Source organism: Dysidea avara, chromosome 6 (genome assembly GCF_963678975.1).
Source record: "Dysidea avara chromosome 6, odDysAvar1.4, whole genome shotgun sequence".
Lineage (NCBI taxonomy): Eukaryota > Metazoa > Porifera > Demospongiae > Dictyoceratida > Dysideidae > Dysidea > Dysidea avara.
The window spans coordinates 32394429-32529212 of NC_089277.1; the positions used below are offsets into that span (position 1 = coordinate 32394429).

General features: G+C 37.6%; 4 protein-coding genes, 4 long non-coding RNA genes and 1 pseudogene across 31 annotated transcripts in view; 3 read left to right on the forward strand and 6 right to left on the reverse strand.

Moving 5' to 3' along the window:
* LOC136257940 (uncharacterized) overlaps positions 1–16783 on the reverse strand; it is a 19309-nt gene extending 2526 nt beyond the window's left edge. The window contains exons 1-11 of one of the 11 annotated variants that reach the window (XR_010702371.1): positions 16657–16783; positions 16412–16475; positions 16079–16185; positions 14806–14863; positions 7096–7281; positions 6838–6954; positions 6225–6293; positions 6088–6159; positions 5995–6036; positions 4407–4464; positions 1128–1378 (exon numbers count right to left, since the gene is read on the reverse strand). This is a non-coding gene — a long non-coding RNA (uncharacterized lncRNA). Of the gene's footprint in view, positions 1–1127; positions 1379–4406; positions 4519–5994; positions 6160–6224; positions 6294–6837; positions 6955–7095; positions 7282–10088; positions 11415–14805; positions 14864–16078; positions 16186–16411; positions 16476–16656 lie in introns of those variants that run through there. The other 10 variants (XR_010702376.1, XR_010702374.1, XR_010702372.1 and 7 more) reach the window with 10 other exon arrangements.
* An 11166-nt stretch (positions 16784–27949) lies between these two features.
* LOC136259408 (uncharacterized) lies at positions 27950–57847 on the reverse strand. Its single transcript, XM_066052898.1, has 12 exons — positions 57518–57847; positions 56760–56880; positions 56608–56691; positions 55918–56162; positions 54238–55869; positions 50247–50345; positions 47578–47658; positions 38331–40524; positions 37366–37689; positions 35363–35449; positions 34877–35215; positions 27950–28195 (listed from the first exon to the last, which is right to left on the reverse strand). Exons 1-11 carry the CDS (start codon positions 57845–57847, stop codon positions 34890–34892), a joined length of 5523 nt encoding a protein of 1840 aa, XP_065908970.1. The 3' UTR covers positions 27950–28195; positions 34877–34889.
* A 4407-nt stretch (positions 57848–62254) lies between these two features.
* LOC136257963 (uncharacterized) lies at positions 62255–65896 on the reverse strand. Its single transcript, XR_010702465.1, has 3 exons — positions 63891–65896; positions 63718–63843; positions 62255–63637 (listed from the first exon to the last, which is right to left on the reverse strand). It is a non-coding gene; the product is annotated as an uncharacterized lncRNA (long non-coding RNA).
* Positions 65897–75311: 9415 nt separating this feature from the next.
* Positions 75312–85885, forward strand: LOC136257941 (uncharacterized). Of its 11 annotated transcripts, none has more exons than XR_010702379.1 (7): positions 75312–75670; positions 84011–84242; positions 84332–84668; positions 84756–84925; positions 84976–85059; positions 85112–85585; positions 85676–85885. It is a non-coding gene; the product is annotated as an uncharacterized lncRNA (long non-coding RNA). The 11 variants fall into 11 exon arrangements; XR_010702387.1 differs by lacking the exon at positions 84011–84242 and having other exon boundaries at positions 85112–85251; positions 85481–85585; XR_010702386.1 differs by lacking the exon at positions 84011–84242 and having other exon boundaries at positions 84756–84929; positions 84973–85054; positions 85676–85884.
* Positions 75826–81176, forward strand: LOC136257920 (uncharacterized). The gene is made up of 11 exons (XM_066051244.1): positions 75826–76141; positions 76196–76339; positions 76395–76600; positions 76782–77228; positions 77279–77410; positions 77461–77650; positions 77697–77816; positions 77872–78166; positions 78216–78318; positions 78368–78667; positions 78718–81176. The coding sequence occupies exons 1-11, from the start codon at positions 76006–76008 to the stop codon at positions 79630–79632; spliced, it is 2988 nt and encodes a 995-aa protein (XP_065907316.1). The 5' UTR covers positions 75826–76005; the 3' UTR covers positions 79633–81176.
* LOC136257926 (ATP-dependent DNA helicase RecQ-like) lies at positions 79598–81347 on the reverse strand. The gene is made up of 4 exons (XM_066051254.1): positions 81034–81347; positions 80861–80975; positions 80519–80801; positions 79598–80469 (listed from the first exon to the last, which is right to left on the reverse strand). Exons 1-4 carry the CDS (start codon positions 81157–81159, stop codon positions 79659–79661), a joined length of 1335 nt encoding a protein of 444 aa, XP_065907326.1. The 5' UTR covers positions 81160–81347; the 3' UTR covers positions 79598–79658.
* A 2743-nt stretch (positions 85886–88628) lies between the features above and the next one.
* On the reverse strand, positions 88629–117607 carry LOC136259409 (centrosomal protein of 57 kDa-like; annotated as a pseudogene).
* On the forward strand, positions 97504–99202 carry LOC136257939 (uncharacterized). Of its 4 annotated transcripts, none has more exons than XR_010702366.1 (7): positions 97504–97807; positions 97860–97926; positions 98021–98085; positions 98134–98234; positions 98284–98517; positions 98573–98746; positions 98799–99202. It is a non-coding gene; the product is annotated as an uncharacterized lncRNA (long non-coding RNA). The 4 variants fall into 4 exon arrangements; XR_010702365.1 differs by lacking the exon at positions 97504–97807 and having other exon boundaries at positions 97912–97926; positions 98573–98633; positions 98688–98746; XR_010702364.1 differs by lacking the exon at positions 97504–97807 and having other exon boundaries at positions 97912–97926; positions 98573–98627; positions 98688–98746.
* LOC136259410 (zinc finger BED domain-containing protein 4-like) lies at positions 111405–112276 on the reverse strand. Its single transcript, XM_066052899.1, has 2 exons — positions 112094–112276; positions 111405–112019 (listed from the first exon to the last, which is right to left on the reverse strand). Exons 1-2 carry the CDS (start codon positions 112274–112276, stop codon positions 111405–111407), a joined length of 798 nt encoding a protein of 265 aa, XP_065908971.1.
* Positions 117608–134784: the final 17177 nt, after the last annotated feature.

Consider the following 134784-nt stretch of genomic DNA (forward strand, 5'->3'; position numbering starts at 1 on the left):
ATATAGAGGCTAACAAACTAGATATCGAGGCGAAATTACCAGGTTTGGTTATTACAGGAAAGAAACAATAATTTTTCTTCTAGATTTTGAAAACCAGCTGAAAATTTCTAACCCGGCGATAGAGAATAGATTTTACACCCTTATAACTGTACCTGTTAGTTTTAGGTCTTCCAGGATTGAATAGCGATCTGAATCTTATTAATCCCCATTGGAACTCTCACTCGAAAATGTTAGAATACCCCAAATAGCCGTAGCCATTTTATTTTGTGACGTCATTTAGAATACAGTCTATACTGCAGTAGGACACTCCTCTCATTTTATATTACGAACACTAGATATCATAATACCAAGGGTTTATAAACTCTTACTAATAACGGAACCTATAGGCCACATGGTCCCATTTACGTAGCCATAGTTTCTAATAATTAACTGTTTTGTATGGCTTCACCATGAAATTCACAGGGCCTAAAACAACCAAGTTGTCACCATAAAGCACCTTGTACTAACAGAAATCTATTAAGCATTTTGTTCTCTACTGTTTACAACAAACAGGGACTCTCTTGTAGTGAAAGTTACAAATTTAGCCCCTCAGAGTGAGCTCTTCCTTCGTGCTTGGCCCTGTGGGACTGAATTTGCTGTTAGACACTATTCACCTGATTATCTACCATAGTGTGGAGCTACCTTTTCTATCAGGTATTTAGTTTACGCATTAATTCTACCCATGTCACACAAAAATTTGAAACAGTTTTTTTTTCTCTTTTTAATTCACCACTGCCAGGTGGAAGCAAGTATTAAAAACTGGCTTCCGCACAATTGTACTACTGCTTGTCCATCCGAAATTCGACAGTCGTATCTTGAAAAAATGAACAACTAGTCATTTTGTATCAAGACTTGTAATAGAGCTTGGTAATCTCATTAAATACTGAGATGATCTGTGTTTATGCAACATAATTATATTCATTTGCAAATGACAGGAACTGGTGGTCAACCACAGTAATGATTATATTTAAGCCAGGCCACATATCAAGACAATATAGTACCCAGTTATTTTGGATTACCCTTATAGCAGCTGGCCAGACATAAAGAGATTCATAATATTTGTATACCCTTATATGGTCATATTTTACCTTCTTATGTTGATGGTGATCTCCCTGTGACTTTTTAAATAGTTCTCTTTCATATTGCTGTTTATCTAATAGTTTGTATTGTTCAAAAAGTTGTGTCTGTTCCCTCTTAACTTCTTAACATTGCCTCTCCAGTTCAGGTGGTTGTTGCTCCCAGAGTCTTTCATCTGATCTTAATTACTATGTACTGCAAAGTTGAAGTTGTCCCTGGAATAGATCATTATTTGATTCCAACTTCTTCTTAGGTTTTGTAACTGGAAAAGTACACTCAAATAATTTTATATTTCCCCACATTCATCATAGATGTAATGCACATAGGCATAGGAAGTGGGGGTTGGGGAGGGGGGCACGTCCCCCAATAATTTGACTAGCTATTTAAAGTCTTCAGATCAACGATTGTGACAAGCACCTCTAAAATTAATTTCTTAGTGGTTGTGACTTACACAAGTAAGAATACACTGCTGGAATGTTTCAAACATGTTTTTACTAAAATACACTGAAATTCAATCTCAGAGAGCTGGAGCTGGTTTTCAAAATGTTTCCTGGGGGGGACATGCTCCAGACTCCAAGTTTAGTATGCCCAGCTTGTAGTTTGTCTTTACCATTCTCTGGCCCCACAACCATGAGGTGCTTGTTACACCTATGCTGCACTATATCATACATAATGTACAAGTGTGTGTAGTGCGTGTGCGTGCATCCATGTGTACGCGTTGTCACTGTTGTGATAGTGTGTGTGCTAACATGCACGTGCAGATGTATCTTGTATAATTTAGTGTAAATGTGTGTTTCCAGGAGCTTACAAGTGCCTTCGAGTGTTGTATTTGTGCCTCCGGCACTTATAAGCTCCTGGTGTTACATTGCTAATGAAGACGCAATGATAGGTAGAAACAAGACCATTACTTAGCCATTTAATGCCAACACTACACTAGGACAGGTACAAACTGACAAACAGCCGTGTGAAACTAGAGCATTAGTGAACAACAACTACTAGGAATCATACCAGCAAGGTAGTAATGGTGTAGGCAGAATATATTATGAAGGCCTGAAACACTGGTGTGTGAGTGAATGTGAAAACATAGGAATCATATAATATAATATAATGAAGTGACAAACACACAAAGACACACAAACGCATGCATGTAAGCACACACCACAGACACACACACACAACACACACACAGCACACATAACACACACAGAGCACACGTAACACACGCATACACACACACAGCACACATAACACACACACAGCACACATAACACACACACACAGCACACATAACACACACACACAGCACACATAACACACACACACAGCACACATAACACACACACACAGCACACATAACACACACACACACACACAGCACACATAACACACACACACAGCACACATAACACACACACACACACACACACACACACAGCACACATAACACACACGCACAGCACACACACAAACACACACCGCACACTAAAACCAGCCACGTGATATCACTAACTATACCAGTGCTGCAAAATATACCAAGTTTTTAGTTAAACCGTGGTATCTGTTTTGGTACCATCTAATTTCTAAACACTGCAATACCGTGGAATAAACAAAACATTCTTTAAAGCTTCACTATTTGTATGAAAAGTGTTCATATAACAATAATATCATACTGCAATCAGTTTGCAAACACAAGCCTGTCTTGAGTACATAAAAAATGTTTAGAAACTGTACTGTACTTTTATATCTGGATCTAGCAGTAGAGCAGGGGTTAATCTAGGGGGGCACAAGCCCCCCTGGTTAGCTATTGCCCTTCCTAGGGTTATACCTAAAGCCTTGAGAAATGGAAAGGTTTAATTGATCCCAAAGTTGTATAATCCAATGGTCAATATTCAATGGCATCACAGTAAAATTTCACCAAAATTGTTACACCTAAATATTCAAAATTTTCCTGGGGGAGCATGTCCCCAGACCCCCCTAGAATCCAAAGCGACTTACTTTGCCCCCTCTAGGTTAATATTCTGGGTTGAGCCCTGGTAGAGGTATAATGGTATATACCGGTTATACCACAATATTATGTAACAATATTGTACTGTTTGTGAAATATCAAAACTATTCATACTGAACTATACCCCAACACAAAATTGGTCATATCTGACCTGATTGGTTAAGTATGCACAAATCCAGTTATCTTCGCTATTTTAGAGATCTGAGGAATGGCACAATAATCACTGAGAGCAAAGCCCGAGGTGATTATGTGCCATTCCGAAGGTCTCTAAAGTATACCAAATTAGAGCTAAAATAATACTTCTTAGATGAATACGATCATCTTTATGATCAAGCAATGTTGTCTTTACACTCTAGTAATGATATCTGATGGCTGTTGTGACTGAACTCCAGCACAGCACATGATGCGATATTGTCACGGGTGTATCTAACCAGTTTAGACACCTACCTGTGGGTATCTATTGGATTTTAAATACCTCATTAATGACTAAACTTCAAAGCATACTATGTGTGCCATAGTCTAATTGTTGATGTACTTGACTGGAATAACACTACTAAATATGGCAATAATGAAGCCATAAAATTATCAACAACCATCATCTTTCTTTATAAGGTACTGTCCAAAATGAATTTATCAAACAGTAAAATAGCAGGGTTTGTATTTTCTGCCAACCAAAGACACACACACATGCTCGCATGCACGCGTGTGCACTCTCTCACACACACATATGCTCACAAGCATGTAAGCGTGCACGCACTCACACACAATACACACTTACTCACATACACACTACACCTACTACACATGCATGCAATTAACGCATGCACACACACACACACACATACACTAAGACACATACACTAGGGTTGAGACAAATAGTTCGAAACTTCAAAGCTTCCTTCAGTCTCATAACATTCGGATGCTGTTTTACCCCACCAAAGCTTCGATACCATGGATACCAACATGTTAAACCAGTTGTACAAGTATTATCACTCATTGTGAAAGCTACCATTTACATATTTTTTTGATGTAATTGTAGCTTAAACAATGGTTATACTGGAGCTATAGCAAAGTGCAGGAATTTGTGCTACAGTGTACACCCTAAGAACCATCAATTGTGGTCGTTAATAGTTGACATATGACATTTGCAACAAAGCTTCGAAGCTTTGGTAACATTTTGAAAAGAAGCTTCGGAGGATGTATTTGTACATTCGTTCCAAACCTAACATACATGCAACAAGCATAAAGTGTAGACATTTTATGCAACACAAACACAAATACTCACCAATAAGTAATATCCTCATTTCTTCTCTACTCTTGTACTTATGGTACATGGTGCCATCCTAGAGTAAGACATGTTGTCATGACAACAGTGACATCATAGGCTAGTGACACCACTATGGACATAAAAAGTATCGTAGCGAATCACCTAGTCAGTTGTGGTTCTGATGGTCAGTATTATTTTATTTTAAAGTTACAAGGGTAAAACTGGGACACTGATAATACTAAACTATGTAGGCCACAGCACTTGATGAGATGATCAACAAAATGGTATTTCAGTGAGGGTTATTCTGCCAATCTCAATGTACCATTTGATACTGGTGGGAAATATATCCTATCACAAATAGGGATACAATCCCAAGTGTCCATTGTATCATTCATTACAGGTGGATAATCCTGGGATAATCCTAGCAGGGATAGACGCAACCTGCCATTACAGTATTTGAAAAAAAAAAAAAAAAGGAATTCAATCTATCCAGGTTACTAGGCAACTGGTATTCAAGTAGTATAATATCAACTTCTGTGAGGAAGTATTGTACAGTGGAACCTCCCTTATCCAGAGCTCTGGCTTGTAGTCTATCAAGTTTGGGTTAGATGAAAGTAGTCTGGCGTAGCTGACCCCCGCGCATAGCACGAGGGTCTGGTGACAGCCGCATTCAGTACCTGTGCCAGCCTTACGAAAAACTGGTGCGTCCAATCAGATCGCTTAGTGACCAATTAACAACATTCTATGATGTTATTCCCGATTCATGGCGAACTTCTTATGTCTTTTCCACAACCAGCACAAATGTAAGGGTTTGCTAAGGAAATAGACGTCACATCAAGTGCAAGTACAGTAGCTGTCGCGTTCTGTTATTGGAAATTGTCCACATTTTTTGTTCGTATTTTCAAATTTAATTGCATTCCATCTGCACAGGTACTGAATGTGGCTGTCACCAGACCTTCGCGCTACACGTGCGGGTCGGCTACGCCAGACTAGCACAAGGAGGAAGCCTAAAGGTTGCTGTTTAGTGTTTACCTGCTAAGCGGCTTGTTTATTCTACTAATGATAACTACCATTTGGTTGCTAGGTGATAATACATTTTTATAACCCAGGGGAATGACCATGAATGATCTATAGTGACTTCTTCTCTACCCACTAAACTGTAAAGTGCAAACTGATAGCAGTAACAACATTGTTGCCATTAAAACAGCTACTTCAGCATATTAGCCTGCATTTCTTAGCTACAGACATTTCTGAGATACGGACAGTAGTATGTACCAGACTGCCCGGATAAGAGAAGTTCCACTGTATGCATAATTGACCACTTGTTACTTACATAGCTAGGAATGTCAGGTTTGTGAAACACAACATGACATACAATTCAGTGACTTCACATTATGTTGGTGACATATTGTCCATCTTCAGTTAAAATAAAGTTGAACATCCTAATTTGGTTCCTCCAATATAAATAGCTACACTTATCAGATCAGTTATCGTTGATATTGAAAACACTGAGGTGTTGGGGTTGAACTTTTCTTGACATGTGACCAATCCACATGCAAACACTACAACATGTGCGTACACAGAAGATACTCTAATTAATACTCACCACTAAGATATTCTGATAAAACACAGTTCTTTACCCTCCACCCTGTAAGTGTTTGAGATATAATATTCCAGACAGATGTTATACTGAAATTACCTACAAGGAGAATTGTAACATTAGAAGCAGTAAAATACCAGACTGGAATTGGCACTGTCAAAAAATCTAACACTGCAATAAAATTATGTCATAGACTACCAAACTAAACTTCTACACACAAACACAGAACAGCTTACCAAGGTACACATCTCCATCAAATGTTACCCTATATCATCAGGTCCCTGACTTGACCTCATCTAAGTACCCTGTGTGATAGATAACAGTGTGGATAATAACATGTCACCACTCATGAGCTATGGAATAACATTATTATATAACTAAGGATTGGATGTCCACCAGTATATCAGCAGGTGTAGATGACCTCCCTTATTTCAATACTTTTTAGCTTTTATCGATGTATGCCTATTGCATACCTCCTTCACTGTGTTAAGTTTGATAAATGGTTATCATTCAATAATCGGTGGTCTACACTAAAAGGCTGAACTTTGGCAACCCATTACTTGAACAGTACAAAAAGACTATACAGCTGAGACATCAATAAAGCTAGACAACTGAAATTCTAATAGCATAATAACAATTATTTGTGACATTTACAGGAGGTATGCATAATTGAGCACTTCCTTCTTATAGCTAGGAATGTCATTTAGGAAGATTTGTGAGACACATACAGTATGACATGTAATTCACATGTTACAATATTTGATATTGATAATGAGGTGTTGAACTTTTCCTGACATTGACCAAACCTCAACATTTATGTGCAAAGGAAATAATCTAATTAACACTCACCAGTAAGATCTTTCTATTGTTCTGATTTTCTCTTCATAAACAATTGAGAAACCAGTGAAGTTCTACCTGGAACCAGTGACGTTCTGTCTGATCTGGCAGGTGTTATACTGAAAACAGCTACAAGGAGAAGTGTAACATATGTAAGAAAGTGGTAAAATGTAGGACTGGAGATTACCGACAGTCAAAAATTTATTGCACTTTATGTCATAAAAGTAAAACTATACCTCTTAATATACACACTAACACAGAACAGCTTACCAAGTTACAACTCCATCAAATGTTATGTAGTTCCCCACATCATCAAATTCTTTACTTAAACTTGATGGTCTGGAGACATCAACTTTATAATACCACAAAATCCTTGGAAAAGACCATAGAGATGTTGGCTTGGCCGGAGTATCATAGAATATCTCTGTAGATTCCTCCAGGTCCTTGTTATTGCCACTAGTGTAATGGTATAAAATAAAAAGGTTACTCAGTTTAAAGTGATAATTGTAATGATGCGTGTTTATATTGGTAGACAAAAAAGAAGATGGAACTGCTATGGCTGGCAAAAAGGCACATCTCAGACTGAAGCTACATCAAACTCAAGCCTGCAGCCTTATAGGAGTAGGACATAACGTCACGATGATTGCGTGACGTACACATACTGTACATTTTCCCAGAGCTTAACTCTAGTAAGCCATGAAGTTTAGCACTGTGTTTATTTTGGAAATCGTACTTCACTAGTGTAGAAATCACTTTATATACTAAGCCCCGAATAAGTCCTAATGATATTACGGTGAATTTTGCAATAGTGCATTATTTAGAATAAATTCTGATCATAATTTCAGGTACATGTGTTTCTTCACTGTATTCTTAGTCACTAGTAGTAAATGCAATCGACTTTGGCATCTACAGAAGCTAGTACATTAGTTTTTCATCATGATTAGAATTCAATTCAATTATGCAAAACTATATGCATTGCGACATCATGTCCTACCCCCTCCCTCCCTGAAAGCAAGCTGCCAGCAGGCCCAGGGCAAAGAGTTAAAGTGGGGCCCCAGGGACAAGGAGGGTTCTACTCTGAATCACAACTTCAGCCTAGCTGTAAGTCGAAGACAAAAGGTCATTACATGCTGACAATGACAATCACTACCCCTCACCAACCATATCTCCTTATTTATAAGCTTGCTACACTGCTCCTCTGAAATTGTGACTGCTCTATTAGAGTATATCAATCTTTTAAACAGTTATTCAGGGGCCCTTGATGGGGGCCCAGGGCAAAATGCCCCATTTTCCCTCCCCACCTATCCTGTGGGCAGCCCTGGCTGCCAGTTATGTAGGTAGTAAAAATTTCAATTAAAAATATACAATCAGCATTACATTTCAGTAAAGATACTGATAATTGCCACCATATAATTTCATGTTTACTTGTACATAGCTACCCCCACACCATACTATACCCCCACACACCCAGAAGGTTGGCTATTAAGAATGACTGACCACTAGCATACATACATACAAATCCTTTACAACAACTAACTACTACTTAATCAGATCTTGCATTACAGAAAAAAACTGCATGAGTAATGAAGTGGGGGCTAGCAAAATAAAAATAAGCTCAACAAAAAAATTTTGAGCACCCAGCCCAAGGAAACTCGAGGAAAAACCTGCCGGCCTTTTTTTTTTTTTTGACCGTACAGGTAAAAAACACCAAAAAGCTCCACTCTTGTGCATGTATATCTTAAAGTCAAAAGTTCTCCGTCTGTCCACTCCGGTTATCTGATGTGAGTTAAGAAATTCACAGGGGAGGGTGGGTGGGTCAAACCTGTTTCAAGATACGTGGCCTAGAGTGAATTATAACACACCACAACACACTTTTTATACTAGGCGTCATGTGCAGACATGACGCAACACTATCAGTATTAACGTGGGAGCTTATTTTCTGTCTAATTCATTGCATTCAAACACCAGAAAATACACGTGTGTTTGCTACTTGTGTGTTATGTTTTAGTAGATGTTGCGATTGTTAGACTAGGATACTATGTAGTGACTGTTCTATTAGAGTACCTCTATCTTTTTCATGCAAATCTGTTTTACAAACAATGCCTGTACCTGTTATGTGCTAGAGTTACATTCAACACTATTGCCAGCCTGTTATGTAGTCTCACATGGCCAGACCCTACTCTCTATGCAGAATTTATTGATCAGATACTATAAGCAACTGATAAGCACAACACAGAGACTAGGGTCTGACCACACTGTTAAGCCCAGACTATGATGACTTTGATGATGATAAGTGGCTAGTAATCAGTGTAGGAGTAGCTTAATTCATAACTGATAATATATCATATAGCAGGATATTTTTGAAAGGTTAAATTTCCGAAAAATTCAAAAATACTCGCTATAGTACATCCTGGCTATGAAGTGACAATCAAAGAAAGTTTAGCTAGGTATATATAAATGATTTTTGCAAGTGTACGCATGCATAGTTTCTACTAATATCAGTTAGCTATAGGCCTAATGTATTACAGTTAGGCACTGGGCCACACACAAGTAGCTAGCCATATAGCTATAGCTACCACGTGCGTGCATATGAGCGAGCGCGAGTGACACCACGAGTCTTGAAGCCTATAAGAGCTCCAGAAACCAGAAATTACTAGGAAATACTATAATTATCAGCAAACATATATATGGGCTGAAAAACGCCATGTACTTAGCTATGGCTCAATCCAAAGCTCGATCCGCAGGCCACTGAGGCGAAGTCCGCCAAACAACATGGTTCAACCTACAAAGGAAGACCCTAGGGTAGCTAGACGAGGTTCTATTCTAGCTATGTATGTGATCAACACAACCACTGTTAGCTTCCTCTGTTAATTAATTATCTACAGTGTGGCAGGATAAAGAGGCATTGTTTTGAAAATATTTTTTCGAATTTCCAATCAAGCACTCTTTTTCGAAAATTTATTCTTTTGAAAATTTCCCGCTATACGGTAACAAATATCACTTCCACTTCAATAATGACCAGATAGTTAGTGGAACACTACAGCCCTATATTTTCCAAACCATGTACACAGAACCTTCCTTGTGCATTAAGTCTAAGTAATTTACATAGATAACTTCTTGTACTGACTTAGCAACTGCTTGAAACAAGCCCATTACATACACCTCCTCTAAATAGTATACCATATACATGGTGTAACATGAACTAATAATTTTATGTATGGGACAATGTTTGTGTGGCCAGGTTTGACATATCTCTATCTCACCAGGTACCTTGTGAATTCATCTTGATGGCTTAATCCTTTACTATATTGCATTAAGTGAATGTTATCAAATCCCCAGGTCCACAGTTTTGTCTCGAAATACACTGCTAGGTAGCCCAGACATGACACCAATACAGTAATTTTTGTTGTGCTATAACTAAGGACCTAGATGGTCATGATTTAGTGCTGACAATTGACCAATCGTGACCGCCTTAGCCTGTAGTGTGAATTACGCTGTAAATACACCTGTACCATGTAAAAATGGAAGTTTAGATCATTGTGTTGATATTTCTCTCATAAAATCCTTGAAGTAGTAATGACCAGTAACCCACACAAGGCTGTGCCATGTCTCACAGGTGAAGTGTGAGCACTCAAAGTTCCATCTGGACCTTCACCTGGACAGTTGGCATTTGCTTTCTACCCATTGATGTTGTAGCTATGTGGCTACTTCTCCAGTTGACTCCAGGACACCAGGTTGCCATCTAGTCCCCATTTGTGTAAACAGCTGAGTATACTGGAGCAATGTGAGCTTCTCGCTCAAGGAAACAACAAATGCCAACACACATGCACACCTCAACTATTAGTAGAGCCTCTCTGTCCATAACAACATCTTGGTGTGACTCTAGCCTGCTGCACTGGCTGTATAGTGATGACATCATAGTAATAGATACATTGTATCTTCTTTCGCTATATTGTACACATGTAAGAATAAATTACCGTCACCATTATAATTATCATTTATTTCGAGGTAAAAGCATGTATTGTAGCTAGGGTACTCATACATTGTAGAGGTACACCGATATGGAAGTTTTCCATTATACCAATAACCGATATATTGGCTACAAAAATTACAGATCCCGATACCGATATTGATATCTGAAGGTTTTCAGCATGGACATTACAATAAACGTTTTTTAAAAATGTGGCAAAAAGCTTAATAATTATATAACCCGTTGGCCCCTGAGAAAATCCTAAAAAGCATTTCCAGGTTGCTATATTGTTAGTTTTAACCATGTATTGTCTATATTGCTCACCTTTGCTACAAGTTTCTTAGATAGAATCGATCTGGCGAACCTTTTCAAAGATGGTCACCCTCGTCCAGTGACCTGAGCTTTGCCAGCAGCCTTGGAACTTTCTGCCATGTAAAACCATCTGTAAGTTAGCAGCAGATGGGACTACAAAAACTAGCTGCCATCTTGCTGGCCATGATGTGGCAAATCCGTTAAACCATATTTCAAGTCCGTGCACTAAAGTATACAGAATATATGGGCATCAATGTTTCAAAGAATTGCGCACATCAATCCTCTCAATATCAACGGCTATTACTGCCTTCCCATGAGAGGTTCCACTGTAAAGACATCATCATACTTGCTGATGAAAACAATCGTTCTGATGGAACAGAAGTTGCTGGTGGACACAACTAATGCTGTGCTAACTTTGACAGTATAGGAAGCCGTTTATTGTTTTGGCCCCACCATGTGTAAGGGTTTCCGGTCTTATAATTCAGATAAGAATTTCTCTACTTCTGTTGTGGTAGCAGGAGTGTCACCAGTGGAGTCAGTAATTATTTCTGAGATTACATCAAGTAAGACTACACTTTTAAGTGGACACATTCTCTTTGGTTGGCTAGGACCAGGCTCATCACTTTCTCTTGTGGAATCACTAAATCTGCTCATTTCCTCAATCAGCATCTCCTTGGCTGTAGTCTTGATGATATTACCCGAAAAAAAAAATCTTTGAACCTGGATCCTATAAAGTAGCCAAGGCCAATTCTTTTCTTTCTTCAATCCCTGCAAACCGAGACTTTAGAGATTTCAGTAATTCCCCCTTCATTGTACGGATGCCACTGTCATTTTCATTCTTCTCAAGTGTTTTGGTCAGTATCCTTATGTATGGAATGACAATGGATATTGAAGCCAATTCAGCTGATATAGAACGCGTAATTTCTTCTATGGGGCTCAAAATATTGACACATTTCTTCATCAATTCCAGCTGATAGGGTGTAAGCTGCTGGATAGTGCCACTTTCTGCACAGTAGGCTGTCAGCACCATTTTTTGCTCCAAGACAGATTGAAACATATATAAAGTGGAATTCCATCTAGTAGTGATATCTAATTTGAGCTTATGTTGAGGTATACTTAAACTTTCCTGTATTCTTTTTAGATTGTGGTTGGCAACTGAAGAACGATGAAAGTGTCCCACTATGTTTCAGCATAATTGCAAGTATATCATTTATGGTCCTTTGTACAAACAGCCCATCTTTTATTACAAGTTGCAGAGAATGTGCAAAGCACCCAAAATGTGAAAAAGAGGCATCATTCATGGCTTTAACCATATTGCTTGCATTGTCACTTATAACTATATGCACTTTATCACGAGGTATCTCCCAGTTTTGAAGCATCCACTCCATTTGTGCTGCAATGTGCTCACCAGTATGAGATTCTTCCACACACTGCCTGTGCATGCAGGACTGCAGAAACCTTAACAAATGTATCATCAACCCAGTGTGCAGTTAAACTTAGTAAAGAAATTATACTAACGCTACTGCTCCATACATCTGTGGTGAAACTTATGTACTTGGCTGTACCAATCAGCTTACACACTTCTTTCATGCCAGTAGAAATCTTAGGTACAATTGTATCTGTAAAATACTTACGGCTTGGACATTTGTAGTGAGGTTCCAAAGTTTGTAGGACTCTTTTGAAACCAACATCTTCAACCATCAGTAACGGCTGGCAATCTACTGCTAACTTCTCACCAATTCTCTTGTGCACACGCTGAGATCTGGTGTCATTTATGTCCCAAGGCTTCGATAGTTCTTTCACTTCCTGTAGGGAGAGTTGGTGCTCGATTTTTCTTTTACTTGTTTCTTTCCGAGGTGGAGTTTCTTTGGCAGCTTTACCTTCACTATTTTGTGTATTTACGTCCGGGTGTTTAGTGAGATGGCTCACTAAGTTTGTAGTTGTATACAACTTTGTACTGCTCCCTCCCTTTGAAACCTTCGCCTGGAAAGTATTACAAACTGCATATTTTGTGTCTTCATCCACCACAAAAAACTCCCAAATGACGGAGCGTTTCTTCGCCATTTTCTTTTGTTTGTTTCAAGAACAATCGAAATAACACGCATGCACAAATATCACGTGATTATATCATATCGGCCAACTTTAAAACTTTGATCCGATCCGATTCCGATATACAAAAAATCTTACCAATATATGGTTAAACCGATACCCGATCAGATTATCGATACAACACTAAAACATACAGAGAGCACATGTGAAGGCTTTGGTTGCTGTATACACACCCACAGAAACACTGAGACACTTGTGCACTACTGAGGTGATAAGAGTCAGTACAGGTAACTCCTTCAGGGTAGAGACCATTATCCCACATATTCTACACTATATACAACCAGCCACATGACATGTGGACATCACTAACTACACTTCATCACATAGCAGGTCATATTTCAGTACCTAATGGAATATCTGTAACTTGTAATGCATAGCCAATTGGTAGGCTAATTGGGGCGAGCCTGAGCGAGCCCCACACTAGGGAGTCAGCGGTGTAATTACAATAAATTACGATATAAAGCGGATACCTTACACGTGCTTCCAGACCATTCTCCATATACGGTGTGCGTAGTCCATACAAGTGCGTGTAGTCGACTTAACGCGTAGATTACTGCTTAGCCATATATGGCATGTGTAATGGTTCATTTCACGGAGGAGTTAACGGCATAGATTACTGCTTAGCCATATTTGGTATGTGTAATGGTTAGATTATTTATTTGGTATGTGTAATGGTTCATTTCACGGAAGTTAATGGCGTAGACTACTGCTTAGCCATATTTGGTATGTGTAATGGTTCATATCACGAGAGTTATTGGTGTAGATTACTGTTATGCCATGTGAGTGAGCCACGTGTAACTATTGAATGGATACGGAGGAATGTCTTCGACATAGGAGGGAGCAGTACAGGCTCAGAAAGGATGCAGAAACTCCTGAAGAGGCAGAAAGGAGAAGGCATAGAAACCGTGAATTTATGCAATGACGTGAAAAATGGTAGTTAAGTAGAATACTCTCAGATCAAAGACTTGACCTTTATATCAACAACTATCATACCATCAATGAAAGCTTTGCAGATGTGTCATAGTGATTTTGCACGGGCTATATTGATTCTTAGACACTCTCCTCCATAAAATATTATGAACTCTGCAATTCCAGAATTCCTTACATTGTTTCTGCCATCAATGCTTCAAATATATACACTCAGGCTCGCCCCACGATGCTGTTAGCATTTGTCTAGTAAGAGCATAGCAACGTATAGTGTAATGGTATGAGAACAAATGGCCTTAGCTCAGAGGAGACGGTCCTAATGAACAGGGTCTCTTATGAGACTAACATGTACACAAGTAATCTGATTGGCTAATTTCTGTACATGACTGGAATAACACTACTAAATATGGCAACAATGAAGCCATAATACCATCAATAACCACATCCTGTGTCATTCCTTATAAGGTAATGTCCTATACAAAACAGTAAAATTTAGGTTTGCATTTTCTGCCAAAAGTACATGCCACCAAAGACTAACTATCCTTCACACTACACATAGACATACACAAACATGTACGCATGCACAATGCAAATACACAACACACACAGCGTACACATGTATGCAATACAAACACAACACAAACAGACATTTAGATACTCACCAAATAGTGATATCCTTATTTCTTCTCTATTGTTGTACTTCTGGTACATCACACCATCCTAAAGAAAGACATGTTGTCATGACAACACTGACATCATAGAGTCCTAACTATTATGTATGAATGCTAACAAGTCTAACATCTGGGCCAAGCACCAACTCGTGATTGTGTGCACCAAATAACAGTGAACAGTAACAAGTGATGCGTACCACTTGTTTGTTAAGCAGTTCAACATATTTGATGATAAAGTTGAAGCTACTGACAGCACTGAAGCAGTGTAGCCAGTCAATAAATGTGATCAGTACAAGTTTCTACTGGAATTTTCCAAAGTGTCAATACAGTGAACTCTACCAAAGTACACATACAGCTACCTTGTAGAAAATACTCTATAGTATAAAGACTATGCACGAACATACGCACGCACGCACACACACACACGTTTCAACCAAACATTATATAATTGCATGTCTTATGGATCATTAATTTTATCTTGAATGTTCAAACTACTTCATTTTCAGTGATCAGGCCATTGGTAAGTGCTCATATAGTCTATTTCTGGTTGTAAAACAACCAACAGGATTAGTTTAGTTAGTTAAGGGTTTTTCCTATACATAACAGTTGGGTTGTTTGAGAGGAACTTTCATAAATAAATTAACATTCTTTTCATAACTCTACTGTACACCAGCATGTTACATAATTCAATCGAATTCCAATAATAACTAAGATTTATTCTAAACAATGCTCTATTGTTACAGTGCAGTTCACTGCAGTATTGTCAGCTAAATAGAGCTCAACATATCTGACAATACAACATGGTTTACTAAAACCAAAACACTGTGGAAAAATGTATAACATGTACACGTCACACAATTACCATAATGTCATGTCCTACTGTACTCCCCCTTGGTACACTAGTATTATACTAGATGCCTGAACAATCGTAACTCAACATTGAGGATATAGAATGCTGTACCATGCCTCACAGGTGAAGACACACACACACACACACACGAGGCAAAGCAAATCCTTTGACTATTGTGTCTACCCAGTGAACCAGCAGTGGGACACAAATGAGCACAGGAAAATTCCCCTGGGGCTCAACCATCAGGAGGCTATACCATGTCTCAGGTGAGGAGAGGTCCCACCTGAACCTTCACCCACTGAGTGAGATGTGAACAGATGGCTGGCATTTGTATCCCTGGAAACCCATGTTACAGCTACACATGTACACTAGTGCACACACACACACACACACACACAACACACACACACACACCTTGACTATTAGTAGAAGCTTCTCCAGCTATAACATCTTGCAAGTACATCAGCTACTGGCCTAGCTAATGTCTGCTGCATTATTGGTCTGACTTCTCATGAAAATATCTATAAAGTATTAAACATACATACTAAGTAAAGACATTTAATTCACAAGATACAGACACACGCTGGCACACATGTACAGTTACACACAGATTGTACATAACAACTTGTGAACATAAAAGCCAAATAAATTTGACAGCATTAAACAAATAAGCAACTACTTGATCCTCCAGCAACATTGCTAGAAACTATGGATAGACAAACAACTTCTTATGTTACTGAGACTTACTATGTCAATGAGAGTAATCCACTAGCTTGACGAACGGCTTTGCACTCATGCAGCGTGGTAGGCACTACATGGAATATATCAAGAAAATGTCACAACACTGCTAACAATGAAATCTCGTGAGTTATCACTAGCTCGTGCGAGTTATAAACATTACCAGACACCTTAAAAATATCGCGAAGATTGATCAGCACCAATACGCAAAACAAACACCAGCAATATAGCTACAAGCACACAAGTGATCTTACCTGATACGAAGCACATATTCCACAAGAAAATGCAACGCGACAGGCCACAGTTCGTCAATCCTTTACCGTGTTTTTCAGGTTTCTTGCGAAAATCAAAGCATAAACGTGATCAAACACGTGATCTGTAATTCAAATATCTCGAACTTGCAAGGCATTTAAAGTGAATATTCGCACCTTTTGCCGATCATTGTACATGTTCAAGTATTGCTAGTATGCTGCAAATTATGTAAGCCTTGCTAGTTCGAAGCACGGATCACGTGTTTGATCACGTTAATGCTTTGATTTTCGCCAGAAACCTGAAAAACACGGTAGATCCGAGTTTGAATCAATCAGAAGATTGATGCGCACGTGCCAGCACGTGACACCATTGGAGCTGACTTGAACCATATGCTTGAACCAATGAACAACCTTTGGAAGTTCTGTTGCTAGCTTTATGAAAATGCAGTGATTAATAATAATGATGAAACTCATGCAATGAAAATAGGTATGGCAAGGCTATTTTGAAAATTATAGCCGGTTAGTCTATCAAAAAAAAAAAAAATCATTACTTTTTCATTGGTTTTGATTGATAACTAATTTTCAAACGAATTTTCAGTTATCATAATGAATACCCTGTGAAAATATGATTTCACTGCATTTTCATAGCCACTGATAAAAGCTATACTATACCATACTAGCTATGAACTATAGCTACCAGACCAGCTGATCATGATCGAGTGACTCAAAACTCCACTTTTCAGTAATAGCTATCATGAATGCAAAGTCTTTCAGCGAAGTTTTTCTTTAGTTTAGCTCCACAATATGTGACTTGTCAATACGATTAAACGCCTGTGATTCTTCCAGTGCTTAAGATGGTGTTGAGTACATTTTGTATATTGCACATCAAGAGTAAAATTGTGGCATAGCTAATGATTCAGAGTCAATGAAGAGGTTGCTATAGCTACCCTTGTATAGCTAAAAGTATTAGCTATAATGGTAACTCCAACATGCATGAGGCATTCAGGGGGGGGGCTTTGGGGGCTGAAGTCCCCCCCCCCCCTTCATATTTAGGCCGTACTTGATCAATATGCTTAGTATTATAATGAAATTTTGTCTTAGCATAATTATATGATCACTAATAATACAAATACTCATAAAACCACCTTATAAACATCTTTCCAAGGTATTATCAGTGGATTTATGCTAAAGTTTATGCAACAAGGACTCGGATCAGCATTGGAGGTGTACAAGATCGAGATACTCTAATAGAGCAGTCAGCTAACTACTCTAATAGAACATTCACTGGAAACATGTAGTTAGTTATATTATGGAATTTTTCCAAATCTACCTGCACCTATGCATACAATGAAGTGCATTGGTCTGTTTAAAGTGCTTCATTCATCTACTTGTGCAGTTTGTATGTATGGCAATACTTAATTCAGGTACACAATTTCCATTGAAAATGCTCTCAGATTCAATCTTGTATTGTTCAAGTTTCAAAATTTTCCACTTTCAATATTGTTATTCTAACATGCACCTATTCAGTGTTGTACAATTGTGAGAGGGGTGCATCATGTACTTGGTTGTCGGTAACCTACCCAAACTTTTCCATTAGCAAAATGCTTCAGAGAGCCATACCTACAATCCAAAGGCAGTATATAAAATATTTACAGGCAGAAAATATTATGAATTTTATGTGGAAATGTCTCCAAATTACAGTATTTTAGCATCTATTTTCAAAATTTTTCCTTGGGGGGCATGCCCCCAGACCCCCCTAGTTCCAGCATGCTTTGCATGCTGGGAAGTGTGCTTCACACATCTCTACCCAAGAGATTAGTACCTTGAGTTAGCCCCCCCCCCCCCCCCTTTTATAAATTTTAGCTATATACATGCAGGGCATATAGCCATAGTAGCAAATTCACATGTAACTAAATATTCATTATGTAGGTATTATGAACAATCAAGATTCTCTAAATAATATTGTAGCTAACTATAACTATACGATAGTTACGCCGGTAGTACCAAGATAATCTAAAGTCAACATTAATTTTCATGTTGTGATGGTCCTGTTTATGTATTACACCTCAGGTGTATATAGCTATGGATCAGTGCTAAAGTTTATTTTAAAGATCTTTATTTAGGTCACTTTGCCGTGATAATGAAGTTCATCACTATACAGTGACAACTGTCCTTTTGTCCCTTCCTCTAATTGCCAGCTATTATATAGATCTGCCCCTGTGTATGCTGTACTTGCATGTATGTGGTGGCCACTGCACAGATTCATGTTTCAACAGAAGCTGCAAGCTTGTTGTATACTTTCCATGTTTAATCCTTGATCATGAGAGGGCTAGAACACACAACTGGTAGATATAGCTAATATTATACACTGTTCATCTGTCTACTGAGTATAAATATGTATATATAAATATGTATAAATATGAGTATAAAGATCTATATCCCCAGGAGCATGCTGCTACTAATGTGTTTATACACGCAGTAAAAATAGTGTTCCAATTGCAATATATACTACCTAACTAACTCCATCTTTATTGGTCAATATTGGAACAACTATTTCAAAAAAAACTCCTATAATGAGACAAAATAGACCTCAAAATATAAATGACTCCAATGTTATTCACTGTGGTCTGTTTTTGTCAGCTTAGGTAAAATTTTTGATCTATTAGTTTCATTTGAAAACATAGTTGAATCAGTATTTGTGCATAAATTGTGAACAGGCCTGCGATGGCTACAAAAACAGGGCAGTGGGGACAAACTATACCCCATCACATAAGAGGTCATATCTCAGTGCTGGAATAAAATATTTGTATATTTGTATTATGTAACTTTAGTATAAAGTCAATTAAATGTTTAAGATATGATCTGTTATGGCTATAATAAGATATCTTACTCAAGGTATGGCTCTATTTCACTTATACTATATATTTTAGAGTAAATTATATGGTGCATGACCATAGCACAGTGGCATAAAAAGTTATGGGCAATGAAAGTTTGAAAAAGTACACAAATTTTAGGTGCCCACATGCCCTGTTTTTGCAGGCCTGTCGTAATTATGCCGTGACAGCAGTTAACAAGACTGCACTTTCATCACAAGTCCTCTCCTTAGTCTCTATAATAAATAGGACACAGTTATCATGATGTAATAATACCACATGAGTCAAAATAAGTTTTGCTGAAGTACTAATAAAGCAGTCAACTAAACTAAACTACTCTAATAGAACATACAGTTAGTATGTATGTAGTATTTATGTAACTTCTACTGTTGTGACTAGTGTATCAACATAATATCATTCATAGTAACTGGATCAGTTATCCTTACTAGCTAAAGCACACTCATATGTACTGTAGCTATACACACAAAAGCATCTATCCCATCATTGCATTTTTTTGGGGGTGGTGGGGGCATTTCTTTTATAAAAGCATAATTTCCCAAAATCTTTTTAAAAATAAATTCTCATAATCAAAAACAAAATTCACCTTTACATAATCCATGGCCAGTATTTTGATGTGGAGTACAATTATCGTTCTCTCATGCACATGTTCTCAAGCTTAGCTGCAGTAGTTATTTAATAGTTAAGTAAGTTAACTAGGATAGCCAATCACCAGTTAACTGTACTTCTAATCCAGAAGAGCTGTTTAATATTTATCTTATAGCCTTTTACTTTGAATCTTAACCGTTTTGATATTCTCTCCTTATTTTGTTACCAGATTTGCGAAAAGGGGTCTTCCAGACTTCCAGACTTCCACACACATCTAATTCCGTAAACTTGGGAGACCACAACTTATAGTGTTCAAATACCACATTACCCTGTACTTTTCACCACATATTCAACTATGTTAAGTTAGTGCACACTATTGACCAAATTTCAAGTCAATATAATAATAGCTCTTTCTGATCTGACATTATAAATTGTCAAATTTGGTAACTGGATGTGTGTGAAGGCCTTTTCGCAAATCTACTCACATTTATATGTCCTATATATACCTGTGAAAACCCTTTCTGCCAAACTTTTGGCTTCGAAATCAATCAGCTATACGAAGCACATATTCTTGACAAATACAGCACATAATTATGAGGTATACAGTATAGATATTAGACCCTTTGGGGATTATGCTGGTATAATTTTAGCACAATAGTCAGAAAAATGATGTTGTACTATGAGTCCTACAATGTTAAAATGAGAGCAGTCAGTAACTCTATAGCAATCAGAATAATGGCTAATATATTAGTGCCAAAATGAAAAAAAAATTGTCTATATCAATGGCAGATCCAGGATGGGGCATTTGGGGCAAATTCCCTCCCCCCCCTCCACTTTTTGGAGGAACCATACTTCTGATTAAAATACTAAACTTTATTTCAGGGCTAGATCTGTTAACTCATGAAAACAATAATTTTATGCACATTTTATGCACATTTTATTACAAATTCACCTGAAACCAAAGTCAAACTACAGGTAGCTATGAAATTGCCCCCAGCACCTTCCTGCGTACTAAGCGCCTCTAAAATAATTATCATGTTGTTGTTTAAGAGATTCATAGCCTTTTACACAGCATTTAAGACTCCACAACCGTCTGCAAAAGCCAAAATGTCAAAAATCAACAGTGAGACACTATTAAGTGGTGATCATTAATTTTGCAGCTTCAAAAAATTAATGCAGCAACTAACAAGAGAATCTGGCTTTCCCCAACCGCCTACAACTTAGTCTGTTTGTGTCCCTCCCCTTGCCAGCTCCTGGCTCTGCTCCTGTATATTTAATACAAACAGTTGCTTACTTATTATCCTTTAAAGACAAGCTTTATAGCAAAAATTGTAAACTGAGGCAATATTATTATATGCACAGTAGGGATAGTACTATTGAGCACAGCTGCAAAGTATAATTGGCTGGTAGTGGTATCCAACACAAACCTTAGATAAATACACTTCAACACATACAGATTCTGAGATTCAGACAACAAGCTAGCTAAGAAAGAACTTTATGATCTGAGTGCATACACTCACGCATGAGTTGGACATGAACTAAGTTGTAGCTACAAAACATGGCTAGCTATAAATACTTAGCTACTATATAGCTCCAGCATCCCTTATAACTGGCGGATCCAACAATTATTTTCCTCAGGGTGATAGACAGAATTCTGGAGAAAAATGACCACATAAAGGAGACAGATTTCTGAGCAAAAGTGGTCATACTTATAAAGGTCACCAAAGGTCAAATCTGTGATGGCACCACTTATACATTGAAACAGTTACATTATAGTATTACTAACAGCCGCGGTTTGAAGACTTCTTCAATCAACATTTTGATGCTAGTTCTGGTACATGATCATACCTATATAGAAGCAGTCAAGGGTAACATTTACTGGCTGTACTAACTTGTTGAATGATTATACTATTATTGATACAATAATGATCAACTTACACACTTTGACATGTATATGAATATGTAATATTAACTATATGGTCTGTTTAGTAGAAATGAGGAAAGAGGCAGAAGTTCTGCATCCCTACTATTATTGTGCAATGCTTGTATTATTGAACTTAAGAAAGATTAAGGGAATGAATCACTCTATTAGAACAGTCACAGTATAATATATATATATATATATATAAATAGTTCATTTGCATTGTCTTGCAATTGTAGGTTTGAATGATATATATATAATATACACAAGTAAAAGGCCTTGGAACACAGGCTTGATGGTGAGTGTATGCTGGCTACAAATTCAATTGGCTCTGGCACAATCGTTAACAAGAAATATTAAATTTGTACACTCTACTGTGAATATTTCATTGTCAAAAATGGCCCCTCTCTGTTTGGCCTGGTCCACTATAGCTAGCTATTGTTCATGGTCTGTTGTGGAGCCAGCATACAATAGATGATACCATCACAAAGTATACTATATTAATCAGGGAAGTTACTCAGAAGGGAACCATGGTAATAAAGTAGAGAGGAAGTACTGTTTAATGTATTATAGGGTGTGTTTCTGAAATGTACATGTGCAGTTGCATGTACACACTTAGGCCACTTATTGTTTAATTTATGTTTCAGATTCCCCTGCTGTCTGCATTGTTAAGTCTCATGTCATTATTATGATATTATGAAAGTAATTAATAGTTTTCATCATAATTAATTTTATCATCTCCTGCTAACTCCTGCTCAATGTTTAGTGATTGTTTGAAAGTAATTAAAATGCTAACTTGCTTGCATAGCTAGTAGGGACCCGCCGATTATGCTGGCATAATTTTGAGCATAATAGGTACCTAAAAGCATTGAGCATAATGCCAGCATGATAGGTTAAATATTTGTACGATAGTGTAAATTCTTGTTGGAAAAATGACAATTGCAAATAAGATCGATATACTCTAATAGAGCAGTCAGTAACTGTAATAGAACAATCATCAAACTGACTGTTCTATTAGAGTATATCGATCTTTTCTCTTACATGCAGGCATGCAGGCATGCAGCAAGAATTTATTATTTGTGTTCCAGCCACTCATTTTTTTCTTTCTATACAGTGTTAAACTAGTAGCAAAGCATATGAACTAAGGCATGAACATTGAGCATAATCGAGCATAATAGGTACATATTGAGCATTAATTTAAACATAATAGGTGAATTTTTGAGCAGTGCAGCATAGCATAATAGGTAAAATTATGAGCATAATCGGCGGGTCCCTAATAGCTAGGCATAAAGAAAGGTAGGCTGAAGATCCATCTTGAAGTCAGTTTTAACCCTTTCACCAAAAGAGATACTTTGTATAAATACTGAGCATTTAACTGATTTTAATAAAAGTTACGACTTTGTTTTTTGGATATTCCAATGATTTTATGTCCACCTGTAATCTGTAATCAATTAAAATTTCATCATTTAATAACTTTGCACCTCACGAAAGACACAATAATATACACATCAGTATTAGCAAGAGTACATAATATATTGTATTATTGAACTTAAGAAAGATTAAGAGAATGAATCACTCTATTAGAACAGTCACAGTATAATATATATATATATATATATATATATAAATAGTTCATTTGCATTGTCTTGCAATTGAAGGTTTGAATGATATATATATACAATATACACAAGTAAAAGGCCTTGTAACACAGCCTAGGCTTGATGGTGAGTGTATATATTATGTACTCTTGGTATTAGGGGTGCGGTAATTATGCTGGAATGATTTTCAACATAATGCCAGAAAGCATTTTTGAAAGAATTGAGAGCTAATGAGTTTTGGTTAGAGCCTGGAGGCGTTTCTTGTTGCCAGCAGTGTAAAGAATTTGCAAGCCATGAAAAATAGATCAGCTGGCTTCATATATACATTGGGTATGGGACCTTGACTCTGAATGGGCAATTCATGCTCATCATAATATTATTTTGATGGCTAAAATGATGGACTCAGCATAGTCATGGGGATCATTGATGAAGATGATGGTGGTAACACTGACATGCTGCAGCTGCGCCAGAATCACAGACCTTATTTTGTTGGTGTAGTCACCCCAAGTGTATGCATGGAGATCCATCATTCTTGACCTGTAGGTGATGGCAGGTGCTACATCATGCCCACTAGGGACCCGTCGATTTCGCCAGCAAAATTTTTGGCATAATGGTTGGGTAAAAGCAATGAGCAAAATGCTGGCATAATAGGTGCAATTTTTGTGAAGTGGACATAAAAATTGCACAAAAGATCGAGATACTCTAATAGAACAGTCAAACACGCTAAAATATCGACAATGCATAGCTAATTGTTACAGGAACAACAAGTGACAATCGAGGTACCCTAATAAAACAGTCACACATGTTAAGCAATATTAGCTGGCTTCTTGCTTTACATGTTAGAAGTAATTTTTGATCGAGATACTCTAATAGAACAGTCACTTTAAGGCGAAACTGTAGCTTTGCACTTGTAAATATTCAATTAACAAAGATCAGTGCTGAGCAAAATTTATAATTCTTGAGCAAAATATGGAGCATAATAGGTGAAAAATAAAAGAATTGCTGGAAAGAAAAATGGGTAGAAAAAAAAGCAAAATAGACTGGTCCCTAATGCCCACTAATGCTGTGTAGGAATTGACATCAAGGGGCTGTAATGCTAACGTCTGCAGAAGTTTGCTCTTTTGAGTCTTTCTGAAAGAACCATTGGGATTAAACAGTGTTATGTATTCTTCAGATATACGATGTTTCATGAGCTCAGTAGACCACTGACATCAACACGGATGCTAGTGTCCTGCTATCCATTTTTCCTTGTTTCATTCTAAGTGTCTTTTCAGAGACTTTTCTTGATGGAATTCCTGCAAAGGTGAGATGTGAATTATATTTTATGGATTTTTTTTAGAACAAGTGCGCTCATCCATAAAAAATTTTATCAACTCGGTCTCCCCATCTTGCCTGACCTTCTTGAAGTATCAAATGAGCTCAGGCATAGCTGGAATAGCTAATTGTAAGGTTCTTAGAGCAGGTGACACTGGATCAAAAGGAAAGCAATGTTGAAGCATGATGCTAGATCTTGTACAGCTTGCCCATCTCTGCGCATTCGTGCTAGAGTATATTCTCGTACTTTTGAGAGAGTTGTTTTCTATTCACCTGAGCAGCTTGAATTCGACCAATGTTGTTGACAATTTTTGGCATCAGCCATTTATTGCTTTTCATTGCAAAGAATTGACAGTCAGCTAGTTTTAGTCAGCTAACTCTGTCAAGGGGGTTGTGCACTGTCAAGAAAGGTACTACTGACTGTGGAGCTGAAAGAACAAGGCTTAATCACTGTAAACAGCTAGCTAGTTGTTTGTTCCAGTAGCTACCAAACCTAAACTTCTTTAATTTGTTATAGGAATATCCAATCACAAAAATAACATCAGAAATGGATTCCTATACCCCAAATTAGTCTAAAAAGAACCTTTATTTGAATTTTTTATCATTGTTTTATTTTTGCGCATGCTAGCTAGTAGCCATTTTAGACTTTTGACTCTACTGAACTTTCCCCAGACTTTAAAAAGTGGTGTGGGAGCTCATTTTGTTTAAAATATGCTAAAGTACCATATTAAACTATCAAACTTTGTTAGCCAGAGGTTGGTCACGAAATCACAAATTTTTACCTTACTACTGTATATGAGGTCATGAAGTATATACTTTAGCTATGTTTTGAGACCAGTAACAGTGTTTACAACTACAGCTGCTATAGTGCATATTATAAAGCACTATACAAAACTTATTAATGTATGCATTTAATAGGTACATAGTTAATGCATGTATTGTATGTATTAATCACTGGCATGTTTAATGGAGAATTTTTTTTCTAGCAATATTCATATGCACTGATTAATATCTGCAAGAACATGTTCATGCAAAATGCATGAAATTTTTAGATATCATGTATTGAATCAAAGTGTTCAAACACTGTAACTTCACAGGATAAAGCTATAACCAGAGTTTCTTGCTTTTTAAGCAGCATAATGCAAGCATAATGGGAACATGAAGAGCATAATAGGTGAAAATTATGGGAAATTCCTGAAAGCAACTGCAATTTGGGCGAACTTTTGAGCATATTTGACTCAGGTCTAGTTGCATCATAATAGCTAATTCTGAGATTGTGCTCAGAAATTTGAACACTTATAACAATAAAGTTTATGCCACTAATAATGTCAGCATTTCATGCACATGTTTATCATCATTCATCAAGTTGTGATCATGCATCTGATTAGTGAAGCTAGAATCCAGCCAGTTAAGAGGAAAGAGATAGATACAAAAACAAAAATTGTGACTATTATACTGTGACAAATTGGATGTGATTGAGTTGGAAGATGACATTAGAAGCTTTACCTACGTAAATCACTGAATTAATTAATAAAATTATTAATTTATCATTGCCTCTTAAATTGATCATTCTTTTCTCAATGCCATGCCACCTTGAATAAATTTATGTCTTGCTTCAAAAAACAACAAACAAATTGGATAGTTTTATTAACATGTCAGGCTTTTTGATCTGAACTGAAGATGATAAGAAACTCTCTGTTTTGTCAATACCAAAAATGTTAATGCCCTCAACAATATTAATTTTATCAAAATGGGACAGCTATGCAGGACCAGTTTTGAATTACTAAGTACATACATGTAGAAATTTTCCCAGCCTACAAGTATATGTTAGAAATATTATTTTCATAAAGGTGACTGAATTTGACAAACAAAGTAGGCTTCCACACATGTCCACTTTTATGACTAAAGCACCATAACTCAATGTAGGAAGAAACAATAGAAGTGTGCTTACTGATCGTGAGTAGTCAAGTTAAGTTGGAAAATCAGAAAATTGGATGTGTGTGGACTGTGGAAGCCTTGTTTTGTCATCAAAATTCAGTCAATTAATTTTAAAGATGATGTGATGATGTTTATACAAGACGTCACTGCTTTTATGTTCCTATTCTTTCACACTATCCTTTACATGACAACAACTTCCCATCATAACATAATCATCATACAATATTCTTTTCTTTTCCAATTTTATTAGCTTGTAGCAGAATGTTAATAAAATACTATTAATAAGCTTGGTGGAAAGTCAGACGTGAAAAGACTGCAAAGAGTATACAGTTTCAAGCCTAGTTATTGCAGTGACAAATTAAATTCAATGCCTTTCATAGCAACAAGACAGTGCAAGCATGGATATAGTCTGTACATTTAGTATACAGTTCAGTTGACTACTAGTCACATACTGCATTGTAATATTGCACACATAGTTATGACAGTGCAAGTGCAATTATTTGACTGATTTATTATGTTCCTCACACTAATCAAAATGTCATTGGATTGGAGATGCCCATCCTGACCAATGGCTCACTTGATCTTGAATGGTGATCAAGGTAATTAGTTTACAGATTCTCATGCAATCAACCATTTTATTGAGCCAGCAAATGCCATGAATCAAGACAGTAACTTTGTGTGTCATTTCAAAACTTTATAGTTATGGAGCATGTGACTGCATGTCATTCTTATTATACATGTATGCACTTTATAAACATACATAGGTGTAGCAAGATATTTTTAGATAGGGGGCTCTAGTTTGGTGTTGAAGAGCACAAAAAAAAAGAAAAAGTCAACACCTACTACCCTTCACTAAATAATATAGACTGTATCACTGATAAAGCACATAAAAATCCTTATTCACAACTTCATAGTTTGCTACACTGCTTCTCTGAATACTGTGACTGCTTTATTAGAGTAACTGACTGACCTATTAGAGTATCTCGATATTACAATCAGAAAATCACAAGCTCCTACCCCCACCCTCTGGTTGTTACGCCCATGATTATATTAACATCTCTAACATAATGACATATATATGTAACAGTGTTCTATATGCATAAGTGTAACAGTTCAGCAATGCATCATGTCAAACTTCAGTTCACAACTACATGTAGCTACTACATTCTAATTGAAAGTGTAGTACAATTAATGTGACTACATGCATATACAGCTAGTGTAATTAATAGACCTAATGTGTGTATAACTGAAACTAAGAAATAAACAGTCAAACTCTACTTGTATATAGGCACCTGTAATAGATAAACGTATATCATACAATATGGTATTACTGTATAGTAGGGTCCATGGAGGTTTGGGATTTCTTGCCCAGGAATATAACCCCAAAAATCACCCTCATCTTCCCGTTTGGCAATATTGGCATAACCAAGCCTATAAATGTCATCATAGTGACCCCAAACCGTTCCAACAAGTTTCTATGAAATAAACAAATTAACTGAATTTTCTACTAACTGACTGACTGACTGACTGACTGACTGACTGACTGACTGACTGACTGATACCTCCAGTCAATCGACTATGGATAAGAGTATGTGCTTAATTTCTTCGCTTAACAATGTGTTTTAGCCCATGCATAATGTGCCTTTTCACCAACTGCAGTGGCAGCTATACAATATATACATCATGGACCTTCTTTGCATCCCATTTCTTTCTCCACTATCATATAGGCATTGACCTGTGTAACACATGACATAGCTTAGGCAGTTAGTGTGACTGGATTGATCGCAGAAGTGCTTCTTGTACTGTTAATCATTTGTATAAGACTGTATGATGAGTAGAACATAGCTGGAACTGAAGTTAAACAGCTACTTTGCAGTTGATAGTGGAGGCTAGGTACTGATTTCCGAAAGCAGTCAGCTTAATAAAAAATCACCAACAATTATGTATTGCACAATGAAAAGTGATTTCTAGTGAATTACTCATCTTCATCACAAAATTACACAAAATATCTTCTCCAACATTTTCAATTGTGTAAGCACCTCTAACAATATTATTGTAGGGTTTTGGAGTATTGTGATTGCATTTTTACAAATACCTGGAATGGTGAAATTAAATGGTAAAACAATATTGTGGGGTGATATTTACCAATTGCTAGCTTGTTTTTGACATGCTACGTTTGTCAAAGTGGAACCAACTGCCTACTGTGTCAGTAAGGTTCTATGACTTTGGTTTCTGTATGGTAATCTTTACTTTGGAGTGGAAACCAGTCATCAAATTTTCTAGAAATGCCCTTGGTTGAGGCACATGTTCTCATAATGACTGGATTGATTGCAGAGGCACTTCTCATACTGTCCTTCATTTGTAATGCTGTGTAATGGACAGAACATATATAGCCGATAAAGAAGAGGAATGGCAACTTCTCATTTAGTCTTTGATAATTTGGGCACACATCCAGACACATGATTAACGTGTATGCTGCTATTCTTTCCTTTGATGCGGTCAGTACATGTATGTTACTACAAAATAGTAAACAAACTATAGTGGAAGTGAAAGAAAAAATACATTTCACAGGTTAAAGAAAGCCAATGAAACAAGCGAGGTCATCCTCACCTGCAGTTTTACTAGTTGACATTTGTCCCTACTTAAGTTGATACGTACATTACATGCTGCAGTTTTAATATTTGTAGCCATGATAAGGACACATAAACTTAATTTCTCATCAGTGGCAGATCCAGGATGGGGCATTTGGGATAAATGCCCCGGCCCCCTCACTTTGTGGACGAGCCATAGTTCTGATTAAAATACTTAACTTTATGCCAGGCCAAGATCACTTTATAAAACTCACGAAAATATGCACATTTTACTAGCATTTATTATGAATTCACCTGAAACTAAAGCGAATCAAAGTTAAACTAGCTATGACATTGTCACCCAGCACCTTAGTGTGTACTAAGCACCTCTAAAATAATTATTGAGTTGCTGTTGTTTAAGACATTCAGAGCTTTAAAGCAGACTTCGCAGTCATCTGCAAAGGCCAAAATGGTAAAAATCAACAGTTAGATACTGCTAAGAGGTGTATTATTTGCTGCTTCAAAATGTAGCAACTAACAAGAGGATCTGGCTCTCTGTAACACCTAAAACTTGCCCCCCCCTTGCCAGGTTCTGGATCTGCCCCTGTTAATCCTCACCGACATCACCATTTCTCCTACCACATCAAGAATCTTTTGTAATATGAGAAAAATACTTGTTCACATAATTGTGACCCAGTCTGGGAAAACCGGTCTTATCGCTTATTTAAAAGTATCGAGAAATGCCGGCTTTAAGTATTTAGTGTGTTGTAGCTCTCCAATGGTTAAAGCTTTTTGTACCAAATTTTCACATGTTTTACACCAATTCCTTACCTTCCAGAGCATTTATTGTGCAAGTAGCCAACAGCTAAATTTCCCACCATTTTATATAGTTTTTAAACTGTGTTGACTGTATCAGACGAGCTTCAAAAGGAGAGGGATGTGGGGGCCTGGAAGGTGGGTAAGAAGCTGTTTTAAAAATTAAAAAGGAAGGTGTAGGGATAAATTAGGCCAAGTTATGGGCCATTCAGGTATCAAAACTAGCTAAAATGAAAGGAAATTTACAGCAGAGGTCTTTATTCAACACCACGGATCTGTACAGCCACATACAGCCATTCACAGGCTGACCAGAGCTCCATTAAGGCCCCACACCATACGTATGGATCGCCACTAGACTTGGGAAAAGCAGCCAGAAAAAGCAGACCACTCAAATCTAGCTGATTTTGATTGTGAAATTAGATGGTTTATTCATGTAGCTTTATGCTCCAGTAAAAAATTGAATCTGCTGACATGAGTGATAAGACCGATTTTCCACATCCAGTCACAATTCTGTTTTTTTTTTAGATAAATGCCACTGAAATATATTGGCTATAAAATGCATGCTACCAAGAATTCATAAATAATTATATATATTATGAACTCTTGATGCTACATAAATAATTTTACACTGTATGTACGTATGAATCACTTTAGCAAACAGCGAAGGAATACATGAACTGAAATATCTAATATACCAATGTTCATGGAGAGTAAGAATATCTCTCTGTACAGTGAAGTAATCATGATTTACAGGTATGCTTGCCTAATACATGTAGGTGAAGGAAGACAAACCTGCATTCACCACATCATTTTTATACAGATGTCTGCAAACATCGATTGTGGGTTTAAATTGTGGGCACAAAATGAAATGATTGTAGGTTTCACTGGTTGTAGTGATACTATTTTTAACCAAATAACCACTTTGTGGATGCCTATAGTAAGCTAAGGTGCCAAAATAAATACTTAAGTATATAGGTTGGGAAAGTCTGAGGCATCTTTTCATGCAGTTGATATGTACTGGGTAGAAAAACAATCCCCACATTGCAATCATCATTTTAGTGATGCCTAGTAACTGAACTATGACTCACTCATTTCTGTTTCCTTCAAAACAATTCCTAGCCTAACTAAACCAACATGTTAAACTCAAAACCACAATGCAAAACTTTAAGCAGTTCTATATAAATATATAAATAATAAAAGGTCTCCGATGCTTTGTAACTGCCTCAGCATAAAAGGCAGTTGTGGTCAGGGCTATATCATGCTATTGTCCTAACCACAGGGTGGTATCATGATATCGCCCTGTGGTCAGGGCAATACATGAAATATAGCCTTGTGGTTTCCTTTGATATGAGGTGTCAAAGTGGTTTTTAATGTGTTAAATGACTCTCATTTCTTAGTTCTGCAGTTGCAAGGTGTAAATCTAACGGCTTTACACCAAGGATTAAAAAATGAAAGTCCGTGTAAACAAGTTGCCATGGACTACAAAATGTATGCATACTGATGCTGCATGATAATTATCTTTAGAGTCGCTTAACAAATCATGTAACACTTTCACACTTCAGACAAAGGAATTCCAGGGAATACAATTGTCATGTATACCTACACTGGTGTACATTAAGATGTATCCTGGTAAAGTGGTTGCACTTTTAAAGAGCAAGCCACTTTCATCAAAGCAAGCACAGTCTTGATGTGGAAGAAAAATAGTGAAACCGTTCTGTTTATTCTATAAAGGCTCAGACTGAGAACAATTATGGGAATAAATTAATTAATGTTCATGTGACTATATTATCATGAATCAGAGTCTTGCCAGTCAGAAGAAGACGTTTTAGTATCCTTGCAAGTTGGAAATTGTTAGGTAAAGGTGAAAACTAGTTTTATGGCATATTTTGGCTTGTTTTGAATGAGGACCACACCCACATTACAGACAATCTGATTAAACCTCTCTATAATAAAGTTTACTCCTTTAGCTCTTGATATACATTGTAAACAATACATTAAACACTCCTGAAATTCTTTCTGTGATAACCCTAGGACTTGTCTTCTCATTATAACAAATATAGCTACAAAGTTACGTGTGACTAGCCATAATCAAATATTTTAGACATGTATATAAATTAGACCACAGAAAGGCAAAATACTCGAATTTCATACAGGTATCTAATTCCTGTAGATACTTATTTATTAGTCAATAGACCCCTGTCTCTGGGGCAATACAAAACATGGCAATTATGTGCCTGTAAAATTGGCAATGCATGGGCGCTTAATTGGGGATAGCTTAGTAAGAAATGTCTATGTACAGTGTAGTTAAATTGAACTTGTACTGTAAATCCACTGCAATTTTAGCTTACTGAGGTACGTCAGAAATTGGAACCTGACCATTCTACAGTAGGTAGACATACAATGGCTAAATTGTGTACTTATGCATAATAAGTTTATTACACTTCAGCAAATTTTAATCTTTGCAAATTTGTTATTGTGAAAATTCCTCAGGGGCATCCCGCAGCATCTGAGATCTATTTCCTATGTACAACTGGAAAGTCTCTAAAGCTACCGCAATCACCTTACACAGCATTGGTAAATTCCAAAAATATTACATACTGTAGTTTATCAATAATTTTAATTAAACAGTGTTGCCTCATGATTAACTCAGTTATCAATTTTATTTTGACAAAGTCATAGTTGTTATGCCCCGCATTTGTCCACATTTTACTTTGTGTGGAAAGTGTTTCCATAACTGCATTTTCCACACAGTATCAAGTAGCTAGCTAATTGAGTCATACAATACAGTTATGCAATTGGACAAATACAGTACAGTTAGCTATGTGGATTATAGGGTAAATACAGGACACTTGGGAAATACATCATACAGTACAGTTATGCAGAACATTTATGTAAGGAATGTTACAACACAATTGATCACATGCGTGAAATTGTAAAGCTGCTGAAACTATTGCCCGAGTATAATTCTGCCAGTTGGTTCTACAACCAGAAATGGATTATATACATGGACACTTACTGATAGTCTGATCACCAAAAATTGAAACAGTTCTGGCACTCAGAGGTGATTACTCCATGCAAAATGACCAGGAAGTACAATATAGCACTGAAAGCACCATTTATGCTTGTGTGTACAAACAAAAAATACTGCATTCAGGGGAGTCTCAAGGTACATGCAGCACTCAGCTTAGTCATGTGCAGTATTTTCCTTTCAACATATCCCCTTGTGCTGTATTTTCTATGTGGCAGTGCTTTATTACAACCTATAAAGCCAGGCTCAAATAAATGCTTGGTCCTAAATGGCCAGTAAGGACAGCTACAAAATTACAATGGCTTAATCTGTAGAACAAGACTTACTGCAACTAATGAAACCCATGCCTTGTCAAAAGGATGCAGCAGCTGCTACAAAGAGCAATAAGGTGTTTCTAGTGGTTTACAAGTAATAAGTGCCAGGTGTCTATATACAACTTATAGATTAATGTGATATGTACCACTCTGCGTGGGCAGTTCAAAGGCACCACCGGTGCCATAATTTGTATATTGCACTGCTGCAGACCGCAGCGAGTGCATTATAACTTATAACGCACTGGTTGCGGTTTTGTAGACCACAACAAGTGCATTATAAGTTATAATGCACCGACCGCAGTGCAATATACAGATATTGTACTGGCTGCGGTTTTGTGCAGCATAGCACAAGTGCCGGTGGCAAAGACCACTACGACACCTCACCTAATAGGTGGAAAGACACTTCACAGATCACTCGAATTCTTTTATAGCCTGACATGTAAAGGTCGATTGTGGGCCATAACGTCACCAATACGTATAATGTTTACAAGCAGCCAATGGCGATCGAAAAAGCCAACGCGGGTAGCCACAACTCTAGTCTACATATATGTAAACGTACTCATACACCTTACTAGTCTGGTGCCATCTTGGCCCAGATTAAACTGTAGTCCACTTCGACAATGACTCAATAAAACAAATATATTCTAAATAATACTAACCTTTACGTTCGATTGTGGTAACCAGTTTTGTCATGCCACCAGATTCGAGTTTAGCCAGTGTGAACAGTAAGAATTAGACTAGTATCGTTTAGTAGTTAGATTTTGTTTACTTAAACCATCTATTTAGCTGCTTTTTTCGCTCGAGAGAATCACTATGACGATTAGTCTGATGCTTAGTCTATATGGCACGCTGGCATGCTGAGCACTACATGATGAGAGTCGAACAGCGAATGCAGGTTAGTGATATAACCCATAGCGTACTAGCTTTCAATATCTCAGGTGGCTGCAGTACTGCAGGGGGAACGTCATCGCAACGTCCGGCTTGGTTACCCACAATCGATGTTAGAAACTTGGCCTTTATAAGTGTTACAGCTGTCTTCTGAAACTTTACCCACCTATTTGGTGAGTGGTACATAACAGTTATACAACGTGCACTCATGCTCTGCCTGTATAAACGCACTTGCCTTTGGGCCTGACGGCCCTCAGGCTCGTGCGTTTATATCAGGCAGAGCACTCGTGGCCGTTGTATAACTATATAATACACTCAACACAAGCATGCACATATAACATATGTTTCAATATATACCTTCTTTTGGACTTTAATTCAATTTCATTTTTACAAGCCTTTCCTCAATATCATCACATAACTGGACAGTGTCAGCATTTCCATGTTGCTTAGCGATATCCAAAAATTTATAAAAACTAACAGAGCAATTTTTGAAACCCGCTTTCAATGGAGCTGATATTTTAGTAAGTAAAAATTCAGCAGCTTGTTTTCTTGAAGCAATTGTTCCTACATTTTCCCCATCTTGTGGTATAAAAACATGTCCTTCTATCAAATATGGTGCAAGAGACTTCACTTGCAATACATCAACTAATTTGCTGTAGAATTCAAGTATAACAGTGTACTCTGCTGATTGGCAACCTAACAGTGACATAACATTAGATTAGTAAATGTTTAACACAACAGCAAATGAATCACATTGCTTTTCTATGCATACTGTATAACCCAGAAATTATGTAGGTGTTCCGCAATATGTAAACTAAAGGGTAGTGCATCCTATCAACTTACTGATGCTTTCTGGCTCTGATGTCTTCACCAAATTGATTGGTAGAGCTGGTTCTGATGTAGCAGGGTATAGTGCATCTCCAGTGAATTCTTAGGAAAACAGAGACAGAGTATAATCGTGGCAATATTAAACATATTATAGCAAGTATAAGGAAAATTTAAGAATTTAAAGTTCAATTAGGGTCATAGAAAAGTATATAGGGAAACAATGGAGGTCACCCACAGATATACTAGTGGACATTTAATACCCTGATTCAGTCTATACCCATAGGGATCAAATGTCCACTAGTACATAAGCAGGTGTAGGCAACCTCCCTTGTTTTACTACTTTTCTATGATCCCTAATTGACCATAAAATTCTTAATTTTTCTTTATACTTGTTTGTCGACTTTTGTAAAATTATTATGACTGGTGAACCCACTCATACTGCATCAAAAGAAAAGATTGTTCCAGAGGTAACGTTTTTGACTTAATGCATGCAGCAACTATCAATTACTGACTCAAAATTGAAGTGTCCATGATGCATGTATTGTACGTGCTGTGGTATGCACCTGTTGGGATGAAGCAATGTCGAACAGTGAAAAAATCAAGCCCGTGACCTTAACTGTTATCGAGTTATGCTTGTCAAAAAGCATCGGGTATCAGGAAGGCAGGCAGTTAGTCAGTCAATAGAAAACTTGATAAAATTTAAATTTAATAGCAATCTATTGGAAGCATTAAGGATCATACTGAAGGCACTTTTGGACTTGGTTGTACCAAACCAACACTGCCAAGGCATCAGAATAGTATCGTGAAGCTGGTTTTAGGGTAATTTTTTGTGCCAGAAAAACCCAAATCTTCATGATCCCTTTTATGTAGCACTACCATACTCTACGATACAAGTTTAACCCATTCACGGGTATGATGCTATAAGACCAGCGCTAAGTATCATTCTAACACTCTAACATTTCAATTGTACATTTGATAGTATGATGCTTCGACTATCCTGAAATGGGCATGTTTACAGAGATTCTGTTTCTGGGATAATTGGATCATTTGCGCATTATTGCAGGTTTATTGCATAACCCAGTAAAAGGTTTCTTTACAATGGGGAAGTAGGCATGTTTCTTAATAATGGACTTAAAAGTTATATTTTGAACAACATCATCTAGGTACGTTAAGACAACCGACAACGACTGCTGGTGGCTTTTCAGACATGTGGCATCATTCACTCATGTACATGCATGATACAGGAATTATGACAAAATTTGAAGAAACCAGCTGTGACAATGATCGCTCAGTAAGGAGTCATTATGAATTAGCTTCATGCAGGGTAACACTTGTTTATTATAGACTATTTGTAGCTGACTACTCATTAGTTTTTAGCATATTTTGTAGTTTTTTGTCTTATAATTACATTGTGGCAGAGGCGGAGGAAGTAGTTAGGGGGGCTGGACTGACCCAGACTTAGTCTCTGGTTTGGTATGGTGAGACCAAAAAAAAAAAAAAAAAAGGTCGCAACCAACTGACAATAGCTGCCCACCTACCAGCTACGCATTCATAGCTGATAAACAACGTAGAAATCCTTACATTGCTTGCTACACACTGCTCTAATACTGTGACTGCCTTATTAGAGTGACTGCTCTATTAGAGTATTTCGATCCGCTTTATCGCAGTTTTCAGTCCTACCAAGAAGGATAACTTCGGCGTAGTATCATTCTGAAGGGGGGCTTTAGCCCCCTAGCCCCCCCCCCCCTTTCCGCTGCCTATGCATTGTGGTTTCATTTACGTAAACAGAAACAATGTAGTCAAGATGGTTAGTCCATAGCTTTTATTTTTAGAAGCTTAGTAACTAAGTGGTTTAGTGTTCAGTGAGGCTTATAATGCATGACTCAGTGTGTTGGGAAATTCAGCCATGAAAATGTTAAATGTGCTAAAATACTGTAGCACTAGCACAAACATGCAGTTACGCTTATGTATGCATGCACACACACATCAAACATTTGACCAAAGAGTTTGGTTCTTACCATTGTGTTTGTTCAGTAGTCTTTGAATTTCACTTGATAAACTAACAATGGCATCATTACCATGTTTCTGCATGACATCTAGTAGCATCTGAAATGGTACTACATTGTCTTCTTGCAACAAGGTAGAAACTCTACTTAGAAGCAACTCTGCTGCTCTATGACGTGAAGTAGTGGGACATGTGATATCTTCATTGTCCATCAGAGTGATTACGCCTTGAGACACCAAATAGTGTGACAACTCTTTGGCAGGTAAACAATCCACCAACTTGCTGTAATATTGTTTGAACACTCTGAGCTCTGATGGATTTTTACTTTTACCTACAGCTGAATGCAAAACTATTCAATGTAGCAAACTGCATTATACAGGCATTAATGTAATACCAATTATGTGTGGCTGGTCACAGAATTGGAACATCTGGTTGTTCATGAAATAAATATTTGTTTGTGCTACTGTTTAAAGCAGAACTTTTTTTTGTGTATGGTGATTGTATGGTCTGATACACAAAATTAGGTAAACCCATCAAAATTACATTTGTACCGTATTTATGAAATTAAATATTTGATGTGTCAGCTAATGCACTACCTAATATTCCAATGCTTGCATATAATTACTTTCTATTATCATGGGCACAATATGCATTCGTGTTATTTCATATTTCAATATTCTTTTCAAAGAAACTGATAATAGCACAATTTAAAAATCGTGATTTTTTTTATTGTTGTGCATGTTACACATTCCAAACAACGTGTTGTAGAAAGATGCTAAAACACATGAATTGGCACAGATCATAATAAACACTAATAACAAAGATAGTGCATGAGCTTTAGATGTTATGGTGTCCTATATATCACAATACAAACGCCTGAACCACATAATAGTTATGGTTAACATTCTAAATATCATACAGTAAATACAGTAAGTCAAAGATATACTGCATATCACGCAGTGCAAACATAAATCTTACCAACTGTAGTAAATGGTTCATCTTTCTTGAACCACACAAGGTGAGAAGATGTAAGTTTCATCAGCTTTACACTATTACTGCTACACCTTCCGTAAAGAACTGAAGAAGTTATTTCCGGTAAAACAGCAAGATGGGGCTCAGAATTTTCACCACAGTTGCAATAAAATCCAACTTGCAATCTTTGGGGGCTAAAAGTTAACTGCTTGCAAACTAATTCTAAGGAATGAAGGATCTCTTGGAAAATGGTGCAATGTGTTTTAGAAGAAACATCTGTGAGGTCTGGGTGTCTTATTTGTACTTCCAAGTGAGTGACACTGTCAAAAAGCAACAAAGAAAAACCATTGGGTAGGCTATAAGTAATCAAATTGCTGAAAGTGTGGTGAACAGCACTATCAATATCACTTGTAGTAAAATGAGGGTGCCAGTTTAATGGTGGATTCTGCAAAAGGTAAACAACTAAACAACAGAATAAGCCTCTTGGCAGGAGGCCAGACTGAAATTGTATCAACAGCGGTTCCCCTTGAAGGTACCCATATCTGTGAATAATCTCATCTTTTTGTTGAGCAGAACATGTTGGCAAAATATATGGTATAAAATATTCGTCTATGCTCTTTCCTTTACTCAACAATGGTGCAATAATTTTAAGATGAACCAATAGTGACAAGAAATACTCTTCTTTAATGTTGCTGTCCCATTCAACCTTTTGAAGTACCTCCCTACATAGTATGCCTTTGTGCTTCAACTTGAGGACTTCACTGAGACAAAGGGAGTCATCCTGAAATGTGAAACTGATGATGTTGCTAAGTTTATCAAACCACCACTGGTGGTCAACAATGACATACTCTTTCAAACCAGGGATGTCATCGAAGAAAAGTAGAACACCTAACAGGTGGTGGTATATTAGAGCATTCTTGACTTCTTCTGGATTAGACATTAACCGGCTTGCCTTAGCTAGGGCAACACACTCCTTGAAAGAGATGTAATAGCTCATATTTTTAGTACAAACTTGTCTGATTTCGAGTTCTAGGAGCATCCATGTAATGGGTAATTCATAAACATTTTTATTTTCAGCTAATTTTTCAATTTTATTTCTGATGACGTCTGCAATAGGATCCTCAGTCTTTTCATTTCCTGCAGTGGTGTTGTTAACTGGAAAAAGCACATTTCCTTCATGTTGTAAAACTGATGCTTTACTACTGGCTTTGTTTACTAAAGCTGTTAGTGTATTGTCAGTTTTTTGAACAGTTTCTTTGCTAACTTTATCTACATGAGTTCCAACAAAACACAAATAAGAATTTTTATCTGTACCGGGATGGGTTAGTAGATTTGGGGCTAGAGATGGCCTTTCCAAACAATCATTATTGCTAGACATTAGTAGCTTAATCATGTCAAGATTTGTGTAACTGAGATGATAAGGTTGAAACGTGTGCTTGCCATGTTGACTATGTTCCACTAGCACTTGATCATTGAGATCCTTGGATAAGTCATGGATCACAAAGTTGATAGTGGGATAGATATTGACAGTGGGCAACAAGTGTATGTACTGTGGCTGTCCTCCAGTATCCAACAATGTGACAATGTTCAGGACATCGCCCGGATGGTGCATAGTTGGTGAATCATTGGAAGATTCCACACTGTCTGTCAAGATTGGCTGGAAAACAGACAGGTTTTTTACATTGATAGATTTAGTAAATAGTCCAGAAAACCAGTGTTTAGCTACTGTAGTCAGGGAGGTTTGCTTCTGTATGGGTTCAGCAGTAAAGAGCTGTTGCGGTTTATAATCTTTAGCTTTTGGCTGAGTGTCATGTGGTAAGTTTCCATCAGATTTCTCATCAGTTTGTTTGTGATGCTCAGGTGTCGATCTTTTGGATTCAGAAAGTAACACAGTATGCAAGTGTTTTATTTCAAGGTTAGAATCCATTTCTACCCAAACTACTTTACGTTTGTCAGATGCATCTTTATGAAAAGCAGCTTTTTTTAGTGACACAGCAGCTTTTATTAGTGACACAGCATGACTAGTATGTACCATGTTAGTACTGTGATGTTCTTGGTTTATTTTTCTGTTAAGTAGGAGTTGACCAAAACTTGTTTTTCCAGCAGCTCCTGATCCAGTAAACAATATTTTTATAAAACGTACTGCAATTGTTCCATGTTTTTTCTTTGCCTCATTTATTTTTTGCAGCAGTGATTTTCTCTAAAACAAGAGGGGATTTTGTAACACAAATATCTGAAAAATTAACTGAGATAGTATTTGTATTGAATTTGTAGCCTTAACTCACAGTAGCCAAATTCAAATATGTGTTTCAAAAACTGGCCAACATATAAAAATTACGCCACGTAACCATACAGCTACAAAATAGAACCAGTAATTTTTGTTTACTTAAGTAAAGGGACAATGCAACTCAGTTGAAGCCATTTAAGAATTTATTGATTTCACAGTCTGTGAAATCATAACGTACTGTAATTTTAGTTTATTCGTGTCTGCATACTTATATATGAAGTGTATCACCATGCATACCGACAGGCCTCATGAGCAACAGGGCACAGGGGATAGTGTAAAAGCAAAAAAATATATTTGTCCACAGAAACTCTTGTACTATGGCGAAGACTGCGGAGTGAGTGCAAATTTACAAATGACAATGTAATTGCTGTCTTCTACTCGAGCACAACAAAACTCTTATAGAGTTACAAATTGCCCAGGAAAACAGGTAAGCATATGGCATGCGGTTGTTGTATTAACAATGCATGGTTTTGTAAGTAGAATAAACTCCTCCATCTTTTTGGGACACTTTTCAGCCTTTAGCAGCTAGAATACATACTATCGCTAATACATCATGACAATTGCTTTTGTTTATTGTGAAGGCCTACGCCAATGTACAAAGATAGTATTCAACTGTCCCCTGTGGCACTGAGAGACGCTGTCTGCACATCTGCACCATCCTTTCACCAAAGTTGTACCAGACTGAAAGTTATAGCTGTGGAGGGGCATGAAAATCACAGCCCAGTGTGTATTATAACACTACAAGTGCAATGAAAAATTAGGAATTTCAAGTTTGATTAGGGATCATAGAAATAAAAAGTAAAGAAACAAGGGAGGTTGCAGGTATACCAAGGGCGGATCTAGAAATTTTCAGAGGAGGTTTAAGGTTCTCTGGAATTGTAACTTCAGCCTAGCTGCAAGTTGAAGAGCAAAAAAAAAAAAGTTCACTAAGTGGTTTTGAATGCAGTGAAGGTGATTTCAAAGGCAAAAGTATGAAGTTTTGCCAATAGAAAAGGCCATAATATAATTCAGTATGTGTAACTCTTTGTAATTTTTATCACCCAGACGAATCATAGGGGTGAGCACTATTTCAGAGGGGGTTTCTGTAAACCCCAGAAACTCCTCTAAAGCTGCCTCTGTATACAAGTGGACATTTACTCCCTAATTCACCCTGTATACCCATAACTGAATTAGGGATTAAATATCCAATTGCATACCTGCAGGTATAGGCAATCTCCCTTGTTTCCTTACTTCTTATTTCTATGATCCCTAATCAAACTTGCAATTCCTAATTTTTCATTGTACTTGTTTGTAAACTTTTTTGTAACATAATTATGACTGGCTCACCTGCGCATACCGTATCAAAAGAATGAATGGTACCTGACATTATTAATAATGTCTAGACGCATGCCCCTACTATCAGCATTATTAAGGAAAAGTAAAGTAGCTGTTACGCTTTGTGTCAAGCGATGTTCAGCACGGTACACAGCATTTTGAATGAAGAAGAGTATGACAACTGCCTCTACAAGCACGATCACTCACTAAGAAAAATTGATGCATGCCCCAACTATCAATTAATGAAAAGTGAAGTAGCTGTTATGTTGTGTTTCAAGCTATGTTGAGCACATTACACAGCATTCCTAGTAGAACAGTACGACAACTGCCTCTACGAGTAATCCACTCGCTACGGAAAATACAGACAATTTTTTGCATAGCAAACTATTGAGAAGCCATAGTGTGCTACTGTGAATTGACACCTTGTGGTGTCAGTGAAAAGAATTGGGACACAAAGGAGGATAAAGGTTAGTCCATGATGCACTCATTGTAGCTACAGTGGTTAGTGAAAAGGCACATCTTGGGAAGAAGCAATATCGAATAGTGAAGAAATGAAGCTCGTAGCTCTAAGCAAAGTCGAGTTATGCTTGGCTGAAGGCATTGGCAGTTAGTCAGTTAGTAGAAAATTCTGTTAAATACAATATTTTAAAATTTTTGTAGAACTATGCTAGAAGGGTTTAGAGTGTGTCTGAAAACATTTTTGGGCTTGCTACATCTAACCAATACTGCCAAGCTGTTATGAACGTTAAGTGAGGCTGGTTTTGGGTTGAAATAATTGGGCAAAAACACCTATTCTCCATGATCCCTATTATACAGTACTATCATACTGTATGATACACATACATTTATAGCATGCCTGCATCAGAAATGTATAGAAATATTACTTGTTCACAAGGTTTATTGGATGGGGAAGAAACATGTACCAACAATAAAGTGCAAACAATAATTACATACAGTGTTTATTACTTAGATTATCTGTCAGCTCTACTACTGACATACTATCAACTAGACACAGTAGATATTTGTAAGGTTTCTACATTCTAATCAATTGTTTTGAACTTATTTTCAGCCTTCAGATGAACCCCAGGGACCTCACAGAAGGAGATTGGTATGACATTCATCAATTACCTTTGCATTTTATAACTGTATTGTGAAGAAGAAAATATATTTATGCAACTGTATGCAAAAGAGATGGGTATTCCATTAGATTCAGGATCAAGGTGTGGTATGCTGTAGTTCTTTGCAACTGGGTAATTCTATATGAACTGTCGGAAAAGTATACCGTAGCACATTTGATAGATATAGGGTAGGCATTAGCAGGCCAATTGGGTGAATGTTCGTTTCTCTGTGTGTTTTATTAGAGTAAGTGCCTTCTCTTTGTAACTCCAATTCTTTGTGATGCTATAATAACTACTTACCAAAATTATAGCCAGTAAATGTGCAACTGTTAATTTTGCTCAAACCTTTGCTTGCAGTATAGCTACAAGAAAATTATTAGTACTACTTTAAATACTCAACATGTTATTACAATGCCTGCCTGATAGGATAGCACCACATAATTGGGATAATTATTGGTTTAGCTTACATGCAAATCTGCTATTCAGTGTTTAAATTAATAAGCTTACATGATGGTGGTTAATGTGAAAGTGTCCTGCACGTAGGGCAGGTACCAATGCTAGTATACTATAAAGTATATAAAGAACCTTATTCAGATCCTCGTTCATAGCTAAGTAAGTTACACTGCCTTGTGAACACTGTGACTGCTTTATTAGAGTGATTGACTGCTCTATTAGAGTATCTCGATCTTATATGCAATTTTTTTGAAAGGGATTGGGAGGGTGGGGGGGAGCATGTGCCCTCTGGATGCACCACTGTAACTGGGATCCAACGTCTCATGGAATTATGTACTTTATGATGTTTGTACATACTATACTTGAACTGAACATCTCTGCATGTTACAGCAACTAGTCCTGCAAAGATTTCTTCATCATGGTGTGCCTTACATGATGTTTCTATTAATTAGAATTATAAACTCCTCTATAAAATTGTCTACAACTAACTGCATTACATGCATTAGGCCACTTGTGCTGTACAATGATCACACTAGTCTAATATAAGTGGCCTAGCTACTAAAGTTCAGAGACTTTGTGCAAGCAAGTATTCTAGGGAAATAGTTTTAGTGAAGTAATTTATGCACGTTACACCAGTAGCTTGACAAACAGACTACATGCCTCACTTCATGCATCATGTCAAGCCATGCCCTTGATTAATACTACCAGCTGCAGAATGAGTGACCTATGCTAAGCAGTACATGAAGTTCTTTTTCAGAGTAGTTTCTAATTCAGGGGCACCATGATAGAATAAGAGTGATTTGGCTATCTACTGTGAATTATAAAGTACAAGCATAGAAAAATGTATTACATAAATGCAATTAAGGTGGGTTTTGTATGTCTACTAACTTTTACTCCAATATTCATACTCGGTTAAAGCCAAAAGTCAAGAAAATAATTTTCAACATGAATGGTACTTTAGAATTATTAGTGTTGCACTGATAATTGGTTCAGTAATCGGTGTATCTGTGTATCTGTGTATCTGTGTATCTAGTATCTGCATATCTGCTGATATTGGCTACTAGCTGATTAATCAGTTTTGATTAAATCAAAGCTGATGTTAATTTCCACTGCACTGTGTAGTATAATGATGTGGGGGAGGCTAGACATAAGTTATTTGACATTTTAATTAAGTTATGTGTTGATGGTTTAGTGGTGACTACAAGCCATGCCCATAATAAACTGTCAGGGTTTAGGCCATGCTCAACAGTAAACTGAGGTTTTAGTACCAGCCACTTGTCTCAGCTGTATAGCAGTAGTAAAATGTATTTATACCCTGTTTACCATGAGTAATGTTTACTTGTGGTATACATCTAACTTTACATTTTAGCCTAGAATGAGCTGTATATCAATACTTATGTCACTAATATGAGTCATTTAATAATGATGAGGATGAGTGTTAGTGTATATTGGATCGGTTATTGGTATCAGCTAATTCTGTTGCTTAATACTGGTTATTGGAATAATCGACTAATTTGGATATCGGTGCAACACAAGAATTATACTCGAGTTTTACTGAACTTTTTTATAGTTTGGTCAATAGACAAGTGCAGTTTCTTGTGGAAGGAAAGAGTCAATGCTTGTTTATAATTAGAGCTACAAAAACAGGATACATGAGTACAAACTACACGTGCACACTGTCACACAACAGGTCATATCACAGTGTTGGATTAGAGTATTTGTATCCTGTAGTTTGTATTGTGAGGCTTATTAAGAGTTAGATAAGGGCTGAAATAAATTACCATAGCAAGATGGCATATGTAGCTATAAAGTTATGAGTCATGAAAGTTTGGGAAAAGAAGAAGAATTTTATGTCCTGTTTAATTTCGGGGCTCAGTCAATTTTTTTTTACTTCTCTCTTTAACCATTTTTCCTAGGAAAATGATCACAATACAGAACAGCTATTATTGAAGTGCCGTGGAATAATAATGGCTGAGTGTGGTCAGTAACAAGCTAGTGTACATACAAGAAAACAGCAAAACACAGGTGACAGTATACACGAGATAACATACTTTGCACATGTCATGTCTGAGTACATCATGCATAGCTTAAATTTATTCACTAGTTCACTAGTAAAGTAAACTATCCATTCTTTGACATCATGCATACTCGGACACTCATTCTCATAAACTTCTAAGTGGAATCATGTGAAAATTGGTGTAGAAATACCTGGCATAAAGCCCAACTAATCTCCCAAGTTTGTATTTTAATGGTTGTTGTACTAGACCGGATCAAAGTCGCTGCTTGAAGTCCTGTATTCTTGGACAAATTTCATGATTCGTGAACACCTACCAGTAATCATACTGATGACTTACTACCAACACCATCACTTAGAGCTAAAAGCCATAGTTTATTTCCTTCTATCTCATCTGCAGGTGGCTGTGATAGGGTATGTCAGCACTGCTAAAAGAATGATAATTTCGATGTGTAAATAATTGGCCAGCAGTGCTTTGCCTATTTTGCAAGCTTTCATTACTCAGAACTTTTTATATCATTATGCTATGGCAATGCAATTTTTAGGTCTTCGTAAGAATTTAATTGGCTTTATGATGCAAGTTACAGAATGCAAATATTCTTCCCCAGTACTGAGATATGACCTGATATGTGACAGGATATAGTTTGTGCCCACATGCCCTGTTTTTGCAGGTCCGGTCACATATGGTAAGGACATCAATTACAGTTCTTTGAGACAACACACCATCACACACAACAAGCTGCAATGCATGTGCAAAATATCCCAAATTGGGTAGGTTGGCATCTTTCCATGTTTGAGCAATTATTTCCCAGAATAACATGTACAGTACACCATCTTATTTACCTGCTCATTGACAGCTCAAAAAGCTTTGTTTTAAATTGTTTTGTATATAGCAGTAATGATATACATTTCACATGCATTTGGATAAACATAAACAGATTGTCACGTATTTCTTCAAAGAAAAGCCCTCATAATGTATATGCACCAGTGACTACGTAGAGGCTAAAACTAAGCTTTTTTTGTCTGCCAATCCATCCCAATGCTGTAGACTAGAAGTTACAGCTATGAATGTAACTGCCAGTAGGTTATTTTAAGTATAGCCACAGTACAAATTGATTTTGTTGTTCTTCCTACTGTCTAGCACTATAATTCAAAACCACTAACAGTGTATCACAACAAGTTGAAACTTTAGTGATCTATTCTTTGGACACAATAGATAAAATATGTAAAGAAATTCAGAAGTGGTGTAAACTTTTGCCAAGATAGACACATAATATATGAACATGGTTTAAACAAATACATAATTATTACAACATCAAGTGTCAGACACACAGCACAAGGATCACATGTATATAGTGGAACCTCTCTCATTGTTGTAGTCTACACCTCAAAAATGTCCATAACTAAGACATACATGCTAAATACTGTACACTATAGTCAGTATGGGTTCACCTGTCACCTGTGCCCGCCAAATATAGTAATATCAAAGAGGTGAACATGTGTTCACTCCCAATAGTTTTGTACTGGAACAAGCATGTTTCCATGTTGTAAACATGTTTGTGTGCCTGAATCGTCCATACTAAATTATGGGATATTTTTAAAGCCTCATAACTCACTTGTTCTCAAACCACATTTTTGATTAACAGTTCCAGTAGCTTCACAACACTACTAAAGGTTTAGGCAGCTGGCTAATGTAATAAGAGTTATTAACAAGAAACAAGGGCTCAAGTGAACGTGAACAGACTATAAGTATATATCTCTCAGTTAGTGCTATGCACTTTACTAGGCAGTGTGAAAGTTACTACAAAATATTTGTTGTCGCACTCCTTTGAGCTGTAAAGTGTACTGTGTCATCACCCAGCAATCAAATGTTAGTTATTAAATAAACAAGCCACCTAACAGGTAAACAGCATCCTTTAGGCTTCCTCCTTGTGCTTTGATCTCATTCAAACTTTATTACTGTCAGGGTCAGCCAATTATTAATTTGAGCTGACTGGACAACAGAGGTGTCCAAATGAAAAGATCAGAGGTTCAGTTGTATACAATATATGATTATGCTGTACAAACCTTTTGTGGATATGACTCCAACAACTGTACCACCTCATGATGTCCCATAGTTTTAGCAATGTCAAGTGGTGTTTTGTTTCTCTACATTATGAAATAGAGATGGACATTTATTACACATCAACAGATACATATACACACTATTTCTGGTTCAGAATCATGGCTACATATTGAGACATTCCTAAATAAATACATTATGATACATTCATCTTCATATTTACACACTTAGTACAGTGACACATTCACTGTCATTCAATGATGTTCTCCAGAAGCCCAATTGAAACTGATGTAGTTACACATAAGTTATGACTAGGTGATATGCATGCTCATGGTATACCTCACGTGTATTACAAATATGCATAGATTGTTTTGAAAATAATATTTAGATATAGAGAAGGTGTTTATTTTTCAGGTAAATTGGCTGTGGTGAAGGGAGATATATCTAGTAGGGCTGCACTGATTCCACTTTTTACCGATACTTCAAATACCAAGTACTCAGCTGGGAAGTATCTGCAAGTACAAGTACCGATACCAAGTACCTTAAAGTAGTTACTTTATAGTGCACATATTTATTATATATTCAGGGCCACCCACAGGGGGGCAACTGGGGCATTTTGCCCTGGGCCCCAGCCTGAAAGGGGCCCCAGGAGGCTCCATGAAAGCCCCCTTGAATACCTGTTTAAAAGATCGAAATACTCTAATAGAGCAGTCACAGTATTCTTCAAAGGAGCAGTGTAGCAAGTTTATAGATAAGGAGATATGGTTGGTGATGGGTAGTTATTGGCATTGTCAGCAGTTTGTGACCTTTTTTTTTTTCCTTGGTCTTCAACTTACAGCTTGGGTCAAGTTGTGATTCAGAATGGAAACCTCCTTGCCTCTGGGGCCCCACTTTAACTCTTTGCCCTGGGCCCCTTAATTTCTCTGAGCGGCCCTGTATATATTGCATTTCATGGTATTCTTGTACACGTTTTCAGTATGGTTCATGTTTATAATGAAGTAGCCAATCAGATTCACAAAGAAGGAAGTCACTGAAATGCAAACCAGTGGATATTCCAGTATTCTTTGGGAGAAGTGTAGATAATAATATCATAATGGCGCTTACAAAAAAATACTGAAAGTCACTTTTACCTGATTGCTCTATTAGAGTTATTCACTGTTCTATTAGAGTATATCGATCTTTTTCTCAGTAAAGCATTTTCACACGTAGGTTTCAGCACAGATCAGTGATTTTGCCAGTAGTTAGCTATTAGGAGTCCACTGTGCTAGTAAAATAAGCAAGTACAAACAAACGTTATTTTATTCTCGCACGTGATAAGAATCGGTATTTGCAACAATATAATGGCCGATTCCGATACTTCATGAAAACAGCAGTATCGGCCCAAAACCGATACCAATACTAGAATTGGTGCAGCCCTAATATCTAGATCATGATGTGTAGGCCATTGCAACTGGATATCGCCCATGACAACAGATTTGCTTTTTTTCACCAAGAGAACACAAAGTCACATGATTAAATTATGAAATTTCATTATTAAAATCAGCTAAACATGAATGGTCTGTTTTTTCCAAGCATAGTAGTAATCCATACATGTGGTCTGGGGCCATAATGGAGCTCTCGTCAGTGGCTGTATGTGACCACACAGCTCAATGGTGTTGTCGTGTTGAATAAAGACCTGTGCTGTGGATTTCCTTTTATTTTAGCTAGTCTTGAGGCCTGAATAGAACTTGGGCCTAACTCATCCTTTTACCTTACTCATTAATTTTTTAAAGTTCACATTGTATTGTGTACTCAGATGCTTCACTATTCTTATCACAATTGTAACTGATCAGATTTTTTTAGTTTGAACCATACACCGGGTAATGCATGAACACAAAAGAAGGTTACAATGTCATAACACAATGTAGACATTGTTTCTACTCAAGTATGTACATACAGCAGTAAAACAAATGCTTTAAGCTATTAATAAAGCTTCATGCATCCCTCACGTCAAATATAATACTGGCAAAACATGGTTATAAATATGTTTTGCACTTTCATAACTGACAAGCACATGTAGGCTAGTGCTAAAGTTTGCTTGTATGGCCACCACAAACCATCCTTGATTAAAATTGTAATACTAAATTCCACTGTTTTTGTAAGGCTACCAAACAACAATAATGTTCACCAGATCAAACAACCCCTTACATGTAGTGGATTGCACAACAGCTACATAGCTTTTGCCACATTACACCATCCAACTAATTGCACAACACCTTGTATCATGTATTTCCATTACAAACAAATACAGAAAAATAAGGAGATAAATAAATAAAATACGGAAGTTCAGTACTACAGCAGCTACTAGACTACATATCTCATGCTAAGGCTCTCAACAATAACAAACCGACAAGACTTCCAAGTTAACAAATTTACTAGAAACATGTTTATTACCTCTTCATTGGCTTCAAACATGGTATATCTCCTTTTATGATTAGTGAGATACATGCTAAACATACAACCCTAAATTATTTTAATATTGTTTTGTTAAATAATGACACTGTTATCAGTATTGAGTGCAGATAAGCACATTATTTAAAAATTAATTTCAACACATTAATTAATTGGAAGAAACTGATGATGTCATAAATAAGGTCACACAGAGATATATGTAACAAACCAACACATTAATTACTTTGTTCTTCATTTCCACACTGGCACCATGTTGTAGCAGTATTAAACACACATCATATTTATTCCAGCTGGCAGCCAAGTGTAGTGGAGTATACCCATACTATAACAATAAACAATTATCACATGTACCACTAACTACCACACTTGATACTGTATACTGTATATAGAGTACATAATCATAACCACCCAATGTTGTACACTGATATGTAACTATACCAGATACCTTATGACATGTGGTGAAATATTTCAATTAATGCTTAACTACAACAGTACACAAAATAGTTGTTACACTACTAGGACTGTGTATTGTACAGTTATTGAGCAGGTGAAACATATTATCAGAGAGATATATAACAATAATATGAACAGTTATTACAGTCATTTAGGGGTGTCAGAGTAAAAGTGATAGTAGTAAATAAGGCTTAGTGTAGGAGGATCTGAGGGTATGCATCAAGGAAATTTTGAGAATTACTTTGAGATACTAATTTTGGGCTGTGCAAAGTACTAGCTACTGTTAGCTAGCTAGCTAGCTAGGTGCTTAATAATAAAACTGTACACTGATTAAAAAAGTGGTGAAGTGCTGGCCTCATTGGTCATGCCTACTCTGATGTCCTTGCATTCATTAGAGTACTACATTTACTGTCAGTCATCAATGTTACTGGATCTGGGAAAACCGGTCAGCAGATTCAATCACTCATGTCAGCAGATTCAATTTTCACCAAGAACACAAAGTTACATGAATAAACTAACTAATTTCACAATCAAAATCAGCTAGACTTGAGTGGTCTGGTTTTGCTGGTTGCTTTTCCCAAGCCAGTGGTTATCTGTACGTGGAGTGTCGGGCCTTAGCCTGAGGATGGTTGTATTCATTTCACTTGTAATCCTCAGTTTTTCATCCTTTGTCTTCAGTATCGCCTGCACAATTGAATGCTTTTGCTAATTCTCTAGATGTCTACTTGGGGTGATATTTTAGTACGTAGTCTAAGTACATCCATGTCCTTCAATGACAAAGTGTTTCTACTCTTAGCTGTAAAGTAGATGAGTCTACCATCTCGTTATTAGCAGCTGTATTTCTCGTGACTGGACAATATAGATTGTCAGTACAAGCAAATCATTCATTTCTGTTCAGTTTTTGTGGTTACCATGCAAATCAACATCTATGGATACCTAGCATTGGTGAAGTGTTGGTTGTTAAACAGGAGCAGAATAATTGTCATGACAAACATGTAGTTGATATCATCAAGATGGCTACACTGCTGGTCATGTACCAAACAATATCTTCAAGAATGGATTTTAATGTCTTGAACCAAGATGAAGATGTAACATATTGTGAAATATTATAACAGAAGAACATTACAATAATGGTGCAGGAATTGTACTAGAAATTCCTTAAAGATTTGGACATCGAATGCATGTTTTAAAACTAAAAAGAGCTCTTCTCTGCAGATACTGTAGCTAGTTATGTATATTCTGACCACTGTATGAGACTCAATTCTAATGCATTGATGTTCCTGTTGTACCAGTCAGTGTTGAAACAGGGTCGGGTCATTCGGGTCACATTTTCTCAGGGTCATCTGGGCCTGACCCGGATTGGATAACGTGAGAAACGAAATTATTCATTTCACGATGTGGAAATGTGTCCGTTGCTGTCTGCAAGCTTACGTGGAGCCACGCCCACTAATCGATTGTTGTATGAGTTGCATATAGCCTAGTCTTACAGCAGGATAAGTACTTTTTCGAGCCACACCCATTTTAATATATTGGGAAATTGTAATACTAGGTATGCATGAAGCCACCCCCAATTACTGTCTGTAAACTCACAGTAGCTACGTGGAACCAAACCCACTGACTGATTTTAAATTATATTAAAACTTATACTGGTTTAGTTATCACATAACTGTTCGTTTACTCAACAGGAACATAGATCTTATCACACGCCTCAGCTATAATTATCATCTGGGTCAGTGGGTCATCCGGGTCAGCAGTAGTGACCCAGTTTCAACACTGGTACTAGTTGTTGCTGGCCATTACACATGTTAGACTTAAAACACATGCATACATTTGTGTATGGCTAAATATTTGAGACCTTGTAACCATGGCTGACTGCTTAATTCAGGTGACCGTTAATACAGGTTCTACTGTAGTTTCTTTTCCTGAGTAGCACATTCAAGTAATTGACCCTGGCTATGGTTTAATATGTAACCATGAGCTATAAGACTGAAACATAATGATGGGCATGCAGAGAATTACTAATTCCCTGGTCAGTTTGTATAATATACTTTCCTTAGTGTGCACCATGAGCACAAACTCCCAATGCACCTCACAATGTGAAGTAATGTGAAGCAATTTATACTACTGAGAGTCACACGCATTACAGCAATCGAATAACCAGTATTGCATCATGTGATTAATTGTGCACATGATGCATGGTGGAAATGGTGAAGGACTGTATAGGTTGAGGTTTATTACAAGGAAGCAGCTGCGATATCCTTGAGTGGTTGTGTTATACATGTGTTGGGTTAGCACACACTGTGAATAGTTGATGCTTGAGTTGATGAATATTTATCTGATGAATGTTTAGTTTATTTGTCACATGTTGTGGGCACATGATGTCTACAATATACATATAGCCAAGTACTGACCATCAATAGGAGGACCGGTCAAGAATAATAATAATTTGGAAGAAAGTTTTGTAAACTAAAGTACTCAAGTGTGGAGACCTCCTACGTGCTAGGAAGTTGGCTGTCAATATGTTGTCTGGAACTAAAGATTACGTACAAATGTATATAAGCTTTACAGTTTCTATAAGCTGCATAAACAGCAGTGTGAAGTAGTTGGATGCACAAACAACAGCTTTTAATGTTACTGCCTAAGGGCACATTTAGTGTATGCATCATTTCTATTTAAACATGGTGTATGGGAAGCACCCAGACCTTCCACCAAATATATTCCACTTCAAATCCAAACCTTCTTCCAGAAAATTCTGACTATGCCCCTGGATATATCATATATAGAAAATCACAAACACATGCAATTCAAATTTTCAGAATGCTGATGTCATAAAAAACTACAGTACGTAAATGGTGTATTCACGAATTGTAACATTCCTTCATGACACTACGATGGTTTAAACAGGTCCAACACAACTATTATTTTTCACATGTTTTGTTTTCTGTACTTTTTCTTATCACATCTGATAAATTGATCTAACTATTTTTACACACTCAGTATTGCATTTAAGATAAATATAATGTGCAGCCATCCAAGGAGTTTTGATGGTTAGCTGTAGATCATTCATTCATTCTTGTGAGTAAAACAGGTGTCGTACCCTTTAATTAGCAAGTTTTTTTGATCACTTGAACTCTTGAAAGATGATGATGCGCTTGACAGTACCATACATAGGGCAATGTACAAAGGCTTTGCCAGCCTATAATGAACAGCTCTACTATAAGCTTTGTAAGTTGTCTGAGTAATATTGTTCTTGTCCCTATAGATGAATCAACCATACAATCTTCTGACCGGTGTAGGGCTAGCTCAGGCTCACCATAATATCTCAAGCACAATTGTTACAATTTGTAAACACAAATTAATGCCATTCTCTATTTCAACCAATGTTCTTCCTGGTGGCTTATGAAGCCAACAATATCATTTGCCATGATAAGGTATTCGCTAGCTAGCTCACTTAGTTAATAACATCTTTTCATCATACAGAATTTGGCCCTAAAAGAACTACACAGTGAACATCAAGTCAAGATCAGGCATGGGGTGAAGTACATATAAAAGTACTTAAGTAAAGTACAAGTACTTTGACACTTGTTGAAGTACAAGTACTTTTGAATGTATTTAAGTATAAGTACAAGTACACATTTACAAAGTCCATGTTTAGTGTTACAATTGCGTTATCATGCCATTATGTAGTTCTGGTTGCACCTAATAAACATAAGCTGTGAAAATCTACCATCAGTAAGGCGACATCTTTCTGGAGTAAATACCTTTCCTGCAACACTAAAAAGTCTCTCAACAGGTGCTGAGGAAGATGGTACCCCTAGAACATCTTTTGCTAACCTTGACAGTACAGGATATTTCTTTTGGTTGTCTTGCCAATACTTTGTTGGATTTTGGGTCATTGGTAGCGTGTCAGTTTCAATGTATTCATCCACCTGCTTAGTGACTGTACTTAGCTGTTGACTTTCTATTGATGGGGAATGAGAGTTATCATACATGAAGTTGAAAAGTGATTTCCTCTTCTTCTTAGGTGGCGGCTCAGAATTTTCATCAGCTTGCAGGACAGCTACAGTTGACACAGCAGGAGATAATCTTTCTAACACTGCTTTAAGCAAATCCAAAGATCTATCTCTTTCAGCATCATCAGAACACCACCTAAGCTTGAAACGGGGGTCTAGGATACAAGCTACAATGTATGTTTCATTTTCCTCGTAATATGGCATACACCTATGTAATGATTGTTTAAGTCCACGAACTAATCCAGAGTGGTATTTGGACACCATGTTTTCAATGTGATGATATAATCCTCGAATACAGGGTAAAACATAACCTGCAGATGGAACACAACCAACCTGAACAAATTCTGTTGCCTCTTCAAAAGGAGTTAGAATTTCCACTATATCTTGAAGCAGGTTTTTTTCATGAGTAGTTAACTTGGGAGCATTTTCAAGTTGTGACAACACCGAATCTGAAACAGCAAGCACTGATCGTATCATTTTAAGCTGAGAATTCCATCTAGTTGTATTATCAGCTTGTAGCCTAGTTTCATCCTTAAGGACATCAGCTGCTACTGTTGACCTGCGCACAAATGATACCAAACTAGAGCACCTTTTGATGACTGTGTTGATCTGACCTGCCTTTGCCATACCATCTTTTACCACTAGCTGCAACACATGTGCAAAACAGGCATGATGTTCAAATAAGACTTGGCTCTCATCAAGGGAAACATCATCACACCTCTCAAACTCTGACTCGCCTTCAGCCTCACTATCATCACTGGCTGTATGATCTTCAACATCTTCATAACCTGGAAGAGTCAAAAACGCCTTCTTTACATTGGATGCACTGTCGGTGATTATGTGCTTCACTTTTTCCCTCACACCAAAATCAGAAATGATTTCATCATACCACATCATAATGTTATCACCAATATGTCTTCCACTGACTTGATTGCATGCAAGCATAACTGACTCAAGGTTCCAGTCATCTGAAATATAGTGCCCAGTAATGCCCAAATAAGATCGCATTTGTCGATTTGACCAGAGATCAATTGTTAGGTTGATGGTATCAGTCTTCTTCAGCTTGTCTAGTACACTACTTTTTAACTTATCATATTTCTTCTTCAACAAAACTGTGGACAATTGTTTACGGCTTGGCACCTGGTACTGAGAATCTAAGATCCTTAACAGTGATTTGAATCGCTTGCTCTCTACTACAGACAGAGGAATGAGGTCATCTGCAACGAAATCGACTACTGCATCAGTTACTAAAATCTGCTTTGGGTGTTGTGAGCTGTATTTTCTTTGGGGCTGCAGTAAATGTGTCAATGTTTGCTGTGAATTTGACTGTGATTCATCTTCATCCTGTTGTTCTTTCAAGAGAGTTGCGTGTACTCGTCTCTATTAAAAGATTTTAAAATGGACAAGTACAATAAACAGTGTTCTTACCATATGCTTCCACCAATTTGTAGTAGTCCTAACAGATCCAGTGATTTCCTTGGTGTAATACTTGCACTTAGCCTTAAAATTCTCTGCTGGCAAGACTTTAGGTACTTCATAGTGCTTGAGCAAAGCTGGAACCTTCTTCTTAGCTGACATAGCTGCCATAGCTGCCTGCTTCTTAATAAAATTAACTGACAGTCCAACAGCAGTCCCACTATTTCCAAGATCATCAGAGAAATGATGGGGGAAGGCTGGATGGAAAACCTTTTAAATACTGCTTCAAAGCAAACTCAACAAGTGGCAGGTAACTTCAAGCAAAAGCTGACCATGTTAAAATCCCATATCCAGGAACATAATTATTATCTTTGAGCCAATATACAACTTATTCACTTGCATGGTTTTTATACATGTAAATGTACTTCATTGTACTTCAAGTACTTATAAGTACTTCTAAGTACATTAAGTACTTTAAGTACATTGCTTGGAACTTAAGTATAAATACAAGTACATTACATTTGTACAAAAAGTATTTAAGTATAAGTACAAGTACTCTAAAAGGTGTGCTTAAGTACACTTAAGTACAAGTACCAAAGTACTTCGCCCCATGCCTGGTCAAGATCTCATTAATTGAGACCAAACCATAATATTATGTTAGTCTCATAGACATCTCAGATAACCAGAGGTGAGCACTAGTACCTATTCTACAAGATTTACCCAATTTCAGCTTTTCAAGTTCAATTTTCACTCTATCCAACTTGGGTGATAAGAATATAGTGTCCTCTGGTAATGTAGTGACAGTTAGCAACAAAATATGAAGTAGTGATCATGTGAGAAGTACATAATAATACTGGTGGTAACTGTACTACTTACATCATTAGTAGCTAATATGTTAGCTCCACTACTTAGTAGAGTGTTGACCACCTCCAGGTGTCCACGATTACTGGCCCAATGTAGTGCAGTCCATCCAGTCTAGAAACAAAATGATAACAATTACGTAGTACAATCACAACATGTTATAACATACTCTATACTAGTATAACATCACAGTAAGGTTGAACAATCTTTAAAGTTCGATATTATAGTACTCTATAATAGGGCTGGGACGAAGCTTCGAATGCTTCGTGGGTTCGAAGGTTAAGTAAACTTCGAATTATAAAAGTATCCTTCGAAGCTTCGTAATGCACTCATAGTCTACGAAAGAATTACAAATATACATCGTCTTCTTTATTGCAGCTGCTTAATCCTCTTGCGTGATCAATGTTCGTCTTTTCGCAATCGATCTTCATGTGCCACGCCCACTTTTAAAACCATCGCAGTTCAGCTTGCTACCATATTTGCAGCCTTAAAACACCTTATAAAGTGATAGATAATGCACGGAAAGCGTACTTTTAGCCATTACTAGGTGTTTACCTATGCACGATTGCAGTGTAGCGGACACGCCCATTTGCAATCGATCGATCGCGTCATTCAGTACTGCTGCTCAATGATTATGATTATGATAATTGGAAGGCAGCAAAATGCTGATTACATCCAATAAAAGAAAAGAGATATAAAAATGGTTTGGGGATATTTACAGATAACTAGCTAGAGTGTGTGCATTTATTACAAAGTCTTTGTCATAGCATAAGGAGGGTAGATTGTTCCATTCTTTAATAGTTCTGTAAAAATAATTCATTTGGTATTTGTTGGTGTTGGCTGCTGGCAGTGTGAGTCTGAGTGGGTGGTATTGTCTTGTGCTGGTGGATTGTGGCAGAAAGTAATTGGGTATTTGTAATGCTGGCTCCTGCTGGTGAGTAATTCTGTGAAATAAAGATAATCTAGATGCTTCACGTCTCTGTTCCAGTGTGGTCCAATTAAGATTATCTAACATTGTTGTTACACTACTCTTAAAACTGTAATCTGACTGCACCCACCTCGCTGCTCTCCCCTGAACCATTTCAAGTTTGTAAATTAAGTTCTGTTGATGTGGATCCCAGACTTGAGTGGCATATTCAAGAATTGGTCGCACAAGTGTTGTGTAAGCGTCTGATTTAACCTTACCGTTACATTTACTTAGATTTCTTTTTATAAAATTCAGCATCCTGGTGGCTTTGTTTGTAATGTTATTAATGTGAGGTGCCCATGAGAGTGAATTGTCTAGAAGTATCCCTAAATAATTATATGTGCTGCTGGATTTGATGGTCTGGTTGTTTAAAGTATAGTTATTTTATGAGAGGTAGATGACGTCTCATAAATCTCAGTAAGACACATTTGTTGATATTAAACTCCATCTGCCACCTCTGTGCCAATCTAGAAATTTCATCAATATCTTTCTGCAACAGAACCACGTCATCTTCATTACTAATCGTTTATATATAGTAAGAACATAAGAGGCCCTAATACAGTACCTTGCGGGACACCAGAAATAACTGAAACAAAATCAGATTCGTTACCATTCACCAGTACTCTTTGTGTTTGTTTTGTCAGCTATTCAGGAATCCAGCAATGTATCCTGTCGTTAATTCCATAATATTGCAATTTCTTAAGCAGGCGTTGGTGGGGTACAGTGTCGAAAGTCTTAGCAAAATCTAAGAAAAGTACATCAACTTGTTCGTGGCTATCTATAGCTAATTCTTCAATAATGGTAAGCAGCTGGGTGGTGCATGAGTGTCCTGATCTGAATCCATGTTGGAAAGAGTTAAGTATGTTATTCTTCTCTAGGTGTGACATTATAGAATTGAAAATTATGTGTTCCATCACCTTACAGCATACAGATGTCAGTGAGATGGGTCTATAATTTACTGGCATGGATCAATCCCCTTTCTTATAAACAGGTACGATATTAGCTTAGAGCCAGTTACTAGGAAGGATCCCTTCGTTAAATGATTGGGTGATAGTATGTTAAGAGATCTGCACTTATTAGACTTTGTAATTTTAATACATGAGTGGTTATGATCATTAGTGGAAATTACTTGGAGGCATAAATCAAGAATTTCTAAGTTATGATTAGCTATATTATTACTGTTGCTATCTAGTCAATTGGAAGACTGGGAAGCACCATTCTTTGTTACTATTCTTCCCCTCTTGATTATTAGGTTCTTTTCGCCATTGTCCTTGTGTCGTTTTAGTTCTTCTCTAAGTGCCTTATTGGTTTCCCGCTCCTTAATTGTTAAATCTGGTGTTACATAGATGTTATTCCATCTTTCAGTTGCTCGGAGTTTAGAAGCCTGTTTCATAACTAAGCGCTTGTGGTGCTCATCACTTAGTGTTACTAAAAGTAATCTTACTTTACTACCACCTGGCTTTCCAAGCCGCAGCACATTAGTTACACTTGACTTTGGTACATTGAACTCTGTTTCAAATAGCGAATGAACCTTTTCGTGATCCTTAGTGGAAGACTCTTCACCCATATTATGAACAATAACATTACATTTTCTATGTTCTCGATCTATATATTCATCAATGATTTGTGCAGGAGCGTCTTTCATTACTGAAGGTCTGGAATCACCAGATGTTGTATTCATCTCCATTGGTGCGTCAGCTTGTGCAGGTCTTGAAGGCCCTCTTAATAGTTCAAGACTCTCAATAATTGGCTTTACTAAGTTTTCCATCATGTTCTTAAGTGGTTCTGTTATTCCATTAATTATGGTATTAGCAACCTCACATTCCTTAGTAATATCTTGAGGGCCAGGTGATTTACTTTTGGAATTTGAGAGCTTAATGAGCATTGTAGATTCACATACTGAACAAAACCAATGAAGAGATTACAAACTTATTAAATAGGTAAAACTTAAGAAGGATGTGCATAAATGCAAGAAAACCTGTAACTTGAAAGCCAGCACCGAAGCTTCAAATATTCGAACATTTTATTAGCGAATATTCGAAGGTAAATTTCAATATTCGTCCCAGCCCTACTCTATAATATTAACAGTTCAGAACTCACAAACTCTAGCTATAATTGTTATTTTGCTGTAACACTTTATACATAGTACTAAACATTGTACTAGCTACATGTCTGACCCTAGAAAAACATTCATTTTGTCGAGAGTAACATTATTCCTAATACTGTAGTGCATTGTTACTACTCATCAGGAATCACTTCACTGTCCAAAACAGGTTAGCAGGAGTTATATACATAATGTCACAGAAATTTTCCCAATTATGCTCCATTATGCTAGGTGATTAATTTATGCTTTTCATCACATATTATGCCCAAAATGATGCCGACATAATCAATACAAGCCTACTTTATTCTTATTCCAATTAATTGGTTAGCTATATATGTACAAGAAAACTAATGACACATGTAAACACAAGAAAAATACATACAGTACTGTATGTACAATACTGTGTGTTTTATAACTTGTCTTGGAGAAGTGTAAACATTGGAAATTTAAAACTGAAATTGGTCCAAACATTATCTAATCAGTACCTCCTTACATATTAAGCACTAAGTATCATTAAGTGTTACCTTAATTTACTTTTTTTCCATTGTAAAATAATTTTTGGAAGCAAAATTTGTCTGAAAATCTCTTGCACCAAAATTTTTACACAAGATCAAACAACTCTAATAGAGCAGTTGGTATTATACAAAAATATATACTTTTGCACAAAAATAAAGCAAATTGCAGTAGTTTATTTCACATGTTTAATAATGTACTGCACATAAAATGTTTTATCTACAGTATTTTGGTGCTATCAGACACGTATACATGAATAGACAGGTACTTATCAATTGATGTATGTGTGGGACATTGAAAGGACTATTTGAAGCACTAGAAATTGAAAAATGAAATTGCGGGGTCAAAGCATATAAATTACTAATAATGAGTACCTCTTTACAAGGACCACCTTTATATTAAGACCACTTCTAAGAATCATGACCACATATAAAACAATCTCAATGATTAGTCTGGATAGATAATTTAAAAAATACTTCATGGGGCTGATGTTCTTTAATTTCATGAATTGATGTGTAGTACATACATTGCAGAAACACCAATGAAAACAGCACATGGTCACAATTTACAAGACCATAAAGTGTGTTTTGGGACCATCATACTGACTCATGAGGATATCTAGTTAATTACATTAATGTACATAGCCTCACATGGCTATCTTGTTGGTTAAAGGGTCTGGTGGATTAGCTTCGTGCTAGTCATTTCTTTGCTATGATAAGATAGCTAGCTAGCTATAGTACATACGATTTGAGATGAATCCTGGGTTGTTGATTAAGAAGCCATACAAGATCATAGGCTTTAAACATGATGTTCATGATGTATTTATTTGTAAGCTCATGTTACAGGTGCACACTTAATTGTTGAGAATATGTCATCCAGTGCAGCATCAGCGAGTGCGAATTAAACCCCCTTGGAAAGAGGTTAAACAGCCAAACGAAGCATCTACTTATGAAACTATGGGAGTACCTTAAACAAGGAGCAAAGAAGTGTAATTTTTCTGCCAACATCAAGGAGAGAATCTCAGAGGTCACCAATAATACCTTCTTTGCTGGGTTTTGGCATACATTATGCCACAAAGGGATTTCAAAGATATCCATTGTAAGAGTTAGAATGGAGTACCACAAGAAAGGCGGCTTATCTATGCCAAGTAAAGGTACAAAAAGCACTTTGCACAAGCCTGCTCAATTGAATCGATAGGTACAAATGTTCACAAGTCTGTGTTGATGCAGACAGTTTCAACCGAGATGCCATCAGATGGAAGATCCATTCATTTTAGGAAGGAAAGAAAATCTATCACTCTGAAAGATTTTGGTAAGTTAAATTTTGAACCCTGGAACTTTGTCACATACTCCGTCTTAAGCCAAACTTAAGAACGATGGTGTTTTCTCTGGGGGTAGAACATAGCTTAAAAGAGTGTTGAGTGATATGGGATTTAAGTACAAGACAATTAATGACAAGAGGTTATCATTGCAACAGTTTGTGCTTTATGTCACTACACATATACACAGGGTATACTATGAGCAGCCCTGCATAGTCCATCAGCGTCATAAATATTTAACATGAATGAAGTGCAACAGAACTGAAGGAAGACCAGTTGTGTACTTGGATGAGACTTGGGTAATGAAGAACGTCTAGAGCAATTCCTCATCCAAATCAACAGTGATAGCGATGACTCTTCTACTACCAGCAGCAGTGGGTCCAAGTCTTCTGACCTTACTTCATATGATGTAAGATTGTTTGATATTTGCAGCAATGGTGTTGCAACTTGATGATGCCTCAGGTAACTGGGATAAAACTCTGTGAAGTACATGAAAATACAGATGAAGTGTAAGTGTGTGCACTTTGATAAAAAAAATATTATTGCTTTACTATGCTAGCAGAAGTTGAACATGCCATCCCTTGTATATTTGATCAGTGCAGGAGTGTTTGGAAGTCACTATTGGTACTATCAGCCCAAATTCATACAAACAGTGTTATTTCGTTTGTTGGAAACTTTTAGAGTTTTGTGGGAATGTGACTTCAAAAACAAAATGCTGGCTGGAAAAGTTGTGTACATCTGTGACGAAGTGATGAGAAAAGGATTAAAACGACAATTCACTACATGGGAGTAGAAGATGATGGGCAGCTTTGTTGTAAATGTGAAGTAAAATACATGTTGTTCGGCTCACTTGCAGGTACACCAATGCTGCATAACAGATTTTGAGCTGTTATAATTTGGAGTTTTCTTCTTGAAAGGCTGAAGAAGTTTTTTCCCTGAACATAAGTAGGCCATTTATCTTCTAAATACAATGCAACAGTGGCCCCAGCTCTTCTACTCATGCAACTCTGTTTTACACACACAAAAACTGGTTTATTTTCTTGCAAAAGTGTATTACAGCCTCTTACATAACAGATAGTGAAATCATGTGTGTTGAGTGTGGGAGTGTGACATCTGGCTTCACCACAAACATGTGTCAACATGAACACCAAAGGGCTGCACTTTAGAGGCTTCCCCATAATTTTACAGTGTCATAACTGGAGTTTCTTACAATCAAATGAAGCACCTTTAATACATTCTTAGCTGATTGAGAGGTGCTACCTAACAAGCAATACAGGAAACACATGCAATGTAACAATCGTGAGTTATTAATCAGTTTTGAGGATTCAGCTCAACACGTACATGTGTACATACTATAATTTTGTTAATAACATCACTTCATTATACAGAATTTGGCCATAAAAAGATCTAAACAGTGTACATCAAGTAAAGATCTCATTAACTGAGACCAAATCATAATTATGTTAGTCTCATAGACATCTTAATTAACCAGAGGTGAACACTAGTACCTATTCTACAAGATTTACCCGATTTCAGCTTTTCAATTTCAGTTTTTCAACTTTCGTTTTGGGTGATAAGAATGTAGGGTCTTGTGGTAATTAAGTGACAGTTGTTGACCAAACATCAAGCAGTGATTATAGTGATTACTGTACTACCTACAGGAGTAGCAGCTGATAATGTGACTGGATCTGCAAGAATCCCATATGTTCGCACAAGCATAATTTTATAGTAGAATGCAAAAAAAAATGTAGTATTTATGAAATCATAAAATAATATTTCCGTAAATTTTAAGCACTTTTTCACACTGAAGGAAAGTGATAAATGCTTAAACCTTGATAGCATAAAGCAAGAGAAGTTCCAAAATCTTTGTTTTGTGTCAGTCTGCCTTGTGTTGGATGAATGGTTCACAATCATTTCTTCTCACGTTTTTGCTTTGCCCTGGTCATGGGAAAGGCAGCAATGGATTCACCTGTTCATGGAGAACGCAATGATGAAAGTTACATTTTGGTAGAGACTGTAATTGTAAGTTATAATTGTTTACTTAAGCACCTGTAGTTTATTTTCCATATTGGCATTGTATAAATCGATTTCTGTTGTTGCCACTTTGTAGCACTGTAACTTTGAAGGTTCTTGCCTTCTAGAGCTGAAACTTTGGTTGACCATCCCTTTGGCTATCTAGATAAAGAAAATGTAATAAAACGGAATTCGAAAAATGCACTAACATGGGGTTCTTGCAGATCCGGTCACGTATGTTAGCTCCACTACTTAGTAGAGTGTTGACTACCTCCAACTGACTGCCTCACTGCATAACCACATTCACAAAACTACAGACCATATGAAGCAGCTCACACCCACCACCACTTTAAGTCACAACAAAAAACTCATGGGTGGGATGCACCTTTTGTGGTGGTAACAGTGAATATCTAACTTTTGTGTACTTTGCTATTCTCAATTACGTTAATTGTCATCTACTTCTTCATGCCAGGAAACCATACAAAGGCAGTAATTTCCGTATCAACACTTTACTTGAAGGAGTGTATATAGACACAAAGTACCATAGTAGCTGATATACTGTAATAATAGCATTAGACCATGCCCCCTGAAATGATCAGAACACTTCATGACACCACTTGTTGAGGTTACACCCCTCAATGATCTAGTTCCATAGAAAAGATACCACCAAACATAGTAAACAACTTCACACACCCTTTATTATCTGTGGTACCATGCCCCAAACTTAATCTACTGTACAACTGAGTAATGACATCAAGATGCTCTAATATAGCAGTCATGGCAACAGTGTATTTTATAGCTATGCTCTAACAAAAAGGTCATAAGTGGTGGATTTGAGGGGGCCAAGGAGAGCTTTGCTCCTCTGGTCCTTCTCTTTCCCTCCTTGTACTTACAAGACTATATTGGCACTAGAAACAGGAATCATGTATTCACACCATATTCAGAAGTACAGAAAGCCAACAAGCAAATAGAAGAAAACAGTTATATAAAGCAACTTAATAGTTATAAACTGTACACTGTGAAGAAAATAAGATAAATAAATTTGATGTTTTTTTGTGCTAAAGATTGAGATACTCTAATAATAGAGCAGTCACCAATTTAATAGAACAAACACAATTCTATTGCTATTAACTGACAATTTTTGTAACAGTAGCTACTACCTTATTTTGTTTAGTACACTCTACCACCAAACAGGTTGATATAATCAATTTTGTATGCCTTGTAAAGCATGCATTTTGTTAGCTAAATAGCTATCAAAAATGCTCCTGAATTCAAGCATAGGAGGGCTAATTTTAAAAGTTTTCTCAGAAGATATCCAACTGGAGTCTTAGAAAGTGTATTCCTTTCATTCATCCAGCTAGCTATACCAGACAAAGTTATGCAAATGAATATACCATAGAGTTGGATTGTTAAGCACATGTGTCTATTAAGCACATATTATTTGTTAAGCTCATACATATTTCTTGTGAATAACCATGACTGATAAGCGCACATGGCCCAATGCAAGGCTTACATGAGACAAAGCTATGCACAGGAAGAATGCTGGAAAAGTAATCTCTCCTTGAGTGCTTATGTCTCTGGCTTTGTATACAGCAAATCAGTCCTCTGAATTGTGATAATTCTTGTCATCATGAAGGATTTCACCTAGAAATGGAGTCAAATATTCTTATACACTAGCACAGTTACCATGAACTACAGTGTACTCTATTACATCGTAGTGATTCAGTGTTAAAAACACCATAATTATTGATTAGGTGTACATGCCTTAGGCCCCTATTTGGTGATTATTAGTTTCTCATCCACCGCCCGCATCCTTCTTAAGCTACCGCATGGTAAGCCATTATTTACTCTGCGCATGCTCAGAAGAACACGTGATACCAAACTGTTACAATTTTTGTTGATGAACGCTACAATGCGCTATATATCACCAGGAGAACTGTTGTTTTCCTTAGCAAATTGCTGCAGTGCCAGTTGCAATCGTGCTCTATCGACTTCATCAAAGCAGGCTTTCAGTTGACTGTCGAAAAACAGTTGGCGATCACAAAAATTAGAATCAACTGGTGAAGGAAATGTTTGTAGTAAGAAAGAAAGACAATTTGGACAAGGTCTGTACATCAGTGTGTTAATAATTATTATAAAATAATGGCATAATGGTAATACCCTCCCGCCCGCATCATAATAATTAGAAAGGCTGGATGAGAAACTAATAATCACCGAATAGGGGCCTTACAAGATAGTATTATTTTTATAAAAGTTCACTACGAAATTATAAGTGCTTGAGCTTAACAACCCGACTCTATGGTAACTTGTGCACTAGAGTTCCATTATTCTCATAATGGAATAAACACTGTTCTATCTTTTGCCCCCTCATCCCTTTAGCAGTATCTCCTAGATCCGTCTATGAAAAAAGTTTATAAACTAGTATAACAAAAAAATTCTTAAATTAAAAATGAAGTAGGGTTTCAGTGATAAACAGTATTGAAACAAGAGATGTCGGTAGCTATGAGTGAAAACCTCTACATGGTGTTGTAGCAATGTGGGGCTACAATACCAAGTAGGGATTTTCCCTCATAGTTATCATTCTCTTGTTACACTACTACTTTAATAACTGGAACCCTACTTCATTATTAAATCAATAATTATATTAAATTTTGTTGTACTAAATTGTTAACTATATTTGTTAGATCATAGCTATAAAATACACTGTTGTTGTGACTGCTGTATTAGAGTATCTCAATCTCACTACTCAGTTATGCAGTGGATTAAGCTGGAGGTGTGGTACCAGAGATAATAGAGGGCTCGTAAAGTTGTTTCTAGTTTCTGATTTCATCTTTTTGTGTATGTAGTCTACAATGTATCACACTGATAGTAATACTACATACACACTGTACAGATATCATGTGATCTGCACTAACAGGTTTAATACCAAATACAACAATCTCAACATAATGTGATACATACACTGGTAAAAGCATTAAGTATAGTACTAGCATCATATAGACACACTTTTTGTAGATTTGTACATTTTAAGATCATACTCTATTAGAATAGTCATGAAGTTAGTTGTTGTAACTTTGAAGTACTCTAATAGAACAATCAAAATGAGATGAATATGAAACACCTTAATAGAACAAGCTCTCATACTTGGCAATATGGACACTAACAGAGAAAACAAGTAAAGATACAGTTGTTTTGTGAAGAATCATAAAACACTGAAACATTCTTAACAGCACATAATAGTGCCATACCTAATTAACCTCAACACATTTACCCACTCAAATTATATAGTGTGACAAATCACATTTAATTGTGGGTTTGGGTTTACAATATTTGGTAATAATATGCATACTAGTTGTGTTCCTGTAAGTGGTACTGCTAACACACTGTACAATACAAAATTTTATTAATTTGTTAATGAGATATTTACATACATAAAAAATCTTTTAAAAATCTTACCTTATTAGTAAGACCACATTTGTGACTGGATTTTGGAAAAACGATTCAAATCGCACATTAGAAATTCGAGATAAATAGTTTTAAAGAATTCAAGTCAGCATAACTTGCCAAGGATAGCAAGCACACTTATGAAATTTTCATAAAAGGTACATCAATCTATTACCTTTCAGAACACTTCCAGTACTTGTAGCTGCTTGCAGAGTTTCCTGCCAAATAAGATAGAAAATCTGAGCAGTTGGACAACTGAAGTAGTATTACGAGTGCTCACAAAGGAGTGGAGGGAGGAGATGGCAGGGAGGGCTAGAGATAGACTTCAAAATGGAGGCAGAACATGATTAGAGTCAAGACATGAGATTACAGGGCTGCGCTGGCTCCTTAATGGCTGATATGTAGCAAAATCAACAGAAAAAACGTCTGGCCAACATTATCAGGCCATTTACCAGTATACCACTGATTCTTGCCAAGCCAGACCCTTCACAAGGCCAGATACTGCCATTCGAGATCTCTATACCACCCAGAAAAGTCGTCTGTTAAAACCAGTCTCATGCAAATAGTTTGAGTAGTACTGAGGGTCAAAACTAGCAGTACAATAGTGTGGCTATTTACTGGTGGTGTTAGTTTGATTTTACCTGATGTGAGATTTGGATCGGTTTTGTAAAATCTAGTCACATTTTAATAATATAGGAGACAAACATGTGCTCAATAATTAGGTCTTCAACATAACTTGACTCATATTTGTAGCACTACCACCAATTAGCACCATTACAGCAATAAACTCATCAGAGGTGGATGTGCCTTTTAACAAATATCTGCCTTCTGTGTTTCCCCATTCCTTTTATCTTCAATTAGTCATCTTATCCTTCATACCAGCTACAAAGGCATTGTTTTTCCATATCAATGCTTTCCTTAAATGAGAGAGAGCATTTATTTAGATTATACAAAAATATATTTGACACGCTTAACGGACTGTAGTATCCTTGTGATAGCATTGGGTAGCAATTATGCAGGGCTTGTAAAGTGACTGTAATGGGCCACACCCAAATCATCTACTAAAAAAAATGTTTAGATGATGCTGCCTACCAAAGTATCCTAGCCTCCGAGAAAAGATTTTGGCTAGTTGCAAATCTCTGACTGATTTATGTACAACCTTACCATACCTACACCCTTACCATACCTACACCCTTACTATACCACAATTTTATAGTTTTATGAACAAGTGTCATGATAGGAGAGAAAATACATACAAAGTCAGCCATGTGACGGTTAATAAATACAGGAAACCAATGTTATTATTAACACCCTGTACACTGTACTTCACTTATAATCAGGTTTTGTAAATCTGTAACTCCTTGGTGGCTCATTTCTTCTTAGTGGGAATAAACACTACTTATTTTCACAGGTTTTTCACAAAAAGGAGACCAAACTACTTTATTGTAAGTTCATTCACTTATTTATAACCAATCATGAAGTAGATTTTTGCCATAAACAAAGAAATGTTCACTACATGTATACACACATAGAAGTATGGATGTCTTCATCAGTACAAGTACACAAAATAATTTGGAATTTTCAACTAGAGTAGGGACCATAGCACATTGATAAAAAGTACTGAAACAAGTTGGAGTAGTCTACGACATTAAATCATAGCAAAACAAAAAGGAGTGTTTTTCCCAAATGTGCTCAAGATACCATAATGGAAATGCATAACACTTCTTATTGTTTTACTGTGATTTAATATCGTGCACTGCTCCAGCTTGTTTCAGTACTTTTTACCGATGTGATATGGTCCCTACTCCTATGATCAACCTGTCACATAGCATTTCAAATCAAGAAAAGCACCTCTGCAATCCATGCATACCGAAAGAAAGAAATAGCGCCCTGCACCCCAGTTATATCAATTATCACCTGAAAAGTGAAGTATCCATTATGCTTCATTGTCAGCTATGTATTTTCAACCCGTTACACAGCAGTACAAATCAAGAACTGTTTGAAAAGCACCTCCGTAATTAAAATAGCCGCTATAGAAAATACAGACGATTTCTATTACAAAGGGAATCCATCACGTGCTAGCTACCACCAAATTAACACTCAATGCTGTCACTAAGATGAATGGGACACAAAGGAGGGCACTGGTAAGTCCATGAAGAATACATTGTACATACTGCGGTATGCCAAAAGGCACCTCTCATGCCGAAGCAATGTCAAACTGTGAAAAAAATCAAGTCTGTATCCTTAGCCATTGTCAAGTTACGCTTTTCTGAAGGAATCAGTCAACTACTTGGTCTGTCAGTTACTCCTGTTAAATAATTACTATTTTAAATTTCTTAGCAACTTGTTGAAAGCATTTCTGGTCAATCTGAAGGCTTGTTTGGCTTAGTTTTGGCTACCTTATCGGCGTCAAGGAAAATTGAGGCTGGTTTTTGGGTAATGTTGTAGGCCATGCCTACTCCTTTGTGATCCTATTATACAATACGTTATATGATAGGCTTGTAAATCATTGTTATTGTGAATTTGCTGACCTCTCTTATTATTAACTCTTGCCACAATGTTATGTGATTGGATTTTGGAAAACAATCCAAATCGCACATTAGAAGTTTTGAGATAAATGGTCCGGTTTTAAAGAATTCAAGTCAGTATAACTTGCCAAGGATAGCAAGCATCCCTATGAAATTTAAACAAAGATACATCAGTCTATTACCTTTCAGACCACTTCCAGTACTTGGAATAAACATGTCTCCCATGATTCATTGAAAGGGCTTCTCAAACTTTAAAATTTGTTGCATCATAACATGTACACATGTAATTCTTCAGCCAAGAGGAATGCATTCAGAGCACTTGTCCTACCAGTTTTAGATTATGCAAGTACCGTGTGGAATCCTCACACTCAGAAAAACATTTCTGAAAATCCAAAATTGTGGGGCTCGTTGGGTGTGTGGCAGCAGGTACAACTGTCATAGTCACACATGGTCAAAGTCATCTAGTGAATGTTGTCATGAGCTTCACTGGCCATCTCTTTCTACTCGTTGGAAGTATCTTACAATAGTTACCATTTATGATGTTTATCACTGCCACATTTCCTTACCTTTTTCAAGCTCCTTTTCATTTACCAATTCTTGTACAAGATCTCACTCCCTTTCGTTACAGTGTAAGCAGTCATCAATAAACTCTTATAGGTTTTCTTTTTTGGTAATGGTATCTTTTATGGAATTCTGTCCCACATGATATTCTCTCTCTTCTCACTTTAGACGAGAGTTGTATAAATTTTTGTAACACTATTTTTTTCTCTTGCTACAGTATTTAGTTATTTGTTCTGCATTGTACTAATGTCCTTGTAATGTTTGTTGTTCTCGGTTTTTGTATCTTGTGTTTTTGTAGGTGTTCCTCCTATAGGCATTTACCTTTTGTAATTACCTTACCCTTATGGTTAAACAAATAAAATAAATAAATAAATAAATACTTGCAGCTGCTTGTAGAGTTTCTCACCAAATAAGCTAGAAAATCTGAGCAGTTGGACAATCAAATTAAGCAGTATCATGAGTGCTGACGAAGGAGTGGGGGGTGGAGGGTGGTAGAGTGGGTAAGGGATAGACTTCAAAGTGGAGGAAGACCTCGATTGGAGTCCAGACTCCAAACACGAAATTACAGGGCTGTGCTGGCTCTTTAGTGGCTGATATATAGCAAAATCAACAGAAAAAATGTCTGGCCAACATTTCTAGTCCATCTACCAGCTAACCACTGATTCTTGTCAAGCTAGACCCTTCACAAGGCCAGACACCGCCATTCGAGATCTCTACACCACCCAGAAAACACGTCTGTTAAAATCAGCCTTGAGTCGTTTGAGTAGTACTGAGTGTCAAAACTAGCAGTATGATAGTGTGGCTATCCACTGGTGGTGTTAGTTTGATTTTGCCTGATGTGCGATCTGGACCGATTTTGTAAAATCTGGTCACATATAAGACTTTGTACAAATCCATATAACTTTCACATGGTCATTATTCATTACACAAACAAGACAAGTATTAACAAGCTTGACAGCTGACAATGTCACATTAGACTTATTGCAAACATATGACAGTCACTCTGTATGGCAGCTAATACTTGTTTGGTTGAGGGTGAGCACTAGTTGCATAGGACAATGTACAAAGAGTTTGCCAGCCTACAATGAACTGTATTACAAGCTTCATAAGTTGTTTGTGTAATATTGTTATTGTACGTGAATGGATTGACGTTACCATCTTTTGACTAGTGTGGGGCTCTCTCAGCTTCACCTCAATAAACATCTCAAGGATATTGCTAATTCATAAACACACATTCATGACATTCCCTAATGTTCTTTCTGATGGTTTATGAAGCCAACAATGTCATTTGCAGTGAATGCTGTTATACTTTCAGTACAATACCATTATAGAGAGTTATAGAAATGTTACAGAGTCTTTTCAATGTCAATACAGCCAACATTTTTCACATGTTCACTGAAGCATACATAAAATGTTTTATCCATGTTGGTACTAACAGTCAAGTACATTAATAGTATTATAAGTATGTACGTGTTGAGCTGAATCCTCAAAAACATTTAGTAACTCATGGATGCAATTGCACATGATCTTGAAATAAATTTGGCTCATTTGTAGTGCTACTTGACCCACTAAAAATATTTCAAAATCTATTGTTTAAATTTCTGACATGATATTACAGCCAATCAGAATTTTAGCCATGATACATTTCCTATAGGGAAGCCATAAAATGCTTACAGCCCTTTTCCGAACTTGTAATGGAGCCAATTTGCATGTGTCTGTTATTGACACCTTGGCTGTCACCATTAATCATATAGTTGACTGAAATGTTTACTCTCTTGAGAAAAAAATCCACTTTTTAATTTTTAGCTATATTTCAGAATCCAGCTCAACTTGTACATACTATAGGTACTCATCAATGTGATGTAATGTGTACACAATTGTATTACCAACAACCAGCCTGTGGTCACTAACAAGGTGTACACCTGGTTTAAATAGTACATGTAAATAGTAACATGGTACTTGGGAATTTGAAAAAAAAAGTTATGTAGTTTGTGACAATTAGCTAATTCTTTCTTCAAAATTCCAAACCTTAATTGAGAAATCATTATTTCAAATACACACAACACCAGTATACAGTGACAACTGTCAACAATGTCACTGTTGTTACTGTATTACACTATTTGTACAACCAAGAGGGGGTACAACATTACTTATACAATATTAACTCATCAACACACTACCTGGATCTCATGTTGAATGGCACATTATAGTTAATTTGTGAATACTACACTAAATATATAATACTAACCATTTAAATGATAGCCAATTAATATGTGCTAAACATGACCATATATGGTAATACTTATGGGAACACTTTGTATACAAGTCAACACACTACACATTGTATCAACTTACGAAGTACTCATTCACATCCACACCATTCTGTAGGTGTTGTTGTACATCACTGAGTCTGCCATTAATAGCAGCAACACATAATCCCCAAATGGTATACTATATAGTGTAGATGTAACAAAATTAATAACATGTCATGTACTATACAGCTACACTACTGGACACAATACACAACATGGTGGGGTGAGTTAGAGGTGTAATTTTTATCCCTATAACAAGTGGATGACTACCCCACACATAATGGGAGATGATAAAATAACATAACATATTGAATACACATGACTAAGGTATCCAAATAGAAAAGTATTAACACACAACACATCCAGACTGTGGGGGAAACTTTTGTGTATTTTGTGATTTTGCTTACAACCATGAATGTTTTTATTGTGAACCTTCATAACATGTATCGACCACAAAAAGTTTTCCACCTCAAATGATTACATTGTATGGTATCAATTGTAGTATGAGTGACATTTCCAGAGGTCACTATTTGACCTCTGTCCTTACTTGAAAACATTATCTTATATTTAAAGCACCACTGTATGTGTACAATACAGCAGGAAGGAGTATATCAAGAGACTAATACAGTATGTAGAGGCTGAGGAAGGTAGAAAATAGAAAATTTGGGGGGCTCAAAAATTTTTTGAACTGACACTTGTATGATAGCTGGAGGCTTGTTCATGGTTGCAGGGATTACAACATTGTGCAAAGCACACTCAGCATGCAAAACACACTCCAGGATCTGGGGACATGCTCCCCAGAACATTTTTTGAAAAATAGGTACTACGAGATTGAATCTGGTGGCAATTTTTATACAAAGTATTGTCAATTAAAATCTTTCAGGTACAACATAATTATGTACAATGAATCCTTCTACAATAGAGGTTTTGAAACCACGCCGATATTTCATCACATGATACCGTAACACTCATAATGTTACACAAGGTAATTATTAGAGGAGCTCTGCCCCTCTCATCTGAAAGTTGTGGAGGGTTCCAGCCTCTCTAGCCCCCACCTTCCACCACCACTGGTATATATGAGGTGAATCCAAGTGCTGTGTTTGCCTCAAGACACTCACTGAGTGTTGTACTTTTCCTATACACAAGCCTTAATGTGTTGTATAACACTTTCATGGGCAAATATTTAATGGATACAAAATGAACACTCCAAATTAAGATGACCAGAAAGCACTTTAAAGCACCGCCACACTTGCGTTATGTATCAGTGTGGGATCAGAGTGAAGTAGCCTAGAAGTATTAGACACATGTGCACCAGTCTAGTAGTGTGGATACTGCTTAGTGACAGTTCAAGTGATATGAAGTAGGTACTGGTTGTTCAGTTAGCAATTATTTTCTTTCTTGTTTGTTTGTAGGTGAAAAACTTTAGTGGCCAGTGCAGTCATCATGTGATAGAACACTATAGTTAAGTGCCTTGTGCTTTAATTCAAGATTCTTCCTTGTTGGATATTAAGACACATGCAGCATTCACATAAAGTAAGTTATATTAGTCAGCAGTGTAGGCAAAGTACGTAGTGATGTAAAAATGTCAATACATGTGTGTGTGTGTTGCATGACTGTCCACTCTGGCATATGGCAAAAGTCTAGCTACGTCACTAGGTAGTGAGTATGTATAGAGAAGGTAAAATTAGTCCAAAATTTACTGTCCTGTGTTTTTTGGTTGAGCCAGAAACTCCACCATTCCATAGAATGATGCAATTTAATTATTTTAATTCAGATTCTTATCAGATTCATGGTGATGGTTATCTTGAATATTTAACTTTATCATTAACCTGAGGTGGATTGCATGCCCTCCTTGAAGTTAATAGACATTTAATTGACATTTAATTTAACTTCACATAGCCAATAACAACACATGTGACATAGGCAAGTGATCTGCAACTACAGTCAAGGTCTTGACTGGACAAAAATTCACCTTGACTTCGTGTGTCTTAAAATGTTTCGGTGTTTGACTTCTTTATTTCTTATTTCCCAATGTGTACTGCCACTTGTACCATAATAAGTGTGGGCTTGCAAAAATAAGACATAAAATTTGCCTACATTTCAAACTTCCATTACTCAAAACTTTTTTTTATTGTATCATGCTATGGTCATGCACTCTTCTGCCGGCCCTTATTAAACGTTTAAATGGCTATTTGATACAAGTTACAGAATGCAAATATTCTATATACTAAGATATGACTGATTGTGTGGCAGGATGTAGTTTGTGCCCACCCTATAGTATTTTCACAGGTCCGGTCACATACCAACTACTTTCTTGGTATGTGTTGCCAACAGCTACGAAGAAACATAATTACAATCATAGCAACTTGTTATCTGCTGGAACTTTGAAAGATCTTGTTGGAGATTCTTACTTCTTGTGAGTTGCATTATACTTCCTGTAAACTCACACTGACATAGTTTCTGATTGTGGGTTTTGAATACATCCGGCCCACAAGTAATGCATGTAGAATGATTTTGTTGCCTTGCATGACCATTGACCTACCTAAGTACAGTCAAAAGCTAGTGACAACTCCTTACATTTGACATATGTGGTAACGTATGATCAATAGAACGATTCTGGAGTGAATTAATATACTGTACTTGTTGAGCTACACATATTTTTGCACGCATGCAGGCTACCCTTTGTACAAATACTATTAGAGTTACGTAAAAGTCTAACCTCTCTTTTCGCCATGTTGTATGAAGCATAAGCAGCGGAAGGAGAGTTGCTTTTATATACGTGCCACGCCCAGCGATGAATTTCACATTTTCACGTGATTTACTGAAAAGGATGTCAGTCGAAACGCAAGTGCCATAAAACTTCGCGAAGGTTCGAGTGAAGGTTACAATTAAAATGGCGTAACATGGACTCAGTGTAATGTATCTCGTAGTGTGAACATTTCTTACTATTTTTTGAAGTCTAAGCCGGAAAATGCAAGAAAAGAAGTTTGTTTTCTAACTTGATTCGTTTTCTACTGAGCCGGAAGAAATCGTCTCGCACTAGAGTAGAAAGTTGAATTGCGTAATGTCGTTGTCATGCTGAAAATCCAGCGAATAAAGAAGACGGACTTCGCAGAAACGTTGTGCTGGGTATCAGTAATACGTGTAAGTAAAATTAGCCAATCACACACTGCAAAACAAATTTATTCCATTGTTTACAAGTTATGTGTATATGTAGTGTACCTATATTATGTCATAACATGTATCTAGAAAGTCCTCAGTTATAATCTCTTCTTCTACATTGTACTCTTCTACTAGTCTCGCGTGGCCAGACCGCTTTTTCTCCCACGGCGCTTATCGATTAGAAATTATAAGCGCCTGCTCGGAAAAGGGTCTGGTCTGGTTAGAATTGCTGAGTCGTTCTTGACACCTCCAGGGTGGCGGAGGTGTTGAATGGCCACGTCATCTCTAAGCGCCTCTACATCGTTTTTTCACTGGGAATGGCCAGCAACCTATGGTGTGCATTCTGCTTGCAGCCTCCAAATTGCCCATCGAACGCGGACAAGTTTAAAAAGTTATTTGGAGGCAACTCTGAGAAAGAACAGAGGGTGTTAAACTGGTTGCTTTTGAGCAGAGGTAAGACATGTTTCTTCAGGCTGTTCGTGTCATTATCAGAGTAATGACACACAGGAATTCCATCTTCTATTTTCAAAAGTGATGCACGCCTTTGCATATTTTGCCAAAGGCTTTTGAAGTCAATAGACAGGCTTCAGCAAGAATTGACTACTGTTATGTTTAAAGCAGAATCCACTCTTCAAAAGGTCTGCCTAGCATGTGAGTTGCACAGATGTCTATAATTGATATTTAGTATAACGATGAACTGTTTTAGCATTTGGCATCAATCAATCACAACCAATTGATGGTGCTCAGTCAACTGTTAATTTGACTCAACTTCATGTTGCATCTCAGCCGTCCAATAGTTTCAACAATGTTCCACTACCATCTTCAGAAGGAACAGTGGAAGCAGCAACAGATGGTTCTTTGGTAGCTGCAGATAAGGATGCAAATGGTAAACTTGGTACACCGTCTGCTAAGGTATGGGGAAATCTCAAGAATACATACATGTGTGCATGCACACATGTGTATCTGTTATATGATTTGTGGTGCCAATTATAAAGTAATAGGCATGTTCTTAGTAACTATGTTTATCCTTTATTAATATTATCACAGTGGCCCTTTCCTCATACATGTGTTGTCCTAATGTGTTTTGTTACAGTTGGTAGTGGATTATCCATGTGGAGAGGAAAAAACGTTTGAACTGACACCAAACAGGAAGAGGCCCATGATGTCATTGGGAAGACGAAACTACACAGCAGCTGCCAATGGATTTACCCAAGCAGAATGCTTATCTGAGCATATACTTGATTCTGTTACACTTCAAGTCCGACATGAAATGGAATATATATGCTCGGAAGGATACAACTCTATCTTGCGTAATCCATCACCTAAGAAGATTCAGGAATTTAACTGGAGTGACATTTGTACTGAATTGCAAGCAGCTGTGCCAACACTTTTTAAGCTGCTTAGTGGCTTTCTTCCAAAGGCTGACCAGAGGTTTCTTGCATTGGTTATATGCATGTTACTGAAGAAACGCTGCAAATTCATGTCCCTAGTGCAGACTGTGATGTCCACACTCTTATATGGACAATCTGCTAAGAAGCAGGTAAATCATGAATTGAATTATTTCAGTGCTTGTTAAATTTATTCTTTTAGATCTACAACTACTTACAGCCATTTATGCTGTGCATGTCAGCATCAATGCTGCAGCCAATAATTGATGGTGTGGTTAAGAATTACAATGCAGATGTATTTCTTTGGGCAGATAATTTGAAGGAGCATTTTGAGGTTCATTTAAAGTGTTATAAGGATACGTATAAATGAATTTTATTTGATAGCTAAGATTTGACATTGGTTTAATGCCTACCCTCCCTCTGGAGAATGATGATGATGATGATGTCGCAGGTGAAGACAATCATGAAGACGATGATTATTCAGATGTGGAGAGTTGCTACAGTGATACATCACTGGACTCACCCAATTGGGAGCCCATGGAAACTGATGAAAGTGATGTCATAACATCTGAAGGTATACCAATTTTCATTGACTATACTCAAGGTAGTTTGTTTTGTAGTGAGAACTTCTGAACCACCCATCAACAGTGAACCTTCTGTGGCACCTGAAGCTTCAGGAACCAATGTTATTGTTCAAGGTTTAGTGAGAGCTGATACTACAACAGCCACTGTAACAGCAGGTTTGATTTTTTCTTACAAATTTATAGCTTTAGTATTTTTTCTTGCTGTGCATAGATGCAAATCGAACCATCAGTACAACACAGAAAGGTCAAGAGTTAGCAGCATTGAATTGTCGAGGATTTGTCCTAGTTGGGGATAATCTTGACAAAAACTTTCGTCCAAGCCATCAAAGGGAAGATAGACAGACCAAATCTCTTCACATTTTTCATTCATATGCTGTGAAAAATCGTGTGGACGTATCCTCCCTATCTGATAAACCAGCTTCAGTAGTGATTTCACCTGAGCTGTTTTTATTGACCAGAAGTGATATTTCAAAAATTTTAGAGGAGTTTAAAGTATTAATATCAAGGTAAATATATACTTATATTTTGATGTATTCTTGCTATGATTTTTTGCAGGGTTTTAGTGCAGAATGTGAAGAGATTTAGTAACCAGGTGAAGAAAGTTACTTGGCATATTCCTTCAAAACATGAAAAAGAAATGGCTGCAAAGTCTGTAGTGGTAAGTATTGCTATTAATGTTATTGCTAATTATGAGCATGTATTTATAGGTCCCATTAGGTGTGGAGTTCAAGAATGAAGCATACATTGTTGACATGTCTCAAATTATGAAAAGTTATAACAAGTACGTACCAGTGGAGGAATCTGTTACTACCATTAATGTGAATGGACGTGAACATACCTATGACAGCTCTCGTTTGTACCAATTGCTATTTTTTGGTGACCAGCTTACAGTTGCTAGAGCTCGGGGAGCGGCAGTGCTAAGAGAGCCAGAGAAGAAGCGATTAGAAAGACTCGCAGGATTTGTACCTACCATAGCCGATTGGCATGCTAGGATGTGCCTGGTGCAGGTATGTCTGTACTACCAGTCAAAATAATTTTTTATACTTTTACCATTTAGGTGATTTGGGGGAGGTTTTTTAGTAATAAATCACATGAGCGAGGTACACTAAACCAGCTCAAGCACTTGGTTAACCGAACTGCTGTTGGGGCTAATCCGAAGAACAACATGAAACCTACTGAAGATTTTCTTACTGTTGTCATGTGCGCCCATGTAGCAGCAGCAGCCAAGCAGCTAGAGACAGCTGGAAATACAATTGAAGACTGCAATGCAGTTGCTGGGAATATTGTAAGCTATTTTGTCAATATCATGCCATCTGATGGAACACAGCCTTCACCTGTAAATGACAGCAGGTTTAACTATGCTACTGATCTGCTTACAATGTGCCTTGTATGGCATGGCTTTCATGATGCAGTGAGAGAGGGGGATGGTGACAGGATTGTTCTGTACTGGAAGCTGCTGCTACCTGTGTTTCAACAACAAGGTCGCTATAACTATGCTAAAGAAGCATTCTTGCTTTTGGCACAGACTTTGTACCTGTCTGAACGTAAGGCCACTGAGTTAAAGTGGAATCGCACTGTAAACACCAGTGGAAGGACTGGATGTAATATTCCGTGTGACCTCCATATGGAACACTTGAATGGGACTCTGAAGTCCATGTTGCGTAATATGGGATCCAATACAAAAGACTCTTCTGTAGACAGGGCAGCCAAGTCATTAGGGGTGGTATCACAAATTTGTAAAACATTTGAAGCTGAAAATGGTATAGCAGTTGCAAAACCCTTCTCATCTTACCCTTCCTTTACAAAAGATTTGGAAAAGATGACTGCTGTTCTCATTGATGAAAAGGTGTTCAGCAAACAAGTGGGACGTAGAATAAAGATGTATAATAAACAACCATTTCTCGCATCCCTAAAGTGGGAGAAAATCAATGAGTGGGTTAAAAGTAAAATATTGAAACTTGAAATTTTGTAATTTAATGCCATGTAAGTTATTATGTTTCACAAATTATTACACTGTTGACATCCACATAAAGAACTACAAAGGTCACAACATCGACAGCCAGTTATACACTGCTTGTCTTTGCTAAACAAAAAAAATTTAAATAATAAATACCTACGACAATAACCAGTGTTTGCTGCATAATCCTTAATTGGTTTGGTGGAATTATATGAACTGTTGCTGTAAAGTATAGCATCAGCTGGAATTCCATTTCTTCCGGCTCTCCCTGTTTGTTGCACCAGATCCTCCAGTGTCGGTGGTAGTCCCCAATTAATTACTCGGGAAATGTCTGGAATGTTAACTCCCATCCCAAACGCACTGCTGGCAATTACCACCCTGAGAATGGAATCCATCTTACTGAATTCATCGATAATCGATTCCCTATGTTCATTACTTGATACTGCTGTAAATGATGTCAAAAGTCTCAGTTCAACAATATGTTCAAATCCTGGAGGTTCAGATATCTCATGGCCAAGTTTGACTTTTACCATAGAAAATACTTCAGCACATTCTATGAGCGATTGGCAAAAAATCACAGTCTTTGGTGTGTTTACACGACTAGAGATAAGTTCACTGGCAATGGTAGTTGTGAACTCTTCTAGAGTTATAGACGGCTTTACAATGTATTTAATGTTTGATCTATCCAAATTCAAGCCAACCATAATGGGATCATCCATGGCCAGCTGCCTCTTCACTGTGGCAACAGTCTGCTCAGTGGCTGTAGCAGTAAGTGCCATTACATTGACAGATTTAGGCACCAAGCTTCTTAGAGATCCTATTTTGAAGAAAGCTTTCCGAAATTTTTCACCCCTGCACATAAAAAAATTGATATTAAGAGTCAATCACACCTTGTTCTTACCACATCTGAACACAATGAGCTTCATCCACTACAACTGCCACTAGTCTCTGCTGGTAGTTGCTTTTCTGCAACATATCACGAAACCTTCGATTGTTTAAAATATTCTCTGGGCTTATATACACTAATTGTACTTCCCCTTTAAGTACTCTCTTTACGGCAGTGTTATCATCTTGTGCTTTCCCAACAAATTCTACTGAGACTCCAGTAGGTGCAAAGTTCTTCTTTTGGTCCACCATCAAAGCAATTAATGGTGTAATGACAACAACAATGCTACCAGCACAACCTTCGTTAACATTAAACAACATATTTAGACATATTGCACAAAAATTTCAAGAAACTTACCTAACATAAAATCAAACAGTAATGGTAGAATAGCATAAATCACTGATTTGCCATACCCAGTTGGCAAAATACCAAACACATCTTTGCCTTTAACAAATGCTCGAACAGCTTCCTCCTTTACATTAACAGAAAACATTGAACAATGCGAGGAACAAAGAACGACACTCTTATACCTGTTTCGGCTTTAACGGAGCAAGGCCCATAGTCGTCAATGTACATGACAACGCGTCCTGAAAACTCAGACGAGTTCGAGGATGAGTTTCATGTTGCTGTGGTGAAGGTTCAGGTGAAGCATCCATACCGAGCCATACCGAGATCCATACTCTCCATAGTGAAAAAACGATGTAGAGGCGCTTAGAGATGACGTGGCCATTCAACACCTCCGCCACCCTGGAGGTGTCAAGAACGACTCAGCAATTCTAACCAGACCAGACCCTTTTCCGAGCAGGCGCTTATAATTTCTAATCGATAAGCGCCGTGGGAGAAAAAGCGGTCTGGCCACGCGAGACTACTCTTCTACATCTAAATCACTGTTTTCAGTTTCATGTTCTTCATTGTCACTCTTTGTGTCTTCATCAACTATGTTGGTAATAGGAGTCTCAGTTTGTAGGTTAGAACATTCTTGACACAAACGAGCTGGTCCGCAATGCCTCGCTTTCTTCCTGCAACCACAATTAGCTGTTCTACACCCCTTTTTTGCAGCTACACCCCTTCATCAAAAAGTCTATTGACTTTTGAACTCTACTCTGTATTTCAGGAGCTTCCCAGTCAAATGTGTACCCATCATGTGATTCATTCCAGCCACTTTCTTCAGGTATTGGCAATGATGTGTATACATCTTCTGATGAATTATGCCACAACTGACTAGTCCAGCATGAACGGAGCCAATGTCTCCACAGCGCCGTGATAGATGGAACTCTGTCTTCTTCATTCAGTATTCTTCCACCTACCACTTTATGGATTTCTGTTAGCCAAAGTTCGTGTTTATTTCTACTAGGTAAGGTGGAGTCTATGGAATTGTAAAGGTGAAATGGAGCCTGGTGGCTGTCATTATTAGCTTTAAATGCAGATAGATTTTTTTTGAAGTAGCATGTGCCCACAAGTCGTACAAAGGATAAAAATCCACTGTCCTTCGTAGTCCTACTGGTGTCAAATAACTTACCTGGCATGTCTCTTCCACTTATAAACTTTGCGTGTTAAAAAAATGTGTTAAGGATAGTAGCTTTACCTAATGTCTTAAAATATAATATATAGTCACATCCTGTACTAATAAAAAGTGTTTGCATAATGGCTCCAAGATTTTCTTTGGGCACAATACTTAGATCAGGGTCATGCATAAATGCAGTTTTCAGGTTACTCATAGAAAGATACTTCGTGTCTGATGAGTGTGGTACATTTAGTTGAATGATATAGTTCTTTGATGGTTGACTTACAAGGTGTAGACCAATGTTATAAACATCTGTGTCTGGTGAGTATATTAAAATATTTGTTGGCACTAGACTGTGTGGCGTGCCTCCAGATCCTGTGGTCTGCTTCTTCTACATTTGAGTAATACTGTGATAGGCTATCTGCTATAATTTCATCTGCACATATGATCCAAGCTAAATCTTCATTATTTCCTGTGAAGCAGCCAGCAACCACTAAACGTTGGTGGTTCTTTAACAAGAATCTGCCTTGTTGCATTATTGACAGACCAATTGCCTCAACAATTGATCATTTGCACTGTCTGCATTCCAAAAAATTTTGCCACCCACTAGGTGTAGTTGATTGGGGCATGAATGAGATGTGTTGATGCTCGCTGATTGTTTTATGCTGTAAGGACCTCTTGTGTTGCTCAAACTGTTTAGGATTAAAGTTTTGTCGTCCAGGCTGATCAAATATCAAGTGCACTTCATCAACATAAGCCTTATAGTAGGACAAAACAGATTGATTACAAAGCAGTTTGGTATAATGTAAAATAGTCTTTGTTTGACGTAGTGGCCGGGTGTTAATTATAAACATGGCATCAATTATAACAACCTGTGGTGATAAGGATAGGTAAGATGTAAAAACTGGAGGATCAGCTGATATATACCTACTAGTTAATTTATCAGTCCATTTACTCTTACTGGCCTTATGAGGGTATCCATCTTCATCTGCAATAGCCCGAGGTAACACTGAAAACTGAGCATTCAATGTATCATATTGTAAATTTGAGTGTTTACACCATGTTAACTGACAATGCAGGCACTTTATTAAATGCTTCTGTTCTTGCTCTTTTGGATTTCTTCTCTTGGCTTTACATTTTGCAGGTTTCATCGTCAACAGTCTATGTCGTCTCAGTGGTGCTTTTACTGAACTTGGTTGGTGTAATGTGATGTTCTATATGGTCAAGATAAGCTTGTGTGCCAATTTGATGAAAGTTCAGCATGTCCGTTTCTTGTTCAAGGGTAGCTTTTTCTCCACTAAAAACATTTAAAATTCCTCTATTGTGTGATGGTGTTATAGTCAATAAATTATTAGTTCTAATAAGGGAACACATTTGCTTGACATTTCCCTTACTTTGGTAGATTTGTGGGGTACTGTCTAAGATGGCGTTTGAAGGTGGTTGATTACTCTTTCTTTCTGGAAATAACTCATGGATGATATTCTTATAAGCCTTAATGAGGTAGTTAAAAAATAATGTTTTGTTTCTGAAGGTTTGACTTTGTGGGATGTGTAACAGCAGCTTTCAGGTCCTTGTTTATACACATTTCATGTGCTTCGTCTAGTGCAATAGTACACCGCCTGCGTCCAGACATACTGACAGTAAAACCACCATTTCTAAGGCACTGCAAAACTTCTGATGGAAAGCTCTCAATGTCAGCTATATGGTAAGGTATAATTCTTTCATAAAAGTCCCTGTTAAATGCTGAAAATAATGGACTCATTATTTTAAGGCTGGATAAACGTAAATTCCAATTGCTGCTTCTGATTGCCAGGTATAAGGACAAGTAGCTAAAACAATCTATGAATACAAACTGGTACCAAAATTTTATTGTGTTGTCATTGAAGGCCAATTGTTCAATCTATGATTTGTTATTGTCTCAGGATAATGGTCACATATACACTTTTGAACAATATATGATTGAAGTTTGGTTTTTAACGCATCTTGCTCATTCTTTTCTTCAGAATTTTCTTTATTTAAAGTTTTCAATTGTGAGAGTACTACAGACAGTACTGCTAATGGAGTAGAAACCGCTTCATGTAAAGACTTACATAGATTCTTAACGGGAATTGTTCTTGGACGTTTTGGTCCCACTTTTCCTAGCTTGTGAGGAGAGTTAGATGGCGATAGTCTGTCTAGATGCTGTTGCTTTCTAGTAGTGCACTGATCTGGATCTTCTTGTAACGGAATTTGTAGGTTTGTGTTTGTAATTGTAATGTTACTTACTGATGTAGAATTGTTAATGTTTACCATCTGTGATTCACTGTTTTCACCACTCACTGTAGAATCTTCAACTGGTTTATTGATGGACATGCTGTTACCTTGACTACTGAATATGCCATTTGGATCAGGTTGGACCAGTTGCAACTGTTGTTCCATGAAAGCTACGTTGCTGATCCCCACAGTAAATAACTTTGAAGCATGTCAAAATTGTCCACTGATGCTACTGTGAATACGTTTGGAGAGATTTCATTTCATATGCTAGTCTGACACTTCAGCTGGGCATGTTCAGTGACAAACCTGTCATGAGTGTCTGGTAAGCTGACACAACCAAGAATTCTCATCAACTGGTGTGAACCACTGCATACTTCAACTACATCAGAAAGCAGATGGTGAAAGAAGGTTGGTTGTTTCCTGTTGGTGCTAAATTGTAAAAGGCATATTATAAAAAAGGTATGTGCTAATTTTGTCTGTTCATTTATATGGCAGTGTTGACGTTCACGTGCCGTACTGGTGGCTGTCAAAAGAAACTTGACTAATAGTGGATCTACATTCTGGAGACATTCAGATATGCTAAATTGTGATGGATCGATAATTGAGCTGGCAGATGACTGTTTCTTGTTCTCCTCATGTACCATGTCATTGACAATGCACCCTGCGTAAGTTAGTACTTGCTCCTTGCTTAGCAGTGATTTATCATACTTAGCAGGTTCATTGTAGCAGCTATTGCTTGCCTGCAATGTACTTAAGGCCCATGAAAGACTGATGATGGGATCTACCCCACTACGGTAAAGTATGGTGCCAATTTGTTTGTGTACACATTTGTAAAGTAAATATGATTCCAGATAAACTATTAGCTGATGTAACAGCCACCTAGATGAAAACTGTACACTGGTTTCACCTAACTCCAGGGACAGTTCTAGTGAATTAACATTGCCACTGTCAGTCCACCCATAAGACTCCAAAAATATCGTACAAACCCAAGGTAACAACACAGCCTTTCCTACTAACAGATGCTTAGCAACATACAGAACAGCAGCAACTGTTGGCTTAGTTACAGTATCTGCTGTGTTCTCACACGTGTGCTTCCAAATTGCTATTGAATCATCATCCGACCCATTTTGTTCCCTTTCCAGTGATTTAATTACACTGCAGTGCATTAAGTTTTGCTTGAAGTGGCTCATTACACTTTGGATTACTGCACTTTCTAACAGGTCTTGGTGATTTGTATTTCCACTTTGGCATAAAGTAAGGGTCATTGTGGTGTCGTTCAGCCTCTATGAAGTGAGACTTACATATGGAACTGCTGTCAGTAGGAGGTGAGTCTAAATGGAGCAAGAGAAATTTTTGCTCCTTTGATCCCCAGTTACCATATATTGTGTCATTCGCTTATCCGTACTTCCACACAGAATACACTGCTTGGGAGTACTACCATCAGAAGTGCTGGCACTGTTATGGACTTCATCAGTGGCATTAGATGATCTATGTAGCAGCTGCAAATACATAATAATATTGTTTAAATCAAATATTTAGTTGTCAGTGTATAATTCTTTACGCGACAGCTAGACACTTAATTCTAATGGCTTGTTATGTTGATCTAAGACTGTTTAATAAGTGGTAAGCTTTATAGAGCGATTGATGTGCAGAAACGATTTTGTACCACTACTGAAAATGAAGTGCAAGATTTTTACCTTTACTTGCTCGCAACCCCACGTGTTTGGTGTTGATTTAAAGCCCTTTCATTGCTTTTCGTGTCTTCCAAGTTATGAAGCCATACCATAAAGGAAACGGAACTTATAGCTAATTAAAGTGAGAGCATGCTCACAGTAGCGGCAACCGCAAGCCAGCTTGCTTGGGATACCGCACATCGGTGTTAGACGCAATATGTGAAACTGCGCATTTTGTGAATTCCTAAATTGCGCAGGTGTCGTGCTCAGGGCCGCCCACAGGGAGGGCAACTGGGCCATTTTGCCCCCGGCCTGAAAGGGGCCCCATGAAGAGCCTCTTGCATACCTGTTTAAAAGATCGATATACTCTAATAGAGCAGTCACAGTATTCTTCAGAGGAACAGTGTAGCAAGCTTATAGATAAGGAGATATGGTTGGTGAGTGGTAGTTATTGTGATTGTCAGCAGGTTGTGACCTTTTTTTTTTTTTTGTTGGTCTTCAACTTATAGCTTGGGTGAAGTTGTCATTCAGAATGGAAACCTCCTTGCCTCTGGGGCCCCACTTTAACTCTTTGCCCTGGGCCCTTTAATTTCTCTGGGCGGCTCTGGTCGTGCTGCCATGTGGCAAGGCGAGATGCGACACGTACAGCCTGTTGTATCGGTTTCCGACCTACTGTCGTTCCAAGTGTTGGATCACGAGATTTCCTCGTGGCAGTGTATGCGAGGTGTGAATTTCAGGTGGGGTCTATTCTACGGAACGGAACGATGGACTAAACCACGGAACGGACCGCTTTCTCAAATTGAAGCTTGCAACTTACCATTGCTGAAACTACCCTTACAAGTTATCAGTGGCACCTCCAGTGGGTCATTAAACATAAGATAAAAATAATTAAAGGATCGATTGTGGTTTCCTGTTAGTTGTCATTAGTAACGAAGTATTAATTGTGGGATGAGCTGTATCAGTGATGGTTCATCTACGGATATATCAAGAAGGGCACTTTATGTGTGGCCACTTTCCACTCCTTTCCATCAATTTTTTAACAACAATATTAGCATAAAAACTGTTAATGTAATCCAGCATGAAATTTTATTACGGGTCAATTATGCAACTAGGGGACCAGCAAGAAGGCTACAGAGTAATGTTGTTTTAATTAAGAACCAATTGAATCAAGAGGTCTTAGGCTGTGTGGCTCCTCAGGGAACTTACAAACTGTGTGGATCAAATCACCAGCTGGTCTGGGATTGTCACATAAAACTGTTGACTACATCACAGACCAGCTGGTGAGACCAGTTGGTAGTTGGAAAAGGCAGTCTATACACTGGGAATTAAATGAAATTGTTCGATATTCTTTCCACTACCTGAACTAACTAACATGTTGGTATAATGTGGTCAGTCTAAACAGGACCTACCAGTGTTTATACACTTCACAGCCTCTGATACTTGTGATATCTATTGTAGAGTAATAATTGGCTATAAATTCACCACTTAGCAGGGAGTAGTGATGATGTCACTAATACCTGCTACAACTTGTTTGACCATTAAATTAACCACAATCAAATATGACAAAACCACATCCTTCACGCACCACTACAAAGAAATTCCTGTACAAAAAAATCTTACATGTTGCTTCGTTTAAACTAACAATTCAGTATATCACAGTAGAATCTCTCAAATCCGACATCTGCATAACCCAGAATCCTATTTAGTCTGTTATGTTATTTACTAATGCACCTATCAATGTTATCCCCACCTCCCCCCTCCCGGGTGTAGTGGGGGAAATGGTGGGGATTTGACTTTTTGAAAAATCAAATTCTCCACCCACTGGGGAACAGCTAGTGGTCAAATCTCCATGTAGTATCGCTGGAATAAACTTTAGGAAACAGATTAATTTTCATAGCTCGCAAGCTAAAGCAAACGCCTAAAATTTCGAACGGTCAAATGCCCCACTAGTGGGACAAAATTTCTGATCAAATCGGCAAAAATCCCCCACTAATCCCTTAGTAAGCCCGGGAGGGGGGTAGTGGGGCTTAACATTGATAGGTGCATAACACCTTTGTATAGAAAACAGTCTCTAAAAGCTGTAATGCTTACAAAATCTAAAATAAAGAAATTGTGTGTTTTACCTGTAATTTACTACATAATCTGACATAATTCTAGACACTGTACAATGTCAGATTACAGAGGCGACTTCAAAATCTAACAACCTCTCCCATTGAGTATAAGATTATGAGAGTTTGACTGTATATCAGTTATACAAGCACTATTATTTTATACCTGAATGCCAAACTATACAGTGACTATTCTATTAGAATAGTCTCCAACTACCAAAAAAAATCTACGCATAATTGCATATAACATACAATATCAATGGTAATATCACCAACCTGTAACAGCCAAAATATACATGAACATATTATGCGAACAGTAGATGATCAGCTGCATGTAGTCCATAGCTACACACCACAATTCATTCGTACATGATAACACAAGATCTGTAAGGACCAACACTAACTTGTACTTGTTATTCACAACAAGTACTGCTACAAACTCTACAAGTAGTATTCTGTATACAGGATGATTTTAAAATGTAATAAATTACTTCTACTAACTGTGAAAACTGTTAAGTCATAACCATTCTCCATTATGAGTGATGCACGTAATGAAATGTATGCTAGTAGAATCTTCTGACCATGAGCAAGGAACAAATCATGTTAATATGAAAAGACACAACATAATACTGGGAATGATTAGACAACTTCAACATTATCACACTATACTGACATAATTCCACACATCTTACAGATGATCAGATACAAAACATTTCATACATGTTGTACATGGAAGAGTTGATGGTCTAGTCCCAGCTGAGGTCATCTCGTTGTAATGTGTTCTGTAGAGATTTCATGTTGTACAAAAGTTTACGATTTTTCTTAGGAGTAGTAGGGCAGGATGACTGTTTTGGTTTAACTGTTGTTATAATTTCTACCTCTCCATCAGCAGGAATGGTGACTGAAGAGCTTCTACAATGAGTGGCAGGACGTTTGTGCTTATGACGTTTAGACTGAGCTTTGATGATCTTGATGTGTTCACCCTTACTAGTCAGTCTGGCTTCAATCTTATACAATTCATCTTGCAGTTGTGATAGTTCCTCAGCACTGTCGACCCCACTTCGCTCTTGCAAGACCCTTGCCAACTCTTGTTGTTCACTACAACAAAAAACAATAACAAGAGTGTCTTTGTACATGTACAAAATTTCCCGTGACCCAGATATACACAGTTGCTCTTACATATCAAATAGTACAGTAGTACTGTTTAAGTGGGGGTTTCCCCAAAAATGATACGCGCCGCCTAAAATTCCACCTTTAAAAATCATCCTAGAGACATCTTACACCACGGAAATCACCTTTATGGAATACTATTAGCCCATGCATCTAACATGAAATACAGCATTAAAAACAAGAAAACACTTACCGGTGACTGGATAGAGTTTTTAAAAAATCTCCATAACTTGAAATTTCGTCTTACTCACTCACTCACCCACCCACCCACTGACCACAGTAGCAAGCCTAGAGCCCAAACAAAGCAGCGCATGGTCACCGTTTTACTCTACAACAATGGAATGTGCCCTTTTGGGGGTGTATGCACTGTGCACCTTGTCTTTCCTTTATCTTCAATCAGGTTGGTTGTCTTCTTTAAACATCGAAACCATACGGAGACATTAATTTTCCGTATCAACACTTTTCTGTAGTGTAGACACCACAAAATTATTTCAGAAAACACTTATGCTGCTGAAAGAGCAGGGCGCTTGTTGCACATGAAACATTAAGGCTGCTGAGTTGTCACTTTGACTTTTGCCATCGCCTGGACTGCAATCGACAAAGAGATCTGTTACTTAATAGACGAACAGATACTCGACAGCTTGCTCCTCTGAACACACTGACTCAGCCACTCAGTGCTGGACAACAAGATCAGCGAGTGATTGGATAGTATTTGAGTGGAAATTGTATTACTTCATCCTGTTAGTCGAGACTAAGCTCCAGAAAACTGAAAGAGTTTGTTCATTTAAACAACTTCTGGCCCAGGAGAATAGAACGCGGACCATTATACTGAGACAGGTCATAGATCTGAGCGCCGCTGCTACTACGATCAAAGTAAGCTATACATGCTACTACGGGCCTATGTGCTTCCAATTTTGGCACAGTACAGCCTGTATGTACTTTAATACGCTGTACAAGAACTTAATAGCTAGCTCACAAGTTACACTGTAACTAGCTGTGCTACAACAAAACAAACTAGTTTTTTTTTTTAAATGTTAGTTTAGAAATGAAGTTGGGATCTATACAATGAAACAAGAGATGAATGATGGTATTACAGCGTAGCTCAATGGGAAAGTCCCTACTTTGGCACAGTAGCTATAATTTTGCTCAATGCCAAAGTAGAGACTTTCCCATCGAGCTATGCTGTAATACCATCATTCATCTCTTGTTTCACTACTTTTTATTGCATAGATCCCTACTTCATTTTTAAATTAACATTTTTTAAAAGTACTACTGTATTTATTGGGGCCGTTTATCTACTGTACTACACCGCTACACATACCATTGTAGTATGGTGTACTCCTCTTCAAGTTCCCTCAACATACAGGACAAATCTTGCTGAGATATTCCTCCAGTGAAGGAGCTCCTACACACTAGAGGTACTCTACCACACAGTGCTGGACTATGGGTCTTCATCAGTGACAGGATCCTCTGATAGTTGGCAGTGACCGAATGAGACTGACCTGTAGACTATAATGTATAAGAGTAACAAGTTATTCCATATTACAACTTAGAGATAATTTAGGAACAATGAAAAGAAAGAAGTCATTTTTATCTACGTAGCCATTTCAAACCTACATTGTAAGCATACCCACCTCTCTGTTTGGTGGTGGGTCTCTTGATACTGTTTGTGAAAAGATACTTATTTCCAAAAACAGTTATGTAGTTAAGTGGTACATATAACTAGTTATAAAACATATGCAATGTGATATCTCAACAGTTGTAAAACAAAACATCAACACAATCACATAGCAGCAGCACAAAGCAGGAAGGTAGAGAACACGTTGGTGTGCATATGTTAATCACATGAAGGGTACATGTACAAATACTAACCGTTCCTACTACAAATGGCACATCTTGGTAGTTGGCTCTGTAGTGTATAGTGGAACAAGTAGTAGAATGTGGTCTGTGTGTGACCTTCTGTGAAGTGTTATAACAATGTGAATGTAAAAACATCATGTGTGAATGTACCTTTTGTCTATGTCTCTTCTTAACAGGTATTGACAATCTTGGCTTTGATGGAATTAAGTGAGTTTTAGTGTGTTCTACATCATGTGATGACCTCTTGTTAGTGTTGTACTATGAACAATGAATACCAAACATACCATATGTACATACCTAATGTAGGGCATGCATCTGTGTGTATGTGTGCGCCCCCATATGCACCATAAGCACACTCACGCACACACGTGTACACACATAAGCACACACTAACACTTACTACAAATAGAATAACTACAAACATACTGTACCTGCTCATTACAGTCTTGTAATAGCTTTCTCTGATGTTTCTCCTCTAGTAACTTGTTCTCCATCATCTTCAGCCTCTTCTGCACAATAATTTAGTTGACAAAATAATAATACAGCTTCTCCTTATAGGCTTGGCACAGTATCAGTAGCTCATAAGAACCTTCAGCAGTGCTTATAAGCTCCAGCATGAGCTCCATAGAAATGTTTATGTCATACGTATATCGCAGGCATTAATGTCACTATATATCATATGTCACTATATAACTTGTTCTAAAAATGATCTAGCAAAACATGTTTCCCTTGGTGAATTTCTGCAAAACTTCCATACTTTCAAGAGTATAGTCCACATAGTTTTTTGGTCCCAATATTCAAACTTATGAATTAAAGTAGCCAAATTTGTGTGCTATTTCTTTGTTACGACATAAATGGGCCACGACATACTATGTCATGGGATTTAATGTCATATGTGACCGGCTGAGTAAAAACCGGCTGTTTTCGCACATTCCATGAATTCCATTTTTTTTGCATCTCTGTAGTCTATAGTAACAAGAGTGGACAGCCAAAGTTTCAGCCTTTTATGATGAATGACCTTACCTGACAGTTAGAGCAGTGATAACTCAGCAACGATACGGGGAAATAAATTACAGGTGCTTAGATAATGGATCATAACTCACGACTGAAACAAGCTACAAAGATGGGACTTGGCTCAATCCATGCACCATGAACTGGCAAATTTGATCAAGGTATAGTTTTTCTCTGTACTCCTCCATGTTGACAAGAAGAAGGCCATTCCAACTAAGAAATGGTGAGGGTGAACATTGTTTTTACCACATTGTAAATAAACACCCTAACTTGCTTATCCTTAACTGCTTATCCTTTGCTGTGCGAACACAAAACAAAAATTTTCTTACTCTCCATAAACAGGCAAACCCATTGGTATATGGTTTTCATTGGTCTGAGCTTAATTCAGTGCGTACAAATGCGATTAAAGCATGCGTAAAAATTTCATGTAGCATGTGTATTTTTACCCAGTGTATTTCAATACAGATTTATGACAATTATAGAAATTTGCGAAAATGGCCAGTTTTTGCTCAGCGGGTCACATATATCACATGTCACAACTACATCCCTACATGGATGGTACTGTACTGCTAGGTATTGTTAAGTGGGAGGGGAGGCTATTGCCCTAAGTACTTCTCGCAGGATCCATCATTGTTTACTAAGGAATTTGTACACATGTACACAGTGTCATGCAAGTATAACTTGAAGACAAAATGAAACATCGATAAGTACATCCTTTCCACAGGCTTCTCTGGCTTAACCATGGCAATTGTATGTAACTACAAAAGAAAAGGTGATGGAGATACTCTAATAGAGTATTCAATAGCTCCAAACAGTGCAGTCTTTGCAACACCGTGAGTTCAAACCTTAATTGATTACATAATTACGCAAAAATAGGATCTTTAAAATGAATGCCCAGTTTAATACCTGCACACTCCAGAAAACTGGATCTAAAATGCATCCTTTGCACAGAACTCTGTAATTTTTGAAGTTGAGTAATTGAATTCCTATAGCCTAAAACTATACAATAGTCGAAAGTCTGTTCACTGTGCTACTTGGAGAAGTTCAAATGAACACTGTAGTTAGCAGCTTACTAGTTATGAAGTGACGAACAACAGTGACTTGCATTTCCATGTTTCAAAGTGCTAAATTTCGATTATGGATTTAATCACGTGAACCATATATGGCCTGATAGAAAATTTAATGGAGATGGAACAGAACTTGTCACGAGGTGACAAGAGCAACCATCATCGAGTTATGGATCATTACATATGTAAAGGGTCTACATGCTTCCTTACCAAAGAGTTACTTGCATGGATAGTTTTAGCCTCACCGTTTAGCATTAAGGTAAAATCCTAGGAATCATTTTAATAGAATGACATCAGTTGTAGCCACAGGACACATACCTAATGTCACTATGTATGTCCGTATTCTGTAAACACACCCCCAAAAAAGCTCTACGCAGGTTTAAGCATTAAACAATGGATAGATTGAATATCTCATCATAAAATTGAGTGCACTAAATCAAGTTTACATGTAGCTACAGAATTACGCATGTCTCCTGGAAGTGCCAAAAACATTTGTAGAAATACTTCCATACTTTTCAAAAGCTCAACAAAAACCAAGAAAGAGTCATTCAAGATGTTAATTGTCTCCACTGAAAGCAAGTGGCAAATTTTTTTGTGATATTTTGTAGTGCCATTATCTCACATAATTTGCCTATCTTAGGTTATCACACACAATAATACCTGCTACATACATGTAGTTACCTCAGTGTGAGACTGTGAACTCAACAGTCTCTGATGTTCTTGTTCTAGTCTTTAACTTTATGATCAGATCATCTCTAGCATTAACACCATTGCTATGGTTACTGACACCTCTACCATGTCTTGATGATAATGTTGATCCCTCACTGATCTTTGATGATGTTGATATGGCTGAATCAACACTGACCTATGACATGTACATAAACAGCTAAACAGAAAACACATATACCTGTAGATATGCATGTATGTAATACATACAAATAATTTTATACTACTGTTTTTAATGTACTCTAATGTAAAATTAGGCTTGCACGAACATGTGGGATTTTGCAGATCCAGTATTATGTTTAAAAGAAGACTTGTAATACTGTTACTGGTGTATTAATTAACAAGCCTTAATATGGCAATTGCAAACAATTTCTTTACCCAAGCTACGTACAAAGGTAGCATTCACATTGTTTCTCAAGTCCCACGAACAAATGAACTTTGGCATGCATACATCCTTACATACGTACAAAAGAATATATAATCACTAAAGTAAAAGTCTTGTTTTTAGTATGGTAAACATCCATACTATAAGTGTATGCCGAAACCTACTGTTTAAGGTGAAGTAAAGTGTTGCTGAGAGAAAACAAAGAAAATTGGGGCTTGCATGGCATTCTGCTTTCCACCACTGTATCATCTGTGTTAGCTTCCCTTGCTGCTAAAATGAAACATGGAGAAAGCTAGAGGTGAGCTGGCCACTCAGTTCAGCCCTTGCTAGCAAGCCTACAGGCTGATTAGGTCATCAATTTAACAAGTACACATTTTTTTTGGAATTTTCAACTAGAGTAGGGTCCCATAGTACACCAATAAAAAGTACCGAAACAAGCTGGAGCAGTCCATGATATTAAATCACAGTAAAACAATAAGAAGTGTTATATCCCTACTGTGCTCAAGTTACCATAATGGAAATGCACAGTAGGGATATAACACTTCTTATTGTTTTACTGTGATTTAACATAGTGCGCTACTCCAGCTTGTTTCAGTACTTTTTATCAATGTGCTATGGTCCTTACTCTAGTTGAAAATTCCAAAATTTTTCGTGTACTTGTTTGTAAACTTTTTTTTGTAAATAATTATTATGACTGGTGAACCCACGCATACAGCATCTGAAATGGCATCGCGCACCCCAGCTACGTATATCAATTATCATCTGAAAAGCTATTACGCTTCATTGTAAACTATATTCAACCCGTTACACAGCAGTACGAATCAAGAACTGTTTGAAAAGCACCTCTGCAATCAAACTAGTCACTATGAAATATAGGACAATTTCCGTTATGAAGGGAAGCCATCATGTGCTACCGCCAAATCAACACTTTTCGCTGTCAGCAGAGATGAATGGAAGACAAAAGAGGACACTGGTAAGTCCATGAAGAATGCACTGTATGTACTGTGGTATGTCAAAAGGCACCTTTCGGGCCAAAGCAACGTCGAACAGTGAAAAAATCAAGCCCATATATCTTAGCCGTTGTCAAGTTACGCTTGTCTGAAGGCATCAGTAAGTCAGTCAGTTACCCAGTCAGTCAGTAGAAAATACCAATAATTATATTAATTTTTAATTCTGTAAAAACTTGTTGAAAGCAATTCAGGTCGATCTGAAGGCTTGTTTGGGTTTAGTTTTGCCTAACCAATACTGCCCCATCATAGTCTGGGAAAAGCAAGGGCAGTTTTGGGTAATGCTTTTTCATGGGCCATGCCTTCTCCTTTGTGGTCCCTACTATATGGTACGGTATGATAATCGTTTCTTAAACACGGAGTCTTTCTTATGCACCCCCTTCACTAAACTCACATTAGCACACATAGCTTTTGGTTCGGCAAACAAATTTCTCCAGAGTATGTGGAAATGACAACATGCTATTTGTAAAATCATGCGATCACATTTTAATCACAGTGCCAAACATTAAACCCATTAATGGGTATTATACAAATTTGGTCATTATAATACCTTATGTTGATGGTGATGTTCCTGTGACTTCTTTAACAGTTCTCTTTCATGTTGTTGTTTAGTTATCTCCATCTGATGTTTTAATAGTTTGTGTTGTTCAACAAGTTGGGCCTGTTCCCTCTTAACATCTTCACGTTGTCTCTCCAGTTCTCTTTGTTGTTGCCCCCTAAATCTTTCTTCTTCCAACTGTCTAAGTTTATCTTCATGACCTTTACGTCTCTGTTGGCTGGTTAATTCTTCTTCCAATAACTTGGCTTTGTTTACTGCCAGTTGTCGGTCAGACTCAGCTTGTCTGATCTTACTACGTAATTGTTCCAACTCTTGACGTTGTCCCTGGAACTGATCATTAAATGATTGTAGCTTCTTCTTGAGCTCCGTGTCTAAAAATATTCATGTACGAATCACATTTGCACAATTCAAATAGATTACGTGTGTGTGTGTGTGTGTGTGTGTGTGTGTGTGTGTGTATGCACACCTGCATGTGTAGGGAAAACAACACACCAACCCACTCAATACAATGTACTTAGTAATGCAGTCAGTAACTTTTCAAATAGGTACAAGTACAAAGAAAAATTTGGAATTTTCAACTAGAGTAGGGACCATAGCACATCCATAAAAAGTACTGAAACAAGCTGGAGTAGGGCACGATATTAAATCGCAGTAAAACAATAAGAAGTGTTATATCCCTACTGTGCATTTCCATTATATAGCTATGGTATTAAGAGCACAGTAGGGATATAACACTTCTTATTGTTTTACTGTGATTTAATGACACAGAATATGGTTATTAGGATTGTCTAAGGGCGTGCCAGCAGATGCGGTTAATATGGTCCCTACTCTAGTTGAAAATTCCAAATTTTTCTTTGTACTTGTTTGTTAACTGTTTTTGTAAATAATTATTATGACTGGTGAACCCACGCATATATACCGCATCTGAAATGGTGCCGCGTGCCCCAATTATCGTCTGAAGAGTGAAGTATCCATTACGCTTCGTTTTCAGCTATATTCAACCCGTTACGCAGCATTTTCGAATCAAGACCTGTTTGAAAAGCACCTTTGCGCACCGAGACGCATTCCGAAAGAAATGATGCCACGTGCCTCAGTTATATTAATAATCGTATGAAAAGTGAAGTATTCATTACGCTTCGTTGTTGGCTGTGTCCAACCCATTACACAACAGTACGAATCAAGAACTGTTTGACAAGCACCTCTGCTATCAAAATAGCCGCTATGAAAAAATGGACGATTTCCATTATGTGAAGGGAAGCCATCACGTGCTATCACGAAATTGACACTTTTCGCTGTCAGCAAAGATGAATGGGACACAAAGGAGGACACTGGTAAGTCCATGAAGAATGCATTGTACGTACTGTGGTATATGCCAAAAGGCACCTGTTGGGACGAAGCGACGTCAAACAGTGAAAAAATCAAGCCCGTAGCCTTAGCCGTTATCGAGTTACGCTTGTCTGAAGGCATCAGTCAGTTACTCAGTCAGTAAAAAATTCCATTAAATAAATTACTTTTAAAATTCCGTAGCAACTTGTTGAAAGCATTTCGGGTCGATCTGAAAGCTTGTTTGGGCTTAGTTTCACCTAACCAATACTGCCTGATCATCGCTAGGGGAAATTGAGGCTGTTTTTTGGGTGATATTATTTCGTGGACCGCGCCTACTCCTTTGTGGTCCCTACTATAGTACGTTCGCGTTGAGCTGAATCCTGAGTTGTTGATTAAGAAGCCATACAAGATCAAAGGCTTTAAACATAATGTTTATGACGCATTTATTCGTAAGCCCATGTTACGGGCGCGCACTTAATTGTTGAGAATATGGCGTCCAGTGTACCGTCAGCGAGTGCGGAGCGAAACCCTTTTGGGAAGACGTTAAACAGCCAAACGAAGTATCTACTTATGAAACTATGGGAGTACTTTAAGCAAGAAGCGAAGAAATGTAGAATTTCTATCAACATCACGGAGAGAATCTCGAAGGCCACCGGTATTGTATCATGCCTTCTTTGCTGGGTTTTGGCATACATTACGCCACGCAGGGATTTCAAGAACATCCATTAGAATGGAGCAACGCAAGAAAGGCGATTTATTTACGCCAAGAAAAAGGTACAAAATGCACTTTGCACAAGCCCGCTCAATTCTGTAATCGTCAGGTACAAATATTCACGAGTCCTTGTTGATACAGACAGTTTTAATCCAGATACTATCAGACAAGATCCATTCACTGTACGCAAGGGAGGAAATCTATCGCTCTCAAAGATTTTGGTAAGTTAAATTTTGAAACCTGGAACTTTGTCACTTACTCCATCTTAGGCCAAACTTAAGAATGATGGTGTTTTCTCTGGGGGTAGAACATTGCTTTAAAGAGTGTTGAGTGGTATGGGATTTAAGTACAAGACGATTAATGACAAGAGGTTAGCATTGAAACTGTTTGTACTTTAATTTCACTACACGTATGTGCAGGGTATGCTATGAGCAGCCCTGCACAGTCCATCAGTATCATAAATATTAAAGACGAACGAGGTGCAACAGAACTGAAGGAAGACCAGTTGTGTATTTGGATGAGACTTGGGTAATGAAGAACTTCTAGAGCAATTCCTCATCCAAATCGGCAGTGATAGTGAAGATGGTGGTATTAATGAATTGTCCACTAGCAGCAGCGGGTCCAAGTCTTCTTCTGGGCTTACTTCATCTGATGTAAGATTGTTTGATATTTGCAGCATTGGTGTTATAACTTGATTTTGTTCCCCAGGAGTCATCAGGTAGCTGGGATTAAACTCTGTGAAGTACATATAAATACAGATGAAGTACGTGTAAGTGTGTGCACTTTAATAAAAAATATCATTGCTTTATTGTGCTATCCGAAGTTGAACATACCATCCCTTGTATATTTAATCAGTGCAGGAGTGTTTGGAAGTCACTGCAGGTACTATCAGCATTCATACAAACAGTATTATTTCATTTGTTGAAACTTTTAGAGTTTTTTGGGAATGTAACTTCAAAAACAAAATGCTGGCTGGAAAAACTGTGTACATGTGTGGCGAAGTGATGAGAAAAGTATTAAAATGACAAATTGACTACATGGGAACAGAAGACGATAGTCAGCTGTGGTGAATGTGAAGTAAAATACATGTTGTTTGGCTCACTTGCAGGAACACCAATGCTACATAACGGATTTTGAGCTGTTATAATTTGGTTTTTTTCTCTTTTGAGGCTGAAGAAGTTTTTACCTGAATATAAGCAGGCCACTTATCTTCTAAATACAGTGCAACAGTGGCCCCAGCTCTTCTACTTATGCAACTCTGTTTTACACACACAAAATCTGTTTTATTTTTCTTGTAAAAGTGTATTACAGCCACTTACATAAGGGATGGTGAAATCATGCGTGTTGAGGGCGGGTATGTGACGTCTGGCTTCGCCACAAACATGTGTCAACATGACCATCAAAGGGCCGCGCTTTAGAGGCTTCCCCATTGAAAATGTATGGCGAAACTTTACAGTGCCATAACGGGAGTGTCTTACATTCGAATGAAGCGCTTTTAATATATTTTTAGCGGATCGAGAAGCGCTACGTATCGAGCTATACAGGAGCCCCATGCGATGTAGCAATCGTAAGTTATTAATCGTTTTTGAGGGTTCAGCTCAACGCGAACGTACTATATACACTACTATCGTAGTGTATGATGGGTTGATTGGTGTTAACTAAAATCCTAATATCATAGTCAGCGATATTGCATGCTACACTACATACATGTATACATTAGTACTACAACTTAACGTACCCTCAGTGGACACCTCAGAGGCAACACTGTACTGAGATGACTTGTTTAGTTTTTGCTTGACAGATTGTGTTTGTTGTTGTTTATGTTGTTCAGCTTGTTGACCTAGATGACGGAACTTTTCTGCAGCAGCTGTCCTCTCCAGCTCAAGTGATCGTATCTTGTCTTGTAATGCCTTCAATGCCTTGATCATTGCTATTAGCATCCATTAGTTATAAATAGACATATATTGTACACATGTGTTTACTAGAGTAAATAAATGTGTCATGTGTTTTTGTTTGTATGATAAATGTGTAAACAAATGCTGTATATAAAACTGAACTACATATGTACACATTTCTAGTGATGCACGAAGCACCTGTGTAGTTACAATGCAATATACTATATTTTTTTGTCACACAATGCGATGAGTGTACACTATATCTTTCGTTATAAAAACCTGCAAGTTTAATAAGTATGTGTTTGCTAGCTGGCTTTTTCTCCATGTTATACATAAGTTTCTTAGGGTACCCTCTGCTGTAGGTAACTGTCCATAATTTATTTACCCACCTATAGCCATTTGTCCCCATATAAAACTGAGGTGCGCACACACAACACACACGCGAAACACAGTTATTACTACCCAGTGAACCAACACTGGAATGTCTGTGCATCACTCCGACACGTGAGTCCTGTGCAAATCTTCTCGGGACAGGACTAGTAACCTGCAGGAGGTCTAACAGAAAGAGGCCATAAAACTCAAAGTTGCACAACGACCCCAACAGTACTAAGCAAGACAAAGCACCCCAGTTTATAAAAAAGAGGTACATATGTACTCTCGTATGTCACAGCTATATGGACACAAGACCACCAGGTCCCCAAATATATAGCTGGCTAGACTGGAGCAATGTGAGTAATTTATTTTTGCTCAAGGAAACAACATAACTTGGCATGCCTACCCAGGTATTGAATCTGTGCAGGTAAATCATACTGGGGCAGGGCTAGTAATCCACAGGAGGACTGTACAGGTCTTACACATGTACATACACAGTCATATCACATGCACCTTGACTATTAGTAGAGGTCCCAGAAGCCTCTCTGTCCATAACATCTTGATGTGACTCCAGTACATCAGCTAGTGGCCTAGCCTGCTGCACAAATCGGTCTGGCTTCTCATGAAAGTATAGTGATGACCTCATAGTACTAGTAGATAACATGGACAAGTTGGATACTGCATCCTCATTGGTTGTGTTGTACACATCTTGTGACATCATCATTAACAACCCCTACAATGACACATACAAATACAGGATGAAATTTACAGAGATATTAGTTTTGCTTTAAAAGGTTGTGAAGGAAAACATCAATCTTTGTGAAAGAAACATACATAAAACTCCTAGCTAGTGATTAAACGATCCCAGGCATACTGTATAGAGGGTTATTTTTGAAGCAGAAAATTTCACGCAAGAAGCAAAATCTGAATTTCGAAGGATTTCAATTTCAAACAGTGCATATTTTAAAGGATTTCAAATAAACAGAAATTCGAGTCACAAATTATGAAGATACGTGAATGCTTGCCAAAAACTGACTTACTGATGGAATAATCTCCACCCCTGTGCACTAGAGAGAAGACTGGGGGAGTCTCAAGTGGAGTAAATTCACTGGTTCGATCGCGCTCAATTGTAGCTAGCTATCTACCATCATGAGATTCTAGAGCAGACTGCATTAGTTCCCACTCTGGATTATCTGTTTTCTGGCTATTGGTACAGTAATGATACAGTTTACCCATTATCATCAGTAATACTGAGCTGAAGTTCGAGGAAAACACAAGCAAATCACCAAAAGTTGGACCGTTACTTTCACTTGTGGGAATTTATTTTCGAAGAACAACCGGATGTGGAAATTTACTTTCAAATAGAAGGGCCTCTTTAAAATATCCAAAAATAAAAACCCTTAGAAAATTACCAGCTATATGATAGCATGTGCCAATTTTGTTTGGTCACCATTATACATTACTATTGGTCTGAATCCCAACAGAAAATTGCTAGAATTTCATAGCCTTTTTGGATCCCTAGTGGATGTTAATAATCAGGGTAGCTAATTGGTGATATTGTTAACCCATTACTCAAACATTCAGAAAATAAACAAACCTTCAAAATGTTCTACTGTCAGAAGCCCATTAACACCACAAGGTACGTTTAACTAGTAAAACACTCATTTGTTGATTTTTTGGTAGCATAACCTTATTCAACAAACCACTAATTGGATCTAATTTGTGGTGCATTTTATTGGCTTCAATGACCAAGGTACGTTATGGCTTTTGATAAAATTGTGAGCGAATCTTCATGACTGAGCATGATTTTGTCACACAATTAAGCATGATTTAGTCGAAACAAATCCACTAGCAATGACGGTGTGGATACAGCAATGAAGAATGCTACATCTTGACGTGTTCTGACATAGATCTATGGTTCTGAAAACACTATGGAGTTGTGCTTACAGATGATACAAAGGCATTATAACCAATGAAACCATGTTAATGCTGTTTTTACCATTTAAATGTTGCACCTTCAATAGTAGCCGCACTCAAGTGGTACAATGATTGATATTGAAAATAAGGGCTGCAACATCGTTTTCAAGCATCGAGTGGTGGCAAAATTCAAACAGTCGCCGCATCAATATTTAGACCTAAGGTATAAACACTGTGGCATTAACCAAGTAAGTATGGTAAGTGTAGAAGTTTTTTTTTGTTTTGTTTTGTCCAAGGGATTTTTTCCTTCGATTTTTGCAGATTGGCTGCTATCTAAAATCCCCACTCAGAATTTGTAGCTTGATCAGGTGTAACAAATGAATAACAAATCCTGCATACCCCTTTAAATTTTTTGGTGTTGGCGAATCACAATTTTTTAAAACCCAAAATAACCTATTAAGCAGTATCAGGGGTACATCAAATCCTACAGACAAGGGAGCATAAACAGCAAAATTCAATCGTGGCTCCATATAAGTTACTTTTTAAAAACAAATCCTAATAAGGATATTATGTGGAGGCGCATGCTTGAGTACGTCACGTTTCTGCTGCAACAAAGTGAAGCTATGGAAACAAACTTCAATGGCACAACGGAGGAACAGACTTAGCAGAACAGTCTTTCTACAGCTAGTCGATAATCACGCAAAATTACTTCATTTGACCATTCTATTCCAAGCTTTACCTTCAACTTGACGATATTCCTATCAAAGCAGCTTTTACTACCTTCACACAAGATCAGATGATGGAGTAGCAGCTCATCCAGTGTATTCCCATTGCACATAAGAATAGTCCAATTATATACATAGTAACACTGGATATCATGTTTGAATTTCACCCGTAGTATTGGTAGTGTACTGAGATACACACTCCTTGTCCATAGGATTCGATGAGATACTGGTGGTATATAACTATGACCATAAAAAATCATGGATTATTTCAAGGCTACACTGAAATAAGGCTGAAATGTCCACTAGTTGATCTCAAATATATGTGGCCTCTCTTGTTTTCATGTTTTATTTCTATGATCCCTAATACAACAAGGAAGGATGGCCACATGTCATCATGTTCAAGCCAGAGGGTCATGCGGGTCAGCAGTAGTGACCCAGTTTCAGTGCTCACAACAGCCTTATCAGTACAACGCACTGGCAAGTCTTGGCACCTGGAATCAAACATCATCAGGCTATGTCCTCTGGTTTCTCATCATTTTGCAAGCCCTCAAGCACACATAATCCTAAACAAAACTGTGTACCACTCCACAGCAAATCAAATATTACAATGTGTCAACTATAATACACTCTAACTCAGAGTCTTTTCCTTGACTGATAAAATACAGGGTGTGATTTAATTAGAAACAACAGCCAGTTTTGCAATACATAAAATGACAAATTACATGGCATCATGGAATGATATTATACAGTAGGACAATGTAAAAAGTCTGATCCTCTAACAATGTATTGTTTGAGCGTTCGTAAGGAGCGAACGTTCTTTCCTACTAGCAGCTTTGCCAACAATACACTACACAATGTTCGCACAATTATCACTAACCTTGACACACAACTCTCCTGACCTCTTTAAGATAACGTACGGTTGATATTATGAGGGTAACTTAAATCATAAACTTTTTAAAATTAATCTCGCCCGTTTCCATAATAACACGAATACAGGATTATACGGATCAATTATCTCTCCGTACACTCGATTATGGTTGATCCCCGTCTGAAATTTTACAGTAGTGTGGTGAGAAAAGTGACAGTGTGTAAATTGATAGTGATGGAGTCGACTGCCTTGTGCTAACAGCCACAGGTTTCAGGTAAGAAATATTAGAGGCACTTTGTAATAGAACCACCCTCGGATTGTGCTTGTTGTCTTTCCAAAGGCGGGGCTAATTAACACGTGAGGCGTAAACAATGGGGACAGAATCACCAGCGACGTCTCCAGTCTCTTGGGAGAGCGATTTGATCGGTGCGGCCACTGCTGGCAATTATCTTCCTATCAAGAGATGGGTGGACAACACGCTGCGTATTCCTTGCGAAGAAGTCAAACGTTGCTCACCAATGAACGCCAGCCTAGCTGGTAAGATGTTGAGAATTGCCGCACTCAATGGGAAAGTAGCCATCGTTGACCTACTACGCTCATATGGTGAGTTTGTGTACGTGTGTTAATTGGTGTACGTGTAGTGTGAATTGCCGCTGAAGTACTTGATAGGGCTATAACAAACCATACAAATAGTTCGTTGTTCGTTCTAAATCAAGTCAAGTATTCGATGCTGTGGTAGCAGATTTCATATTCTAACTGACATGATACTGTACAATGTTAAATAATAGACTTTAAAACTTAATGAAATATTTTGTTGTTTTCTCACAAAACTGGAGTGTGGTATTAACAGATCAGCACAAATGTTGTAGCTTTATTTCTTACAAAAACATAACTTTAACTGTGTGAATCATTTAGAATATTCTGTCTTTTTAAAACTATTCATTTCATTTTAGAATATTTGTTTTAGCGCACTGCTTTGACACTCCAAAATTGATTCTGATTTTTGCTTCTGACCTCTCTTATACGTGCACCTGTATTGACTATATAATAGAGGACTTGCAGCGTGACGTAAATCATCGTAATTGCTAAGCAACCGTAGCTGTCGGCCATGTTTCAGGACAGTGTTTTGGCTGAAAAGCGCTTTCTCAGGATTTGGTACAGGCTGTAATGAAGTGAATCAGTGTTGAGTTGTGTTGTAAATACCACACAGCTCGTTAAAAAAGGCGACGAAGTTAGAATTGGTGAGTAATGTATCGAAATTTAATTAGCCACCTATTTCACGAAGCCAATGATAAGATCTTCTATTTCGAAACCAGCCCCGCTTCCCAGTGCCACTATACCCAGCGATTAGTGAATAAATCTCGTTACCTTCATTCTGACCCAATATGCGCCATAGAAAGTTGTCCCGAAGCATGCCTGCCTAGCAACAGTTGCTTCACGCGTGCAAGTCCTCTATAGTTACGCAGGCACAATGTGGAGTCCATAAAATTTATAAACCTGAATGCCTGAGTCTGTAGTGCATGAGTGAAGCAAGGGTGCTATAAGGGCTTGAGGAATTGCGTAATAGTTTTAACATGGGCTTGAGGGCTTTGCCTGATATGTAACGAGGGCAGTTGGGCATACATATCAGGCAAAGCCCGAATGCCCGTGTTACAGCTAATATGTAACACTTATTACGCTGATAGCCTGTACAAGGAGATCAATCACCCAAGCCAATACGAGTGCAGCCACTGGATGTATTATACATGTATACCTAAAATTTGTGATTATGGGTCAGCAGCTAGTACGTTCTGGTTATGTTTGGTTATGATAAATGGACATATCCTAGAGATATCACGGAGAATTTCAGTTATGCAAGTTTAATGTTTTATTCAGTGCTATTGAATTGTTTATGGAAAAACTACGCAGTTCACTAAAGGCCTAGACAGGTAAGCTTCTTTGTAGAGTAGTTACTCCGTGCAGAGTAGTAGCTTCGTGATGTGTGCGTGTCCGTATTCGAAAATGTGTGGAAACGATCGGTGAATAAGCTATAGCGCTAGTACTCACCTTAGCACGGTGTTTTTCAACTCGTAGAATGGCGAGGATAACAAAATGCTCTCCACCTGAGTGGTTTTCATGGTGAAATCCAAGTCATGTATCCTTATCACGTGAGTACTAATCGATCCCACAATCGATTTCAGCATCAACATCTATATAATCACTACCCAGTTGTAGCCCGGGTGGCTCCTTTGATCTGAGGTGTGAAAGTGTTGCATAAATTTCATAAACTTCATGTTGTGCCCATATAACTGCTTTAGACTCTATTTTATATTACACTCAGATTACTTACCTCGTCCATGGCTGTTTCTGCTGTAGGCTTGGCAAAAGCAGCTCTGGTTTTCTTGCGATAATCCTAGCACCATGGAAACTATGCGTGCTCACATGACAAAATTAGTGCCCTCATTACATGACTGCACATGAAAAATGCATACTGATTGGATAAACCTAGAGTTTGAGCATATGTTATATTGTGCCTGAAGGCATGGAGTATATTATGTAGATTGAGTATACCGTATAGCTCCAAATTTTCGTGGTCTTAAATTTTCGTGAGCGATGGAATAATTTGACAAATATAAAATTTCGTGATAAAATTTTCGTGAATGCAGCAACATTTCGTGAACGAATAATTCTTGTGGGTGCTACTCAAAGGTTGCTGGTAAGATTCTGTGAGGGAGTTATCAGCAATTGCGCTGCTATGAATATGATTTAAGTAACCATTATACAGACAGCTGGCTGCTATGCCATAGCTACATGCGTGTAGGTCACGAACCACCACGGGACGATCGCGACACCAGAATCCATTTCAGTGCCATTTTCAATAAGTGTGTGAGATACTGAACATATCAATCAGTGCTATAGCTATACGAGGATGGATGATGCTAGCCTTGCAGTGGTAACATACGAGTATAATTCGAAAATTCGAGGTTACCATGTATATCAAGAAGTATGGACACCTTTTCTTGGTGAAACTCTGCCATGCTCGCCAGAAGATGGAAACTCACACGACCCATTCTGTGTGAAAGTAACCAAAAGAGATGTTGGAACTGTTGGACATCTGCCAATAACAATAAGCTCTTCATGCTCAGTGTTTTTGCAGATGGGAGGAGCAATCTCTTGTAGAGTTACTGGAAGCAGATGCTATTCTCGAGATTTAAACCAAGGTGGGTTGGAGATACCGTGTGTATTGGTGTTTCAGGGTAGCAACTGTCTTGTCTCTAAAGCAAAGAAAATGTTGCAGCTATGTGAGCAAAAACCAAATAATATAAAAGCTACTACTGCACAAGACACACCAAAGGAAGCCTTAAAAGATGGGGAAGATCTCCCAGGAAATCCAGCCAAAAAAATTAAAGTTGAAGAGGAGGAAAGTACATTGAGATGTGACCATAATAATGAAGATGTTTGGCTGCATCACAAAATCCGACTGTCTTTAGAAGATAGAAATGCCGTGTCCAATGGACGACAGTTAAACGACAAGCACATAAATTTTGCTCAGATTATTTTGAAGGAGAAATTTCCAGACATCACAGGCTTACAGTTAACATTGCTACAAACTAAATTCAAACTTGACATTCGTACGCCATTGGTTCAAATTCTGCATGTCCATGGTAATCACTGGATAACATTTTCTAATCTACAGTGTGAGGCTGGGAAGATTTTAATTTATGATTCCATATTCAACACAGTTGATTCTCAAGTAAGGCAGCTGGTTGAAAATATTTGTGGTTCAGATATCAATACCAGCATCCATGGTAAAATGCCAAAGCAAGCTGGGACCACAGATTGTGGTGTCTTTGCTATTGCTACTGCTACCTCACTTCTACATGGAATAAATCCTAGTGAATACACACAATCACTGATACGATCTCATTTAATCCAGTGTTTTGAAAATCTTTATTTAACACCATTTCCTTAAGTTAAATATAGCTACATGTACTACAAATAATATTAATTATTGTACTATTACTGTTGTAACCATACATTTATGTGATGTTTTAATAAATACAAAGCTACTTGTTAAGAATGTCTAAAATTCCAACATGCCTAAAGCCATTGACAACAATCTCAGGTCTAGACTTGAGGTAATCGTACAACTCAATCATCCATCTTGCTCCTACAGGTTTCACAATGCTTAACCTGAGATCCACAGGTTGTAGTCGTCTGCTCAAAGGGCCACTTCCGAGCTGCTCAGTTATTTTGGTAGCATACCATTCATTAAACTTTGCACGAAGGAAGTCCTTAGCTGGTTTATTAACGCTGACATCTAGAGGCTGCAACGTATCCGTACAGTTGGGTGGCACAATTACATAAAAGATGTTATTGGCTTTTAGTAATGACAGCACCCTATCGGTAACTTGACCACTGAATTCATCGAAGATAACCAATGAAGGGTAGGTTGGTGGGAGTTTCAAAGTTGTCTTCTTTTCTTGTAAATAAGGAAAAATAATTTTGCTGATATATTCCACCATTGTATCCTCGTTGCACCAGTGGTTGTGTGTTGCTGTGATGTGCCATTTCGGTGGAAATGAGACAGAAGGAAGGCATTTCGTTGTTGTTCCTTTGTAAACAAGTTGAACAGGAAGAAAATCTCCTGTTAAACTCCCAGCAAAAACTGCAGTTATCTGCCTCTTATCGTTAATGCCAGCAATCTCTACCCTTTTTGATCCCTCCTTCTCCATCGTCCATTCTGACACTGGGATGTATTTAATCCCTGTCTGGTCCCAGTTTATTATTAGATCATAAGGTATCTCTGCCATTTCCACAACTGCCTTGATGTCAAGCAGGAACTGGTATCTTACTTCTTCAAAATTCTTCACAATCAACTTGGACTTTGTTGTTGCCTTCCGCTTAACAAAGTTCATTTTCCCCAAGAAATACTTTGCCCAACTTTTCTTCAAGGCGATGTGACCACCATTGCATTCTAATGACATCGGCTCTCGATGCTGCACTATTCCAGTTCCTGCAGCTATTACAATGGAGGTGTTGACAACCCCTCCAGCTTCTCTTATGATCCGGATATATAAACGTAAATCCTTGCTTAGCTTGTCACTTAACATTGCTGGCCTACCCCTCTTCTTTTTTTCAAGTTCGTCAATGGAAATTATCTCGTTAGTTTCTTTTCTGTGCGATTCAGTAGTTCTGATGATCTCCTTTTTCCAGTCATTTACTGTACTCCACTTTAACTCTGGATGCTTTGTGGCAAAATGCTTGATAGCTGTCGCTGTGCCGTGTTGGACGGCATGATTACCAATGGCAGCTCTCTCTTTGTCAGTATAAAAGGTATAACTCCCTCGCTTTCCATTGCCTGATGGATGGCAGCGAGAATCATCACTAACAAACTTTTGCACCGCGTTATTTGCTGCCTGAATTGTAGACGATGGCACAAGCTTCGACAGTGGTCCATCCAGACTGGGCAGGACTGCGGCCACAGCGTTGGAAGACGAGGTGGCAGATGAATTTGAAGACTTTGGCTTAAAATACTTGTAAAGAGACATCACTTCCGTTTGAACACTGACTTTCTAATAGCTATTGTAAAAATTAAAATTTCGTGAATAATATTTTCGTGATCACATGCAAATTCACGAAAATCACGAAAATTTGAGACCACGAAAATTTGGAGCTATACGGTATGTCACAGCTGCTTGTGACATGAGAACTTTTTCTCAGTAGTACCAGCACTTATATCCACTCATGCATTGCAATGCTATACACATGCGCACCAGAGAGAGAAATCTATTGAGATGAAAACAAGGGATCAGCAGGATCCAGTTTAGATCCAATGATTTTATCTTACTAAATTAGAATTGCTGCTTATACACTTCACATTATATGTTGTGAGCTGAATCCCTTAACGCCCCTCCTCCCTTAGCATAGTTTGGAGATGCCCCCCAATTCCTATATATACTACACTATGAAATCTTGCCCTAACATTATATCTATTATGGGCTGAATAGGTTTACCATTGTGTGATGAGTTTCATGTGTGTACCTGTTACAAGCAATACAGGTGCCATGCTGTTTAATTGGCGAGTTTTAATCACTTGCACACTCGCAAGACAACATTGCGTTTGAGCAGTACCATATGTATGTTGATGAATGTAGATATAAAATTTTGTATGGTTTCCCTTGTCTGCTTTTAAAAGTTCATGCATGAGATTGTGTCGGTTTAGTAAAGGATATAGTTTAGTGCTCCATGTAGTTTCAGTTTTAGTGTGTTGTGTAAATTAATAATGGGTAATCCCTCTCTGTAACTTAGTGACCTCCAGGGTATGCAAAATGATTGATCAATTGTATTATGTACAATAGTGAATACTACTTTGTTCAAGGTCAATGTACTATTGTGTTGATAGTTAAATGTACTTTATACGTGTACATACACATACACACACACACACACACACACACACACACACACACACACACACACACACACACACACACACACACACACACACACACACACATACAAATCACGATGTACATATTGAAGGTAACTGAGTTACTAGGTCAAATATGTTACTGTGAAGCTATCAACCTTGCACACAATAATGTCAGATGTTGTGTTTACCTTGTAGCCAACATCTATGTCTAGTAGTTATATAGCATGGATATGCATATGCATAATGTTTACAATAAGACCACCTTTATAATAAAACTACCATAAAGCAAAACATACAAGTGTTTCTCATGTACCTAATATGTTATCACTGTTATGTATTTATGGGTGGATTATTTATCTATTGATGTTACCTACTACAGTACCGCTCAAACGTAAGGTCGCAAGTGATTAAAAAACTCACAAATTAAAGGGCGTGGCACCCATTTCCTTTGCGAGTATTTATCCTGTTTCATATGAGATGAATACTTGAGAAGGAAATGGGTGCTATGCCCTTTAATTAGCGAGATTTTTAATCACTCACTGTGAGCAAGTGTGACGTTACATTTGAGCAGTACCGTACCTAAGTAGATATGTACAATATGTCTAAATACATAAGTTTTACTCCAGTACTCCAGTAATCTCTGTAGTATTATGTAGCTGTATTAGAGTGGGAGAGGTGTATGTAACTTTGTGTATGTACATAGTTGTGGGTGCATGTACTTAGACTCTATTTAGGCTGTTTTGGGTGGGTAATAAATCTCATATACTCCACCTTGTTTTCTAATATACTCCACGCCTTTAAGCACAATATGACATATGCTCAAAATCGGATTTGTCCAATCGCTATGCGTTGTTCACGTGCAGTGATTTAACGAGCGCGATTATTTAGTCACATGAGGACGCATAGTTGCCATGGCGCTAGTATTATCGTAAGAAAACCAGCCGCTTTTGCCGAGCCTACAGCAGAAACAGCCATGGATGAGGTAAGTGATCTGAGTGTAATGTGAAATAGAGTCTAAAGCAGTTATACGGGCACAATGTGGAGTCTATGAAATTTATAAACCCTCAGGACCTTAGTAGCGCCCTCGCTTCGCTCGTGCGCTACAGCCCGGGCCTTCGGGTTTATAAATTTCATAGACTCCACATTGTGCCCGTATAACTATTATATATGCACAGTAGGCTGCCAGCACCATTTTTTGCTCCAAGACAGATTAAAACATATATAAAGTGGAATTCCATCTAGTAGTGATATCAAATTTGAGCTTATGTTGAGGTATACTTCAACTTTCCTATATTCTTTTTAGATTGTGGTTGGCAACTGAAGAGCGATGAAAGTGTCCCACTATGTTTCAGCATATTGCAAGTATATCATTTATGGTCCTTTGTACAAACAGCCCATCTTTTATTACAAGTTGCAGAGAATGTGCAAAGCACCCAAAATGAGCAAAAGAGGCATCATTCATGGCTTTAACCATATTGCTTGCATTGTCACTTATAACTATATGCACTTTATCACGAGGTATCTCCCAGTTTTGAAGCATCCACTCCATTTGTGCTGCAATGTGCTCACCAGTATGAGATTCTTCCACTGCCTGTGCATGCAGGACTGCAGAAACCTTAACAAATGTATCATCAACCCAGTGTGCAGTTAAACTTAGTAAAGAAATTATACTAACGCTACTGCTCCATACATCTGTGGTGAAACTTATGTACTTGGCTGTACCAATCAGCTTACACACTTCTTTCATGCCAGTAAAAATCTTAGGTACAATTGTATCTGTAAAATACTTACGGTTTGGACATTTGTAGTGAGGTTCCAAAGTTTGTAGGACTCTTTTGAAACCAACATCTTCAACCATCAATAACGGCTGGCAATCTACTGCTAACATCTCACCAATTCTCTTGTGCACACGCTGAGATCTGGTGTCATTTATGTCCCAAGGCTTCGATAGTTCTTGCACTTCCTGTAGGGAGAGTTGGTGCTCGATTTTTCTTTTACTTGTTTCTTTCCAAGGTGGAGTTTCTTTGGCAGCTTTACGTTCACTATTTTGTGTATTACGTCCAGGTGTTTAGTGAGATGGCTCACTAAGTTTGTAGTTGTATACGACTTTGTACTGCTCCCTCCCTTTGAAACCTTCGCCTGGAAAGTATTATAAACTGCATATTTTGTGTCTTCATCCACCACAAAAAACTCCCAAATGACGGAGCGTTTCTTCGCCATTTTCTTTTTTTTGTTTCAAGAACAATCGAAATAATATGCATGCACAAATATCATGTGATTATATCATATCGGCCAACTTTAAAACTTCGATCCGATTCTGATATACAAAAAATCTTACTGATATATGGTTAAACCGATACTCGACCAGATTATCGATACAACACTAAAACACACAGAGAGCACATGTGAAGGCTTTGGTTGCTGTATACACACCCACAGAAACGCTGAGACACTTGTGCACTACTGAGGTGATAAGAGTCAGTACAGGTAACTCCTTCAGGGTAGAGACCATTATCCCACATATTCTACACTATATACAACCAGCCACATGACATGTGGACATCACTAACTACACTTCATCACATAGCAGGTCATATTTCAGTACCCAATGGAATATCTGTAACTTGTAATGCATAGCCAATTGGTAGGCTAATTGGGGCGAGCCTGAGCGAGCCCCACACTAGGGAGTCAGCGGTGTAATAGGACACGAATACAATAAATTACGATATAAAGCGGATACCTTACACATGCTTCCAGATCATTCTCCTTATACGGTGTGCGTAGTCCATACAAGTGCGTATAGTCGTCCATTCCACGGAGGACTTAACGCGTAGATTACTGCTTAGCCATATATGGTATGTGTAATGGTTCATTTCACGGAGGAGTTAACGGCGTAGATTACTGTTTAGCCATATTTGGTATGTGTAATGGTTCATTTCACGGAAGTTAACGGCGTAGATTACTGCTTAGCTATATTTGGTATGTGTAATGGTTCATATCATGAGAGTTATTGGTGTAGATTACTGTTATGCCATGTAAGTGAGCACGTGTAACTATTGAATGGATACGGAGGAATGTCTTTGACGTAGGAGGGAGCAGTACAGGCTCAGAAGGGATGCAGAAACTCCTGAAGAGACAGAAAGGAGAAGGCATAGAAACCATGAATTTATGCGGCATCGAAGAGCTGCAATGACGTGAAAAAAGGTAGTTAAGTAGTATACTCTCAGATCAAAGACTTGACCTTTATATCAACAACTATCATACCATCAATGAAAGCTTTGCAGATGTGTCATAGTGATTTTGCACAGGCTATATTGATTCTTAGACACTCTCCTCCATAAAATATTATGAACTCTGCAATTCCAGAATTCCTTACATTGTTTCTGCCATCAATGCTTCAAATATATACTAAGGCTCAAACGAATAACCGATTATTCGTATTAATATTCGTTGGCATAGTATTCGAATAATAAAATTAACCCCCGAATATTCGCACAAGATCGTTATACAATGGCACGTGATTAGCTGTAAGCAATTAAGGAAGCGGAGACGATGCCATTGAATGGAAAGAATGGTGTTGAAGAAGCGAACAGTAGAAATAGCATTAGGCAGCCACTAATTGGTGAAGATGTACTAATGCTGTGGCAGATCGCCATAAGCACAAGACTTCATATGGATTCATGGTTTACTCCAGATACTTCTACTTTGTTATAAACACTTTCCATCACAATATCGCTGCGGTAATCCTTTCAGAAAGGGCACTATGCTACCCTTTTCTTCTCAGTAAGTTATTCATACGAAGCCACAAACTTGTTTGTGGTTCTTTATAGGTTTCTTGGTAGTGGCCACCTTAATTACTGGATTGCATTCATAGCAATGAAACCTTACATCGAATATTCGAGTATTCGGACAATAGTTGAGTAAATATTCGAATACAGAAAGCTACTATTCGTTTGAGCCTTAATATATACACTTGGGCTCGCCCCACGATGCTGTTAGCATTTGTCTAGTAAGAGCATAGCAACGTATAGTGTAATGGTATGAGAACAAATGGTCTTAGCTCAGAGGAGATGGTACTAATGAACAGGGTCTCTTATGAGACTAACATGTACGCAAGTGATCTGATTGGCTAATTTCTGTACATGACTGGAATAACACTACCAAATATGGCAACAATGAAGCCATAATACCATCAATAACCACATCCTGTGTCATTCCTTATAAGGTAATGTCCTATACAAAACAGTAAAATTTAGGTTTGCATTTTCTGCCAAAAGTACGTGCCACCAAAGACTAACTATCCTTCACACTACACATAGACATACACAAACATGTACGCATGCACAATGCAAATACACAACACACACAGCGTACACATGTATGCAATACAAACACAACACAAACAGACATTTAGATACTCACCAAATAGTGATATCCTTATTTCTTCTCTATTGTTGTGCTTCTGGTACATCACACCATCCTAAAGAATGACATGTTGTCATGACAACACTGACATCATAGAGTCCTAACTATTATGTATGAATGCTAACAAGTCTAACATCTGGGCCAAGCACCAACTCGTGATTGTGTGCACCAAATAACAGTGAAAAGTAACAAGTGATGTGTACCGCTCGTTTGTTAAGCAGTTCAACATATTTGATGATAAAGTTGAAGCTACTGACAGCAAAGAACTAGCCTTCTAATTTTAAGTATATTATATTTACACAACAACAAAACTAACCTTGTACAAATCCATCCGTAACTTTCGCCTTGTAGCTCATATTGAGCAACAATAAACTTCACGGTGCTCTTCATTTAGAGATGCATCTAATGATATACAAGATCAGGTGATGGTGCTCTTTAAAAGGAGTAAAGCAATTGCTTGCAACAGATCACATCGTGAAGAAGACAGATCGTCACCGGTGTTAAGAAATCGCTTTGCTAGTTGAAAATGGTAAGTTCTACATACTAATAACTTAGATATTTCTGCTTATTATTGATAGGTGAATCTGTACTACAATTTGTATTAGCCCTTACTACTTCCTGCGGTTTTGGTGACGTTACAAACTTGCTAAGTAAAAGAATACGCAAATTTCATAAAACTTGCGGGTTTTCAGGGTAGGCACTGCATAAATTACTGTAGTCCTTAAAGGGTTTTAAACAAACACTATTGCTAACTATAGGGCGAAGATAGTGACTGCAATGTGTAGCTTTGATTGCTCTATTAGAGTAGTTACATGACTGCTCTATTAGAGTATCTCGATCATTTTAATGCAGCGAGAGATGAAAAGTGAAGTGTTGCTGAGGGTTTAATAGCTATAAATGGTGTCAGTTAAGTGCAACTACATGTATGCTACTGAAATACAGTGGTATATAGTTGTTTGATATGACAAATTGTCAGTGCAACAATGTTTATGTGCCACTGAGCTAAATTTAAAAGGGGGGTTCTGTCAAAACCCCAGAAACCCCTCTAGATCCGCCACTGCAGCATGTTACATAATTCAATCTAATTCCAATAATAATTAAGATTTATTCTAAACAATGCTCTATTGTTACAGTGCAGTTCACTGCAGTATTGTCAGCTAAATAGAACTCAACATATCTGACAATACAACATGGTTTACTAGAACCAAACACTGTGGCAAAATGTATAATATGCACACGTCACACAATTACCATAATGTCATGTCCTACTGTACTCCCCCTTGGTACACCAGTATTATCCACATCACTGTGATATATTTGACCTTGATCACACATCACTGTGATATATTTGACCTTGATCACACATCACTGTGATATATTTGACCTTGATCACTCATCACTGTGATATATTTGACCTTGATCACACATCACTGTGATACATTTGACCTTGATCACACATCACTGTGATATATTTGACCTTGATCACACATCACTGATATATTTGACCTTGATCACACATCACACAAATCATAGTCTGATGATATAGCGCAACCAAACATGGCACTTGAAATTGGCATTATTATTAAAAGTATACACATGTAATGTAGAATTTAGCTAGGAAATCCACACAAAGTGTTGGGGGCTGAAAAGGGCTCTGGGAACACTGCCGTCAATGAAAATTTAGGTATTACTTTCAAAGCTATAATAGGGACTATGTATGGGTAGTGAAACAGGTACAGCATAATTATAGGTTTATAACCAAACCAAAATGTGTCTTCAGAGCATCTGAAACAGCTTTGCATTTTACTTGCTGAATTTTTAACTGAAACTAAATACTAGATGCCTGAACACTCGTAGCCCAATATTGAGGATATAGAATGTGTACCATGCCTCATAGGTGAACGCACACACACACACACACAAACGCACACGAGGCAAAGCAAATCCTTTGACTACTGTGTCTACCCAGTGAACCAGCAGTGGGACACAAGTGAGCACAGGAAAATTCCCCTGGGGCTCAACCATCAGGAGGCTATACCATGTCTCAGATGAAGAGAGGTCCCACCTGAACCTTCACCCACTGAGTGAGATGTGAACAGATGGCATTTGTATCCCTGGAAACCCAGTGATGTTACAGCTGCACATGTACACTAGTGCACACACACACACACGAGGCAAAGCAAATCCTTTGACTACTGTGTCTACCCAGTGAACCAGCAGTGGGACACAAGTGAGCACAGGAAAATTCCCTGGGGCTCAACCATCAGGAGACTATACCATGTCTCAGGTGAAGAGAGGTCCCACCTGAACTTTCACCCACTGAGTGAAATGTGAACAGATGGCATTTGTATCCCTGGAAACCCAGTGATGTTACAGCTGCACATGTACACTAGTGCACACACACACACACACCTTGACTATTAGTAGAAGCTTCTCCAGCCATAACATCTTGCAAGTACATCAGCTACTGGCCTAGCTAATGTCTGCTACATTATTGGTCTGGCTTCTCATGAAAATATCTATAAAATATTAAACATACATACTAAGCAGACATTTAATTCACAAGATACAGACACGCGTAGGCACACATGTACAGTTACACACAGATTGTACATAACAACTTGTGAACATAAGAGCCAAATAAATTTGACAGCATTAAACAAATAAGCAACTACTTGATCCTCCAGCAACATTGCTAGAAACTATGGATAGAAAAACAACTTCTTATGTTACTGAGACTTACTATGTCAATGAGAGTAATCCACTAGTTGACGAACGGCTTTACACTCATGCATCGTGGTAGGCACTATATGGAATATATCAAGGAAATGTCACAACACTGCTAACAATGAAAACTCGTGAGTTATCACTAGCTCGTACGAGTTATAAACATTAACTCGAACATTACCAGACCCTTAAAAACATCGCGAAGTTAGATCAGCACCAATACGCAAAACAAACATCAGCAATATAGCGACATATAAACACAAGCGATCTTACCTGATACGAAGCACATATTCCAAAAGAAAATGCAACGCGACAGGCCACAGTTCGTCAATCCTTTGGATCCGAGTTTGAATCAATCAGAAGATTGATGCGCACGTGCCAGCACGTGACACCATTGGAGCTGACTTGAACCATATGCTTGAACCAATGAACAACCTTTGGTTGCTAGCTTTATGAAAATGCAGTGATTAATTATTAGGATAAAAATCATGAAACTCATGCAATGAAAATAGCTATGGCAAGGCTATTTTGAAAATTATAGCCGGCTAGTCTATCAAAAAATAAATAAATATCATTACTTTTTCATTGGTTTTGATTGATAACTAATTTTCAAACGAATTTTAATTTATCATAATGAATACCCTGTGAAAATATGATTTCACTGCATTTTCATAGCTATGTATATACTATATACCATACTAGCTATGAATTATAGCTACCAGACCAGCTGATCGAGTGACTCAAAACTCCACTTTTCAGTAATAGCTATCATGAATGCAAAGTCTTTCAACGAAGTTTTTCTTTAGTTTAGTTCCACTATATGTGACTTGTCAATACGACTAAACTCCTGTGATTCTTCCAGTGCTTGAGATGGTGTTGAAGTACATTTTGTATATTGCACATCAAGAGTAAAATTGTGTCATAGCTAATGATTCAGAGTCAATGAAGAGGTTGCTATAGCTACCCTTGTATAGCTACAATTATTAGCTATAATGGTAACTCCAACATGCATGAGGTATTCGGGATATTACCCTTCCTGAATTGATCATTTTATGTTACCAGCTTTCTTAACCGAACATCTGTGCATGTGACATTTGTAAAACATCCATGTATGTAGGATTTAAAGCTGTCAATACTAGCTGTCAATTCATTTTAGCTATATACATGCAGGGCATATAGCCATAGTAGCAAATTCACATGTAACTAAATACTCATTATGTAGGTATTATGAACAATCAAGATTCTCTAAATAATATTATAGCCAACTATAACTATATGATAGTTACGCCGGTAGTACCAAGATAATCTAAAGTCAACATTTAATTTTCATGTTGCATGTGATGGTGCTGTATATGTATTACACCTCAGGTGTATATAGCTATGGATCAGTGCTAAAGTTCATTTTAAAGATCTTTATTTAGATCACTTTGACGTGATAATGAAGTTCAGTGTATTATCACTATACAGTGACAACTGTCCTTTTGTCCCTTCCTCTAATTGCCAGCTATTAGATCTGCCCCTGTGTATGCTGTACTTGCATGTATGTGGTGATCACTGCATAGATTCATGTTTCAACAGAAGCTGCAAGCTTGTTGTATACTTTCCATGTTTAATCCTTGATCATGATAGGGCTAGAACACACAACTGGTAGATATAGGTAATATTATACACTGTTCATCTGTCTACTAAGTATAAATATGTACAGTATCATATTATAATACAGATGTTAGCTAGTGTAGCTCTGTATCAGAATCACATCATGTATAATGTACACGTATGTGATGTCATAACAAAGAGAGTAGCTATATGTTCCTAAAAATTAGTGCTAGGCCTGAGTCAAATATAAAATTATTTCAGGAATTTCCCAAAAATTCCACCTATTGTGCTGTTCACTATATTAATCAGTCAATGCTCTATTAGAGTATTTCACTACAAAATGACTGTTCTATAATTATTATAGAGAGTATTGATCTAAGGAGCTATGTACAATGCATTTGAGTGCTCTATTGCAGTTTGCAGTTTCCACTGACTGCTCTATTATAGAGAGTGTCAATCTATTTTCACGTAATTAAACTCCACAGTTTGATATCCACCTATTATGCTAGCATAGCACGCTGGACTATTGTGCTTTTTAGTATACTGAAATATTTGATGCAGGCCTAATTTGTGGCTGATATCAGTATATGTGAGCCCTTCTGTGGCACACTGATATAGCTTAGAGGCATTTAGCTACATGTTGCTATATTATTGAGCATAATATTGCTGGAAAATTTAAATGAGACTCTGCATTTTTAAATGAATCTCAGCTACTAAAGCTCAATTTATTTTGTGATAACTATTTTATGATTTTAGCCAATTATATAATATCATTTAGTTTGTTTCCAAATTCAATGTCATGATGACTAAATGATTTTCTGTGAGTGGCATGATCCCAGATCTATAGATCTAGCTGGAGTATGCTACTCATGTTGAGTAGTGTGTTTATACAGCAGTTAGAGTTCCCTTAAATGAGACTGCACCTTCAACACAAAATAAGCAGTGTAGTTACTATGATGTAATCAATATTGCCACAAGTCACAGTAAGTTTTGCAGATGCTTTAATAAAGCAGTCAACTAAACTAAACTACTCTAATAGAACATACAGTTACTATGTGTAGAATTATTTTATTATAAATGCAAGTAGCTATAGTGTATCAGTGTATTGTAACTGGCACAGTTTTCCTTACCAGCTACAACAAACACATGTGTACTATAGCTATACACATATAAAGCATGTATCCCATAAAGCAAATCTTTTTATTTTGTGCCATTTCTTTTAAAAATAAATTCCTAAGAACATGAATTCCCATAATCAAAAATAATTTTCCTTTACATGATCCAATGATAATTGTTTTCTCACATATTCTTTGAGTTTTGCTGCAGTGATATTAGTGATATTAGTTATATTTGTGACTGGGCCTACAAAATTTGCCTCCATCAAATTTTCACTACTGGTAACTTTTTATTCCATGAAACTATGAACATACAATTTCAGCCCTGCTCACAAGTTACAGAATACACATTATATCTTATTCCAGTAGTGCAATATGATCCACTGTGCGATGGGGTGTATTTTGTGTCCACATGCCTTGTTTTCATAGGCCCAGTCACATATAATGGTTAACAGGATAGCCAATTACAGTAAACTTCTAATCCAGAATGGCTGTTCAGTATCTATCTAAGTTCTTGACTTCAAATAGCTACTGAAATTCATTCCTCCTATTATTCGTAGATCCTATGCTTGTAAATGACTGTGAAACTCCCTTCTGTTAAACTTTTAGCTTTGACATCAACCTGCTATACCATAGCACATATTCTTGACAAATGCAGTACATTTTGAGGTATACAGCATAGATATAATACACCCGGTAAATAAATTTTTAGCATTTAGCCAGCCAGAATAACGTTACACTGTGAATCCTTGCATGTTAAAATGAAACTCTAATAGAGCAGTCAGTAACTCAGAAGAATGGCTATTTTATTACAGAATGTCACTTCCAAAAAAGAAAGATATTGTCTATATACATTTTATTACAAACAGTTGCTAACTTATTATCTTGTAAAACACAAATAGTAAAGAGCTTGAAGCAGTTTAATTATGTGCACAATAGAGACCATAGAGCATACTGCACAGCATAATTGGCTGGTGCCTAGCTTACATACTTTATAGTAGTATCCAACACAAACCTTCAAGCTAGCTAAGAAAGAATTTTACGATCTGAGTGTATACACCCAATTAAATTTATAGCGTCAGCACATGTAATTGTTCACATAGTAAACTTTCCTCTATGACCACCTGTCACAGGAATTTTGGCTTGAGTTTATGGGTATTTCCCTTGTCAGTTCCTGAATCCACCAATTTAGAGTGGTGGCTTTGCACTGAAGACTACCAGACCTGCAAATTTTGTGTTACTTCCCATATTCCTATAGCATGATGGTTAGGACATGATATGAAAGGTAGCTAAAATTATAAAGATCATCCCATGCATGGTATTCAATCTGGTCAGTGTAGGATTGCCACACTACATCAAGCATTACAATAACAGTATATTTAATTAAGGGAAATAACCAAAATAATAATTAATTATTGAAATTGAGAAGTGTATAAACCATCATAAATCTGATCCTTGTGTGATGAGCATATTCTAACACAGAGTATGTGCCTAAACATCTGTGACAGACAATAATATTGTGAACTCTTCTGTGACATATTCTTGTAAAGTATTAAACATGTACTTGTAGTAGCTATTTTAAGCAGCTGTTGATGATGCTGTCATAATTTTTAGCATGATAACAAGAAAATTATGTGAATTCTTGCATGTACGTACATTTGGGACATGATCACAAGTATACAATGTCATACACCTTATAAGTTGGATATTAACATAGTGGTAATTGGATGTAATGTACAAACAGGTCAGTAGCTATAGTTATGGTACAGCATCTCTTGCAAGTTAGAACATGGCAAAAATAACTTTTAAAATCATTTATTTCACCAACTTGTTTCATGTTCATGCATTGCTAGCTCCATTGTAGCTACAGAAAATATTTCATGAATCTAGTTGCAAGAATGCCAAAACACAGAGTATTAATGCTATGCCTATAATAGTTCAATCCAGCAATTCAACTCAGTTTAGCCTGTAGTATAGAGTACTTATGTTCCACCATGGAATACAAATGGAATGTGGCAGACAATTATTTTAAAACAAGTAATGATGTATTATATAAGATACATCAAAACTGTATATTATATAGTTATACAACGGCCACGAGTGCTCTGCCTGATATAAACGCACGAGCCTGAGGGCCGTTAGGCCCGAAGGCAAGTGCGTTTATACAGGCAGAGCACGAGTGCACGTTGTATAACTGTTATGTACCAGTCTCACAAGACAGCTGTAACACTTATAAAGGCCAGGATTCTAACATCGATTGTGGGTAACCAAGCTGGACGTTGCGATGACGTTCCCCCTGCAGTACTGCAGCCACCTGAGATATTGAAAGCTAGTACGCTATGGGTTATATCACTAACCTGCATTCGCTGTTCGACTCTCATCATGTAGTGCTCAGCATGCCAGCGTGATCACTCAATCGCCATATAGACTAAGCGTCAGACTAATCGCCATAGTGATTCTCTCGAGCAAAAAAAAGTAGCTAAATAGACGTTTTAAGTATACAAAACCTAACTACTAAACGATGCTAGTCTAATTCTTACTATTCACACTGGCTAAACTCGAATCAGGTGGCATGACAAAACTGGTTACCACAATCGAACGTAAAGGTTAGTATTATTTAGAACTATGATATATTTGTTTTATTGATTCATTGTCGAAGTGGGCTACAGTTTAATCTGGGCTAAGATGGCACCAGACTAGTAAGGCGTATAAGTATGTTTATATATATATGTAGACTAGAGTTGTGGCCACCCGTGTTGGATTTTTCGATCGCCATTGGCTGCTTGTAAAAATTATACGTATTGGTGACGTTATGGCCCACAATCGACCTTTACATGTCAGGCTATAAAAGAATTCGAGTGATCTGTGAAGTGTCTTTCCACCTATTAGGTGAGGTGTCGTAGTGGTCTTCGCCACCGGCACTTGTGCTATGCTGCACAAAACCGCAGCCAGTGCAATATCTGTATATTGCACTGCGGTCGGTGCATTATAACTTATAATGCACTCGTTGTGGTCTAAAAAACCGCAACCAGTGCGTAATAAGTTATAATGCACTCGCTGTGGTCTGCAGCAGTGCAATATACAAATTATGGCACTGGCGGTGCCTTTGAACTGCCCACGCAGAGTGGTACATTAAATTATAAGGAATACTATGAATATTGTGATTTTAAACATGTTGTAACTGATTATGCTGCAAACTATGTCAAGTGAGAAATCCTTACAAACAAATGTATATGGTCTAATAAAGTAGTCAAGCAAACTATTAATTCATAAAACTGTTTTTCTTTACTAACAGTTACCAGCTACAGCCCACACATACATATAATAGCTATACATATGTACATGCACATAATAATGTAGAGAAAGTGATTAGCAATTTTAGTATGCCTTTTCTCTATAAAACTTTCCTTTATATGATCTATATAACTTTTAAATTAACCATTTGTTAGTACTTTGCTTCTAGGATTTTCCAAGAGGGGTGCTAAGCAGGGGCAACTATAGTGGGGCTAAAATGTGGCAACTGGTTAATACAACCAGTAGCTAGTACAGTGTAAGAAGTGCACTCAACATAAGGATTCTGGGAGCATGCTCTCAGATGAAAATTTTGCATATTAATAACTTTTGAGGTTGAATTTGGGACTGAACCTTATCAAATAAGCATTGTGAGCCATTTGAATTTCTAGCTGTGGTAACTAACTTCATAAAAAAGGCACAGCGTATTAAGTGCTGCATGCAGTATGGTTTGAGGTCAAAGTTAAAGTTCAATATAGGTCTATGATTAATTGTAGTGATGGATGTTCTATTAGAATAGCTGACTGTTTTATTAGAACATTTCAATTTTTATGTAGCAGTCTTACCCTTTTGATACCTCTTGTTGATTCCTATATGGAAGAGAATTGTTCTTCTCTTCTCACTCTTTCCATGTTTTCATTTCCCATGTATGCTTTAGATGTAACTGCAGCTGTATACTGTAGCTTCTACTATCTTTCTAGCTAGCATACAATAAAAGTTTGGAGTGGGGGTTCTTCACCCCCACATGCACCCTCTAAATCTTCCCTAGTATATATATATATATATACTAGCATTGGTACCTGCCCTATGTGCAGGACAAAACATTTTAATGCCATAAACAGACACCAAGCATTAAACACCATGTAGCTAAAGCTAGGTAGCATGCATTTTTTTTTTACTTTTAAAATATGAAGTTTATTTTGTCTGTGGTTTTGACAGGAATGTAGCTCGATTATTTAATGAGATGTCCCTACCAGTGCCTTTAACATGTTGTAAAGGACAAACAAAAGCATTGGTACCTGCTTTACATGCAGGACAATTAATAATACATTGGGAATTGGGCCTAGCATAAATGTTATAGTGTGTGTATAGCATGCCTGTTAGTGCATGATCCTTATGCCTTCTTTTAACTATGTATAGTGAAATAATGAACATGCAGTGTTAGTTATACTACATGAAAGCTAAGGCAATACCTACATGACAGGAGGTGTACACATAGCACATTTTCAGTATGCTATGCAGTAATGTTGTAGTGACACATGTTGCCATACAAACCCCACGCAGGTGTTTAAACATTATCATTAATTGTCCTATCATTAAGGTAATGTATGATCCTTTAAGCAGACCTAGATCTAAAGTGAAAGGATGTAAACAGGATTAGTGAAATAGTTGTGTGAGGTCAAGCAATTGCACACACAGTTCCTCAGTGTAAACTATGGTATCTGCATGATGCCAGTAGTAATATCACTCTTCAGATGTACAGTAGTACCTGCCCATGCAATCATGCAATTACGTTGTTTCTTTTCTACAGCAGTATAATGTCATACAGCTGCAGATTGAGTATGAAAGAAGCTTTTACCTAGAGACAGGACAAACACATGCACTATGTTAGCAATTCACCTGCACTACTACAAAAGTGCTATAAGAGTCCCTATGATGAATATGTGTGCCAGTGCTGAAAAACTGTGAGCATAAGAATATATGGATAAAAAAATTGTATGGAACAGACTGGTAGAACAAAAAGCTGCATCAAAAATTCCCAAAACTGAATAAAGGCCTATAAAAGTGTGTATTGATTTGCTACAACAAAACTCACTTTGCCAGATGACCTGTGGATCACACCATAATAACAACCAAGCATTAAATATCAGTGCCATTCATGCCCTGCAACATGATATGAATGGTGATATCGGCATTTTTAATACCACTATCTTGCAAAGTATACCAAAATTACTCCAGAAGTAGCTAAACTACTGTAGTAATACAACGCATAGGTGTGAACAATGTGGATGGTTCTAGTAGTACCTGTTGTATTATGTAGGCTATACATGGAGCATCATTTGACATAATGTCTTGACCACAAAAAAAACATTACTTTATTGGTACCTGCCCTACAATGTAGAAGTTGCCATATTGTAACAATACTACACTCCCTAATGTTCCCTTTACGACACTACAACCTGTACCTATTGTCATCACCTCTATAACCTCCCTACATTTACAGCACTACTATACTGCATGTATGATATTTTGAGCAAGCTAGCTACTACTGACTGTTATTACGACCTGTACAGCTACTACTATCTGTTATCAACCAATGCAGTGGAGGACACCTACATAATCTGGACACTTGGTAATGGTCCTAAAGTATCCCTTAATATGTAAACTGACCTGGAAAATCAGGACACCTTGATAATCAGGACACATTTGGTCAGCTCCAAGGTGTCCTTACTACACAGGTTTCACTGTAGATCTAGAGTGAGAGAAAAATAGCATGAAAAGAATTTAACAGAAAACCTGTTACCAAAAAGGCTGCCAAAACGAAAAAAAAAGTAGTAGCAAAAAGGTTGAAAAAAAAAAAGCTGCAACCAAAAGGTTTGGAAAAGGAAAAAAAAAATTAACAACTGGGACTTGAACTAACGTCTACCACTTGCACAAATTTCGCTTGTGGTTACAGAGGTGTTAAATGTTGTTTATAAAGGCATGCTTAAGTTGAATGGCAATAGGTGTTTACTTGCGTTTTGCATGTGGTTTACAGAAAGAATTCAGGCGAATTTTTGCTCTACACCCTTGCACTAAATGCGCTGTAAACCACGAACGACGGCAGAGAGAGCCTTCATTTAAACGCTAGGTTATTCCTGGATGATGAGCGCTTTGTTTGGTGCCAAAACCGCTTCGACACGTGCAGCAACTGGCGAGAAGAATGCGTGAACTCAAATGGAATGCAGACAGACAGACGGCTTTTTAGCTTTATATATATATCTAATCCAAAACAGCCAGCTGTAAAAAAAGTGTACGGCCCTCAAAAAGGCTATGGTGAAAAAAGATGTGAAATCCAAGGTGGCGGCCAAGAAATGGCTGTGATGGTAGGTTAATGGTAAAAATTTTAATAACAACAATTCAGGTGAATTTTTGTGCCGCTTGGTCTTGGCAAAAAATTCATCTAAATTGCCGTTATTAAAATTTTTACCATTAACCTACCATCACAGCCATTTCTTGGCCGCCACCTTGGATTTCACATCTTTTTTCACTATAGCCTTTTTGAGGGCCGCACACTTTTTTTACAGCTGGCTGTTTTGGATTAGATTTCACTTCTTTTTGTATTTGTATACCCCAAAGCCGGCCTATCCGGCCATAGGCCGGCTTTGGGACTTTTTTAACCTGTCTTTTTTTTCTTTTCCACAGGAGGAAGAAAAGATGAAGCAGATGTACTTTAAATATTTCTGATTTTATCAGTAAATGTACAAATTATATATATAATACATATATTTATTGCAGAACTCTCCATGGTTGTTTCTTTGTAACTGAACACGCTACAAAGTGACTTCTTCTTGCTGCTCTCTCTATAGGGTGAATTGTTTGTAGCTGAACAATATACAAGTAAATTCTTCTAGCTGATCTCTCTACAGGGCGGTTTGTTTGTAGCTGAATTCTGTGCAGATGATTTGTTTGCAGCTGAGCTCTTTACAGAATGGTTTCTTTGTAGCTGAACTCTCTACAAGGTAACTTCTTCTAAATGACCTTTCTACAGGGCAATTTGTTTGTGGCTGAATTTTCTACAGGGTGATTTCTTTGCAGCTGAACTCTCTACATGGTGGTTTCTTTGTAACTGAACTCTCTACAAGGTAACATCTTCTAGTTGATCTTTCTACAGGGTGATTTGTTTGTAGCTGAACAAAACTTCTTCTAGCTGATCTCTCTACAGGGAGATTTGTTTGTAGCTGAACTCTATACAGGTGATTTGTTTGCAGCTGAACTCTTTACATGATGGTTTCTTTGTAGCTGAACTCTCTACAAGGTAACTTCTTCTAGCTGATCTCTCTACAGAGAGATTTGTTTGTAGCTGAACTCTCTACAAGGAAACTTCTTCTAGCTGATCTCTCTACAGGGAGATTTGTTTGTAGCTGAACTCTATACAGGTGATTTGTTTGCAGCTAAACTCTCTACATGATGGTTCTTTGTAGCTGAACTCTCTACAAGGTGACTTCTTCTGGCTGACCTTTCTACAGGGAGATTTGTTTGTAGCTGAACTCTCTGCAGGTGATTTGTTTGCACCTTAACTCGCTACATGATGGTTTCTTTGTAGCTGAACTCTCCACAAGGTAACTTCTTCTAGCTGATCTCTCTACAGGGAGATTTGTTTGTAGCTGAACTCTATACAGGTGATTTGTTTGCAGCAGAACTCTTTACATGATGGTTTCTTTGTAGCTGAACTCTCTACAAGGTAACTTCTTCTAGCTGATCTCTCTACAGGGAGATTTGTTTGTAGCTGAACTCTATACAGGTGATTTGTTTGCAGCTGAACTCTCTACATGATGGTTCTTTGTAGCTGAACTCTCTACAAGGTGACTTCTTCTAGCTGACCTTTCTACAGGGAGATTTGTTTGTAGCTGAACTCTCTAAAGGTGATTTGTTTGCAGCTGAACTCTCTACATGATGGTTTCTTTGTAGCTGAACTCTCTACAAGGTAACTGATGTCTCTACAAGTTCACTAGTTTGTAGCTGAACTCTCTACATGGTGGTTTCTTTGTAAATGAACTCTCTACAGGGTAACTTCTTTTAGCTGATCTTTCTAGAGGGTGATTTGTTTGTAGCTGAACTCTCTACAGGTGATTTGTTTGCAGCTGAACACTCTACATGATGGTTTCTTTGTAGCTGAACTCTCTACAAGGTAACTTCTTCTAGCTGATCTCTCTACAGGGAGATTTGTTTGTAGCTGAACTCTATACAGGTGATTTGTTTGCAGCTAAACTCTCTACATGATGGTTCTTTGTAGCTGAACTCTCTACAAGGTGACTTCTTCTGGCTGACCTTTCTACAGGGAGATTTGTTTGTAGCTGAACTCTCTGCAGGTGATTTGTTTGCACCTTAACTCGCTACATGATGGTTTCTTTGTAGCTGAACTCTCCACAAGGTAACTTCTTCTAGCTGATCTCTCTACAGGGAGATTTGTTTGTAGCTGAACTCTATACAGGTGATTTGTTTGCAGCTGAACTCTTTACATGATGGTTTCTTTGTAGCTGAACTCTCTACAAGGTAACTTCTTCTAGCTGATCTCTCTACAGGGAGATTTGTTTGTAGCTGAACTCTATACAGGTGATTTGTTTGCAGCTAAACTCTCTACATGATGGTTCTTTGTAGCTGAACTCTCTACAAGGTGACTTCTTCTGGCTGACCTTTCTACAGGGAGATTTGTTTGTAGCTGAACTCTCTGCAGGTGATTTGTTTGCACCTTAACTCGCTACATGATGGTTTCTTTGTAGCTGAACTCTCCACAAGGTAACTTCTTCTAGCTGATCTCTCTACAGGGAGATTTGTTTGTAGCTGAACTCTATACAGGTGATTTGTTTGCAGCTGAACTCTTTACATGATGGTTTCTTTGTAGCTGAACTCTCTACAAGGTAACTTCTTCTAGCTGATCTCTCTACAGGGAGATTTGTTTGTAGCTGAACTCTATACAGGTGATTTGTTTGCAGCTGAACTCTTTACATGATGGTTTCTTTGTAGCTGAACTCTCTACAAGGTAACTTCTTCTAGCTGATCTCTCTACAGGGAGATTTGTTTGTAGCTGAACTCTATACAGGTGATTTGTTTGCAGCTGAACTCTCTACATGATGGTTCTTTGTAGCTGAACTCTCTACAAGGTAACTGATGTCTCTACAAGTTCACTAGTTTGTAGCTGAACTCTCTACATGGTGGTTTCTTTGTAAATGAACTCTCTACAGGGTAACTTCTTTTAGCTGATCTTTCTAGAGGGTGATTTGTTTGTAGCTGAACTCTCTACAGGTGATTTGTTTGCAGCTGAACACTCTACATGATGGTTTCTTTGTAGCTGAACTCTCTACAAGGTAACTTCTTTTAGCTGATCTCTATACAGGGAGATTTGTTTGTAGCTGACCTCTCTACAGGGTGATTTTTTTTTTTTAGCTGAACTTTCTACATACAAAGTGACTTGTTCTAGCTGGTCTCTCTATAGGATGACTTGTTTCTAGCTGATCTCTCTGCAGGGTGACTTGTTTCTAGCTGAACTCTACCGGGTGATCTGTTCGTAGCTGAACTCTCTACAGGATGATTTGTTTACAGCTGAGCTATCTACATGATGGTTTGTTCATAACTGAACACTCTACAAGGTAACCTCTTCTCGCTTATCTCTTTACAGGATAACTTGTTTCTAGCTGAACTCTCTACATGGCGATTTGTTGGTAGCTAAACTCTCTACAATTCGATTTGTTTGCAGCTGAACTCTCTACATGGTGGTTTCTTTGCAGCTGAATTCTCTACAAGGTGACTTCTTCTAGCTGAACTCTCTATAGGGTGATCTTCTCGTAGCTGAACTCTCTTCAGGGTGATTCATTTGCAGCTGAACTTTCTACATGATGGTTTGTTCATAACTGAACACTCTACAAGGTAACCTCTTCTCGCTTATCTCTTTACAGGATAACTTGTTTCTAGCTGAACTCTCTACATGGTTATTTGTTGGTAGCTAAACTCTCTACAATTCGATTTGTTTGCAGCTGAACTCTCTACATGGTGGTTTCTTTGTAGCTGAACTCTCTACAAGGTAGCTTCTTCTAGCTGATCTCTCTACAGGATGACTTGTTTCTAGCTGAACTCTCTACAGGGTGATTTGTTTGCAGCTGAAGTCTCTACATGATGGTTTGTTTGCAGCTGAACTCTCTACAAGGTAACTTCTTCTAGTTGATTTCTCTACAGGGTGACTTGTTTCTAGCTGATCTCTCTACAGGGTGATTTGTTTGTAGCTGAACTCTGTACAGTTTGATCTGTTTGCAGTTGAACTTTCTACATGGTTGTTTCTTTGTAGCTGAACTCTCTACAAGGTAACTTCTTCTAGCTGATCTCTCTACAGGATGACTTGTTTCTAGCTGAACTCTCAACAGGATGATCTGTTCATAGCTGAATTCTCTACATGGTAGTTTCTTTGTAGCTAAACTCTTTACAAGGTGACTTCTTCTAGCTGATCTCTCTATAGGGTGATTTGTTTGTAGCTGAACTATCTGCAGGGTGATTTGAACTCTCTACAAGGTGATGTTTTCTAGTTGATCTCTCTACTCAGTCTGGATGACTTGTTTCTAGCTGAACTCTCTACAGTGTGATCTGTTACGTTTCTACCTGATCTCTCTATAGAGTTATATCTTGTTTGTATAGCTGAACTCTTTACATGGTGGTTTTTTGATTGGTTGCTGAACTCTCTCTCCACGGTGACTTGTTTATACTACAGAGTGACTTGTTTGTAGCTGAACTCTCTACAGAGTGACTTACTTGTAGCTGAACATTGCATAAAGTAACTTGTTTGTAGCTGATCTAGATGAACTCTCTACTAGGTAGCTTTTTTTGTAGCTGAACCCTTTACGCAGTGACTTGTTTGTAGCTGAATTCTCTACAGAGTGACTTGTTGTAGCTGAACTCTCTACAAGGTGACTTGTTTATAGTTGAATTCTCTTCAGTGTGACTTATAATGTTCTGAATCTCTACAGCAACATATTTGTAGCTGAACTCTCTACAGGATGACTTGCTTGTAGCTGAATTGTCTATAAGATTAAATGTTTGTAGCTGAACTCCCTACAGAATAACTTGCAATGCCAAAGAAGTTCTATAATGGAGTAAGTTATAAACGTAGCTGAATGCTTTATTAGGGTGACTGTTCTATTAGAGTATCTCGATCTCGCATATGCTACACGTAGTTGGCTTTGGAATCATAACTCAGTGGTTTGTAATCCGATTCTTCTGTACTACTGCAAGGACTTTCTATGATAATTATTCCAGCTACACACCGATTTTCAGCTCACTGTTCTAAGCGGTTTGGCTGGTAGGCATGAAAACTAATAGTTTTTTTATTCATAAAAGTCGATCGCGTAATTGTGACATAGGTTGGGTTTTGTGTCATATCTCGATGGCCTTTAACTGGATTCCTTTCCAATCACAAAAAGGCACTCCTACGATAGTTACTCCATCTACATAGCAATTTTCAGCTCATTCCTTCAAGTGGTTTACCTTGTGGGCGTGACAGACCTTCGACCTTATTTTACGCAGATAATCGGTCATAACTCCGTGAATGTTCATCGGATTCCTACCAAACTTGGTAATGAGATTCGCCTTAATGAGCCCTTTAAGTGTGCCAAATTTCAGCCTGATCCAAGCACGCATTCGTGTTGTATTGCGGATTTTGCAAAGTGTGCGAAAAGAAGAAGAAGAAGTAGAAGAAGAAGAAAAAAAACGAAGAAAAAAAACCCAAACTTTGGCCGCTCGTATCTCGGAAATGGCTGAAGCGATTTTCTTCACATTTGGTATGTGGACTCCCCTACCTCGCCGGCATTTCTGTAGCAACTTTGGTTTTAATATGGTAAGGAATCACGGAGCTACAAAGGTGTGAAAATCGCGTTTACTTTCTTCCTGTAAACATACTCACGGTGTGGCGCGCTGGCTACTTGGGCCGCACGACACACTACCGTGTGTCTTGATATGTATGTATGTATGTAACAGGGGCGAATCTAGGATTTCAGAAGGGGGGGTGCTAACATGGACATTTATATTATGTGCCATGAAAGTTGATACAACTAGTGTGCTTTGGAGCATGCTCTATCTAGGGGGGTCTGGGGGCATGCCCCCACAGGAAAATTTAGCAAATTTGGCCTACTGAGTTTGAATTTGGAGTGATTTTGAGTGAAAATGATGTCACTTTGTTTATGTGATACCATTATTCCCCTACAGTTTGTCAATATACGTAGCTAAAAAGCACAGCCAGTAGCTAATCTTAGACTAACATCTTAAAGAACTAGTAGTGGAAACATATGGGTATCAGCTACACATGATCAATTTTAGTGTTTTGAAATATAGCATAATTTACAGTCTCAAGGCTCAAACTACACTAGCTGTCCAAACCAACGTTGAAAACCGGGTCACTACTGCTGACCCGGATGACCCACTGACCGGATGTGACCCGGATTAATTAAAGCCGAGACGTGTTTCGGCTAGTCTCGAGCGAGCGAACGAGTCTACATTTTGAGCGTTCGATTGAATCGATTCGTGTTGAGTAAATATTGCAACTTCAGCCTAGCTGTAGGTTGAAGACCAAAAAAAAAAAAAAAAAAAGAAGAAAAAAAAAACATCTTCACCTACTGACAATAGCTACCCTCGCGTATGTTGGTAATGGGCGTGGCTCACGAAAGAGCTACGCGATAGCGTTTATAAGTTTCCACTTCGTAAAACGAACAATTTCGTTTCTCACTTGATCCAATCCGGGTCAGACCCGGATGACCCGGAGAAAATGTGACCCGGATGACCCGACCTGGTTTCAACGGGTTTTACTCTTTTCACCACCTTTCATAACCCTTACGTAATATTAAGCTCAAAAGCATCCAGACTTCCTACTGTAGTTGTTGCTCTCTCTCTTCGACTTTAGGGCACGCATCTAGTAGTTGCCGCGAGTAGTCGACTTTAGGGGATGCGCCCAGTAGTTTCCGCGAGTAGTAGACTTTAGGGGAAGCGTCCAGTAGTTGCCACGAGTAGTAGACTTTAGGGGAAGCGTCTAGTAGTGTTAGCGTTAGGGTTAGGGTTAGGGTTAGAGTTCAGCTTTGGTTTCTTCTTCACCTTTAGGGTTAGGTTCTTCTTACTATATACAGCTTATTTCGTTAGTCACATTTATAAGATACAAAAGAAGGGAATCAAGGGAGCTAGCAACGGTAGCATAATCGGTAGCACACTGGACCATCACACTGGGATCCTGGGTTCGATCCCTCTTCAATACTGCACTTTTTTTTTCGCCTTTTTGGTTCACCGTTATTTTTCTAAGTTCTGTAGGGTTATGAAATAGGGTGAAAAGAGTGATACCCGGTTTCAACGCTGCGGGTCCAAACAGTACAGAGGGTAAATGTGAGTGGAGAGGGCAAATAGACTCACCAGTGTGTGGAGTGCATGTGCACTCAGCATGTATAGAACTCTCCAGCTAGAGGGCTCTGGTGGCATACTCCCCTGGAAATTTTTGGAAAATGGCTATCACGATATTGAATCTAGAAGCTATTTTTAACCAAATGTGGGTACAAGATGAATGAGTTCAGTTGGAAGTAATTTTAATTAAAAAACAGAACTATAGACTGTTCCTTGTTATTGGAATTTAAGAAAATGTATAATAGTGGCTTGTCAAAGAGAATAAAGAGTGTATACTTAATTAAATGTGAGAATATTTAAAACACAGGATTGGATCTACTTCATATTTAGCCACTGTTCTATGGTGTAAGTTGCTATTTCAATCTAACTTTTAAAATGATGGATCCATTCATGCATAATTGTTTTACAACCCTACAAATACAACTAATTTTTGACCACAGCAAACCCTTCATAATGATCATGGCAACATAAATGCTGCAGTGTCATTTAAGCTTAAAGCTTCAAGGGATTTGATAGTGCAAACTCCAGAAGCTGCTAGATTTAGGTAAATGTAGCATGGGATTTGAAGCTGCTAGATTTAGGTAAATGTAGTGTGGGATTTGATCAAGTATGGAAAACGAAAACAAAGAGCTCTCAGATGTTGCAGCCTTGTGAACTTTATAAATGCTATGAAATTCACTATTATATAAGACTATTGTTTTACTTGTAAGAAAAGCATTTCAACCCAAGAATCAGGTTTGTAGTAGAACCTAAACTATTTGACAGAAAAAGTTGTTTTCAGAATAGATTTTCAATAATATTATATGAATGATGTTTAATACATTAAAGGTGTAAATCTTTTACCTAAAGTGACTAGTATATGGCAGGATGTTTGGTACAGTGGTGAGGGTAGCGGTGCACAGGTCTGGAAGAATAGGTTTAATTTCAGCTTACACTCTGGTAACTTCTTGAAAATAATGATGGATGTTCTATTAGAGTAGTTGACATTGAGAATTATGCTTTTTAGCAGTGCTAAAAAATATCACCTATTATGCTTTTGAGAATTGCCCATTATTCCCAAAATTATGCCACCATAATTGATTAATAATACCACTTTATTGCTGTATCACACCTTTTCATTGCTGTTTAAGTTTCAAATAGTCTTGAAATCTTTAGCTGGTTGCTGTATTAGAGTATTTCATTTTGATGTGACTGCTTTATTAGAGTAAATGATATTCAGTGACTGTTCTATTAGAGTTTGTGACTGCTTTATTAAAGTAAATGATATTCAGTGACCATTTTATTAGAGTTTTTGACTGCTCTATTAGAGTATCTCGATCTTCTTTAACGGAATTGTGCTATCTGCGGATTATCCTACCGTTAAAGCTTTATAAGCACCTCAAAATGCTAGCATAATTCCTGATTCCCACACATACCTATTATGCCCGAAATTATGCCGTCATAATCGCC

Coding starts and splice junctions, on each gene's coding strand:
- LOC136259408 (XM_066052898.1), bottom strand. CDS start 57,847: ATGGTTCAGGGGAGAGCAGCGAGGTGGGTGCAGTCAGATTACAGTTTT. Junction 55,870..55,917: donor CAAATTGGTGGAAGCATATG/GTAAGAACACTG, acceptor ATCTTTTAATAG/AGACGAGTACACGCAACTCT. Junction 35,450..37,365: donor ACTACTGAACAAACACAATG/GTAAGAACCAAA, acceptor TGTTTTCCTAAG/AATTCACTGGAGATGCACTA.
- LOC136257920 (XM_066051244.1), top strand. CDS start 76,006: ATGGCCAGCAACCTATGGTGTGCATTCTGCTTGCAGCCTCCAAATTGC. Junction 76,340..76,394: donor TCAAAAGGTCTGCCTAGCAT/GTGAGTTGCACA, acceptor GAACTGTTTTAG/CATTTGGCATCAATCAATCA. Junction 78,319..78,367: donor TGGCTGCAAAGTCTGTAGTG/GTAAGTATTGCT, acceptor ATGTATTTATAG/GTCCCATTAGGTGTGGAGTT.
- LOC136257926 (XM_066051254.1), bottom strand. CDS start 81,159: ATGGATGCTTCACCTGAACCTTCACCACAGCAACATGAAACTCATCCT. Junction 80,976..81,033: donor CTCCGTTAAAGCCGAAACAG/GTATAAGAGTGT, acceptor GTTAATGTAAAG/GAGGAAGCTGTTCGAGCATT. Junction 80,470..80,518: donor GCTCATTGTGTTCAGATGTG/GTAAGAACAAGG, acceptor TTTTATGTGCAG/GGGTGAAAAATTTCGGAAAG.
- LOC136259410 (XM_066052899.1), bottom strand. CDS start 112,276: ATGGCGAAGAAACGCTCCGTCATTTGGGAGTTTTTTGTGGTGGATGAA. Junction 112,020..112,093: donor TAATACACAAAATAGTGAAC/GTAAAGCTGCCA, acceptor CTCTCCCTACAG/GAAGTGCAAGAACTATCGAA.